General features: G+C 37.7%; 5 protein-coding genes and 1 long non-coding RNA gene across 13 annotated transcripts; 4 read left to right on the top strand and 2 right to left on the bottom strand.

Annotated features, from left to right (window-relative positions):
* Window positions 1–1282: 1282 nt before the first annotated feature.
* Window positions 1283–3520, bottom strand: LOC113050015 (uncharacterized). Of its 2 annotated transcripts, none has more exons than XR_003276694.1 (5): window positions 3459–3520; window positions 2419–2527; window positions 2184–2273; window positions 1471–1655; window positions 1283–1403 (listed from the first exon to the last, which is right to left on the bottom strand). It is a non-coding gene; the product is annotated as an uncharacterized LOC113050015 (long non-coding RNA). The 2 variants fall into 2 exon arrangements; XR_003276695.1 differs by lacking the exon at window positions 2184–2273 and adding an exon at window positions 2006–2069 and having other exon boundaries at window positions 1471–1708.
* Window positions 3521–27209: 23689 nt separating this feature from the next.
* On the bottom strand, window positions 27210–30179 carry LOC113049145 (activated RNA polymerase II transcriptional coactivator p15). 2 transcript variants are annotated; one of them, XM_026211212.1, is made up of 5 exons: window positions 30063–30179; window positions 28781–28853; window positions 28482–28601; window positions 27884–27992; window positions 27210–27705 (listed from the first exon to the last, which is right to left on the bottom strand). In XM_026211212.1, the coding sequence occupies exons 2-5, from the start codon at window positions 28847–28849 to the stop codon at window positions 27626–27628; spliced, it is 378 nt and encodes a 125-aa protein (XP_026066997.1). In that variant the 5' UTR covers window positions 28850–28853; window positions 30063–30179; the 3' UTR covers window positions 27210–27625. The 2 variants fall into 2 exon arrangements, with proteins under 2 accessions (XP_026066997.1, XP_026066998.1); XM_026211213.1 differs by having other exon boundaries at window positions 28781–28850; window positions 30063–30166.
* A 976-nt stretch (window positions 30180–31155) lies between these two features.
* Window positions 31156–45806, top strand: LOC113049143 (zinc finger RNA-binding protein). Of its 2 annotated transcripts, XM_026211208.1 has the most exons (20): window positions 31156–31301; window positions 31511–31595; window positions 33271–33553; window positions 34167–34311; window positions 34624–34845; window positions 35153–35394; window positions 35535–35735; window positions 36016–36295; window positions 36428–36621; window positions 36713–36832; window positions 36944–37089; window positions 37187–37352; window positions 37739–37950; window positions 38033–38183; window positions 38511–38652; window positions 41685–41782; window positions 42654–42749; window positions 43600–43711; window positions 43945–44042; window positions 44215–45806. In XM_026211208.1, exons 1-20 carry the CDS (start codon window positions 31265–31267, stop codon window positions 44395–44397), a joined length of 3213 nt encoding a protein of 1070 aa, XP_026066993.1. In that variant the 5' UTR covers window positions 31156–31264; the 3' UTR covers window positions 44398–45806. The 2 variants fall into 2 exon arrangements, with proteins under 2 accessions (XP_026066993.1, XP_026066994.1); XM_026211209.1 differs by lacking the exons at window positions 41685–41782; window positions 43600–43711; window positions 43945–44042; window positions 44215–45806.
* A 484-nt stretch (window positions 45807–46290) lies between these two features.
* LOC113049144 (myotubularin-related protein 12-like) lies at window positions 46291–58711 on the top strand. Its single transcript, XM_026211210.1, has 16 exons — window positions 46291–46512; window positions 48359–48416; window positions 48943–49082; window positions 51018–51090; window positions 51207–51343; window positions 51435–51528; window positions 52013–52136; window positions 52565–52634; window positions 52739–52836; window positions 53167–53291; window positions 53441–53519; window positions 53636–53706; window positions 54014–54183; window positions 54712–54888; window positions 55169–55327; window positions 56515–58711. Exons 1-16 carry the CDS (start codon window positions 46444–46446, stop codon window positions 57103–57105), a joined length of 2235 nt encoding a protein of 744 aa, XP_026066995.1. The 5' UTR covers window positions 46291–46443; the 3' UTR covers window positions 57106–58711.
* Window positions 58712–59413: 702 nt separating this feature from the next.
* Window positions 59414–68211, top strand: LOC113049141 (Golgi phosphoprotein 3-like). The gene is made up of 4 exons (XM_026211207.1): window positions 59414–59849; window positions 63494–63625; window positions 63979–64093; window positions 66034–68211. Exons 1-4 carry the CDS (start codon window positions 59634–59636, stop codon window positions 66456–66458), a joined length of 888 nt encoding a protein of 295 aa, XP_026066992.1. The 5' UTR covers window positions 59414–59633; the 3' UTR covers window positions 66459–68211.
* A 3662-nt stretch (window positions 68212–71873) lies between these two features.
* On the top strand, window positions 71874–140158 carry LOC113049140 (PDZ domain-containing protein 2-like). 5 transcript variants are annotated; one of them, XM_026211202.1, is made up of 25 exons: window positions 71874–72103; window positions 81020–81916; window positions 100977–101466; window positions 107889–108034; window positions 113601–113733; window positions 114035–114205; window positions 119436–119535; window positions 119825–119973; window positions 121246–121365; window positions 121590–121704; window positions 121866–121939; window positions 122129–122345; window positions 123312–123429; window positions 124906–125038; window positions 127214–127286; window positions 128009–128112; window positions 128808–128982; window positions 129087–129946; window positions 131617–131761; window positions 134171–136949; window positions 137280–137397; window positions 137778–137879; window positions 138045–138318; window positions 138453–138587; window positions 138723–138889. In XM_026211202.1, the coding sequence occupies exons 2-25, from the start codon at window positions 81411–81413 to the stop codon at window positions 138887–138889; spliced, it is 7404 nt and encodes a 2467-aa protein (XP_026066987.1). In that variant the 5' UTR covers window positions 71874–72103; window positions 81020–81410. The 5 variants fall into 5 exon arrangements, with proteins under 5 accessions (XP_026066987.1, XP_026066988.1, XP_026066989.1 ...); XM_026211203.1 differs by lacking the exon at window positions 71874–72103 and adding an exon at window positions 79698–79931; XM_026211204.1 differs by lacking the exon at window positions 71874–72103 and having other exon boundaries at window positions 81411–81916; window positions 138723–140158.
* The last annotated feature ends 4021 nt before the right edge of the window (window positions 140159–144179 follow it).

Raw genomic sequence — 144179 nt, 5'->3', positions numbered from 1 at the left:
ATAATATAAAATACCTAATTCATAAATCTCTGTAAAGAATGTCTCATCTTTGTCCTGCTCAGGAGCTAGACATCAGTAATGTGCATGAACATCTTCATTATAATACAGAACAGGATTCATGTTGATCTTTCCTTGATTCATCACCTTCAGTTGTGCATGAAGTCCATGCAGTCTCTTCTAATGCAGCTCTTCATCTAACTGAATTTCATTAATATTACTAAATGTTCATGTCTTCATCAAAACAACCATGGTGATTATATGTGTTGTTTACAAAATTAAATGGTGTATCTACCAAAAAACCATCTCTAGTACAGAATATTCACCATACTTGATTATCCAACACCATACGCAATATTTTACTAGGATGCAGCATAAAGACAGATAAAGAAGCATATTAAGACAAATTATATTCAAGTGAAATAAAAATGGGTTACATTAAAACCATTTTATTTTAATCAGATGAAGAAACCCAGATGAAGGCATGGTGAAATGTCTTGAGCACCAAAGAATCACATCCAGTTTCCTTCTCATCATCAGAGCTCTCCTGGTTTTCTTCAAATCCATGTCTCTATCATGATCTTCTTCAATGTCATAAACAATTTGCAATTGTTATCCAGCACAACAATACAACTGATGAACAAGTCATGTGACCAATTCAAATCAAATCATTTTATTATCACAATACCATGAATGCAAGTATACAGGTGGTAAAATGCTTTTCTGCAAACTGCAGCATGACAAGTACTGAATATATTTGCAACACATATACAGTATCAAAAATATAAACCGTATACATAAGAGCTCAATACAGGTAGAAAATATAGTGCAATACTATACTATACAGAGAGAACAAAATGAAAACAATTAACAACAATCACTGTATACTGTAGATATACCTCTGCCCACTGCTCCGGGTGTGTGTTCACAGTGTGTGTGTGTTCACTGCTCTGTGTGTGTGCACTTCGGATGGGTTAAATGCAGAGCACGAATTCTGAGTATGGGTCACCATACTTGACTGTATGTCACGTCACTTTCACTTTCAGTACAGTATGAATTAGTGCAAACAGAATATCAGGTTGCAGAATAATAGTGAGTCAGAGTCCAGTCAGTGTAGCTGATAGAGTGCAGTGCACACAGTATGAGGCTGCTGGTGTGTGTATGTGTGTGTGTGTGTGTGTGTGTGTGTGTGTGTGTGTGTGTGTGTGTGTGTGTGTGTGTGTGTGTGGTGTTACTGGTACGAGTTCAGTTCAGTCTGATTGCCTGTTGAAGGAACTTGTTTTGCAGTCTGCTGGTGCTGGTTCTGTGATAATGTCTGTCTGATGGTGATGTTGAGAGCAATCCATGGCTCGTGTGGCTGGAGTCTCTGACGGTCCTCAACAAAAGAAAAACCTTGCGTAGATGTCCTGGAGAGACAAAATCATTGTGTCAATTATATATTATTATTATTTAGAATTGTTGTAATGGACATACCATTGATTCCTGTTGAAGGTTGTTGGAGGTATGGGCTCTCAGTTGTGAAGTTTCTTTTATGGCCGTAACATCTGTGCAGTCACACAGCTGTTTGGGAATTCAGTCTTCACAGTTTCAGGCTGCAGCGCTGCATTTGGTGACCATTGACTCCTCCATCTCTGGCCTCAGACCCGCTTCTCTTTAGTCTGGAGTGAAGACAAATGTTCTCAGTACCAGCTTTCCTTCTACTGCAGTCTTTCTGTACAAGTAGAAAATAATAAAAACAGTCATAACAAATCAGTTATGTATTGAAAACTCATAGTACATATGAAGACTTCAGATGCAAAGGCATCTAAGTTCCACCTGAAGTTTTCTTCTAAAATTCTTCTTAGAAGAACATTTCATACAGAACTTAAAGGCTTTTGCATCTGAAGTCTTCATATACAACACATCTCGTTCTTCATTTCTCCATCAACTGACTTCATCCTCCTTCAAAAACTGTAAGTCCATAAGAAAAATAGTTTTGGTGAATACAGGTGCAGGTGTCAGTACTCACCATATTCAGTCATTTTCTGCCCAAATTCCAGAAATGATGCCCTGATGATTTGTTCATTCTAGGACTTATAAAAAGATGTATATGTGAAAAATGATAATTGCTGACTTGAATAGAGATCAACATCATATGCTGTACTAATGCATTGCTTGAATACAGACACATCAATGGGGATGAGCACCTTTTCACTCTTTTCTGTTTGGGCACAATAGAGCCATGTTCATTCCTCATCCCCAACAGGACTGATGTTCTTTGTGTTTTTGCTCTTCAGCTGTAAAACAAAAATATGTCTATTAACCCCATGTTTAATTACTATTGCTTATTACATATGAATTAAGACAGATATAATTAAGTAAATTTACCAAAAGATTCAGGTTAGAGGATTAAATGAATATTGATTACAATTTTCTACAAACCTTTCTTGGAGAGGGCTGATCATGACAGGAACTTGCTGAGCCACACTAGTAGACATTCAGTTGACAAACCTGAAAGAGGCCATCATGCAACCATCCGCTCTGTTTGTACCTTACAACAGAGCAAGAGAGAATGTGTGAGTGAGTGGAGAGAGTAAAGGACTAAGATGAAGACAAACAAGCAAAGAAAGGCAAAATCTTGCGTTTGAGTTTAACAAAATGAGAGGGAAGAAAGCTGTATCTTCAAGCTATATTATTCTCAATTATTTTCTACACTATAACATGCAGCAGGATTGTTGTAAGCAGTTTAAAGACCTCTTCATACCAAGGATGAGTCCATACTTAATGACACAGAGGAACAACATCAGTGGAATATATTTTCCAGCTGATGAACATTAAACAGTCAATCAAAATGCACATTTCAAAAGCTTGATCATTTAAAGTGGCAGACATCAACGTCGCTGCAGTGTGTATATTAATAAACATAACTTTATCATTGGTTGATGTTGGTGTGGATGCTAAAATAGTTATTGTAGTTACTATTCTTGGTGTGAACAGCCTTAAATGATCTAATTTGGCCAAATTAACTGAAGATCTGATGTGTCACATGACAAGTTACACAGCATTTCCTGACTTGCTTTTAAACAGACGTGTTCAATTAAAATCAACATGGAAATAAAGGCAGACTGTGAGGTGTGGACAGATATCATGTACTGTTAGAACGGGTTAAGACGGTGCTAATAAAGAATACAGTGGACTCAATATAAACTTTAGGATATAACGCTCTGACTACTTAAAATGGACACAGTCTGCATGAGAGCTGAGGCGATGGTCAATGACAGCAGGAGGAAAAGCTGGAGAGTACGCTTGTACAATATCATATGAATTTGCTGAAATTGTTTGAATTATTAATACTTTGACATAGCACAGGGTTTGTACTGATGGGGTCGTGAGGTATTTAAAAAAGTAAAAAACATAAAATTCGGTGCAAAATGTAACTGCAGTAAAGTTCTGTCGAGGTGCTCAGATCAACACAGACGTACCTCTGGAAATATCTGCCTTAGCAGCTTTTGGTCTTCTCCGTAAACACACAAGATGGTCAAATTCATCCCTCTCCACAAACAAGGTTTGACAGGCCCATGGTCTTCCTTTTCAGCTGGAATAAAGAAAAAGTAACAAGTTGTTGTTGTTGTTTTAATACATACATGTTTAGACAGTGTGTTAGAAATGATCTGTGAACAAAATATTTGAAAGGAAGGACTATAAGGAAGGTTATTAACATAAAGTAAGGATAAATTAATTAAAGTAAATCAGTTATAACTACATATCTTCAACATTACCTGTGTCGAACCTTTGAAGGACTTCATCTTCACTGGAAACTTCTTCAAGTTGAGCTTCGAGTACAAGTTCCCTGTTAATACAAGAACTGATCAAAATCTGATTCTGAGCTGTGAAAATATGCCATGATGAACAAGAGAAAGAAAGAAAAATATGTGTGACTTATTTATGAATTACAGTTCAGAAAAATAGGAAAGGAAAATGAGAGAGAGAGAGAGAGAGAGAGAGAGAGAGAGAGAGAGAGAGAGAGAGAGAGAGAGAGAGAGAGCATCATAAAGAGCTGCTGGACACTGAATGTTGTTGTAGGAGCTGGAGATGTATGTGATATGAAGAAACTGCAAAACTGAAAAAAAAAAAACACTGAATCACAATTACATTACAAAAAGGTATTAAAGGCATGGCAAATGTGTTACTTAACTAAAGAGTACACAATAAGCACAGTTACTGTGGTGAAAAGCATGGTAACGTGTTTATACTACAAATACCAAAGTAAAACTACAGTTATGACGGGAGATACATTGAGTTGTGGTTACTGAGGTTTTATAACACGTGACATGGTTCAGCGACATGTTACTATGGTAAAAACATGGTAAATGCGCGACTTTTACATGACCTCTTTCCACCACAGGCGAATTTCAAACGAATATCACAATGAAAACTAACTTTATAAAGCTGCAGATTTCGATTAAATGATTTGAACGTCAAACTGGTTTAATAGGACATACAGTGTCCAGTATCGATTTGAAAATAAAAACTCATATTATTCATAAACGATCGACTACTTTATGAGACGGGAGAAAACCTTACCTGTACATGTCTCGAAGTCATCTAAAATCCATATCATCAAAATCCACGAACATCTGGGAGAGTTTAAATCAAACAAGTCAAAACGCAAATAGCAAACATGTTAAAATAAACCCACAATGCATTTAGGCGAAAGTTCATTTATCATACCTCCTGTTGCCAATAGGGGCGCTAATTTAGAGAACGCTCGTGTGGGTCGTATTTATGGATAGTGACAAACGACCCATACGGTCGTATGAGTTGGAGGACTTGTTGGTTTTAAATCATGGCGGGTGAGGGCGTTTTCACACATGTTTGGTGAATCAATGTCTACTTACCTCATAGATAGTACCAGTTATGCTGGTTAGACCCTGCTCCGGAGTAGGAGCTAATTTGGCATTAAAATCGCACCTAGTTCCAGCGGTGCGAAAACGTACAAAAGTGGGTAGTTCCACAGTTAGTTCTGGTACTATGAAAAGGTTCTGGCAATGCGAAAGGCACTTATCTCTCTCTGTCAGGACGTGCCAGATTTTAATGTGATATTCAAAGCAGTTTAAAAACTTGCCTTTTCCTCTTATACTTTTACAAGAGATACAGATACAGAAAGAGCAGGAAACATAACATAAAGTGATAAAACAACTGAATAAAGTTAACTGAAGAATCTTTGCTGCATTCCCTTTTTACAATCTGTCTGTCTTTGTCTGACCAGCATAAATTTCACAACTGTTACCAAGCAAATAGATTTTTTACATCATAACAACACAAGCTTAAAGGGACAATAAGTAACTTTTTAGGTATTTTATTATCTAAAATCAATATTTTTATTCATAAATATGCCATCAATGGTTTACAAATACCTATGCCAATGTTTAAACTAATCCTCGTAAATGAAGAATTTATTATCTTTATATACATGGGACGGGTAGGTCGACGGAGGCTTCCATGTAGTTCCGCCATCTTGCAAAACTATAATAGCAGAGAGGGACAAAAAGTACTAAGCCAACGCGTTTCCACAACGCGTTTTCGGTCAGAGCCAGAAACGCAGGTGCAGAGCAGTGAGAGGCGCTAGTTTAAAAGTCTGGATTGCATTCTTATTATGGACCATACATATGCCGCGCCACAGGAGAAGAAAACATCGTTGCCAAAACAGTCAAAAATAGAACGTAAAAGGAAACGTGACCGTAGATTACAGAAAACAAGAGTTAACGTCGGGGAAGCTTTTTCTAGGTGGAAAGAGCTAATGCTGGATAAAGATTTCAAGAGAGACGCTGAAGTGGCCTGTTTTCTTCTCGACAGGTAAGCCAGTGTTACAATCTATATTATAATATTTTTTTCTTTGCTTGGTTGTTATTATATAGATAGACGAACATTTATAGTTAAAAGTTAAACAGGCTATTTGATGAATAGCAGCTATTGAGCTTTTTGGTACATATCGCCTACCGTAGATGCAACGCGCATTTGAAAAAGTGAGGCGCTGGAGAGCAAAATTAGTTTGAATGCAAAATACAATTTCACCACTAGATGGGAGTAATTCCTACTTACAGTCCCTATGAAAAAAGTAAATTAATGTTGACTACAATAAGAAATTAATACATAAAGGTAAAGTACATAAAATAGATAAAGATTAATGTGAAGAAAGAGGTCTGTAACTCATCCAGATGTTGTGCCAAAGTGTTTAAATCCTGAAAAATGTGTATTAATTAAACACTGCATCCTGTTGCACAAATGGTAAGACAAACACACTTTGGCGCCTAAACTCTGGAATAACCTACCTAACATTGTTCGGGAGGCAGACACACTCTTGCAGTTTAAATCTAGATTAAAGACCCATCTCTTTAACCTGGCATACACATAACATACTAATATGCTTTTAATATCCAAATCCGTTAAAGGATTTTTAGGCTGCATTAATTAGGTAAACTGGAACCGGAACACTTCACATAACACCGTACTTTCTACATCATTAGAAGAATGGCATCTACGCTAATATTTGTCTGTTTCTCTCTTGTTCCGAGGTCACCGTGGCCACCAGATCCAGTCTGTGTCCAGATCAGAGGGTCACTGCAGTCACCCGGATCCAGTACATATCCAGACCAGATGGTGGATCAGCACCTAGAGAGGACCTCTACTGCCCTGAAAGACAGCGGAGACCAGGACAACTAGAGCCCCAGATACAGATCCCCTGTAAAGACCTTGTCTCAGAGGAGCACCAGGACAAGACCACAGGAAACAGATGATTCTTCTGCACAATCTGACTTTGCTGCAGCCTGGAATTGAACTACTGGTTTCGTTTGGTCAGAGGAGAACTGGCCCCCCAACTGAGCCTGGTTTCTCCCAAGGTTTTTTTCTCCATTCTGTCACCGATGGAGTTTCGGTTCCTTGCCGCTGTCGCCTCTGGCTTGCTTAGTTGGGGTCACTTCATCTACAGCGATATCATTGACTTGATTGCAAATTAAAATAGACACTATTTCAACTGAACAGAGATGACATAACTGAATTCAATGATGAACTGCCTTTAACTATCATTTTGCATTATTGAGACACTGTTTTCCAAATGAATGTTGTTCAGTGCTTTGACGCAATGTATTTTGTTTAAAGCACTATATAAATAAAGGTGACTGTTATTCATACACTGGGTTCCCGTGAAGTCTATTCATCTTTATATCAGCGCTAAGTGGGCTAGACATTAAGTGGGCTAGACAGCGCTAAGTGGGCTAAGCTAGGCTAGACATTGGCCACCCAGCAAAAATAGGTTAATGAGCAGAATTCTTTCTTAATTTTAGCCAAAATATGGGACATTGTGGCTAACATAAGACAGCTGCATTTTTGGTATCACTATCTGTATTCGTAGCATCTGCTGGCTTACACTGGTCACGTTAATGAGTGTCTAAATGACTAATCTTACTTCCAAGTTAAGCATGCAAGGCTAGTTAACTGAAATTAAACAATCAACTGCACAAACCTCTGCCGTGACTTGAACCGTAGTCGCATGCTGTTGATGTAACATTCAGATAGGCATGCCTACAGTGGGTCATGATTGGTCGATCGATAGGCTCAAATCTGATTGACTATAGGAGTGTCCCGCATATTCTTATTTTGTGCACATGAATTGGGATACGCGTTTGTGCATCGTGTCTTTCGCGTTAATTATTATTTAGTCTAATCTGCTTCCATATTTTTGAGCTAAAATATTTACCTTAAGTAATGTCTCCCCTAATTTTAAGTTAATATTTCAATTATTTAAAAACACTTTTACATATTTAACGCTCTTTGATATTGCATAATGGTCACAATGACATGTAGGTAAATAAACAAATACATTTATTTATCTTCATTTATTTTATAAACTATACTTATAGCCAAGTATATGTGGTTGTATGATTGATTGTTAAAAAACTTTTTGGGATTTACAAGAAAATGCATTACATGCTTTAATAAAATAAATTTATTGCTTAAAATTAATCTGTATTCCAATAAAACATACTTTAGGTGTTTTACGAATAACTGTATATGGAATGCAAAAAATAAGACACCGAGCATGTATGCACAGCTGTCATATTTCATATTCAGCCCACATGCAGGTATGAATATACACTTAACAGTCTACATCTCACTCGCTGCCACATTGATTTATATCTTAATCATAAATAGGGAGCTTTTAGCTTGTATTCCAAAGTGATGTTGAAGAAAATCATCTAGAGAGAGACCATGTGCAGGGCTGAAAGATGCCAGATCTGCTTAATATCCATGAGAGGGAGATAAATCATATAGTCTCTTAGCTCTAAGTGGTTTGTTAGCTGCGCGAATAAATATCTGACACACGGAGTAGAAAGGCACATAATTTAATGAGACTGTGTCACCCACTTGAAAAGATGACAGATTGTGTAGCTGAAACCAATGGCAGTGTTTGATGCTCTGGTCTGTTTTCTTCTAAGGAGCAGAATTATGGTCTTAGCGCTCGACAACAAAGAAATGTGACATCTTTTATATAAACAAATTCAGGCAGCTGTAGAATGTTATGTGGTCACACATCATCTGTGTTGAAACAATCTGACCGTGCAATAAACAGGTCCATCTGCCTGAAAGAATCTTTCCTGATAGTAAAACTGTCTTTAGCTATATGAAAAAAATCATTCTAAAAGTTTTTTTTTTTTTTTTACAATATTGTTATTGTTGCAGTGTGGAATCTGCCATTGTTTTAAATTTTGAAAAATTATAGTTATCGCCCTTGGTGCGAATGGGCTTTTATTAATTATTTTCCATATCATTCTTGCACAGGTGTTTTTCCCACATTTTGAATTACGGATTATATTGTGTTGTGTTTTAAGGTAAACTTACCGTAACCTTAATGAAAAATTTACACTTGGATATAGGACATCTTACAAGAGCAGAGAGATAAAAAATAATGTTTTTCATAAACATTTTTGTAATTACTGGTTAAAATCACCTTCAAATCCTGATAGCAATAAATGATTAAGTGTGAAAAGTGAAAGTGACATTCAGCCAAGTATGGTGACCCATACTCAGAATTTGTGCTCTGCATTTAACCCATCCGAAATGCGCACACACACAGAGCAGTGAACACACACACACACACATTGTGAGCACACACCCGGAATAAACTTTTAGATATCACTCCGCATGTGATGGACATTAGTTGTGATCATCTACTTCGAAGGCATCTTGAGTAAAACTGCTTGATATTTAAACTTAAAGTTAAAAGTATTTCTAATGTTACACCTTTATAGACCCATTAGAAATTATATAAATATGTATGTGTGTGTGTTTACCTTAGTTCTGAGGTGTATTCGAGAAAACAAGACTAACCCAATGATTAACCCAAAACTTGATTGAGCCACGGCTACGGGTACATTCATTCACGCAGCGTAAACAGGACTTCTCGAGAGAGCCGAATCTATCAAGAAACGCGCCAAATAAAATCAGCTTCTTCTTTTCTTTAATAGCGAGTTTCATTCTTAGTTAATATCGCCGCCTAATGGGTGGTTGTGCAAAATATATACATGAACTAAGATATGAACTAACAATGTAACTCATAGTTAGTTTAATGTTTAACATTTAATCCGTTTTTATTACTGTGAACAACTTGGATTGTAAAAATAGTCTGTGCTTAAAAGATAATATAGCTTCATAGGTAGATTTTTCTATATATTACTTCTATATATTTCTATATATATATATATATATATATATATATATATATATATATATATATATATATATATATATATATATATATATATATATATATATATATATATATATATATATATATAAACCTTTGAATGCAGATCCACAATGTGTGAGATAAGAATACAATAGGTCTAAATAAATCATAGTAAAATAAACATTGTTTTAGTTTGTAATATTGCTTTATTAAGAATTCAAGAACTATCAATGTAAATAATGATAGTTAGCAATATTTATTTTTCTAATTTTATTCATAGTAGTAATAATAAATAAATAAAACATTAATAACAAAAAGGGCAATTAGATCTGCCATCTGCCCCAATTTGTTCTGCCTAGGTTTTACTGAAATAATGCATATACAGTTATATGGCTGGTAAATTTTCAGTGAAAAATGTTTTAGGACCTTACTATGAACATATCTTCATGTGATATTGAAGAAAATGTCGATAAAAATACCCTACAATGTTAGTTATTTTATCCGATTGAAGGTGGTTATTTCAGTATATAAATAGAGATGAAAGTTTCTGTTATTTTAACCATTTCAATAGTCAGTCAAAGGTGTGTTTTTTTTTTTTTTTACAGACCCTCCACAGATCTGGTCCCAATCTACTTCCAAGGAGACTGTGTAGTATGTTAAAACACTGAGTGCTGAGTTGTTGACCGGTTACTTAGACAACAAGAAATGACAATTAGCTGTGAACTAACATGAAGACCCTGGGTTTGCACTGCTTAGTTCCAGTAATGTTCAACTGCAAGAATGTGCTGCGTTATGTTGCCATCACAAATCAAACAGCTCCATTCCTTGTTTCATTAGTTTGTCTTGTCTGAAACCTGCAATAACCTTGTTTCCAGGCAGCACTTCTTTATAATCCTGACAAATAATATATGTGCTGCCATATAAAACCATGGGCTGAATTGTGTTCCTGAATGGCATGGTCTCGGTAAGAGACATGTCACATTTCCTCTCCGTGAAAAGCCATTAACAATACTTGTCAGGTTGGTAAAACTTTGAAACCTTCAGGAAATCCTTTTAAATGTGTTTTATTGGTCAAGGAGACAAAAGAAGCACTTGTTAGGCACTTCTTATTGTTGAATATCTAGTCAATATTTAACTAATACTGAAGTATTTTCTATACCCCATATCTACCATCAGAATAGCATTTACTCATGTGTAATGCAGCTTTAGAGTCAAAACAAATGCCTCTGTTTCGTAAACTTTCTTTCCATAAAACCACAGGGGGACTCAGTGCTGGGCTACGGAACATCTATTGAGAGTCATAAAGAGCTCCATTGTCGTGAAAAAGGCAAATAGTTTGGAAAGGACTCACTAAAGTCAATGACATAATGCTAGTGGGTATGAGAGCTTGCTCACAAAGAATCAAGATGTAGATGGTTTGTGCACAACCTGTGCCATGCCAGACTACAGGTGGACCAGAGAAGCATCAGACTAGGATTATTTCAGCTCAGGATCAGTTCCAGATGTGCACGGTTTGCATTTATAAATGGCCTCCAGACAAACGCTCTTTATTAAGCCGATTACCTCCACGTGGGATAAATTTGTTTCCGCACTGATTAGCTAGAAACGCTCCGTGTTTACAGCAACATGGGTAGTGGTAGTGCAGGCTAACGTTTTTTTGTTGTTGTTGACAATATGAGGGACGATTGTGCTGGTTTTGTCAAATTCCAGCTCTGAGGTCTGTAGTTACTGCATAGGCCCACATGTGTTTGAATACGATCCAGAGCACCACGTATTCCTACTCTATAAACCAGTTGACACTGCTTGACGCAAAATCACATCATTCTTGCTTGCTTTATTCTGAATATTCCTCGGGGTGTTGTATGGAGCGGCGCAAGTATTGCAAATAACTGCCCACTTTTCCAGATTTATTTCAAACAAATGTCAAAAGCGACTACTTTTCAAGGTCACGTCACAAAAAGATAAATATTAGATCTACATTTTCCATATCAGTCAAAATGGCACAGCTACATGTTATACATAATATACATTTAAAATGTAAATTCCTAGTTAAATATTTACGAAAAGCGCACATTTGAGATTTGTAGACAAATGTAATTGGGGATTTTTCCAAAGACTGTCGCTACATTCCAAACGGGATTAATCAGCTTTGGAAGAACAGTCATTGTCGTTGTATTGAAGGGTTGTTCTAAACTAAAGTACTCAAAACTGGCCCCTTCAAAGGCCCCTTCCAAATGAAGGATTTTGAAGGGGGTGGACACTTTGTTCACACGATTCTTTGCACTTATTTAAATGTGTGATGATGATGCAGAAGTGTGTTCTAAGGAAAGGGATTTTCTTTTTGAGTATGTGTCAATTGAATATTTATATCAATAAATTTATATGTACTTAAAATGTATACTTAACATAACTACATGTAAAGTTGGAGTTTGGTTAATCTTTAAACATCTTTGGTAACAGGTAAAATGCAAGATTTTCACTGTATTATGTAAAGAACAAAATATTAATTCAAGTGACATTTATTTTAAGGAAATATAACTCAAACAGGCTTCACAAAAATACATTGGTTTGGTTGCATTTATACAAAAATGGGACAGAAAGTGTTTTGGCGCTTGGAGTCCTGGTTGCTAAACTTTGTTGAACATCTTCCTAGTTAACGTAATGAACTACACCTGTGGTTACTCTAGGACACTTGTGTGAACTTAAAAGGGAACAAACTTCATACATCCAATGAAATCACCTTGAGACCACTTGGTTAAACAAGTGACATTCATACTTTTGTACACTTTCTTTTAACCCCTCTTTCCTCTTCAAAGCAGTACGGTCACCCATGGATACAGAAGCCACAAATATCAAAATGGTACAGCTGTTACTGTGTCTTATCTTAAAATGATCGGAAAGTGTGTTTAACAACATATAGAAGGCTGAGAAGTCAGTTACACCCCATAATCTTTTGGCACTGCATTGGTTTTCGAATGAGACCGAGTAACAATACAGGTGCCGAACGGTTTGGCCGTTCTGGGCGCATCTATTGAGTGCCAGCAGCTTGTGAGATCATCAGGGGAAATAAAACAAGCACAATGAAAAGGCCCAAATGATGGCAGTACCTGTTTTGAGGGGCACATCTGACTTTTATTAAAAGCACTTTGAGAGGAAATAATAACAATAATCATAATCAGGGCAAGATGTTCGCTGCCCTATGTTGCGTCACTCACACTAAAAGCTAAGTGGGACAATCTGGTCTTTGCAAAATTCTTGCGACTGAGGCTATTCACAGCGTTTCTTCGCAACCGAATTAATACTCAACACTTGACACAAAGAAACGTTACAGTTGTTAATATCTCTGATACGCTGATATGGGTGCTGTGCAAGTCTTCATCAAGCGTATCAATAACAACCTCACTGACTTTTTTCCAGGAGTCTCTCCCACAGTCTTATGTATAGGGGTATTAATAGCAAACGGGTTTTAAATACATAAATGTTAAGGGTCCTCATCAACATTATTCTGTGGCTTTGTTAACAAGGAACGATTTAATATAGACAGTGTAACTACATCCAAATCTTGGCATGAGCTACTAAGCGCAAATGATCACAAGGGAAGCTTTTTTAGATGCAAAATTCTTTTCATATAGAGCTCTATTAAATTGAAATACAAGGACTACAGGACTGAAAGCACATTCATATTGATTAGTTTTGGCTTGATTTTTCCAATCTACTGGCAATGAATATGCAGGCTTTGTGTTATATTGAAGCAAGTTTTTGATGTGTATGTGGGTGCTGTATGTAAATAATTTAAAAATGTTGCAAAACAACTTGTGTTTCTTTCTTTTTTTTACTGATATTGAGGGTTAAAAGCCAAAGCCGTACTGCTCTCTGGCCTGTTTTAATAGAGGTACATGCTTTCAATCACTCAACATGTTCAGACTCTTCTGTGTGGGGGATGCTGGTACTCCACAGGGGCTGAGGGCCTTGAGTTTGTCGATGAGAGGGAAAGAGAGAGGGCTTATCAGACACATTCCCAGCGTCCCACTGCAGCAGACACTGTCCATGGATTCAGTATGTTTGTTTTTCATGAGAAGGTTTGGGAATATAGCAAATCACGGAAGCCTGTAATAGCAGTTCCTGTTTGTTTGTCAGATTCATTTGAAATTTGAGCTCTCCAGAACAGACTCATCTCATTTGTTTAACTATCCTAGATGGATTGATAATGTCTTCTTGGACAGGAATGTCATTAGAAAAGTCTGCATAATAATGATAATAATAATGAAAGAGAGTATTAAACATAATTGCAGTATATTGTATTTTCTCAAGTGAGTGATGAAAAATGTACATTATCCAACTAGTCCGACTGGTCAAGCTGTGCTCTGATAGCCTTCATATTGTACATAAGCACTGGGACTTTTCACTTTTAAAGACACTCCACTTGTCTTTGATTTTTTTCACTTACTCTTTCAGATAAACCACTGTGTCATTCAGGAAAAAAAGCTATATTTAATGTGCAAATCACTGAATCACATAAGCATTGATTTATTAAATAATTCCTACTGCATTTTACCCAAACCTGGTAGCATCCAACGTAAAAACTACGTGGCAATATAAGATAAAATGTTACAATATTTCATTAAAGTTTTGGAGATTTGGACTCACTTAGCTTACACATTATTCATGATTATGGCTGGAAGTCACATTACATTTTCCAGTTCATCAGTGTGTAATTGAGCATTTTACTTCATTTGAGCTACAGTTATGTTGATTTTTGATCCAAAAACTCCCCCAATTTCCACTTTGTGTTTAGAATAAAAGTTAAAAAGCCATTATCATTTCTCACTTTTGTTTTGATTTTATTCTGTTGTTGTTTAACCTAACTTTTTTTTTACAGGACTGTTCTTGTAGTGGAAATTGTAATGTAGTTTCATGCATAGAAACCACTGATTCTTGTTCAAACCTTTTGTATTTACACATATAAAAGGTACACCTTCATTCTTTTCTTTTAAGAGTGCATCAGTCAAGGGATGTAACCCCTGTAAAGGGATGAGAGGCAGTGGAAGTTAAGAGCTGTCAACCCTGAAGGCTTAGTTTTGTCTCGTTTTCAGGATCTTTGTTGGACACACTTTGGTGAGCACATATACAGACATTCAGCACAAAGTAAAGTCTGGGAAATGTCAACAAACAGTAGACTTCTCAATAGTTACTGGAAAGGCCACCACTACAGAGATGTTGTCAAGAATTTCACTGAAAGCGCCAGTGTCAAACTTGCAGGACCATTCGTTTGAAATGCAAGACCTTTGCACAATAGCAGACAAACACTTTTCTAAAAGCAATAAATACCATTTTTAAAGGTGACATCCTGACCTGGCAAAAGCTAGATCTGATGTTTGTTAAGATTTTGTTGAACATTACGGTATTAGTTTTATTCATATTGAAGAGTGTTATGAGATTACAATAAGGGAGATGTGAATGTGCAAATGTGTGTTTGAACAGAACTATGGGAACTCAGAAGGTCATGACAGCAAACAGCTCACATTTAATAGCTTGAATACTTTGGCAACATAAGATCAAATGACATTGCATGTGAAACAAGAATTTGATTTGTATTTGCTTGGTTAACTGCACTGAGGATCAACTTAAAAATGTTTCAGCCAAAGCTGGTAGGATCATTTTCACATATGGGTCAAACAAACAATGGGTTGCCATGATATCTTGACATCTTCACTTGAAGCCAAGTGCTCATGATGACATTTAACATCATTTGGCTGCATCATCTATTTTCACACCCAGTCATTGTGTCACGAATAAGCACAATGAAACATTTACTTAGGAAACTGGAAAACAAAAGAGGTGAGTAATATTATTCATTTTCAAGCTCACATTTTCAGATAATTTTAAGATGTTTCATTTTCTCTCTGTACCTGCCTAAATGAACTTAAAAAAGCACCATGGAAATCGATTGCTTGTGATTTCTTTCACTAAAGTAATGTATTTGTTTTGTACAAGACTGAGCCACATTACTTTATCTAGCTGCTGTTCAGGACATAAAGTAACAGTGATTGTTCTCTTGGTTAAAATATGTGACAGTTTTGCTGCAAAATCTCTTAATAAGTGTGTTTTTATGTGTCTGGACAAGCCCCTCTCCTCACAGCCAGATCGCCCTCATCATTAGACTTTTATTTGAGCTGGACTGAGTTGACTGGAGCTGCTTTCTCCGGTTCATTTACGCTCCTCATGAAGCATCACAAATCCAAGAAGACACATGTGTCGCCTTGTCTTCTACTTCTGACAAATCTATGGAAAAAGCTTTACTTCTTTAGAATTTTTTTTATACGGTATATATATATACACATTAGAGATGCATAATATATGGTTACCAAATAGATTATCAACCAGCACATATTTAGTCAATATAAAGGTCTTGACAGAAAACTTTATGTAACTATGTGATTTTGAAAGTTGAGATTGCTTCAGTCTCACTGCATGACTAGTTAAGATGTTGTGGATGCATATGGAATAGCTTGAATAATTCAGATTACATGAGATACTCCTGGAGACTGTTTAGGACATCACCCCATAAATATTTTTTTGTTCAGAAAACAAAAATATCCTCTTTAATGTTACTGTATGATCTGTGTCATGTAGGACATATTAAATGAGACTTTGTGTAAAAACAACACTTATCCAGGTGCTCATGGACACACCCCTATTCTGTAAAGAAAAATTAATATGACAGAAGTCTCTTAGGAGTTTCCAGCTCAACCTGACATGCGGATGAAGAGAGGGAGAAGCACCTGTTTGAATTGGATCCGCTTCTCTTTTTAGCTTGTGTTATGTGAGTTCATCCAAATGTCTTATGCCACATTAGGTGAGGAATTCGCCTCGACCTTTATCAAGCAAATTACACCAGTAAAGATATGATATCATCAGAACTTGGTAGACTACTTTATATACACTTTGATGATATGCTGATTCTTTCTGGTGTGAGTGATTCTCACACATTTTGTTAGACAATGTATATACAGGCGCATCTCAATAAATTAGAATGTTGTGGAAAGGTTCATTTATTTCAATAATTCAACTCAAATTGTGAAACTTGTGTATTAAATAAATTCAATGCATACAGACTGAAGTAGTTTAAGTCTCTGGTTCTTTTAATTGTGATGATTTTGCTCACATTTAACAAAAGCCCACCAATTCACTAAATAAAAATTAGAATAAGGTGAAAAGTCAATTAGCCTGATCCTTCAAAATCCTTCTCTCAGTTTGGTTCAATAGGCTACACAACAATGGGGAAGACTGCTGATCTGATATTTGTCCAGAAGATAATCATTGACACCCTTCACAAGGAGGGTAACCCACAAACATTCATTGCCAAATAACCTGGCTGTTCACAGAGTGCTGTATCCAGGCATGTTAACAGAAAGATGCACAACCAAAAGAGAGAACCGCAGCCTTATGAGGATTGTCAAGAAAACTAGATTCAAGAATTTGAGTGAACTTCACAAGGAATGGACTTATGCTGGGGTCAAGGCATCAAGAGTCACCACACACATTCGTGTCAAGAAATTTGGGTACAGTTGTCGTATTCCTCTTGTTAAGCCATTCCTGAACCACAGACAACGTCAGAAGCATCTTACCTGGGCTATGGAGAAGAACTGGACTGTTGCCCAGTGGTCCAAAGTACTCTTTTCAGATGAGAGCAAGTTTTGTATTTCATTTGAAAACCAAGGTCCTAGAGTCTGGAGGAAGGGTGGAGAAGCTCATAGCCCAAGTTGATTGAAGTCCAGGTGTTAAGTTTCCAAAGTCTGTGATGATTTGGGGTGCAATGTCATCTACTGGTGTTGGTCCATTGTGTTTTTTGAAAACTGAAGTCACTGCACCTGTTTACCAAGAAATTTTGCGCACTTCATGCTTCCTTTTGCTGACCAGCTTTTTGAAGATGCTGATTTCATTTTCCAGCAGGATTTGGCACCTGCCCACACTGCCAAAAGCACCAAATGTTGGTTAAATGACCATGGTGTTGGTGTGCTTGACTGCCCAGCAAACTTACCAGACATGAACCCCAGAGAGAATCTATGGGGTATTGTCAAGAGGAAAATGAGAAACAAGAGACCAAAAAAATGCAGATGAGCTGAAGGCCACTGTCAAAGAAACCTGGGCTTCCATTCATACCACCTCAGCAGTGCCACAGACTGATCACCTCCATGCCATGCCAAATTGAGGCAGTAATTAAAGAAAAAGGAGCCCCTACCAAGTATTGAGTACATGTACAGTAAATCAACATACTTTCCAGAAGGCCAACGACTCACTAAAAAAAAATATTTTTAATGGTTTTATGAAGTATTCTAATTTGTTGAGATGTTTGTTGTGAATTGGTGGGTTTTGTTAAATATGAGTTCATCACAATTAAAAGAACCAAAAACTTAGACTACTTCAGTCTGTATGCATTGAATTTATTTAATACACAAGTTTCACAATTTGAGTTGAATTACTGAAATAAATGAACTTTTCCATGACATTCTAATTTATTGTAATGCACCTGTAAGTATTAAAAGGGAAAGCTCACCTAAACTGACCCTCGTTCCAAACCTGTAAGACCTTCATCTATCTTCGGAACAAAAATTAAGATATTTTGATGAAATCTGTGACCCTCCATAGACAGCAACACCACTACCATGTTCAAGGCCCAGAAAGGTAGTAAGGACATCATTAAAATAGTCCATGTGACATCAGTAGTTCAAAGGTAATGTTATAAAGCTATAAGAACACTGTTTTGTATGAAAAGATAACAAACTAATTTACTCAATTTCTTCTCTTCCGTTTCAGTCTTCACCACTGGTTCAAGAGTGTCAGGTTCAAAAGCCGGTGTTCTGACGTCAAACCCTTATGCGCTAGACCTTGAGGAAGAGGAAGATGCACACTCTACATAAAACAGTCTGAAGATTTTGACAGTGAAGATGACTTGCAAAACGTAATTATTTGAACCAGAATATATAGATGATGAATCCTGCATCAGCAGCACTACAAGTATGCGTCATATTACTCTCCCGAACCCGTGGTGAAGACAGAAAAGAGAAAAAATAAATTATTGACTTATGTTTTATTTGTGCACAAAAAGTATTTTCATAGCTTCATAACATTACGGTTGAACCACTGATGTCCTTACTACCTTTCTGGGCCTTAAACATGGTACAGTAGTTGCATTGCTGTCTATATGGATGGTCAGAAAGCTCTTGGATTTCATCAGAAATATCTTAATTTGTTTGATGAAAGATGAACGAAGGATTTTTTTGGTGAACTATCCCTTTAAGTACACTTTTTTTTATGTACGACTGTATACAAAGCTTTTTTTTTACAAAATTGTAATATGTGGGTGAAACAGCTAATGACTGACCCTAGTTCCTAAAATATCAATGTTTTTTATTCAAACATTAGCAGATTTATAAAACTATTCTATGTAAAACATTATATGAATTTTGTAAAAGTTTATTTTAAACTTTAAATCTTTGCATAAAACTTTGTACTAAACAATAGATAGACAGACAGACAGACAGACAGATAGAGAGAGAGAGAGAGAGAGAGAGAGAGAGAGAGAGAGAGAGAGAGAGAGAGATCAGCATTAGTGATATGTTGAATTAAACCTAAGGAATAATGAGAACACCGTAGAGGTGCAATTCTGTGTCATCAAAATACATGAAGACGTACACTGCAACAGTTCACTTTCATACTCTTTCCCCGATGTGACTGGAATGCAAATATCCAAAGACAGGTACCAGGAGACCTCGTGAGCTATGTTTTAAAGAGTTTAGTTTCATGTTTTGAAAATATTTAACACATACAGAGTGCATTCTTCAATCCACCCCTGACAGTGCTGAATGTTTGGCCTTGTTGTACAGCAGACACCCCCTGTTGTTTCGTTCCTCTTCCTCTCAGAGCAATCTACAGTATGGGGTAACACATTTGGCAACATTCCTGTTTCCTTTTAAAAGAGGCCATGGCAGCGAACATACGCATGTAAAAACAAACTCTCAGGGACAGGTTAATAGGACCCACAGTCCTCATAGGGATTAGAAGAGGCACCATGCCCTCTCGTCTGGAAGTCAAGTAGTCCACAGTCCAACATTCAATAATAGCCCATACCGGCAGGCATTTGATTTTAGTAACCAAACCCGAGATACGGACCCCTAGTAAATGAAAGAGATGTTTTTAAAACAGTTGAACAAGACTCTATAAAATTCACTCATAATCGACATGTAAAACACATGGTGATTTTTATACATAGAAAAATGTTCCCTTCAGCATTCGTATCTGTCACCTACGTGCAAATCAGTAACCCAATAGGCCCCAACCAGGAGTTCAGAAAAATGTAAGTCCACTTGAGTCCAAATAAAATGAAGAATGTGACATTGTAAAAGTAATGATTTTCGGAACAAAATAATAACACGACCCAAGTCTATTACTTCAAATTGTGCTGCAGACATTCCACTAAACTTCCTTTCACCTCCGAAAAGCCTCCTTTCCCCTGGAGGACACATTAAAAATCCCTCCAAGTCGTTAGGGGTTTGTTGAAATCCAAAATATTCCATTTATTAAAGCTTTTTAATGAGATGGAAATGTGAAGTGTAGAATAATGTTATAAATGGGGTTTGTGACTTAATTAAGTGTAGCGAGGCTTGCCTCTGGGCAGTGAATGGCTTAATGGCTTGGTATGAGAGTGTGACTGAATGCCTGCATTTCTTCTCACTGCTAACTGAATTAGTCAGCAATTAGTATTAGTGGATTAGGCCATCTCACAGTCCAGGCTAACAAGGAACATTCCCAGAACTTTCTTTTAAAGGTATGTTCTTGCAGTAACATTAATGGTACGTTTTAAGGTATCACACTCGGGAAACATTCTCAAAACATAAGCAGGAAACCATTGTTCATGAATCTGTTATACTGAAATTTAAGAATGACTATGGAATGGTTTGGCCATTCTAGTTTTAAATCAGTACATCTGTTAATGAATCAGCTAAAAAAGTCAGAAATCATGGAGCCCTCTCCATGTATATGTGCTAAGAATGTTTTCCAAATGTCCTCATTAAAAAGTTTTTTATAACCTAATTAGAAAGGTTTTTGCACTTCAATGCAAACTTTTGCTTTATTTGAGTTAGAAAAATATTCGCAGGACACATTTATTGTACAGCTATATTTTGGAGCAGTAACGCAATGATACGTATATGTATTAGCCTTGTTCTTTGTTTCTAATGACACTTTTGAGAATAAAACCATCCAAAAAAAGGATTGAGAGTTACGGTTCTCCAATATAATGAGGAGACCGGTCCAAGCAGGGTTTGTCCTAGAATTCCTGTGGTCTGTACAGCAGATAGGCTTAAGCAAAGAGATGAGTAGCTCTCTGTTTAAACATCCTCCAAATGGCATTCTCTGACGTCCCACGGCCGAAGAGAAACACTACATGTTGACACTGCGTGTGCGGTAGATGCGTTTACGTCAGAGATTCTCTGCTTCTTTTTTTTTTCACCTCTTCTGCAAATCTTTGTTTGTTTGAATGGTCTATTATTGCTTCCCATTGTTTGGTCCTGTCTACATTCTGTCCTTAGTAGAGAGACGGTGGGTAGACAGAGCGGTGTGAGGTCTTCTAATACAAAGTATTTCTCATGTCTCAAATAATCAGGTTCCAAATTTCTAATTATCTGTAAAGGGAATGGTAGGCCCATTTGATACAGATCTGTTTATTGGATCATAGTGTGAACAGCCACAAAGTGCATTTACTCTTATTTAAAAATGAACAAAAAATCTAATATAATAAATTCAAAAAATGAAAATAAATTAGAAATGTTTTTTTTTTTCACTCTTTATTTTGGTTACCTCTTTAGTATGAGCATTTGGTTTAGATTTGATGTGTTTTATTATGTATTATGGAAAAGACCAGAAGGTCAGGAAGCCTCTTGGATTTTATCAAAAATATCTTAATTTGTTTTCCCGTTCTTACAGGTTTGGAACGACACAAGGGTGATCCATTAATGACAGAATTCTTGGTGGAATTATGCCTTTAATTAACCTCTTGTATATAAAAGCAATATCACATTTGCCATAATGCTAAATATCAGAATATTTGCAGTTGAATCTCAGCAGCACTGATTCAGTATTCCAGCATGATTTATCTGATACAAGAAAATCAGACTAGACACGGCACAGATATATATATATATTTTTCACGTCGTCTGCTATGTGGTGAAACAATACAGCTGGGAGTACCTCAATGTAATAAGGAATTTTTAGTGTCCTTAGAGTCTTTAAACTGGAAAAAAGGAGGAAAAACAGGATATGAACAGGTCAAGTGGAAAACCCTCATCCCTGAAGTGATTCAAACACGGGAAGAACGACCATGAATATTTAATGACTGTACTATTCCAAAAACTTTCTTTCCCCCATTAATCACAGTAAATTTTTCTCCAGTGCTCCCTATAGTCTTTCAGTTGATTGTATTTTCCACTATTAATGCAAACTAAGTGAGAGATGGGAGTGTGATATCATTATCTAAATTCTGCACAGTTTGTTTATTGATAATACTATCGGAACTGATCTGTGATAAGAAAATCCACTGTGGATACACCCAGGCAAATAACAAGATGATGAAGAAAAAAAAATAACAAGATGATTTGCCACAGAGGCCGAGTTGTTGACACTAGATAAATGAGACATGACTCCTTATATTTTCCCTCTTTGGCAAGACATTTCTCCGCCTGTGAGCAAGATAGCACATTTGGACCACTGCGTCAAAATTACAACCATGACTATCTTAATTGTGTCCGTGGGGAATTAAAGGAATTAAAGTATGGCTTAAGTTATGGCATTGCATAATGCTTCACCACACAGCCATTTGCAGCAGCACACCGAGGGATCATGTCGGCGCCCAGGCGGATTCAATCCTCCTAGGCTGCCGGAAATGTAACTTTCTGTCCTGCTGTGTAGCAGGAAATCTGGCTTATGTAAGTGACAATGTACCACTTATTTATTTAACTACACACCGAATAAATAAATACTTGGGCATGAACTACTTATTTGAGTTTTCCTGTGTTTTATCTTAAAGCTTTCACAATGGAAAAAATTGTCCATTACAATGTAGTAACAAGCACACACTACAACTAAATTACAGTGACTTTAAAATTGTATTCATCGGAAGCAAATTTCACGACACTGGATAATTGAGACACAAGTTGGTTACACGGAAATCTTGTCAACTGTACAATACAAGTACATGGAAATCATGCATTGTACAATACATTTTTACATAGATGTAAAAATAGGGCTTTTTTTCTGTACACTGGCAGAGTGAGTAGATCACAGCTGGCATTTTTCAGTTTATTATGGGACCCAAGCTATATCTCAACATGGGGGATTGTATATCTCTCTATATCTCAACAAAAGCTCCCTCAATGCCACAAAACATTACAACACCTCTGCTTTTGGGGAATATGTCTGTATTGAGTATAGAGATTTTCAGAAACATGTTGTTCCAGACACATAAGTCATTCATTCATCTTTGGAACATATATCAAGATATTTTTGATGAAATTTGAGAGCTTTCTGAACCTGCATAGGCAGTAACACAACTGAAACATTAAGGAGCAAGGTTGCAAGGACATCGATAAAATTGTTCATGTGACATCAGTGGTTCAACCTTAATTTTATGAAGCTATGAGAAAAAAATTTGTGCACAAAGAAAACCAAAAATAAATATTTATTCAACAATTTCTTCTGTGTCAGTGTCAGACTTTGAGACGTTTATGACGATTCGTGAAAGTACCACAAAGCTGTTGTGAACATGCTTCGAAGACTCTTGGATTTTGAAGCTCCCGGATTTCATCAGAAATATCTTAATTTGTGTTCCGAAAATTAATGAAGGTCTTACGTTTTTAGAACGACATGAGGGTGAGTAATTATGATTATGATTATATTCGTTTCAAACTGAAAACAACCAAAGGCATTCTAGCAGAGTTGTCTCACTGCTGTGAACATGCACTGTGGCATTGCCATGGGGGACAGCAAATACTGGGAATATCTGTCCGCTGCATGGCGAGATTGACCAATCAGTATCAAGTATTCCAAAGAGCAGTGTGGTAATGGCTGACACATTCCAATACCCTTAGGCACATTTAAACACAACTGACTACCCAAACAACTCATCTGAGCGTGAAACTAAATCCTGGCAAACAACACTCCTTGTGAACAATAAGTGTTGGTCCAGGCTGGGCAGATTTACGAGGTGGCGTGGACAGTCAGGTCAAGGGCACCTCCAGCTGACCTCAGGGACGTTCTGCTCAATGGGGTCCCGCAGCCAGCAAGAAGGGCAGTATAAGCCCCAGCAGAGAGGGGAGAAGTTATCAGCAAGCTCACAACATACCTCTGTGTTCTCCAGCTAACATGAGCAGCCATGTCTGCATCTAAGCTTTGTCCTAACAATGAAACAGCCGATATGAAATATGAAATGTGATCTAGTCAAAATACTGCCAACAGCACTTTGATCAGGACACAATAAAAGACACGAGTCAGGTTTTTGAGTTTTACAGTTAACAATACTACACTAAAGGCTTATTTTTCTTGAACTACAGACGTTTTATATTTCTCAGATGAATTTGCCATTCAAAGCCATGAGTCATGAGTAATAACAGATACGTAAGTATTTTCATATGAGTAATCTGCAAAAATATTTACTAAGCAATAAATGTGGTGATACATGAGCCAGATATTCATGTATAAGAAAGCATTTGTGAGAAGAGTTCTGTGTATATAATTTTTTTTTCTTGAATCTGCACGCCGAAGAGGAAAGTGTGATCAAACAGAATCTTCCATAAAATGGAATGTCTGATGTCTGTTTTATCATTACAGTCAGCAAAGCAACATTTCGTCTCATCCCCATTCTTGATTCCTTGACCACCTTTGGGGTTATACTCATTAATCATGAATGAGGTCCTGTTTTCATCTATCTTCACTTTTGTGGCAGGTTCACCAAACTGACCTCAAATGTAAGCAGAACATATCCATGCCAAAGACAACTGCAACCATTATTAAACTGACACTCACTGGACATTCCACGGAGCCAGCCAGGATACCAACACATTTTCGGTTTTCTCCTTCAGCTTTGAAGGAATGACAGAATGACAGTACATTTTGGTAGAAATGCACCACAGCGAGAACACTTTCGCCAGGGTGAAGTCAAAGTGGACTTGTTTTTCTTCTGACGTGTTTGAGATGAATGATTTTATCCTTGCCAGAGGGTCAAGAGGAGTGAGTCTGGCCTATAAACTTCTCAATATCATTTGTCCATTGTAAAGATAATTCAACTGTAGACAAATTGGCAAGATTCTGCCTTAGTTCACAGCCAAAGCGGGTTCCAGCCAATACCATCCCTGTCACGGACAGGAAACTCAAGGCGCCCCGTAATCAATATGCATTTCACATCTCAATGGAAGAACAAATTCCTTCCATGAAACTGAATCCGTTATATTAGCCACCATGGAGTAAAACAACAGAGGCAGAGACATCCATCAAAACTGGGCTGAAAGGGTTTCCTCATGCCTTATTCTCTCCTGTAAAACCCACGCCGGTTTGATATTAGCCCAAAGATGAGCTACACGCCCCAGCATATTCCCATGTCCAGATGGAAACATAACCTGAAACTCAGGCGCTGCAATATGCAATGCAATACTCAATGACAGGAGAACCAGTCCAAGAACCACAGACACCAATGTTCAATCGCCAGGCTCAAAGCAGACCCTTCAAATGGAAGCAGATGTTGGACTTCTGATGCATCAGTGACCTAAAGTGCTCCAAAACTAGTAAACTTGTGTTTAAACACGCCTGCCCAGCCTCTCTTTTCCCTGATATTCTGCATATTCCTCCATCCATCATAAAAGCATCAAAGTGATATACAGGAAATCTCAAGAAGATGGAGGCTGCATGGATGATTCAAACCTCCTCCAGTTATCGGGGACATTCAACCAGTTCCTATTTTGTGGACAGATGGTCGCACTGTGTTTGTGCTTTCATCACAATGATTGCAGACCAAAGCACAAGTTGCAGCACATTTTACTGAACAAATGAATTTGATTCCTCTACATCGCTCAGTTCAGTGTGTTCAAAATATCTATCACACTCTGATAGGAAAGGAAATTCTCATGCATCAGCGTTGTTTGATGCACTGCCAAGACTTTTGAAACAAATTCCTTTCCTATCAACAACTAACATGTGATGGAAAGAACTTCACATTAGTAAGCCACAAACATGCTGTCTGGTATCAGAATTGGGAAAGGGTACAAAGCAGAATTTACAACCTTAACTGTATCAAATGGAAATTTGTACTCTGCAATGGTCAGTCAGTTTTAAGAACTTTGTGTCATCGTTAAAAACGTTGAGAAGTTGAGAAGATGGTTTTCTTGTCCAAAAACTAGCAGCAGAAATACAATTTCAATAGACCATCGGTGCCACCTAGTGATAACTTTCTATTGGGCAATTTTGACAAATATGAATGCATGGTCCATTTTAATCTAAGGAACTTTTCTATATTAAACACAAAACAATGGAAGATGAAAATTAACTGATATGAAATCTAGTATGAAATCATACACACCACACCAAGCTCAGGCCTACATACTGTGGCCACTGGCCATCAATAAAATGTTTCATTTTATTGTGATCAGTTTTACACACTTAACATTAGCTTTACACTAACAGGTGTACATAACATAACTCATGGTTTTAGTAGAAGGAATTAGTGACTGCCATTTTTCAAGTTGGGAATGAAAAGCTGTTTCACTCAGAACATGAAATGATTACCTCTCAGGAACTAAAATGAACCTCGGTGGTTGCAGGTAATCTCCATAGTAACCACCACCTGAAATGCAAGCAGTGAAACAGAAAAAGAAATATTCTTTTCTAAGGCAGAGCTTTATGTTCAAACCTTAGGATGCATTTGATTGATGCATATAGATTTATAGTTTATGAACAATTATTGCACAAAATGTCTTAATGCAGAAATGCTGTTTAGTTAACCAATTCTGAAATATGGTTGTTAATATATACACATACAGTATAAAAGTAGATAATTTTTTTAATGTTTATTCACAGTATTAACCTCTGCATCTCAAAAAAATGAGCTTGCACTGTGGTTACCTCGTACTGAAACTACCCCAATAATGCTCGCTTTGCACGCAACACTATAAACCATATTGTCTCAAAGACGTGCTGGCAATACAGTGACTACCATGATTTAAGAGTGATTTAATTTAGACAGCAAATGCAATTGATGCAAGATGGCTCTTCTGGACAGTCGAGTGAAAGGGCTGTTTTTATTCTGGAGTCTGGTCTATGTTTGAGTGGGTGTACGGACCATTATAATTCCTGCTCCCACGCGAACGTGAGCAAATTACACACAAGCACTCAGGACTGGACACAACAAGCATCATAAAGAGCCAAACGCCTTCATTTTAAGTCATCCATTACAGCTTTGTTTATTGACAGAATCACAACAACTTCCAGTTTAAAATATGCATTTTACCATGATATAGGGAACAAAATATAACATGGTTAATATTTTTATACTAAAAAAAAGCAAAAAAACACAAGACTAAAGAATCCAAACCAAAAAAAGCCTTTATTATGTAGGCAGAATATGAGAACAATGCAGCTATTGTACTATTAAAATAACAATCACCCAGTCAAGACTTACTATTCACACACAACATTTAACAGCAGACAACTGGATATTAACAATAACAAAAACTGTCTCTTCAAACTGAACAGCATACATATAGCACAAGTTGAAACAGGAAACATTTTGTTAAAGTCCCTGTGTACCAAAGCAAGGAACTCGAAAAAGAACCAGACAACCATTCACTGCACAAAGAGCTCTTACAATCTTCTAATTGCATCATCGATGTCCGACATTTGTTCCTTCAGCTGATTCCACTGCTCAGGATTCAATGAAATGCCTGAGGGTAATTCAATACAATTGATGCAACAAAACTACTATGGCACAATAATAAAACGTAATACACACAGGATCGTTCTACCTGCACTGAAAGAGATTTATTTGACTAAGAGGTCAACGTAGAATGGCACAAAAATACATCAAATGAATTGGAGAAAAATAAATGGCCCCATAATTACCTTTTTTTCCAGGTTTCATCTCACCAGCTTGGTCCATCCAATACTCTCGAATGTCAATCAAAACCTTGCCTTTGAAATCTCTGACACTGACGTATCTCAGCTTTCCAATCTTTCACATATCAAAACATGAATGAGCCACCAGGGACAGTGAATAATAGCTCTAAAATCAAATACTAAACTTGAATTATTATACTCCATTAATTTTTTTTTATCTAAAACAGAAGGAATTGCTAGTTACTGATATCCTTGTATTGAATTTACATAAACCGGAATAAAAAGAACCTGATAGAAGATGTGTTACTAATCCAAAGGAAATGTAGAGTTGCATTACAGATCAATAATAATAATATATATGATATTATAAACTGATGTTAATCTTGTTGCCAGCAAGATTGTTTTCCATGTTTCAATGCACTATTGCTCCTTATGAGCTCTTAAAACTACTCTGCAAGATCATTTAAATGTCAGATCAATATAACATGTCCATGCATTTATTTATTTGGTAAGCAGTTCTACTATATAAGTGATAATCTATAATCATTTGGTCATTAATAAACCCTGATAGGGCGGTCAAGGCAAAAATGCTGAAACACTCAACCTGGAACAAGTTATCATCATTGTTTCTGTCACTCTTAGCAGAGCCGCTGGGTTTGGAGGTCTCTCCACTTTTCTGTTTTTTAGCAGGCTTCTCAGGAGCACTTGCCTTCTTTCTTTTGGCCTTTGGTAGAAATAAGGAGACAAAAACAAACACATGACCTTTCAAGCCTGCAGCACATATTCAGATTAAATATTCAATGCTGATTTCAAGTTAAATGCAAGTCAGGAAGCATAAACTTAGTTTTCCAGTTGGAGAGGCTATATTAATTTTGTTGCATTTATGTAAATCAGTGTTCATACCTTTGTTTCTGTATCACTGTCCGAACCACTATTCGAAGTGGAAGACAGCACATCTTTAGACTTAGGCATGCTGCTGAAGTTGAACACAAGTACAATTTCATGTAAAATATGATTCAACACTGCCCCCTCAATGCACCTTATGGAACTTCATTTCAGTTGTGAATAGAGATATTTCCAGGTAAGTTCGGCTTTATTTTGTATATAACAGCAGCTCAGTCTATTTAGAAAGGGACCCTTGATGTAAAAAACCCTGTGCTTTATTCTAACTGCTACATCACAGAATTGAATGAAGTTGTCTTGTAGTTTTTGAAACAATATAAATGTGAAATACATGAACACTAAAATGTAGATTCTTTAATTACAGAAAAATCCTATAAATAACATAAATGCCATATTATCTTTATTAGCTACTACGTCTCATCAACGCACAGGAGTCACACAATATTGTTTCTAAAAACACTTAAGTGATCCTCAGAACAAATCTTGTCAATATTAATAGTTTACTTACTAACAATTGTGAACCATACTGTTATAGGTGGGGGAAAAAAACAAAACAAAAAAACATGAGCACAGACACAGTGGGGTTATTTTAATATTTTATTAGTTTTCCAGACTTTCTCTGACCTAGAATCCAATTGTGAGATTTCCTGATATTCCCAGAATTTCCATCATAACCGCTGAAATACTAGTTTATTTTGAAGACAATTTGGATCTCAAAAAGTATTAAATTAACCCTTGTAAAAAAAAAATGCTACACATTTTCTTAAACTGTAGGGCAAGCTAGATACATTTTGCTACATACATTCTGCAATATTTGTGATTTTTTTTTAAACCCAGATGATTTAAAATTTGCATTGATGTTTCCGAACTTCCAGCAGCATCCCCTCCGACGATCGCTGTGCGTGAGAGAGAAGATTGCCATCTTGGCCGAAAAGATCCATCAAGCAAGAGAAAGGCTTGAGGCCGATCAATAATAACTTTACTTCACCGATTTACCTCCATATACGGGAATGGACGACATCAAACTGCAATTTGTTTGTTCAACCAAAAATAACTCGAGTAACGTTACATCAACACCTGCGAGTATTGCGCTGCTGATTATGTGCCTTTGCATCCCTAAACTAAGGTGGAAAGATAGGCCCTGGATAACACAATCATATTAGAAGCGGTTTTGTATGACTGGTCTTTATATGATTCTTCGTGGCTTTTCATTTATTTAACAATTGCGTGTCTAAAATAGACAGTTTACTATTAGCTTTAGTATGAATTAAATAGGACTTACGTTTAACGTTGTGCAGTGTCAGTCACGCTCAGCGGGGGGAAGTCGAGGAAACGATAACCAACCATATGGCTAATAACGTCTCTCAGAGGGCATTGTGGGAAATGTTGTTTTTCTTCAAAGCAACGCACTTGTTTTCTCTTCTTCTTTGATTTTAATGGCGGGTTGCGAACCAACTTCCAAGGTGCAAACCGCCACCTACTGTGATGGAGTGTGAAAAGAATGAATAACCCTCCAATATCCTATTTTATAGACAACTATAATTTAATAAAACTTAATAAATCTCATGAACGCATGTATTTGTTTTCTTGAATTAGGACCATCATTTAATAAGCTAGTTATATTAAATTCTTGGCATCCTACTGCTTGTAATTCTTCCTTTGTATTTCATATGTCTTGCATATATCTGCATAACATGCTCTACACAGTAAATGTGTGAAAATAACTTTTTCTTTTCTTCTTAAATTGTGAATTATATTGCGTTGCTATATTATATATATATATATATATATATATATATATATATATATATATATATATATATATATATATATATATATATATATATATATTATTGTTATTTTAATAATAATTTATTGTGTCATTGAATTCTTAAAGAATTGGTGAGTGTATGGCTAAAATTATTCACATATAGTGAACAAAAATTGTCACTAATGTAAAATTAAAATACAAAACATCTTAGTTAATATTTGGTCTGCATTCAAAGATTACAGACACAACTGAGTTAATTTATAAAAATTTACTCTGCATTTTAATTATTTTACAGTCTGTTTCAAGTTATGTTACATCAGAAGTCAGAAAGAGCTTTATTGCCATGTATGTAAGCACATACAAGGAATTTGTTTTAGTGTCACAAACTTTCAGTGCACATAGACAACAACAACACATAGATAAAAAAAAAATTAAGATGTGAATAAAATACACATACATAAATATAAAAAAAAAAGAAAAAAAAAGGTTTCTTCACATTGTCAGTCCTATACCACTTCCTAATCACAATCGTATTTTTGGATCAAAAGTTGCACTCATCAAATTTAAAATGGTTTGTAATAAGAACTACACTTCCCATCTCTCGCAAAGTTCAAACGAAACGCGCATGTGCGGTAAGCGCTGGATCCTGGAACGACCTTCTCATATAAAAAGGCAGGGTTACGAGTCAGAGTTTGTAAGAGAATAGGAAACCAATGATTCCCATATGTCCAGTAGTCTCCTTCACCTATGGTGAGTATAATTGGGTTTTTAAAAACACATTGAGACATTAAACGCGGGTTTTAACAAGAGAGGACATGATTAAGATCATGTTATGGGTGTGTGGGATTTATTTCGTCGTAGTCTGCTGCGTGTTTTCTTCCTCTGCATGATACGGCTCTTCATCATGGTTGCCCCTGCGCACAGTAACTCACCCTCCAGGAATCTCTCCTTTTTTTCAGTGCCCAGCCGGCTAGGTGAAGATGTCAAAATGGCCACCGGCAACTACTTTGGATTTACCCATGGTGCTGCCGCGGCCCAGTACAGGTAAGGGCCGAGATGTTGGATGGAGACCGCGGAGATAGTGGTCATACTGTAATGGAGGGATTTGGCCCCTCTGTCTTTGTTGCTGGGTCCGGGTGGGGGTAGGGAGGGAGGCGATTGGCTATGCTTTAAACGTTCAAATGAACAGCTGGAGAGCAAACTATGTAGTATTACATGCTATTTTAAATCCTTATGTTTATAACATAACATAACGTTACGTTACCCAGTAATGCGTTGTGTTTACATATTTGTGTATTTTATTTTGCTAGGGAGAGAGATTGACACTTGAGTTTTTATTAGTGTTTTGGTCTGGCATCTTACGAAGAATTTGCCATTTTTGGATAAATTACAAAAAAAAAGAGGTTATTGTACAGTGATAAGTTACAGTTTGATTCTGTTTATATAAACATCCGGTGTGGTAACCAAGTCAGGTGCACGGTTTCAAACGGTGTAAATATAATTAAAGATAAACCGTTGTTTTAATATCTGTACATTTTAGTTGTATATTTAACATTTTGTTTTGTAACTAATAATAAATAGGCCTGCTGTTTATGTTAATATCAGATCGAGTTGCCTCGTAAACCGACACGACGCTTATCTCTGAGGGTTTATCTGCTTTTATCCACAACACGGATATTTATTTATTTTTTTATAAAGATATTTACACTGTTGTGAACTACTTGTTTTGAGGTGTTTGGGTAAACTGCGACTCTAGCCAGTGCGGCCGAGGTAAAGCGAGCAGACTGCAGCTGTCATCTCTCCTCCAGCTCCGCACTAGAGAGCCTCTGCGCATGTCCGCACATCTCAACGCTCTTCTTAAGTGTTTTAAGACGGAAACGAAATAAGGCGAATGTACATGGTCACCCAACGCTATGTAAAAACTCATTTTGACACTTTATCGTTCGTTTAAAATCGCTGATTTGAATTTTAGCTGAACAATTGACCAAATGTGTGCGTGTTGGTGGGGAGGGCGATATCTTCACGGACGCCTTCAAGGACTCCTTGAATGTCACTACTGATCCGCTCTTTCGAGGTTTTATTAGGCCTAGGTTGGGGGGTCGGTAAATGTCCTGGAGCCAGTGTTGTGCCGAATTCTGATCCCTGTCAGATTACCCCCTATTATTGGTACGTTTTTTCAAGTATAGATCTCTGCAGGAAAGTAATGGGAGTTACCAGATCTGGGCATTTATAGATCATTTTATCTGATGGACTTGCTTCATATTAATGATAGGTTTATGGGTGGGGTCAAGTAAAGGGGTTCATTTTCATATAGAAACCCCCAACAGTTTGAAAACACCTACAAAATCAGAAATGCCCACTTTTGCTCTGAAGAGACCCCAGTCTTTTAGGTTCAGCGGTTTCAATGTGAGGTTTCAAAGTGAGCAAGACTGTCCCAGGTCTTAACACCAAAGTGCAGTGCCTTTGAACACACACTGAATCCACACTCCACTCTCGAATACAACTTTTGAGTGCTATTTGAGGCTTAGTGTATCCCATCATGCATCATTTTTGGAAATAAATCGTGAGATCTTGCAAGAAGTCACAGGAACCTTTCCCATGGAAGATAATTATTTAAATAATTAGTTATTACATGTTTTATTGGTGCAAAGATGAGTAGTGAGTGAGTAAGCTTAGCTGTCAGTGTTGTCATCTACCCCTCTCGTCCTCTCCTCTGCAGTCAGCAGCCGGCCCCTGGGGTAGCATACACCCACCCCACTACAGTGGCCAGCTATACTGTGCACCAAGCACCTGTAGCGGCACACACGGTGGCAGCAGCCTACGCCCCTACAGCCGCCACGGTTGCTGTTGCTAGGCCTGCCCCGGTGGCAGTAGCAGCAGCGGCTAATGCTGGCGCTTATGGAGGATACCAGCCAGCCCACGCTGCCGCAGATTATGGGTACGCACAGAGACCGCCGGAGGTACCCCCACCACCGCCTCCTGTTACCTCGCAAAACTACCAGGTAAAAGAGAGAGGAAACTTGCCATTTATGCCACCTTGAGTCTATCCCATATTACTCTACAAAAGCTTGTGGTCAGCAAGATTTGTTTTCAAAGAAATTACTTTTATTCAGCATGAAATAATAATACATCTTATTATTATGCATTCATTATTAAAATGCATTAAATTGATCAAAATTCAATTATTTCCTAAAAAACAAAAAAACTGTTCTTTTACACTGAATCATAGAAAACATGGTTAAAAAAAGTATAGCTGTTTTTAAAATGTTAATAATTTTTGATTGGAGAAAAAAAAAAATCCACATTTGATATCTAAAGTATCATGGGACACTGAAGCCTGGTGTACCAGCTGCTGAAAAATCCACTTTGCCATCACAAGAATTAATGACTAATAAACACAATTTTCTCAAATTGTTTCACAATGTTCCTGTTTCAGGGTATTTTTGATAACATAAATGCTGCTTTGGTAAGCATGCATGTCTTCTGTCAAAATCTAACTGACACGAAGCTTTTGTATCTAGATGCATCTTTTGTTTCTTAAATAAATTTTGATTTTAAGAGGCAAATCAGTGTCTAATGGCTAAGAAAAGACGAGCCTTTTGTTTACTGTTGCAGGACTCCTATTCATATGTGCGGTCCACAGCTCCGGCTGTAGCCTACGACAGTAAACAATACTACCAGCAACCTGCAGCTACACCAGCTGTAGCCGCTGCAGCAGCCCAGCCACAACCCACTGTGGCCGAATCCTACTATCAGACAGGTATGCTTGACATGTCTTGGCATTTAAATGGGAAGAAATGTTTTACCATAAACCGTACATTTTCATGCTTTGGTTTTTCCGTAAAATGATCTTGTATTGCTTTTTATTAACAAATATTAAAGGCCTTAGTGTTCTATTAAAAACTGTAACATTAGATTTTTATTCTGGTTCGTTTATTTGATTTAAATGAAAATGGAATCAAATTGCATTTTTAATTTAGCCCTATTCCAAATCCATTATCCTCTCCAGGTCACCCTTTAAATAATCTGTATTGTAAAATATTCTGTACAACTTTCTTACTCATCCCATTAGCCCCAAAAACTGGATACAGCCAAGGCGCCACTCCGTACACCCAGACCCAGCAAACACGTCAGGTTACAGCCATAAAGCCAGCCACCCCTAGACCTGCCACCTCAACCTTCTCCATTTACCCAGTGTCCTCTGCTGTACAGCCGGTCGCAGCTGCGGCCGCCTCTGTAGTCCCGTCATACTCCCAGAGTCCCACCTACAGCACCAATGCAGTCACATACTCTGGTAAGAACATCGTTCTATTCCAAAATGTTTGCAGATTTTCTCAGTTGAATTCTCAAAACGCTGATAAGATGTCATGAAATGCACACTGAACCCTGGTCGTTGAGTAGTTTATTTGATCAGAATTGAACCGAATGCAAGTGAAATGTGTTTGCTAGTAGTACTAATAAAACTAAACAAATGAGCTTGGCATGACTAGGATCATGCTCATCTGATTGATCTACATGAACTAGGCTTATAGATTTACAGTGAAATCCTGTCAATCTCAGTCTGTACTGTAGGCAATAATTGCTCCCCTCTGTATATTCAGGAACGTCATACTCTGGCTATGAAGCTGCAGTGTATTCAGCTGCCTCTTCCTACTATCAGCAGCAGCAGCAACAGCAGCAGAAACAGGCGGCCGTCGCCGCAGCAGCCACTGCCGCGTGGACAGGCAGCACTTTTACAAAGAAAGCTCCTTTGCAGAACAAAACACTCAAACCTAAACAGCCCCCTAAACCACCACAGATACACTACTGTGATGTCTGCAAGATCAGCTGTGCTGGACCCCAGGTATTTTATTATAATATATTTATTGCTGTTTTTTTGTGTATATGTGTAACTGAGTGCCCAGACATTAGTGTTTTCCTAATACTCATAATGAATGGTTTGTATGAATTATGGCACTTGTATATCTTCTCACCTGCTTTCAGACCTATAAGGAGCATCTGGAGGGTCAGAAGCACAAAAAGAAGGAAGCTGCATTGAAGCTGTCACAGAGCAGCAGTAGCAGCAGCGGAGGCGGGAACTCTGCCCGCGGCACACAGAATCAGCTACGCTGTGAGCTCTGTGACGTCTCCTGTACTGGAGCTGATGCCTACGCCGCGCACATCAGAGGAGCCAAACACCAGAAGGTACATGACTCCCTCTCTGATCTCGGCACATAATAATCTGCTTTCAGCATGTTTTTGGCAGCACTATTTTTGAATCTGTATGATCCTGGCTCTTCGTTGTAGAGAGGCCTAGCCTCTCAGGGACTCTGTCTGTTACGATATGCAGTGGAAAGTTGTTTAAAGATGAATGGATGCCGCATTAGTACAAGTATACTCAATTATGTAATGCACAGTTGTAATAAGTCGGTTGGGATATTGATTTTAAATGTGCCTAGTATCTAATTAAATTCTGTTCCTATAGGTTGTGAAATTGCATACCAAACTAGGAAAGCCAATACCATCCACAGAGCCCAGTGTTGTTTCCCAATCCTCCACCTCCAGTACAGCTGCTCCTAATAAAACTGCCAGCTCCAACATCAGCAGCTCCACAAGCACATCATCCAGTCTCTCTGTTTCTGCCTCTTACTTAAAATCTGGCAATATGGTCAACAACATGGCAGCTTCAGCTGCACAGGGCAAGAGCCCAGTGCCCAACAGCACCTCTGTCAAGAAGGTCAACACACCCAAGATCAACTTTGTTGGTATGTCTTGCTGAATCGGTGTTATTTGTTCTTCCAGACAGATCATATTTATTTTAGATTTTGTTTTTTTATGTTTTAATTTATTTTAACACAACGTAATACAGTATTTGCTTTGATGCATTATCAAAACAGGTGGAAACAAGTTACAGACCACTGCAGTTAAAAATGATGAATCCAAGATTGAGGCAGCTAAAACGGCACAGTCCGGATTGTCGGCACAACCAATGGACCTAAAGAATGAAATGCCTGACCCCCTGTCACCTCAATCAGCACTTGCAGCCCTGCAGAGTGATGTTCAGCCTGTCGGACATGACTATGTCGAAGAGGTATCAGGAAAAAAAAGTTCCATTAGGGAAATGAAAGTCACTTTAAAGCTGTTAAGCCAAGTGCAAACACTGTTTTTTTTTTTCTCTCCAGGTAAGGAATGATGAAGGAAAGGTTATCCGGTTCCACTGCAAACTGTGTGAATGCAGTTTCAATGACCCGAATGCCAAAGAAATGCATTTGAAAGGAAGGAGACATCGACTACAGTATAAGGTTCGTAAGTAATTTGTTGTTTTCAGTGGTTCTTTTATTATAAATGCAGAACAATCGGAATTGATGTGATGTTTTGTCTGGGTAGCTAATTTGTATAAACCATCATTGTAGAAAAAGGTGAACCCAGATCTCCAGGTGGAAGTGAAACCTAGCATCCGAGCCAGGAAAATCCAAGAGGAAAAGATGAGGAAGCAGATGCAAAAGGAAGAGTACTGGAGAAGACGTGAAGAGGAGGAGCGCTGGAGGATGGAGATGAGGTGTGATGCGAATTTATTTTTCTTATCCTATATATATATATATATATATATGTATGTATATGTGTATATGTATATGTATATATGTAATTGTTCTCAGGCGCTATGAAGAGGACATGTATTGGCGACGCATGGAGGAAGAGCAGCACCACTGGGACGAAAGGCGCAGAATGCCTGATGGAAGTTATCCACAGGGTCCACCTGGGCCTCCTGGTCTTCTTGGAGTGAGGCCTGGGATGCCCATTCCTCAACCACAAGGACCAGTGGTAAGTCCTGAGAACTGAGAAAAACACTGAATTGGCCAAAACATATGGTTTCTGTTTGAAGTACAGTGCCATTTCAAACGTTTGGGATCTGTAAGTTCTTTGATTTATTAAAATGTATGTTCGTTCAGCAAAGGTGCATTACATTGATCAAAAGTGACATAGACTTGTACAGGAGGGTTGGTTGCTTTTACATGCTAGTCAAAGAGACCCTTCCTGTCTCAACAATTAAATCTAGTTGAGTAGAATAATAATCATAGCTCTATTAAACATTGCTGTATAATACCAGCATTACACACTAGAAGGGTTTATTGGAATATTAATTCAGATATCATACTGTATCTACCACTTGAACTGTATGGTTCATAACACAATATTATGTGTTGCAGCCTCCACGTCGCCCTGATTCCTCAGATGATCGCTATGTGATGACCAAACATGCAGCTATTTACCCATCTGAAGATGAGCTCCAGGCCATCCAGAAGATCGTATCAATCACTGAACGAGCTCTTAAGCTAGTCTCTGACATCATCACAGACCAGGATGCAAGTGCAAAGGGCAAAGAAGAGGACAAAGAAAAGAAAGAGCCTCCCCAAGATAGGTGGGAGAAGAGTGCCCCGTTCTTTCTCTCTGCTTTGAGAAACATTAGAGCAAAGCAATACATGACCTCTTGTGCATTGCAGAGTGCTGAAGGGAGTGATGCGGGTAGGCGTTCTAGCCAAAGGTCTGCTTCTAAGTGGAGACAAAAATGTCAATCTGGTCCTCCTCTGTTCCGAGAAGCCGACCAAGAATCTTCTAACACGCATTGTGGAACATCTTCCCAAACAGCTCACGGTACCAGTGCAGTGCAAACTGCAATTCCTACAAGTTTTTCCTTTTAAATTTTTGCTTGGTATTTCAAATGCTCTACAGCAGTGGTGTCACATCCTGCTCCTGTAGGACCACTGTCCGGCAGAGTTTAGATCCAACTCTAATAAAATACACCTGAGCCAGCTGGTCAATATATTCATGCTAACTGGAAACTTCCAGACATGTGTATTGCGGCAGGTTGGGGCTAAACTCTGAGACATTGGCCCTCCAGGAACAGGCCTGGGTCAGGGTTTGCCAGATCTCAATTAGGTTGTTGTAACTTTGTTTTCTGCTAACCCATGTGTTTGTCAGATGGTAACTCCGGAGAAATATGAGGTAAAAGGTTCCGTCCAAGAGGCTGCCATTATCCTTACCTCCTCTGCTGACCCCAAGATGCAGGTGACCATCACCCTCACCTCGCCTGTCATCCGAGAGGAAAACACCCGGGATGGAGGTTGGAAAAGACGTTGCTCGCATTAACCGATTACCTATCAGATTAATATTTCATGCTGAATTTGACAACCTAAAGAGCCCATCTGTTGGCACTGTGGAGATTGTGCTAGATGTTAATGCTGGCAGAACAATGTTTGCACCCTTTTGAATTGGAGTAAATACAATTGAAAATGGTTCAAATTAAACCTGGTTTGTGCTTGAGCTTGGCCATACATAAGAAATGACCTACACCCTTTTCCTTTGAAAGTAACACCGCTGAGGTAAAGTGCCTCTTTCGGTCTTCATTTACACTAATTATTTCATTTGAAGTCTGTAATGTGTTCACACTGTTAAAGGTTTGAAGCCAGTTCAAGTGGCTTCAAGTTGCTTTAGGGCCTATTTCAACACTACCAGGTTTTATCCAACCATCTCCAATGCCAATAGTGGTGCTCGGGGTCTTCTCTTTAGCCCCTTTCACACTGCCATTCCGGCAAATACAGGGGTAAAGTGTTCCTGTAATTGTTTCCTGGTCGCTAGATTTGGCACTTTCACACTGCCAGCGATGACCCGGTATATGTGCGTGCTTTCACACACAACCCTTGAAGATCCCGTAACGACACGTGACATCAGCGCGTGACGTGTAATGTACGAGTCGACAAAGCTTGGCACGTTATACTTAAACTGAAGCAAGCAAACAATCTCTGAGTCAGCGCGGAAAGTGAGGAACTAACTGATCTCTGCTTCATTACAGTTTGCACATATGTTTTCGTCGCGAATGTTGATCTTCCTTCAAAACAGCCGGTAAAAAAGTAGCGCGATAACGCGCGTCATCACTTCGATACCGAATTAGATCTGGCTTTTGTTCACACAGCGCTCGTTCCGGATCGATTACCGCAATGTTACTATGTCCCCGACCCGGGTTCGATTCGGTAATCAATTCCGGGACGTGGTTGCTTTCACACAGAAGGCGACCAGGCAATGTTACGGGAATATTGCGGGTCCGACGTGCAGTGTGAAAGGGGCTTTTGTAACACTTCTCCAGTGCTCTTGAAGCTCAAAACAAGCATGATAAGTGTTTGCATTGTGTAAGTCTAGTTAGTCCCGGGTAAGATTAATTTTTTGTTTCCTGTGTTCAAGGGGATTGTGTCCTATGGAGAAACAAATGATTTTATTCTTTCCCAAGGGGTCATAGAGTTTGATCGGGTGTATTATTCCGTTGAAGAGAAAAACTCAATTCCTGATTTAGTTCCTGAAGAGCAATGGTTGAGTTGGGTCTGAAACCTTAAGTTTCAGGAAGGCCTATTATGTCCCCACAGGAAACAAATATTTTTGGTTTGGTGGTGAGAAGGTTCACCATTTTGAGGTCCCCTATTCCAAAATGAAAGTGCTCCCCTGAGAGAAGCAGTCGAGTAGTGATTGACAAATAGTGAAATTGGGCATTCAAACAATTTAACTTTTAATTTCTTCAGATGTTAAAATGCATTGAGCTACAACATTTCCCCAAATAATAGAGAAACCATACCAGTAACCTGTATTTTTATATCTATACAATGGAGCGCTTTAGCTGTAAAGAAGCCGCTGAAATGGTGGAATCTTAAATGCAGGCTCTGCGGCCATGCCACCATTCCTGTTTGGCTCCTTGGGGGAGTATCAGTCAGCTTTTGGTAGGAAGGCTTTGATAGAGGAATCTTTGGTTGGACCTGGGGTTTACAGCCTTCAGTGTACATAGAGATATGGGGGTTCTCCAAACCCGATCATGACAGGTATGCATGCAGTGATGTCCTAATCCTCTTGCTGGGAGCTTCATATTTTCTTGCCAGCACGCATTGCTGCCTTCATGTATCCAAAGCTTTTCAAGTCCAGCCCAAAGCCTCCTTGCATTTTCAGCAAATTTTCTCCCATCAGAGGCTACGTCTACCAGCTCCGGAAGGATTTTTGACCAAGGTCCCTTTCCTGAATACCTTCAAACACTTTGCCACCCCTACCATTGCCATCCACCTGTAATGGGTCACTACAAATACTCATTCAGCTGTAAACATTGCACCATTATCTCCCTTGATCTCATCATGATTTACACATCTGGTAGCATTTGCAGCTCATCATTGTCTTCCTAATGCTTCTGGATCAGTATAGTGACTACTTTGTGTTTCAAAGAAATCCTCAAAGCATTTCATAACTTTTATTACCTCAATCTTCAGTTAGGTCGACACTGGAATCCACAATTTGTTTTTGCCCTAAGCAAAAGAAAAGGACTTTAGCCTCAAATGCTAAGTCAACTGGTTAAGCAAGAAATGCAGGAATTGTACACTTTCAAATTATCTGATGCTTGAAAACTAGAGAAACCTTTTCTATAAGCTTTAAAAAGTAAAATCATTAATGTGTCCAAGGTTTTTTTTCCACTGGAAGACAAGATCATCCGTAATTGAAAAAAATTGGCACAATTTAAGTGTTTTCCAAAGTAATGTGCTTGAATACGTGTTATACGTTGTGGATTTACGAAAGATGGCTGTTGTAATTTTGTGTGAATCTGCCAGTAATAGCAATTACGGATTGTGACCATATGACTTCTAAGGTAGTCTGGAAAATGGTATATTCCCAGCAAATTCAAATGGTGGATTGCAGAGCAGTAAAGCTGTAACTGAAATAGTTTTTATCAAGAGAAATTAGTGTCATGCTTACTATATGCAGATTACAAAAAAATCATGAGTGCATTTCCAACTCCAATTAAGAAATCCTACATCACTATGCCACATTCTCAGTGTGTGTTTTTAAAAAATATATTTTTTTATCTTTGACAAAGGCCTTTATCTTTTAACTCTGTCCCTATCCTATTTCTCTCAGCACCACACCACAGACTAAATAGAAGTGCACCAAATAGCAAGTGTAGCTGATCCTTAATGTTGTTGAAAAGATCTGAAAGATTCTGCATATGGGGGGAAATGTGAAAGTGATCAGGAACTGACTGGTATGTGTGGCAATGTGTTCTTGGCAGTCTCTCTGACCTGGTCAAACACCCGTTCCTCACCACCATTTGACAATTCGATCCATTTTTAGATGTAACCTCGAGTATGGTGAAAGACCCAGCGGACGTCTTGGACAGGCAAAAATGCCTTGACGCTCTGGCTGCCCTACGCCACGCTAAGTGGTTCCAGGTTCGGAACATCATTTTACTTTCTTCTTGTAGCCTTATGAGATGTATTCCTTTTTATTGGTTTATTGAAGTTGTTCAGTCTTTGTTTTAAACTTCAACATTGATTTTTTGCAAGGTAAAAGTGATACAAGGATGCAGTATATAATTTGGAGATTACTGTATTTCTTTCTTTGCTTTTTTCTTTTTTTTTTGTGCATTTAGTTTTTGTATATACGAGCTGATCTGATCCTAAAAAATTAAGCATCCTTCCATATGTCAGTTATTCAAAAGTCTTCGATTAAATACATGGCATGTAAAATGATTCCATAAGGCTGCAGAATACCTTTGCATAAAAGTGTCATCGATAAGAGCTTTCATGTTGAGCGTTTCCTTTCCTTTTTTTTTTTTCTTCTTTTTTTTTGTGATTTTCTTTTGTTAATGATTTAGTTTTCTTGGGAATAGGGATTGAGAGAAAAGGAATATCTGACTAGTTTACTGTGTTGTTGCCATCTCTGCAAATACACAGGCAAAGTAAAGCAGATTTCCTTGACTGCTTCAGTTCCTATGCAGCTACTCTTGCAAACTGATCTTTTGTAAAAAGAAAGTACATGTTTGTGAAGTATCTGACAACTGAGGTCAGGGTTTACAAGATTACCAGGGAGCCATTCCAAGTGAATCTTGCAAACTTTGAACTCGTTCTTGTACTAATGGTGAGGTAAAATACTGCTGGAAATGGCAGCTTAAGAAAGCCAATTGGCCTAGCTGTTTTTAATCCAATTATAAGCTTCCATTGTGAACAGTAGTGTTGCACCTCTCTCTGAGCTCCGCCATGTTGTATGACTGTATGTTTTTGTTCTTGTGCATTAACTAATCTTGACTTGACTGCACTGAAGGCTAGGGCTAATGGACTCCAGTCATGTGTGATTGTCATTCGAATACTGCGTGACCTTTGTCAGCGAGTACCAACCTGGTCTGCCTTTCCTAGCTGGGTGAGTAACAATATCTGATCTTTTAAACGTTAACAATTGTTTTTTTTTTCTATGATGCGTAGATGTACAGTGTTGGGGAACAGACACTTAATAGTCCGGTTACATTGGTAAAATATTGGGTAAAACTCGTAAAAAAAAGGTTGATCTTCAATGTAGCAAACACGGTTACTTTAAAAACCAAGCAGCTTACTGTTGGTCAGCATGGCAAATTCGCATGACCAACCAAACCCATCATGAGATGTTTTTTGTTTTGTTTTAATGAAGTCGCTTTTATTATGAAGTATATTAAAAATGCATAGTTGCTGTTTAGTCCCATTAGCTGGCAATTAACACAATACATATACCTGTTTGTTGACATTATTACCAAGTGAGTTTTCATGGATTGATTTAATGTTCCTTTAAAAGGCACACCATGCTCTTTTCATGTTCTTTTCCATTTAGCAGCCATCTTGATAACATCCCTGGTTAGTTGTTTTGTAGTTATACAAGAGCTTCTTTCTACTTTACTCAGGTTTGCCCGTTGAGTTTGCTTTTTAATAACATCTCAGATAGCCTAATATAAAATCTGGATTTTACACCCTAAATAAAATCTGACTAAAAAGAAGTTTTAATTATTTTAAGAAATTTCTGTTAATTTTTTTTTTTTCTCTCCTATTAAATTTTTCCTTTTGTACTGTCCCATGTGTAGCTCCGTAATTTAACACAGCTTCCTTAATGCTGTTGCTATAAAGGTTTTAAAGCTAAATCACTTTCAGTCCCATTTAAACCATTTCATCATCCTTCAGTTTTGATCTTATGAGGAAACCTCTCAAAATGCCATATGGTATATTAAGTTACTGTTTAATTTAAGGCTATGGAGCTGCTGGTGGAGAAGGCTATCAGCAGTGCCTCTGGACCAATGAGCCCTGGAGATGCTCTTCGAAGAGTCTTTGAATGTATTTCCTCAGGCATTCTGCTGTCTGGTAAGATGCAGCACTCTGATAATGTCTTAAGACACATTTTATGGGAATTGCATTGATTCTTTCTTTGGTCTGTGTAGGCATGTAGTAATGTACATTAGTAATCTAGCTTTTATACTGGTGTGAATTTCTAGGGTTTTCCTTTTAATTTACTCACAACTTGCATAAAAAAAAATCTTGAATCTAGATGCTCAATTTAACACTTCATTGCTTTTGTGCTTTTCTGTGTGATGCAGGTGCGCCAGGATTGATAGACCCCTGTGAGAAGAATCCAACAGATACACTGGCTACCATGGAAGAGCAGCAGAGAGAGGACATTACGTCAAGTGCTCAGGTAATGGACACCGTAACTGCTTTAAGAAATTTGTTAATGTGACTTGCAGTGAGTGCATTTAAAATGATTTCAAACTCTTTCCGATAATTGTGTAATTACACATGCTGTTTTTATGGCCTCATGTTAATCGACAGCATTTTAAATGTGTATTGACCAGTCACTTTCTCCACAGTTTGCCTTGAGGCTGCTGGCGTTCCGTCAGATTCACAAGGTTCTGGGTATGGACCCCTTGCCCCAGATGAACTCGCGTTTCAACGTACGGAATAACCGCAAGAGGCGACGTGACAACAGCGATGGGACCGATGGATTTGAAGCTGAAGGGAAGAAAGACAAGAAGGACTACGAGGGGTTCTGAAGTGCACTACAGTAAAACTGGCCCTGCTCTCCCTGCGCCCATTATAAATTCTGTTCATTCCAGGACTACCAAATGTAGTTTCTGTTGACCTCTGTGCATGCTGATAACTACTCCTTAAGTTCTGTTTTTAAGATCTGCTAAAGGCCTAATGATGGCCACTTGGGGAAATGCTAGGCTTTATTTTCTTGACGCATAGACCCATCTCTGTTGTTTAGTCTGTTGTCTTAGTTTAAAGATTTGAAATGCGCACAATCCTGAGAAATTAAGCCTGAAGTTCATGCTCCATTCAGCACATTGGATCTAATCTTTCGCCATCTTCAGATCTCTTACGAGTTTCAGGTTAGGCGTTTGTAGAATCTGAGCTGCGTACTTGTCAGTGTGGAACAGAATCTTTCTTCAAGTATATCTTGTATTTCCAGTCGCACACGTAAAGTAACTTTGACAATGGCTTCCTTGGCTTTGCAATAAATTGTTTTGGTGTTTTTGTAACTTCTGTTAAGAGACATTCCTCTTAAACCACAAGATCCAAGATAGAATGATTGATTTTATGCGACACATTAGTCCTGTTGTGATGAATGTGACGTTGACTGGATGTGGATTTATACAAGCATGTATTTTCCATTGCTAGTGCATTCTGAAGGCTGGGATGGCTTTTATCCATCTGTAAATTTATGTCAATGAAACGTCTTTAGAACCATGTTCCTTTTATATGCTTAATGCAAGTGATGTAAGGCTGCACTTGTCCCAAAGTTTGGCTGTAAGTGTGCTCTGATATTCACAAGCCTCTGTGGTTTAGCTGCATCACGTTTCTGAAGACACTGACCATTGCCCTGGGCTGTATACCATAAGTATCAGTTGTCTCCATAAGTTTAATAAGGAATCTTGAGTTAGCAGTCCATTTCAGATCCGTTGTTCACACAAGTACGTATTCAAAGCAGTAAACATTTGTATTTTAAGGTCAAAGACATTTTTTTTTTTCCTTTAGAAATTGTAACTGACCCAGGTCTGCCTGTGTTTTGTGTTCATAATATTGTAAACCCTAAATGTATCTTTAAATGTGATCATATAAATGTATGATCTCTAATATATGATCATTTACTAAGCCTGTATCTAATCTTGCAATAGATCTTCAGAAACAAATGCCTGTATGGTTTTAAAGCACAGGAATGTTTACGTTCTTTGTTTTTAATGGATTTTGTTTTACTGGTTTATAGATGCATAGTTGCTTGCCCTAATTTTGGTTTCTTATTTGAGTTTGGTGAATATCTATTGAAGAAGACGGGAGGGACACAAGTGAAATATCGGTGTTGTAACTGCAGATTGGTGTAGATTTACCCTTTGATGCTTGTCATTCAATGTCAAGGTACTACTGCATTACAATGTGTATAATAAAGACATTTCCAGTATGATGTTATTAGTTTTCTTTAAAAAAAGAAATAAAAAAAAAACTCCTTTATAATAGGTATAACTGAAATGAATGTAGTCATGTTTTGTTTAATGCTATCAAAGAGCTTTGATAATTCACTGATTAATAATACAAGTCTAGTTATGTATGTTACTTCTATGTAGATTGTCTCACAAGTGCTTAATTGTCTTTCCTATTTTTTATGCTAATAAAAAGGAATTACTTTAGTATTTACACAAAGAAAGAAGTAAGAAAATCGCAAGACGTGCAAAAATAAAGCATAGAAATTTAAGTTGAAGTGCAGTTGTAGTCCCTTCTCACTTCAGTGCGAAGACAATTTTAATACGACTGCTTATGGGTTCGGCAATGAGGAAGTGCTTGTGATTGACAGCCGCGTTAACCAATGAGCGATAAGCGACTTGCGCTGACCGGATCAGAAAATGGACAGTAAGTCCATCAAGAACCAATGGCGTAAAATGGGCGCGGTTTGCTGTCAGAGCAGGTTTGTCTTCCAACCAAAGGAAATCGCGCTGGAGAAATAGAGGTGGAGAGAGAATCAGAGAGAGAGGTAAATTGGCCAGCTCGAGCTCTCCCGGATTTCCACCTGACTGTTCGGGAAGCGGGACACTGGGACAGGCAAAATGTTGAGTTTGGGGAGCGGAGGAGCGAAGTCTACTAAACCGTCGTTTGTGTCTTATGTTACCCCCGAGGTAAGCGAAAGCTTTAGTGCCGCATTATACTTGCGCTTTTTTCAAAACAACCCAGATAAGCTTCTTTTAACAAGAAACCGCGGATATTCATGCACTGGGCGGGGTTAGTAAATCCCAAACTGATGTTGACATTGTCGACTTGTTCAAGTTTAGACAAACGGGGAAATCTCAGTTTTGTGCGCGTTTCGTTCACATGGGGAAATGCATTCAGAGAGCAACAGTGATATTTAATTAATTCACCTAAGTTACACCTCGAAGTCGAAAGTCTTCGGTTTGACGACTGAAATATGTTAGTTTTCTAGGCTTGCCAGAAGTCCTCAACTTTACACTGTAGTCTTCTTGGAGTGGGGTTATAATCCAGGTTATTTAATGATTTTTCTGTTTATTGACACACGAGTCACGAGTGCCTTCACTTGTCTATGTGATGTGTTTGAAGTCCATTCGTCACATTAATGGAATGCCTTAAAACTAAACTTACATCTAACGTTAGTGTTGATACAAGTGCGCGCATAGAAGTCATGTGCCATGTCATGACCCTGACCCACTGGTGGACAATAGAGTTCATGTTCTTATTTTTCATTAAAGAAAGCATGATGGAAATAATGGTTGTACTCCGTATAGAAGCACCGTGAAGATGTGATCTTATGTTTCACATTTTATATATATATATATATATATATATATATATATATATATATATATATATATATATATATATATATATATATATATAAACCTGCATGATGATAGTTCATTTTGTGTAGCTCTAAACAAGTAGAGCATGGTGCTCGCAACGCCTAGGTCATGGGTTCGATTCCTAGGGAATGTATGAGCCGATGAAATGTAAAGCTTTAATGCAATCAAAGTCACTTTTGTGTGTGTGTGTGTGTGCGTGTGACTACTACAAAAAGGTAGTCTAATTTTTACTTAAGGAACTTTTAAAGTCAATTTGCATAAGTTTGTCTGGCCAATTCTAAAGACTCAGTCTTAAAATAGTGTGTTTGTTTATGCATCTGGCCGCTGGTCTTAAGTGAAGAGTTCAGTTGATTCCCTCTCTGAAGGGGGCATGGTGGATCTCACAGCACTCTCCCCTCATTTTTGTTGGCTTCATATTAGCGAAGACCCACTGTGATCCATATTTATGTCTGGCAAAATTACAGAAACGGAAAGACCATGTGTTTTTAATGTCTTTGGTTTCAAAAGCAAATTTTAAGAGAATGTTTTCACCCCGGGAAGTCATTATGGAAAGGGAGTGTCCCAAATACTTTGGTCTGTTTGTGAAGTTTGCGCTGTTGTGTTTTGCAGCTGGCCTCATGGTAGCCAGGTTGCTCGATGACTTCCTGTCCTTTATCTATCCTGTTTCTTTCTACTGAACTTCTATAGTTTTGACACATTGCCATTAGTTTGATTTTGCTGTTTTCTAAAGTTATTTTATCTGTTTGAACCAGTAACAAGAGAAGTAACCTGACTTGAATTTTAAAGATGCAACGCGTGTCTTCTGGATATCACAGGGATACTGCTAAAATTCATGGTGCCAGAGACAAAATTATTCTGGGTAGTGTCTTAGTCAGCTGATTTTGTTCAATTTTGTTTCATTTCTCATTATATTACTTGTATATTACACTAAAATAAAATGTTATTAAATGTTAAAGGGATTGTGACCTGCACAGTGCAAACTACCAAAACCTGGATATTGTAGGCAATATTAAAATCCTGTTCAAGACGTGTCCCGTATGAATGGTGCATATGGTCACCCTAGCTATAGAGTACTTCTGAAAATTTAATTTAGTAAGATACTTCATATATATAGTTTATACTATAATTTTATTGCTTCTGCCTTCTTAAGGAAATAAAATCGGAGAAAGACCCATCGAAGCAAGAGAAACATCCCGATTTGCTACCAGGTAAATAGGAAATCCCTTACACAGTGTTTTGCTCTCTCAGGATTTTCTTTGTATTATTGTAAGTAAATCTAAAATTTATTTTGTGTCACTGGTCCCCTCGGTGTAATTTTCAATTCAGACTATAACAATTTTTCTCTAATTAAAAAGGGTAGCTTCCAGAGATCGCTTCTAATGTAATCAGAGTGGTTTTGCAGATACAGAAAAGTGGGTAATATATATAAAAAAAGACTGCATTTCTATGAAGAGATGCACAAAACATGTCTACATGTCTAAACCAGATGCGAGTGGCACGGCAGGATGCTACAAAATACAATAAAACTCAATTTAATCAGTAATGCTGTCTACACTAGATGTGCCAAATGACGCAACAAAACAAATCCCTGAAAGTAAACCGATGCCTTGTTCTGGTTATAATTTACTGACACAAAGTTAAAATGATTAGCAGTGGTCATTTTGTCACATCAGTCTGTTTTGTTGCCATTGTGTTAATTCAAACTAACTTGACTGTTATTCTGTTGCTCCTTAGGTGAAGTGGAGTTCTGTAGCGCCAACCCCATTCTCAAATACACTCAAGATGATCTCTCCCAGCGTGGCGTCTTTGGCACATTGTTCTGCACCAATTTTCGTGTTACGTTCATTAGTGACGAGAGACCACTGGAGAAGAAGGTAAAGATTGGTGACCGGACTCAACAAACCCTTCTGTTCTGACACAGGGGAAGTCGTGGCCTAATGGTTAGAGGGTTGGACTCCCAATCAAAGGGTTGTGGGTTCTAGTCTCGGGCCAGACGGAATTGTGGGTGGGGGGAGTGCATGTACAGTTCTCTCTCCACCTTCAATACCACGACTTAGGTGCCCTTGAGCAAGGCATCAAACCCCCAACTGCTCCCCGGGCGCCGCAGCATAAATGGCTGCCCACTGCTCCGGGTGTGTGCTCACAGTGTGTGTGTGTGTTCACTGCTCTGTGTGTGTGCATTTCGGATGGGTTAAATGCAGAGCACAAATTCTGAGTATGGGTCACCATACTTGGCTGAATGTCACTTCACTTTCACTTTCACAGTCTCATGAGAATCAGTACTACTGTATTTTACTAATTCGTATGAATTTGATTCACATGAAAATGTACGATAAAAAATAAAGCATGAAGGTCCACCCCTAAACCTAACCCTCAGTGGAGTGGAAGCAAGTCGTACAAACACATACCCCTGACATTACGAATTTGCCTCCAATTCACGGAAGCATGGACCAAAATAATCAACATATTATGAACACCGTATTCCCTAAAAATGGCCTTATGTTACATCAACAATTCTGTCACCTAAGAAGACATCTATAGTTTGCAATTAAACCAACCATAGAACCACAGCATTTCTTTAAAAACGTTATGTACTTCCTGTATGTAGACTGCAGCATTCGCATGTAGTGTGCTTTGAAGAGAAGATAACGTGTGAGCTAGATGTTCATATCATTGTCTATATTAAAGATAAGAATGCTATGAATCGGGGTTGTTTATCAGTTAAATTGTTTTTATTTATTTTTTTATTAAATGTGTCCTGTTTGAAAAGCTCAACTATGGGCATGAATGAATGTGCTCATTATTATTATTCTTTTTTTTTTTTTTACTTACTGGTTTTATAAGTATTTACATTAAATGAGAACATTAAATTGACAGCCCTGCTATGAATCCATAACAGTTTTGTAGATCTTGACGATATTGAATTTCTGAGTTGAATTACTATGAAGTTGAGTCATTTGCATTAGAAATCAGCATATTTGGGTAAATGACAGTGTACAGGAAGAGTTTGTTCATTCAAATAAATTAAACACCGCTGAACTAACTTTGTTTGCTCCTGAATGATAAATAGTTTTTTCTTGTTTGTTAGTCAGATTTGGACAAACATTTCAGCTAATATAAATAAGTAAATAGAGTAAATAGAAAAAGTGTGAATACAGTCAATTTTAAAACATTGGGTGTTGGACTAAAAAAAGCTTTGGCGGACTGCATGCTCTGTGACTCTGCATGAGGAACTGTGCTGTGAGGGCTCTCACTTTAGCTGCCATTTCAGGAACTTGAGTGCCTGACTCACTGACAGTGAAATTCTGATGGGAAACTTAGAGCAGTCTCAAATGGTCAGGTATTCATGAAGTGCCAGGTACTCTTGGTTTCAGATCTTTTTTTGGGGGGGCTTGTTAAGACCAGTATACTGCCTAAGACCAGTATATAAATGTTACTAATCTAATCAGTGATCTTCAAAACCTGCAGAACCTGTTGTTGATGAAAGCTAAATTTGGTCAGATGTTAGTGTTAGTTGGTATCAAGAAGTTTCACAGGCTACTTTCAGACTTCTATTTGATGGTGGTTGACAGGGACTGAAGAGAGTTTCACGCTTGATTTCTCAAACAAAGTTTTGTGTGAATGTTTGTCACAACACACAGAACAAGGCAACGGCATCTGGCTTTCCTGTTAGTTACGGTGTGCTGTGTAAAAACGCACCTTTCATAGATAATGTTAATCGCTGTCTTTCATTATTATTGCTTGCTTTGGTATTGTCTGCATTGAGAGCGCACACTAAGAGGTTGTTGTGTCACTTACTTTTGTTCCAGGCCAAGACCTTTAAGAACAAACTCTACGGAGAAAATGACATTCCATTAATGTGTGTGGATCACATCTACGGTGGTAATAATCGTTTTTACTTTTTAGCATTATTAATGAATGTAAACATTAACAATGTGATTTTTCTTGGTAAAGCTTTTTGGAACTGGGTTCTGAGAAACATTTCATTTCTTTCAAAGTTTATGAGGAAAAGAGAAAACCGATAACAGGAGCCCTTGTGAAAAACAAAAATCCATCCAAAATGATCATTCACTGTAAAGACCTCCGAGTCTTTCAGTTCTGTCTAACTTACAGCAAGGAGGAAGATGCCAGAAAGGTACTTTGTTTGACATCTGGGTTGAAATGATTATGTGCATTTTAAAGAGGGTTTCACATCCCTTTTTGCATTTGTCTGTTTGCTTTTTCAGATCTTTCAGGGTATTGCTCACCATTGTTTGGAGGAGAAATCCCTGAAGTGTGTCTTTGCCTTTTCCTATATGGGGACACCAAGCCCAAGCCCAGGTACAGATTTATCTTCAGTTTCACTTGTTGATATCTGACTGAGTAACTCAACATATAGCAGTACCCGAAACCAGTAATTCTCCAAACACATGTAACTGCTTATACAACATGAGTTGAAACATCACCTTGAGAAGTTCATGAAGTCGCACTTACGCAGAACATCTGAAATGCAGCTCTGGTCTTGTAGCAGCAGCTGCTAAATTCTGATCATAGTCTGTGCAACTGGAATTCAACAGATGGCTGAAAGAACAACCGTCATTCTTTCTTTATAGACATTGTGATGTAGTTTATTCCTGCAATGCAAATCTGAATGTTCAGCAGCCATCACTCCAGGCTTCAATGTCACACGATCCTTCAGAAATCAATATATTATGCCGATATGCTTTTTTGAGAAATATTTTTTATTATTATTATCAGTCAGGGTTTGTTGAGCCTCATCAGTCAACTTTGGAAGAACAACAAAAGATGTATTTTGTATCTGCAGAAATGCCGCGGAAACAGGAGACCATTATGTTTGACTCACCAGAGGACTGGACCCGGGAAATGAAACGGACAAAGGCGAACTGTAGATTAGTCATTGAAAACGAGAACTTTGAACTCTCTCAAAGGTACTTTTTGCCGCTGTTGTTGGCTGTGAAGTATCTGATAAAATGTTACTATTGTTTGAATCACACAGTACATGTTTAGCAACAGGATGTAATCTAAACCCAGACTGATATAAAAATCTATCCCACACGTTTACATTTGGGTAGTTCACAAAAAACAACAACATTATTGTAGGTGATGGAACTACTCACTATTACACTTTAATCACCTTAACTGTTAAATAGTCCTGATATATATATATATATATGTATGTATGTATATATATATGTGTATGTGCATTTCTAGAAGAACAAATATTTAATGTGGTCTCAATTATTATAAGGTAAAATGCATGCATGCATAATTATAAAATAGTTGCAAAATGTTTTTCTGTAGCATGTCATACATTGTGAAATAAATGTACCTAACAAAAACTGCTCTGACATTTTAGGTTACCGAAGTACTTTGTCATCCCATTAGCGATAGGGGATTTATTCAGCTACCAAGGAAAGGGATTACCAGTGAGTCAAGAATATTAGCTAAAATCTAAGCATTTAAATCATTTTTCTGAATGTTGTCATAATGTTTGTTATTGTAAAGTTATTTTTGGTCATTTTTTCTTTAGATTTGGTGTTGGTCTCATTACAGCGGTTGTGCTCTCTTCAAAGCATCTTTCCTGCCTGTGACACAGGAAGATGGGGATTTCCAAAAGCACTTGGACACGTAAATTATACTGACTCTGTTTATTATGCTGTATTTATCCCATGAGATAAGCCAGTCCGCTGCGATACCCTCATGGTTATTTGTGCCCTGGGTTTCTGTGTTTTTTTGTCACTGTTTCTTTATCAAAGGACAACATGGTAGTATGTTATCTAGTAGTGTGCATTAGCATGAACCAATATACTTTCTTTGTTGTTCTGCTTTCTGATCAGCTGAAGGGCCAAAATGGTTGTATAATATGGTATCCACAACAAAAACAAGCCAAAACTGTCAGTAGTATTGACTGTCAATAGTACCTTCACATTGACAAGTATGTTTGTTTTGTTTTTTCAGAATGATAAATGCAGTTGCACATAATCACCTGTACTCTGTAAAAACAGAAGACCTCTCAGAATCACTTCCTAATATCCAAGACATCCAGCAGTCATATAACAAGTTCAAACAGTTCTTTCTTATCGGTGAGTATATACACGTCTCTTTCACAGGAAAAGGTGAAAAAAATCCTCAAATATTAAATGAAAGGATGGATATATATATATATATATATATATATATATATATATTCCAATGTTCAATTACTGTTAAATGTTTTTTATTTTTCTCTTAGAAAATTCAACCGATTTTTGGTTGTCAGATGTGAAATGGTTCTCTTCCATTGAAAGCTCAGGATGGCTAGACATTATTAGGTCAGCTTGCATTAATAAAACCCTGCCATATGCATTCCTGTTTATAATCAATCAATCAATATCAATAATAAGATTCTATGAAACTATTATCCAGCTGCATTTGATGTCTTCAACAGACAATGTCTCCAAAAAGCAGTAGAGGTGGTTGAATGCCTGGAAAAGGACAACACAAATGTTCTTATAACAGGTAGGTCAAGCATGTTTCAACTAAATTAAAACTTCCAAATAATCTGGTCCTTTCAAAACATTGTTTTGTTTGTTCGAGTGGTCCAACATGTTAGTTTCTGGGTTAACCAATAGTGTGAGTTTGCAATGGGACCGCACCTGTTTGTCCAGGCGTGGTAGGAGTGTCTGAGAGAACTGCAGTTCTACCTGGTGCATAAATTGCACACCTTACCTTTAGAAATGAAGGACTTTTAAACCTTGACAGATCTATCCCATTGACTTTGAGATTGTATCCCCTGATGTTTTGTCTTGATATTGATTGGTTGCAGAGGAAGAGGGAACAGATCTGTGCTGTGTGATCTCCAGTCTGGCTCAGATAATGCTGGACCCTTATTACAGAACACTGATGGGTTTCCAGAGTCTAGTTCAGAAGGAGTGGGTGGCTGGTTGCCATGCCTTCCTGGATCGATGTAATCGCCTCCATCTGAAAGACAAGGAGGTAATTATTGCGTGCTCATTCTTGGGCTCTCAGTTTCTTCAGAGGCTAAGTGGAAATGTTACCGTTTTCTATTTTTCCATTTTTATTATTCTTAATCTCTGAGAATTGCATGCTATTCTGCAGCCAAGTAGAAAGCAACCTGCAAACCTGTCTTTTATCAGGCTTTAAAATCATGTCCTGGAACACGTTTGTCTAGAATGATTGATTCTGATTGGACAGTCATGGCTTTTAGATATTTTGATTGAAGAATATTGAACTCTTGACTATTCAGTTCAGATCATCTTCTGCAGGGCTATCAGGTTTTTCGTTGCATGCTGTCTCTTTCTTTTCATATAATAATACAGTTTCACCGAAAAGCGATGTCTGTTTATTTAACCCTTCGTGTTGGCCGAATGGAGAATTATTGCAAAATAAAGCCCTTCAGCATGATACTGACCGTCTTATTGTTTGATTTAATGGTGTCCGACATATCATGAGACATTCCCATCCTTATTGTCTTTTCAATTTGATTCTTGTTTCTCAATGTAGTGTCATTCTCCAGTCTTCCTCCTGTTCCTGGAGTGCGTGTGGCAGCTTGTTCAGCAGCACAGCCCAGCCTTCCAGTTCTCCGAAACATACCTAACTGTGCTGTCCGACAGTGTTCACGTGCCAATCTTTAGCACCTTTCTGTTTAACTCTGCCCATCACAGAGAAAATATTATGAAGGTAGAACTTCTATATTTCATTGAAAACTCATTACCATTTACTATTGAAAGCGTTAGTTTGCTACACTGTTTTGAAGATTGCTTTTTGAGTACTGCATTCATCATTCTGCATTTTGAACCATGTTAGAGGCCTTTAAAGAAGTACAGTGGTTAACAAGAAAACAGTCAGCCCTCTGTAATGCTGTTATTAGTCTACATGTTCTCCAAAGATGGTGGCCGTTGCCTCCCTGACACAGTCTGCTCGCCTCCTGCTAACTGCCTGTGCTTGATTGTCTTGGCAGGCAGAGTCACCGCTTGCACAAAGCGGCCCATTGAGCTGCCCTACAGTGTGGGACTGGTCTGTGCAGTTTGACAGCAAGGCCCAGAATTTCTTCTTTAACCCCTTGTATTTAGAAAAGGTGAAACATGACAGAGCTGTACGCAAACCTCACAAGCCTAAGGTGAGAGAGTGAAATGTCTCTATATTTAATAATTTGGGGAAAGATGTTGAAGAATGCCTTTCTTTAAGATCTGTGTTCGTTTACGGCTAAAAGTGTGTCATATTTAGAAATGAGTTTAGCATGTATTTATCTGGCAGTATATTATTAATGGAAAAAAATTTGGACATTTAGGTTTTGTAGCATAATATTTCAAATGCAGATATATCTGATAGCATGCTAAACTCATTGATTACTGTTTCAATAAAGTGTCGTCAAATCAATGAATGCATAAATGCATGTTTACAATGACTTGAATAGTGACCAATAAATCAGTGACAGAATCCCAGAAACAAAGCTGAATTACAATATGTAATCTGAAATATTTGCAACTTGCATTTTAAAAGAAAAAAAAATTAATTATACACATTTTTATATTTTTAGATATTGAAAAAAGTAATTATTAGCCAGTTTTTTTTAATCATGTGAACGCATTTTATTTTGTGGTAAATTTATTTTGCAGTGCCATTTTCTATGATCCAATCTTTACTGATGGACAAATCAAATGACACCATAATTATTTATTTTTTTATTATTGTTTGATAACTTGAATATGTCACAATAGGGATACATTTTTTTTTGCAATTTCTATTTCATGCTGAATTTAAATTCAATAAAAATAAAAAAAACCCAGCCAAATTCTTCTGTAACCTATGGAAGCCCATTTCCACCACTGAATAAATAAAATTGTGACATTTTATCTCACAAATTCAGACTTTTTGTCTTGGAATTCATAGTTTATATCCCACTATTTTGACTTTGTAACTTGCAATTGCAAGTCCATATCATGTAAGCCTGAGGGAAAAAAAAAAGTCATAATTACAAACTCGTAATTGTGAGATAAAAACTCACGGAAATGGGCTTCCATATGGTATCACGTCTTGCTACAAAATATTTTAAAAAACCTGTATTTAGTGCCATACAAATCTTAATTATTTACTGTTAAGTATAAACAAATCTCACAAATGTTGGTGTCCCGATAAAACCATCATAAGAGCATAGCTATTTGGTAAACTTGAAGGTGAGGCAGACACCATACCCAATCTTGCCCTACTTACTTCATGTTTGTCTGACTGTGCTGTTTATATTGAATAATTTCTAAGTTGAAATTAATATGTAATATTTACATTGTTTTTATCCAAAATCTCTAGCACCAAAGACATTTATCCTTACCCAGTTCAGCTTTCAAAACCCCACTGAAGAAAGGTTTCTTTAAGGACGAGGCCGATAGCCTTAAAAAGATGCTACGAGTGAAGCGTCTCAGTCGCTGGAGGGGCTCTCCGGATGCCCCCGCTGCTACCACCCGCGAGTTCTACGAGTCCTGGCAGAACCGTCCTCTGGACTATCACGGCCTCCTGCTCCCCTATCTGGACGGACCGGCTGTCCGTGTCTGGATGCAGCGCTACCTGCGCTGGATACCGGAGGTGTACATCCTGGGCGGAGGCTCCATGGCCGTCATGACCAAGCTTATGGAGCTTCAAAATCAGGTGCAGGATCTGAAGCGTGCGCTGGAGCAAAGAGACCCGTCACAAGCTGCTGAACTTGATCACCGTCCATACCTTCAGCAACGGCTGCTCTCATTCGACTCCTCAGGACGACTGTCATCCTCATTTCCCTTCGCTTATACCCGCAGCCGAAATTTCAAGCCCAGCATTCCTATAGCTCTGATGCAAAGCCTTATGTTAACTGACAGCCTAGCCTGTCAGGAAGATGAGGCCAGTTCGGTTGTGAGTTTTGTTTAACAGAGAGTCTTTTTTTTCATCTGTATTTTTTATATTTGTCCATTTATTATTATAATATAATATTATGAGGTAAATACGGGATTATAGTGGCCTTGTCAGATTCTAATTAGGTGCTTAAAGTGCCTTTGGTGCTAAAGCGGGTCCTTTTGGAAAGTAAAACAGGCTTTTGTCAAACCACATGTGCCCTACTGTATCAAAAACATAATATGAGCCTTAGGACAGGATGTAAGCTCTTTTATTTTTGATGTTCTTCACGGAACAATACCTAGAATTGTTCTCTTGCTCATCACAAAACAGGAACAGGATATAGCCCTGAGCTTCCAGCCTTTCCACAGTGCAGTGTTACATAACATTATTACACAGTAACATTCCAAATAGTATTCCATTCCAGTGGTGTATGAATGGATGAAACTATCCTGAATAACAGCAGCCATTATAAGAGTAACAAATACATCTGACTTCCACACTTTTCTGACTCCTCACACATAACTCTACTCAATGGTTGGTAAAGGCTGCATGTTCTCTGTATCTAAAGAAGGTTAGCCAAGGAAAATAGTGTGGAGCCATCTACAGGTTTATTATTGTTACTGCTGCATTTAAAATGTATTGAAGATGAGAGTATACTCTCTGAGGTCTGATGTGACCGCTCATTTCTTTTCCCTAGATGCCTAGTCAGCCTTCGGGTTAAAAGATGTTTAATAAGGGCTTTTTTGTTTTGTTTTTTCTTAAGAAAATGTAAGAAAACAGGAAGTTTGGAACATTACATGAGATCAGCTGTCTCTGAGTTTCAGTGCGTTGTTGCACAATGTACATTGTGTGGCTCTTAGCCATCCAGTGAATGGCTGGCTCTTATTTTAGTAGTACATTAAGACTGAACGATTAAAAAAAAAAAATACACAAAGCTGATTATTAATAGCATCACATTTATACCATATATATATATATATATATATATATATATATGGAAAATCATAGTACACTGCAAACTTCTGAAAATATACTTATTTAAACACAAGCTAATGTAAAATTGGATTTGTGCACATTTTCTTATTTTCCTTTCTGAGGTGCCTGCAGGACTACTGCCACAAATCAACAGGCTCTTCGTTCTTCCAGCATTTGACATGTAATGAAACTGATGTAAGCAATGAACTGTTATTTGCTGGCAAAAGTGTGGAGAATGCTCTTTCTGAGAATTTAGTTTTTGTTTACACCTTTTGATCCGTGTTTTGCACTACTGCTCCTTGCCAGTCGATCACTGTTACCTGAACAGTCAGCTGTAGATCTGATTCTGTTCACTTCAGTTCAGTTCAGCACTTCTCTTGTGTGTTGCAAGTGATTGCATGCTGGATTTGAAACTTGAACTTAATACTGTACAGTTGTTTTGTATTTTTCTATAGCTAACTTTTAACTGTCAACGTTTAATTATGAAAGTTTGGCCTTAAAATATATGAAGTATATCAGATTGCTTTATTTTGGACCACTGACTTAAAAATGATATTTGTTCATGTTAAAGAAGCATTAAACACTCTTTTATATTTACTTGAGAAATATGTCACTCGCTGTTATTGTCCACAGTGTATGATTGAAATAAAAGACTGTTTTGCAATCATGCTTAATTCTTATAATCTAACAAGCAATAATTTTAGATTAAACAATATAACTTTTAAAGGTTATAGTTCTGACATTTAAATGTGTATATATATCTTTCTTTACAATATTTAAGATATTTGATTTGATTTTATATGATGCATATTTCTTTGTGCACTAATTCTCTTGAAAGTGCTGTAATGGTACAACTTGCCCTAAAACTTTAAATGAATGATAATATAATTATAATAATATAATATAATGATAATATATTTATGGTACCACCTGAAGTCTGTCACAAAACCTATAGTGACATTCTTAGAATCTTTTTTTTTGTTGTTGTTTGTTTAAATTTAGTTGCTAGTAATTTCTGTCATTGCAGTGTTTTTGTTATTATATTCTTTTTTTGTGTATCTAGCTTTTATTTAATGTAATTTTAATTTATTTTACTACTTCAAGTTAAAATAAATAAAAATGAGAATTGTCGCTTTGGCACTTAGCTGTTTATGTATATATATATATATATATATATATATATATATATATATATATATTTTTTTTTTTTTTTTTCTTTTTTTTTCTAATGGTTTTGGTTTTATTAAACTATATTACTATATTACCCTGGTGCTACCTAACGCACCGAGATGCTCAAACAATTCTGTCTTGGTATGTAGCCCCTCCGGGTTTCGAGATCAAACCTGAGTGTCGAGATGCCACATCCACTGCTCTTCTTGTCACGGCTGGTCGCCATATTAAACCTGACGGAATCGGCGACGCTCCGCGGTAGAGATCGCGAGGGGCCCCTCTCCAAAACAAACCCCGATTTGCACCTTCATTCCCCTAATTCACCCCAGGAATCATTTATGCATCGGACTGAATAAGTCAGTCTTTTCTCAGACAGGAGCTGTCTGGGAAGGAGGTTTAGATTCAGTGTTTGAGAGATGAGTACTTTGACCCAGCGGAGCTCCGGCCTGGTGCAAAGACGCACCGAGGCTTCGCGCAGCGCTGCGGCCGCAGACAGAGACCGCGGATCCGGCGACGAGGACTACGAGCCCCGCCGGGGAGACGAGCCGGACGAAGATGACACCGGTGATTCCAAGGAAACCAGACTGACCCTGATGGAGGAAGTACTGCTGCTGGGCTTGAAAGACCGCGAGGTTGTTGCTGTTTTGCTTTATTTTGATTAGTAACATTAGTTGACTGTAGTCGATGTTTAGCCCTTTATCTCTTCTTCACTCACCACAATCGCTCCCAGTTGATAATTGAGCTCTTTAAAAAAAGAAGGAGCTGAAAACAATATGGTTGTTCATTATTATTATTATTATTATTTCAGCCCGTTTGTTTTTAAATAAATTGCTGACGTTTTGAGTTAAAGTCAGCCACATGATTGCTGTGATGCAATGTAACGTTAGCTTTTAGCTTGCATTGAACTGCATTATAAGTTGTTTCTCTGGCCCACCAGACTGTCAGAACAAATAATAGTTAACTACATCGGTTAAAAAAACAGACTAATCAATTTAACTCCGTAATATACAACTATAGTCTGTTCGTGTAGCATAAGGTAGCCAAAGGTGTGGAATATGAAAGTTTTAAATACAATATGTATCTGATAAAAGTATGAATTTGAAGCAAATGTGTATATATTAATACAAATCAAAAGATGCATGTTTGTTGCTTAAATGCACTCATCCCCCACTGGGACCCCTGTCCTTGTCACACATCGCCCACACATGTACACATTCTCAAGAAACATCCAGATATGCTTAACATAGTCATAACAAGAAGCATTTTGGAACAAATCCATATATATATATATATATATATATATATATATATATATATATATATATATGTTTTTCTTTTTTTTCTTTTGTGGCGGTTCTCCATGTCTGTCTTATCTGAAACACAGGTCTTGAGACCTCTGATAAGAAGTTTTGGTAACATTTTATTTTAAGGGGTCCTTGTTACATGTTACATATACTTACTATTATTATACCAGCAACAATAAATTATGCATAATTACATGCAAGTAACCTTAAGCCAAACTTCTAATCCCAGCCCTGACCCTGTAGTAAGTACATGTAGTTAATTAATATTACTCCGTATTAAATGTATAATTACACCATAACACCATAAGGACACCTTAAAATAAAATGTAACCAAAGTTTTTATTGTCCTGATAATGACATCACTTGCTTCAATGTGATGAGGGCATGTGATAATGGTGTAGCCATACTACTGTTTTTTCGTGGAATGATGCTTTTCAAGTATACAGTGAGTAATGAACAGTATTCTGTGAGTAGTAAGCTAGTATTCCATTGTGATTATAGCCATTCATTATGAGGGACGTCACCAATATGGAAGGCATGGGTCATTGAAAGGTCCCAAATCAATATAGAACCACAACGTTGAATTGACTGATATGACTGTGTAAAGGGAAAGAAGCCTAAAATTAGCCAGTTGTGAGATGCCTGCTGTTATTGTGTTGACTGAGCCTTAATGAAGGTTTATAGTAAGTAGTTTAATTGCACCTACCTCATTGTCTGGCCTCATTGTCAAATTACTGTCTGCTTTCAGTTATACTCTCAACATCAGCTTTTCAGTATTATTCAGTTTTATTTGGGCTGTATGTCTTTGGATTTCTTTGCCCACAGACCTAAAACAGTGGGTCTTTGGTTGTTGTACATGTCAAAAATTTGAGCCAACTCATTTTTTTTTTCCTACAACAGAGATTTGCAAAGGGTCATGTTTTAAATTTGTATAGTTTCTTTCCCTGTTGTCATGGATAGATGTTTATGAGCTATTGAGTATTTCACATTGATCATGGAAGTGTTATACACTTTAGAGTTTGTTCACTAGGTTAGTTTTGCAAGGGTGGTCGATAACTTACCTTTTATTTTTAACAGCAGTGTACAAGAAGATTATTACAGAAGGTCTTTAATCCCTGCCATGTTCAGTTATTGAATATGCCTCACTTAAGATTTGCTTATCTGCATGGAAAGCAGCAGAAAGGATAAATGGCTTAACTGAACATGTCCCAGTTTCTACAGTATGCTCATGCTTATGGGTGGCACAGAATTTACAGAAACATTGACTCTCGGTTCTGTTGCTTGTTTGGGAGAATCTCACAGAACCTGTCAGAAACATGTGTAGGCCATATTTTACTCCAAAAGAAAAAAATAAAAGATATTGTACTTGATTGTCATGCAATTAAAGGCGTGTTACCCTATTACATCACATTAATGCATTTTGGGGTAATGTGAATCATTCTGAGCAGCAAACACCAAACCATGATCTTAAATTGTTAATAATATTTCACAATACATCTACAAGGACACCGTCTGGGTCATTTTACCTGGCCACCTTGACATTTTTAATCCTGATTGCATGTCTAACCACATTAAACCAACAAGAAAAGATGACTTATCATAAGATGACATCAAGCATTGATCTACTGTGAAGTAAAAAGAGGTCTATTTTGCATGTGGTTCCTCTCCTCCAGCAGTTGTGACTGTGCCATGTTTAAATACAGCTGCATTTGCCTACTGAGCCCTTATCATGATTGTCTGCCCGCATGTCAGCTCTTAGTGAGCTTTTATGCTGTTATCAGATCTCAAGTATCTAGTTTACTCTAGTGACAGAGGACTTGTGTACAGTGTCAACAAGAGAACTATGACAGACTTGTTTGAGGCTGACTGTTGTGTTCTTTAAAGAAGCTATTTTTTAATTGTTGAATGCATTCATTGTAATTACTTATTTTTTGAAAAGATAAGATACTGAAGTCATTCAGACTTTGCCATACTTGTATCTTTGCAGTCTGTCATTCTAGTAATGTCAGTAATCAAAGGGGGGCAGTTGAGATGTGGTTGGGTAAATGATGACATCATTTTCAGTTTTTTTCATTTGTCCCAGGACTTTGTGCTTTGATTTGGCAAAGTTAGATATGATTTTTTGTTTGACACTTCCATTCAAAATCCACATGCTTCCTGTATTTGAATGACCTTGACAGTGCAAGATGAACTGCTATGATACAGGTCATTGAGTACACAGAATGATATAACATCGTGCTTCTATCGCTCTGAGTTTTTTGCATGCACTCCACTTCACGTGCAGAGCATTGCCTGTGTTGCTAGCTCATTGAAAGAGGCCTGTTGTTTCCCATTATTGGCCTCTGGGACAGGAGACTGGACCTCACAAAGCAGGCCTTGTTAATACTGGAGAGATCCATTGCTCACTTCATCCAGTGCTAACCATGACACTGCACAGAGTCGGGAGAAATTCACAATTTTAATTGATGAATTCAGTTCAGGCCACACCTCACAAGAAGCTGAAGAATAACAAAAGGTGAAATCTACTGATTTACATTGTGTTGTAGTCCAACATGAATTGTGACTAATTATTAAAACGAATTATTGTTATTGTTACGCCCGTTTATGCCTATGTAATTTTTAGTTTGTGCCATACTTTTTTTTCTAACCACAACTAGCCATCTTGCACGTATACACACACACACACACACACACATACATATATATATTCAAATTACAGATCACTTTTTTGGAGTGGGGTTTGCTTCTCATTTGTTCCAACTTAAATTAGATCCTTGTATGATCCTTTGGTCTTCACATAAAACAACTGGCGTCCATATTAGTAGTGTTTATGATTTTGAGTCATCTTGTAAACTGTATTTGTACATTTTTCTTTGTTCAAAAAACAATTAGTTGGAAGTTTTAGTTACTTTGGAGCTCTACATTTCGATGGGAGATGTATACTGACTTTCTTCATTTTGTTTTTGTCCAAGGGCTACACCTCCTTTTGGAATGACTGCATTTCATCAGGCCTGCGGGGCTGCATGCTCATTGAGCTGGCCTTGAGAGGGAGATTGCAGCTGGAGGCCTGTGGCATGAGGAGGAAAAGCCTACTTGCCCGGAAGGTAAGATTCAGGACTCTGGTGTCAGTACATTTACAATTGCGTAGGTCACTTTCTACCACTAGAGGGAGCTCTTTGATGTTAATTGTGTGTCAGGACGCTGTTTTCTGCGGTTGGTGTTGGCTGTTGTAAGTGAGAACTTTTATTATTAAACCTAGCTAAGATGTGTCCCTGGAAAATGCATTACATTTAATATATGAGGGAAAACTCTTTGGTCTTCAGTTGAAGTAGTTCATCTCCTTCACATGATTTTATCCTCTTGAGTTCACTGCCTTGATGTTAGTGGTGCTTTGTGCATTGGGGTGTTATAATGTGTTCAGTGACGTGTATCTTCTCTTTTTTTACATTTTTTTTAGGTTATATGTAAGTCTGATGCTCCGACGGGGGATGTGCTGTTGGATGAGGCTCTGAAACACATAAAAGACACTCAACCGCCCGAAACCGTGCAGAGCTGGATAGAGTTACTCAGTGGTGAGGTTTGCACAGATCATTTGAGTTTCTCAGACTTTTCAATTATTTACATTTACATTCATTCATTTAGCTGACACTTTTATCCAGAGCCACTTACAATTGCTATATATGTCAGAGGTTGCACACCTCTGAAGCAACTAGGGGTTAAGTGTCTTGCTCAGGGACACATCGGTGTCTCACAGTGGATTCGAACCCAGGTCTCTCACACCAAAGGCATGTGTCTTATCCACTGCGCCAACACCACCCCACACATTTATTTTTTTTATTTTTTTTTTATTTATTTAAGTCTGTCTGGAAGAAGAAAGTCATATACACCTAGAATACACAGTAATTTTCTTTTTTGGGTGAACTGTTACTTTAATATTTTTGTGGGAACCATGATACTTTTTTTCAGGATTATTTTATAAACTGATTGTTGATATGAACAGTATTTATTCGTATTTAGAATCTTTTTTAAATTATAAAATTCTTTTGATCAATTCAACACATCCTTGCTGAGTAAAAGCATTAATTTCTATTCAAGAATCAAGATCTTACTGGCCCCAAACTTTTGAATAGTAGTGTAATTAGATTACATGACTTTGTATTAAATTGGATCATTTTAACCATTGCTACCCTCCAAATGTACTGTGCCTGGTGCACATAAAAATGCGGGATCCAGACTCTCTTGTGTCCAGAGTGTGGATTTTGAGAGCGATTTCTGTTACCTATGAGCTCATTTGGAAATGTCTCAGCATGGTGAGCCAAAGGGTCAAAGGGTGAGATCAAAGCATCTGAGAGAAGGAGCTGCCGTCTTCGTCTAGAAAGTGTATAAAAATGTGCTCAGAATTAGATCACAGCCATAAATTACTGCACGATGATGACTAGCAAATGCTCTACCACAGTCTGCTTTGATCCTGAGATGTCTGTGCTTCTCTGCTTCAGCACAGGGGCCGACCAAATGTCGGTTGGTGGTACTCGCTCGAGGAACTGTTGCATGACTTCTGCATTCAAAATTAATGTCAGCGACAAGAATGCAAGCTGCTAAAATCTTAAAGAAAAACTATTAAAAAACTATATAACGTAATAATCCTGTAGGAGCAGCTATCAATAAATGGGACTACACTAAAAAAGTGATTACTTGAAAACTAGCATAATGATGCATAATGCAATGATATCTTTTTAAATTGCTTGATATTGGGTATTTATTTGTGCATGACCATTTTTTATTTGTTTTTAAGTTTCTTAATCTCAAAATTAAATAATTAAAAACATTAATAATGTAATGCCAGTGTTAAATGCAATCTTTAACAAATCTTAAAATGAATGCCCACACTGCACATTGTAATGTTGTTATGCCTGAATTCACTTGCATTTTTGCCATTTAATTTTTTTTAATTTAGGCATAGTAGTGTAGAATCAATATATTGGCCAATTATTAGTTATCAGCCATCATTTAAATGTGACAAGCTTATTGATATCAACTGGGAGTTTAATAATGGTGCACTGCAGTCCTTAATCATTCTAATTATTTTATTTATTGTACTGTATGTAATTATATGTCTAGCTGTCTAGCCATCACACAGAAAAAAAAGGTATTTTCAAGAACAGTGTGGCCCAATCAAGGAATGCGTTCGTATCTGATCTTACCTTGTGCTGGCATTGTCTGAATAGTTATGAAAAATTATTTTATTTACATTTCTGATTTTATAAATTCCTCATTCAAACGTTGACAACACCTGTACAAGATGCAGTCAGGCTTCATTTGTTCAATTTAATCTCTTTCCTTTACAATGAAATGTCACAAAAATACAGGCCTCATGGGAGCTGTACATCTTATGCCTGATTTATTTTATATTTTAGTGGTCATTTTGACTATGAGAGATTTAGTTTAATCTCTGTCTGTGTCAGATGAAGTGAATGTAAGTGTGTTTGGTACTAAAAGTGCTTGTCTTTTGCAGGTGAGACATGGAACCCATTGAAGCTTCACTATCAGCTGCGTAACGTTCGAGAGCGCCTGGCTAAGAACCTGGTAGAGAAGGGCGTCCTCACCACCGAGAAACAAAACTTTCTTCTATTCGACATGACTACACACCCCCTTACCAATAATAATATTAAGCAGCGCATTATTAAGAAGGTGCAGGAGGCCGTATTGGACAAGTGGGTGAATGACCCTCACCGAATGGACAAGCGTATTCTGGCCCTTATATTCCTCGCCCATTCCTCTGACGTACTAGAGAACGCGTTCGCCCCACTGCTGGATGACCAGTATGATCTGGCCATGAAGAGAGTACGGCAGCTGCTGGACCTGGAGCCTGAGGGCGAGAGCATGAAGAACAACACCAATGATCTGCTGTGGGCCGTGGTGGCCGCCTTCACCAAATGAAGCAGTTCACATGTAAGATCAGCTTTGAGAATCGGTAGACCTGGTGTGTCCAAATGGAGTCCTTGTAGATATTCCTTCCTCGCTAATCTCTCTACAAGATCTTTGATTGGATTTCTCTGTTTTCTGATAAGGGGACCACTTTATTTTGTCCTTGTTGAATAATTTGGTCAGTTGAATCATGCATTTGGCAACCTTCCCACCGTGGACTGTTGGAGCGTTTACCATTTGCATCGGCACACAAAATGTGTTTATTTTTTTTTATTTTTATTTTTTTGTCTGGACATCTGTGTTGGGTGCCTAGCAGATTTTACAATTGGAGAATTAAGCAAGGATATATTTTTTCCCCTTGATTTGTTATCAGTTTTGTGCATTTAATTAAAACGGATGAATCTGCATATGGTACGACTCAACAGCTGCTCAAGAAATAAAGTACACTGCAGTGTATTGTCATTTTATTTTTATTTTTTTATTAAATTTGTCTTTATTCTAATAATGAAGCCTGAAAAGAAACCAAAAAGGACAGATTAGTTTTTTGTGGCAAGTGTTAGTGTTAAAAGATTGTCACATTCACACTACTGAAACAAAAGAATCAAACAGCATTTTGATTGCTAGTAAATGCAAATTTAGGGAATGGAAAATCTTTTTATTATTCTTTTGATTATTTTTTGATTCCTGCCATTCCCACCGATTCCCTCGATTCTTTCTGTTCTGTTCCGTAACACCCCACAACTTCAAACTCTACCTCTTCACACATTTATTGTGGTGATTCGGATTGATTTCAGTGTGTTTCTATGTGCCTGAGATTGGTTACAGGATGCATAGCTCTCAAGGTGCAGTATGTTCTGTAGCTCTTGGTGACGTGGCATTAATGGAGCTAGATTCAGAAATTGGTTGTATATTCCTCGGTGGCCTCAAACACTAATCATGCTACCAGAAACTCAATTTGACAACCACAAGAGTTGGTTTAATTCTTAGAAGCCCGTGCTCCCAAAAAATAAAGATATATAAGGCATACAGCTTCATTTTCTTTAGACATTTTCCCACTGACATATAAAAGTGCTCAAGGTTTAAGGGAAGTTTTATAGTGGAGTGAGTGTACTCTCACTTCTAAACAAACATGGGATTTAAAAATAATTCATAACTTTCAAAAATGTGACTTTTATAAGTAAGAGCAGATTCCTCCATTTTTTCAAGTCAGTATATTTTTGATATTATTTTATTATAATTAGCTGATTGGAGATACTGTAGGATGGATTGGCATTCGGTCACAATCTAGTTGAATCTGTATAGTTTCATACTGCATACCATATGAGCAAACTGCATCAATCTTTATTTTGCCTGGCATGTAAAAGCTAGCACAAGCATGTCTTAATTTAGTTTTCTTACACAAGCCTTTGTTCAGTCATCATATTTCAATGTTTAGTTACTGTCATTATGTTGATTTGTATTCCTTTTTATAGCAATAATTAAAAAATCAAGATGCTTTTGTTGTGCTGTTTGTTTCGTTCAGAATGATGGTGAATGCTTGCTTCACAATGGTTAATTGTATGTAGCGATGGTCTGGGAAATCCACCAATTGTTTCAAAGAGTCGACTTAAGACATGGGGGATTTTTTGAAAGTGTCTGAAAAGTGTCTCAGAGGGAAAGAAAATTAAAATTGTGTGTGTAGCTTTAGGACTCACTATAAAGGGACCCCAATGTATATACTTTCTTATTCCCATGAAATAAACTACGGTCTTGAAAGTGCCTCAAACATCGTCTGTTATTTATTTTGTGAAGAAAGCAATTCCTTCATTTGATTCATCAGTTGCAATTTGTTCAATTACTTTTCATTTATCACATATGGGAGACAAATTCAGACAAATGTCAAAAAAATGGACACCTGCAAATATAAGTTACTAAAGCAATTGTTTTTTTTGTTTTATTTGAATTTCATGTAAATTAATTTTGTATGACTAACAGATATATACAACTGTTCAATCTTCAGGAATTGGTCACTTTTTTTGAAAATGTTTTTGAAAGAAGTCTCGTATCCTCACCAAGGCGGTAAAACAGTAAACCAAAACAGTAGCATTGTGAAATATTAGTACAATTTACATTGCCTTCCTATTGGAAGTCTCACGTGACCCTTCAGAAATCACTCTAATATGCTGATTTGGTGCAACATGCATTGATTAATAAGCATTAAGCTTTAAAAAATAAAATACAAAGCAACTGCAGCCCATCTTCATCCATGTTGCATTTCCGAAGCACAGAGGTATATACTTCCTAAACTAAGCATTTGAAGTCATTCAAACAACCGCTAATGAGCATTTCAGCTATGTAAATGAATGTATGTGGGCTTCTAAATCGCTAACTATCCATTTGTATGTATACATCATTGCTATAATTCTAGATGGAAAACCCCCAGATCCGAAACACTCATTGAGAATAGGTTTGTGTTTATCCTGTTGAGAGTAAACACAGTTTTATTCCACATAAGTTGGTGAACAGAGTTTCTCTTATGTCAGGGTTCTTGTATTCACACGCTCTTTCCTTTTTGGTCATTTTACATTCAGTCTTCTCCCAAAGCAGTGGATGCTTGTTTACCACCAACATAAAGTGTTGAGTGTCCGGTCTATTCTCGTGTCTGGCCTGGTGTGCTGTCTGGTTTCTGCAGACGTTTGGCCATCTGGGCAGCTGTGGTGGAAGGTTTTATTATGTCTGCTTGCGCAATAGCCTCACTGCACTAATATTTCAGCTTGGCTCATCTCTTAACACTGAAAGAAAATGCTCAGCCAAGGGGTCAGAAGCGAGCATAACACCTTCATCCTTCGATATGGTTGAAACATGTTGCTCTGGCATTGTCAATGATGACTCATAGTTATGTAAAATTCTGTCTTTTCCTTAAAGGGAAAGTGTTTGACATGCATATTCCCGTCGGGAAATGTTGAGGCTTGGAAGCTTGTGATTACGTTGACTTATCCAACGTCTTTGCTGATTTAAAACACAGTCCACCCTGCTAGCTGACAGAATTCTGCTATACTTGGTGTCTCAGAAAATTAACTCGTAAGTTCATGAAAGTGTGGTCGATATGATTTATAGATTAGCAAGAACTGCTTATTATCAAGCGAGCTGCAAATGTGATGCTGGCTCCTGTTTGCATCACAGATAAGAATCTAGGCAGTGTTATGAAATATGTGCTGTGAAGATTCGATACACAGTAAACCCTTATTCGCTGTAGCCTACCAACACTGGAAATATTTATGATTTGTTTATCTGTTTTGGCAAAGCTCTTATGCAGACCTAACAGTTATGTGTTAAACTCCTTGACTGCAAAAATAAATATCAGTCTTAGTTTCATAACTACCAACAGATCAGAATATACTTTTTGTAGTCCCCTTTATATAAATTTGATTTTAAAAAGCATGAACATAAATAAAAAGATTTATGTTAATGATTTAGATTTTTTTTTCAATATCAAGTGACAACATTAGATACTAAATGGCATGCCACTACTAAGACACACATTTTTTATTTTTATTAAGTATTTACAGTCATTAATGCCATAAATAAATTAAATAATTCCTTCATTTTACCACTGAAATTCAATAGTGATGATTTAAAAAAATAAACCTATGTATATAACCTCTGAAATGTAATGGTGATGATTACTTTGTGAAAAAAAAAATACAAATCTAAAAGTGCAATAGTACACACGCACAAACACACATAAAAGTATGATGGAATGGTTTAAATAAGCTTATAATTCAGGAATGGTTCAGTCTGTGCTGAGACATTCATCCAATTGAACATTTTTGGTATGACCTGAACACTGCTGCAAGCCAACACTTTCTAATTTGGCAGAGATTGGAGGGAATTTTTTGAAGAACTGAAATGTGGAAATTTCGTGAGACATAACTGAGAGTACTGTAGTTGCAACTTGAGGAGTAGGTCTACAGCATGAACTCATGGGGGTGATTGCTTTGTGTTAAATTAATTATTTCAATACAATCTGGAAGTAAAACAAAATGTAGACATAAAATCTAGGGGAGAGTACTCTCTCAAGGTGTGATGTCATTTTTCTTTTGCATTAATGTCTATTCCATTTCTGTAATTCCTTTTACTACATCTTTCCAAAAAGTGTCTGCTCGACTTGGCATGACCTGTGGTCAATCTGTGGGTGTCCAGCAGTCTGAAAGTGCAACATTGTCTTCATAGTTAATTTCACTTCCCTTGAAATAATAAATGACCTAAAGGCACATAAGCGCCTCCCAAATCAAAACCACCTGGGCCCAAGAATGCCTGTGTACCCCATTGTTTCTATGGATTCCTGCAGTTGAAGAGTACAGTATTTCATCTGCAGAACAGCCTTCTGAATATTAAATGTAAAAAAAATCCAAGGTTTGTAAAACAATGATTTTATAATTCTCCACCTCCAATCAGTGGTACTACAAAAAAGTGAATAATGAATGAATAATAATGAATATTATATGCTGATATAAGACATAACTGTAATCAAGTAAAATCAAAGCTAACAAATCTACAGCCCCTGTGTTAATCATAACATTTCTAATCAGGATTTCAATCATAAATAGAGATGTTCGCATGCAATTGTGTTTGAGAGCAAACAAAAATATCGCAGCAGTTTTTTGTTCTGAGACATTTTTCACGTTCCTGTTTGATACAAACATTTGTGAAATTTCCTGCCAGCCCTGAAAAAGAATTCCCTTCATACATTTTCTGCGATGAACATACAGTTCCTCACAAAAGAGTTGCTGCTTTTAACAAGGTATTTTGTTTATTTAAGCTTCGAGGCATTGATTCTGTTTGTGAGGACACTGAATGAGACTAAAGACAGGACAAGTCTGGTCCGAAAAGGAGTTGGGAGTCTTAAATCTTGGTTTTTATGATCTGATTTGCCATGCCCGGACAAATCTCATCTGGGGATTTCCAGAGGTTATGATTCAGAGTTTTAGTAATTGTAGATTATATTGACAGAAATATACTTATATTTAAGTTTGTTCACTTATATAAGTAGGACTACTTGAATTGAATGAATTGGAGCAATTCATTTTAACAAATAAATCTCCGTAACTAATTAACTGCTGTTATGATAAAACCAAAATATAACAGATTAATATACATTTTGTAAAATAACTTTTTAAAAGTGATTACCTCTTAACATTTCACAGTGGGCTCTCAGTTTGAATATGAAATTGTAATTCCACTTGAAGTCGTTTTTAAACCTTTAAACTGCCTAATATGGCTCTAAAAGATCAATTTACCTCGAGGCATTTAACAACTGCTCTGTGTTTATAGACAGATCCAGCAGCAGCTAATTGAACAGCAGCAGCAGCAGCGGTGATGCTCCGCCCACTCCCTGCGTCATTCCCCACTGCGAATCGCGTGCATGTGTTAAAACTGAGCCTTTACTGTTACTGCTGCATCCTTTGTGAAAGAGTTGTCAAAGTTGACCAAAAGGGAGGCGGTTTTTTCACAATAACACTCAGACGAAAAAAGTTCAGCTGTTCGGTGTGCATGTGGAAGGCTCCTCTTTCCCAGATCACTCGACTTGTGAATCGGATTTCATTGATTTGGATTAAAATTTCTTCTAGTAATGGGAATGCAGTCTGCCAACACGGTTTAATGCAGTTGTACGGAGGGTAAGTTTTAGTTTATATACTTTATAGCTTCACTGAGTCTCCCTTGACTAAATTCATTTCGCATTTTTGCCTTCTGGCTGTCTGTGCCGAGACATTCATGGACAAATGTTGTCTAACGGACATCTACAGTATGCTGCGTTATACATAATGGGTTATTACTACTAAACAACAGTGTTACTGTATCTGTCATTATAACGGAAAAAAATCACTGCTTTTCCTCTGTTAAGTTAAGTTATTAACCTTACATTTGTGAAACTACCTACTTTTAATAATGAGTAAGTTAGCATTCTTAGGTTTCAGCACTGGTTAGTTAGTAATTTGGGTACTGATTTTTAGCTAATTTGTGCACTCGGTGGTCATTTATTTATTTATGTATTAAATAAATAAGACGAACAGCTTGAGAAATTGGTAAAAAATTATTTTCATTGTGTACATTTACATTATTCATAAGATTAGAGAAAAAAAAAGTTCTCTATGGAATGGTTTACCCCATGGGTACTGCCATGTTGACATCAAATATCATTCGATTGACTACTATTACTAGTGCTATCGTAATTATACATGTTATTTAACAATAAAGCATATGAAAGAGTGCCATTGAAGAGATTAGCCTTATAATTTTCCCTGAATCCAAAACCTGCAGCCTTGGCATACTGTAAGTTGATTTATATATATATAATAAATTAATGCACAATTTTGCTAGCTACTTGTGGACATAGTGATATGCCTGTCTGTGTTGTGTACACATAGTTCTCATCCATTCACCTGAAGTGTGAGTATGCATTACCTGTGTTTTAATGCATCTCTTTACATCCGTGTATGTGCATTAGGCTACTGTTTGGCTGACAGTTATGTGCTCCATCTGATGCGTTCACTTATGGAGGTCTCCTCCCTTTGTTTGTGTCTGTTTCTGCTGAGGTGGGAGAATTTCACTCTGTTGTCAGTCATGGCAGTCAGCGTTTAGACCTCACATTACCATTGTACCATTGTTCGTATACCTCTGGGAAAAGCAAAAATATCCAGTGATTTAATGTGATCTAATGACCTGTTTCTTATTGTGTACTTTAAATGCAACATGTATTTCAGAGGTACCATATAAGGTAAGAAACAAGATGTAAGCTGATCATGATGGTCAAACTTCTGGACAAGATCCATCTTGACTCTTTTTTTGTGTAATATTCTCAAATTCTAAGTTATGTTCATTTAAAAAAAAAAAAAAAAAAAAGGCTATATATATATTCCAAGCCAGAAGCCTTAACTAGTAGTGCCAGTCTGCATTATGACATTGTACATTTGGAGGCATTTATTCATCATCCATCTTAAAGGTTATCGGCCTGTCATGTGATCCTTTTTTATTTGCATAGTTTCAAATTCATATGACAATAATTATTTTGTGCCCTGTAAACTCCACAGTGCATTAGAATGCTACTGACCTGCTTGGTTTCTCCATAGTCACTTCATGGTAGGTAGCTATAGATCATGAAAATACCAATTCTTTTTCTTCTTAATGCTTCATACATTAAATATCTTTTCACGCATGATCCATGAGCAGCATCCTAGTGCACTGAAGCAGAGTGGTCATCCTGGAAAAAGTGAACAGCAGTGTGTATGGTCTAAAAAAAGACCGTAATTGTGCATCTCAGAGAGAATGGGGAGACTGGAAGCAGGGGAGTGTCAGTGGGTTGTGGTACAGTTGTTGTTTTTGGGTTAAGCTGCACAGCATCTGGCACACCGCCCAACAGCAATGCATGGCACATCCAGTGGGGAGACCACAGGACTGAACCAACCCGCCCCCTCTAGATCAAATTCTCTTCTGGAGGATTACATCTGTGCATCTCATACTGCACCATTAAACAAAGAGTAAGGAAAGACAGCCCACCTCATAGAGAAGATTACAGCTTCTGGATGTGATGTAGAGCATCCAAATATTTGTCTTTGTATGGTTGACATTAGGTGGTTTACATAAATTTTGCCTGTGCGGTTATCTGTTAAACGAATGATGGCCAAAGTTCAGAGATGAATGGGGACACATTTGAATGGATCTCTGCTTGTATTAAATACATATATATATTTTTTTACATCTTATAGAAATAGATGCGACTAAAGCAGACTATTAGCATTTCCTACACTCAAAGAAGTGTTGGCATCGCTGAAGTAATTTTTTTGCTCTGCATTTTGCTGTGCTCTGCATTTAACCCATCAGCAGTGAACACACACCTGGAGCAGTGGGCAGCCATTTATGCTGTGGGCACCCGGGGAGCAGTTGGGGGTTCAGTGCTTTGCTCAAGGGCACCTCAGTCGTGGTATTGCCGGCCCGAGACTCGAACTCAAAAGTCAAACTCTCTAACCACTAGGCCACGACTTCCCCCTGTGATGGCAAAATCCCATTACACATAAAATCCCATTACACGACTTCCCCCAAATGCTGTGATGTGTTGTGGTTAACTTATTTACACTGTAAATTCTTGGCATTTCAGCAATCCTGTTGTGTTTTCCATGAGTTTTTTTAGGATCAGAACTTCAGCGATGCCAGATCACTACCGATCCAAACAAGTTTGCAGAAAGGTCTGAAAGTGATTGTGATTCAGTTTGATTCATTTGGACAGTTCACTCATGCACTGAATCATTTGTAGTGGTTTACCTACAATCCATTTAACAACATAATTCGCATCTACTTGTATCGTTTAGTATTACATTAGAGTTTCAAAATATGGGGACACATTGTTTAATTGGGCTGCCTGTACCCCAGTTTGAAAGGCTAGAAACACAGCTGGTTTCCAGTGTTACCTTAGGTTAAAATGGCAAGTAAATGAATTGCCTTTTCTTTTTTTTTGGATGTTTGAATGTTTTATCCGAAGTGAAAAACCTAAACTTAACACAACCAATATCCAGCAATATATGTTTTTTTGTTTTTGTTTTTAGAACTGATCAAAGACTAAAACAACATAACCAGATGCATTACCAATAAAGGGCCCAAAAATAATCAGATTTAGAGCTTCCATTGAAAATCCTTCCATTCATTACTGCCCTATTTCAGTCCGTATTGGCATCATTGTAAATCACATTGAAAACAGCCATTCATTTGTGGTTGGCCATCACTATATTGGTCTTTATGGCAAGTATGGGTACTTGATGAATTGTACCCTGTCTAGGGTTTCATTTACATATTAGAGCCCCCTGTAAGTGCATTTCATTGTCTTCAATGAGAACGGAGAGTGCATGAATGAATCTGAATGAGGGGGTCTCACTCCTACAGTGGCTCACCTCTGACATCTGCGTAAATTGCACTGCCACTGTGCCCACCCCCCATGGCCTTCTCTCACATTCGGCTGGGAAGTGCCCCCTCCCGTTTTAGTTCTTTCACTTCTTTCACACCGTAAGTGTTTCACAACATTTGAATACTTTAAGTGGCAAGTTTGTTTGTATTGATCCTTAAAGTCAATCCTTTAAGTGCCAAAATCTGTTTAACTTTGTTGAATTTCTTTTTAAAGAATCCTTCCTTAGAGGTGACCTCACTAAAACCTGACAACCATATGCTCAGCTAGACTACAAATATGGCCCTGCTTTGCAGTTTTGGCTTTTTTTAAGCAACAAAAAATATTATGTTGGCAAGCAGGTAAAAGTATGTTCTGTATGTTTAGGTAAAAAAGCAGTTTTCAAAGCATTTGAGTAGGATATTATGATCTTGAAGTCAAAATCTTTCCTTGAATGGCTCAGATTTTCTGTAGGTTACTGTAAACGTACCCTTCTGAACAACTGGCAAAGGCACATTTTGAAAACACCTGTCAAGTCTTTCTGGAAAAATCCAAAGATGTTTGTGTTAGTTGAGACTGAATTGCTATTTTGGGCTGTAAACCACAAAGTGCTTGTTGACTCGTGAGACGTGAAGAACGTTTCTTACACTGTTTTGTAGCTGAGAGCCAGACAGGCGTTCTCCATGTGTTCGCTGACAGGTCTGAAAGAGCTGGCAGGTGTGTGGAAGGTTCCAGACTGTATGACTCCAGATACTGCTACCTTATGTTAAAATATGAGTACAACCAATGAACACAGACAGTAGCACAGCATGGTGCCTGATGCATAACATTATTCTGATGCAGCTGTATTCTATTTGTTTTTTATTAGTCATTAAAAAGGCAAATAGTGGGCTACCAGTTAGAATGGGTTAGTGTTTATTTTTATAAACCCTTACCGTTTTAATATATAGTCCTGTTTGGTTTGAAAATGAAAAAGGAATTTAATCCAAAAACAATTGAAAGTCATTCTTGATATTTAAAGCAATCATTATAACATGCTTCATAGAGAATGAATAGGTCTTTTACTGAATTTTTAACTAAACGTTAGTTGTTGTTGTTATTATTTTTATTAATCTATTTTCTATTTTAGTATATTTTTAAAATGTAATTTATTCCTAAGATGTCAATGTTGAAGTTTCAGCAGCTTTTACTTCAGTGTCACATGATACTTCAGCAACCATTCTAATATGCTGATTTGGTGCTATAATAAGAAATATTTTTATCATCATCAATTTAGTAATAATTTGTGCTGCTGAATATTGTAAATGAAACCATAATACTTCTGTTTAAAAAAATTAACACATTTTAGTATGTGAAATTAAATGTGACCCTGGACCACAAAAAGTCGCACAGGTATATTTGCAGCAATAGCCAACAATACATTATATTTGGTCAAAATTATCGATTTTTCTTTTATGCCAAAAATCATTAGGATATTAATTAAAGGTCATGTTCTCTGAAGATATTTTGTAAATTTTCTACCATAAATATATAAAAACGTAATTCTTGATTAGTAATATGCATAGCTAAGGACTGCATTTGGACAACTTTAAAGCTGATTTTCTCATTTAAAAAAAAAAAAAAAAAATGTATGTAGCCTCAGATTCCAGATTTTCAAGTTGTATCTCAGCCAAATATTGTCCGATCCTAACAAACCATACATCAATGGAAAGCTTATTTATTCAGGATTCAGTATTTTGTGGATTTTGGTTTTGTGGACTTTGTGGAGGTCGACTGATACTGATAGCTAGGTTGGACCACAATTGTCAATATACAGATTAATCAGCCAATTGTCTTTAAAATAGATATTAGCATCCATTTCTTTTCTCAGTCAAACAGTATACAAACAGTATGATTGTATCCACAAGGCTTTAGAATGAGTTAATATGGCGGTTCAGTAATCTGTAGCCATATGGCCTGGAGGAAGGAGGGAGGTGTTTGATACTTGGGAAATGGAATATAAAGGTTGGTAAACAAATACTTCCAATGCTCATCAGACAGTTACATTGGCCATTACGTATGCCGGGACAATAGTTGGCGCTGTCACCTTGTAAGTAAACAGTATCAGTAGGGAAGTGACGATTATATGTTGTACTGTATATTATGCATCTCCGCTGTTAATAGTAATATTGGTGAAGTAAATCCACACTTTGCTAAAGAAGCATTAGCAAACTCTTGAGAAGCAACAACATTACCCTGTACTCCAACATTGTTGTGTGTGTTTGTTAGCGCTTGCCTTTAAAATCGACACATATTGCTAATGTATACATACCTAACACGTACTACAAAAAAATTAAAATAAAAAAACATGTACATGCATTATGTCACTGTTTTCAAAGATCCCTATATTGGGTGTTTACACGGAAATGACAACAGTGGCGTTTTATCGACCCCGTTTTTTAAAATATGCATTTTCAGTCCCCAAAAATGCCGTTGTCGTGTAAACGAAGATGCAAAATTCATAAAAAGTTTCCAGTTTTTGGCTGAAAACATTGCCGTATAAATGGCCCTTGAGTAGATTGCCCTAATTGATATCCATCTGCATTCACATTATTAACAAGCAGTAGTAGACAGATTTCTTCTAGAATCAAACTGCTTTCCTTTCAATGTGCTACATTTTCTCAAATAAGGATTTATAAAACGAGTGGTTACTGAATCAGTTTCTTATAGGCACTTTAAAGCTCAAATTTGTTGCTCTATTAACCAGTCTTTGTTGGCAATCTGACAGTAGCCTGTGTGAACTAGGGTACAATAATACAGCCACAATGTATCCTGTACTTCTAGTGCCTCATTAACTAAAAAAAAACATACTTTTTAGCATTCAAAAAGTTCAGTCCCATGAATAGATGTTGTTGAGCAAGATCTATTTATTTTGGCAACTCGAATATTTTTGTCAATAGTGATACCCATTACTTAAGTTATAAAGAATCACATTTGTCAGATCAAAGAAGAGATGAAGTCCACCACATAATCGATGGCTGTAGATTATTAAGCACTGTCGTGGGCCTGAGGGCAGAACCTCATGCTGGAGTGAACCCGTTTACGGCTGCTCTCAGCAAGACCTCTGTGATTAGTGGCAGTACGGCGCTTCTTTAGAAAACTCAAGTTAATTCATGTTTCCACAGTTGGCATCCGACTTTATTATTTGTCAGTCAGTGTTCTCCGACCGCAGCATTCATTTCTTGAGATATTCCTATTTTTTTTTCAGGAATCACTTCATGGCGTGAGCTCATTTGATTTGTATGTCAAGTGTGCGTATGCGAATTAAGTAAAGGAAAGTTCCAGGATGAACACATCCATGTCCATGATAAACACTTCTATTAAATGACGAGAGAGCTCAGTAATGTGATCCTAATGGATAAAACAAAGAGGAGTTGAAAGAACGCCCTCACAGAGTGACAAATTCTGTTGGACTCTGGAGTTGGAACGCTTCTCTTTGAAATATTCTCTCATTTCTTTTTTTTTATTATGAATGTATTTACAGAGCTCTGAACTCATTGTTTGGCTAAGCTGGAGAAGTGTTTTGTTCTAGTATAAACATAACAAAATTACTGTTTTAATTAATCTAAGGGACCCAAGCACATATTTTAATGGTCATTATTAGCCATATAAGACATCTTTAATCTTTTTTTATTGTTCTTTTTAAAACCTATGCCTGACAGGTCTGATTTTGATGATGGTAAATCTGGTTTGTTTTAATATGAAAGGATGTTTTATTCTAGCAATATGGAACTTTTACTGTGATAATAATCCAGTGTTGATCGCATTTTTTCGATTTAACTAGTGCCACATGGGTTTCCCGTCACACTATCAAATGGAGTGCTTTTATTATTGTGTCTCTGCTGTGGATAAAGCCAAGTACGCCTGTAAGTGTGCCTATGTAATAAATATCAAAGAAACATGGTCCTCTATAGCTTTAATCCCTCTCTATGGGTCTTTAATATGGGTCAATTCAATGGAGAACACAACAGCTTCCTTTCTTTATCATGAGGCTGTTCATGGCTCTTCTCAGTCTCAATGGCTTTAGAATGTTTGCAGACACTTTCCTGCCACTGGACTGGAGGAAGTAGCTCCTGATGATTAACATTCATTTTAAAGACCCATTTCCCCCCAAACATGACATTTCTCAAAATTTGGGTTCATCGAGGATGCAAATTGGCACCAAAATTAGCATATTAACAAACAGCATATTTAATGTGTGCAAGTGTTTTATATTATCTGCATTTGCTTTGTTAAAGAAGTTGTTCTTAAGTGAGGAAGGAAAACATCAATAATCATGAATGACACGATGGCAGAAATATAAACACTTGAACTGGCCATTCAGCGACTCAATCAAAGAGAACATGGGAGGTCATTGTGTTTGTAAGTGGCACAAGGGAGGGGTGAGACTAATCCTATTACATGTGGGTCTTTTCAGAGGGTAAGTCTGGGGTCTGCAGACCTTCTGTGTCACTGTGACAGCACACCACGGGGAGGGGGCATAGCCTATATGTGCTTAAATGGAGTAAGGAATAAATCGCAGAAAATGTGAAAAGGTAGGAGAAATATGTTGATATATTGTGATATTTATCATTTTCATTTTGATGTAATCTAGTAAACTGTTGTAGTGTATGTAAGGACATCTCTTAACAGACAAATAAGTGTGCCACATTCCTGTGGAAGGCAAAGCTTCACTGTAAGCATGTTTTCATATGCAATATTGTCATTTTGCTTTCGTTACTCATATTTTCACTGACATGATTGCATATTGCATGTCTGGTTGTTGATAGAAATGTTTTAGAATTGCCACTTATAAATGACATGTGACTTATTGAGGTTAAACCCTTGAAAGGGGTGGGTGGCTTCTGTCTTCTGGTATTGGCTGTCATTTTACTCTTCTGCTCTGATCCATATGACTTCAGCTGACAGATGGTTAAATTGTTTAAATAGTTGCGCTAAGTGATCTTCTCACAGTTTAATAATTTTTCCCCTCATAATGGACATTCATGTAAAGTTGATATATTGTTACACATAAATGCTCCATTATCTCGCTGAAAGATTTTGCTCACATATGGAAGCCCTAGTAGATTGTGCGACGCTCATAGAAGCCAAAATCGTGTTATTTTGAGCAAAACCCCAGAGTAGCAATTTGCTTGTGGTCTTTGTCTACAGCATGTACTTAAATAAGCCAGAAATATGGTCTGCAAGTCCAATAGTTTGAGCTACACCATCACAACATCTTGCTGGCAGCTTCAATGTTTATTGTCAGGTTGCATTCCACGAGGTTAAGGTGAATAAGAACTGAAAGCAAGTTTGCTTTTCCTTCCTATCTACTCGCCGTGCATTGAATAATCTCAACCGCGGTGATTCTGCCCCTACTGAATGTCTGTGTAAACAGCCAAATGACACATCTGTAAAAGGCCCATAAGGCTATTATTGGAACCATTTCCAGTTCATGAATTCTGTCAGTCAAATAAAATGGCTGGTATATATAGGAAGCTTTCTTTGTTGCCATACTTAACGCCAATTTCTGTCCGTACTGTGGCTGAGTAGCAAATGATCCATGACTGCAGTGCTTTAACATGAGTTCATGCCTGCTGACTTGCTTTGTAATGGCATTTCTATTTATTTTCTTTTTGATTAGGTGGACGTCTGTGGCGCCTGTGAGTCAGGATAGATCTCGACTCCCAGCTATCCACTATTTTCCACTTTAATGGTATTGGAAATCAGATTTGGCACACACCAAGACAACCGCTAATGGCACACGTTCTCTTGTTACCCTTCAAAGCATAAACGTGCCCTACTTCCTCAATCTCTGCGCTTTCCTTTTGTTTCTGCGGATGACATCATGGAGCTCTGTGGTCTAAGTGTATTATCGATGGACGGCAGCGCTCTGGATCTGAAGTCTGTGAGGTCACCGTGTCATTTCGAGTGGAATGTGAAGCCATTTTAATGCGTCTGATTACAGCCACCACTGGAGAGCCTTGACTCAACATGCAGGGGCGGCCCAGGCAGGCCCAGCAGCAACAGCTAGGATGCCGATCACCCAAGAAAATGCCCTGAGCCATCTACCTCTGCTGGAGAACTGGCTTTGGGCACGAGAAAAGGACAGAGATGAGGCCAGTGAGCCTCAGATGAGCACAGGCTGTGTTTGCAAGGCTGCCATCCGCAAGCTTGTGGAATACATCCAGCTAAATTTTGCTGAATTGGAAAGTCCCCTGTACGCTAGCAGACAATTCAGAGAGGAAATCGATGTTGAGGTGAGAGCAGTCTACCTGAACAAGTCTGAGGAAGATGGACCAGAGTTTGGGCTCAGCTTTGGAAACATTCCCATTTTTGGAGACCCCGAGGGGAAGAAGAAAGGGGTCAGGAGGAGGCGCAGGAAGAGCGATAAAGGCCCTGTCTTGGACGTCGGGTGCATTTGGGTGACTGAAGTGAAAAAGAACAGCCCAGCGGCCCGTTGTGGAGAAATCAAACTGCGGGATGAGCTTCTGTCACTAAACGGACAGTTGATGGTTGGGGTCGATGTCACCGGAGCCAGGTAAGATGTCTGGATTTGTTTACAGTCCCGTATAAAGACGTGAGCTACATGTCATATTCGGGCTTTTAAAAGATAATTCACCCAAAAATTATAAATCTGTAATTACTTATGCTCCTGTTGTTCCAAACCCATAATACCTATGTTCATCTTCAGAACACAGATTAAGATATTTTTTGATGAAATCCGAGAGCTTTCTGACCTTCCATAAACAGCAACGCAACTGACACATTCAAGACCCAGAAAGGTGGTAAGGACATTGTTAAAATGGTCCATGTGACAGCAGTGGATCACAACAGGAATACTTTTTGTGTGCAAAGAATAAAAAAAAAATAATGACTTTATTCAACAATTCTTCTCTTCTATTTTCTTTGTGCACAAAAAGTTTTCTCGTAGGTTCATAACATTAAGTTTGAACCATTGATGTCAGATGGACTATTTTAACAATGTCCTTACTACCTTTCTGGGTCTTTAATGTGCTAGTTGCATCGCTGTCTATGCAGATTCAGAAAGCTCTCATATTTCATCAAAAATATCTTAATTTTGAAGATGAATGAATGAATGATTTTGGGTGAACTATACCTTTAACAATTGGTTTGGTTCATTAAATAAGTACGCATATGGCTTTTTCTGAATTTCTGATTTACAAGACATACTGATTTATTCAGATTTTCCTGTCATTGAATCTCTCAGTTTTATATGGCAAAAACTGTGCAGTCACTGTGAACTGAAAGCATCCCTTATTCATCATGTGATGTGAGTGTGCTGGGACATATTATATGAGAACTCCAGGTTATTTGCAACTTAACATCTATTGACATTACATGTGGCATATCTACAGTTCTGTATATGTAGAAATTCTCTCAGTTTGTAAAAACGGATGGGAAATGAGCCTGCTAAGCTTCCATTGTAAAAGTATTTCTGAAAATGTTTCTACAAAGTGCATAAATGTTGGTGGTAACTGAACTTAACCACAGACGAGAGCCTGTTTGAGTCTGAACTTGTGTGAAAGACATGGTGACGGTGACAGCATTGTACATTGCCATATCAAGATCACATCTCTCGAGGATGTCAAGGTCTTACAGTAGTTTTCAAAAAGTTGACATCAAGTTTCAGAAAATCTGACTTCAAGCCATACTTCAATAAAATATTGTAGGTCAAAGGGATTCAGCTGACAAAAAAATAAATAAATAAAAATTGTTTAGGCAATGTCAGTGTAATGTGTAATGATGTCACTGTTCTGCAAACAAACGAAGAAATGTCAGACAGACATTTTTTTATTCTGGGAAGTTTAAACAAGTGAGTAAAATTAGTAAACATCTACATTTTACAAGGTTAATCAGTGGGATAAATGTATAGTATATAAAACTTTTTTTGGAACAGCTCCTCATCTGACTTAGGTGGCAGTTTCTTGTTTAAGTATCCGGGAGATTCACAGCTGGTCAGCAAGAACAGAGTCTCCTGTGTGTTAGTGTTCTCCGTGTCCATGTACAGCATGTCAGCATGTGTCCTGCAGTTGACTGTTTTCTGCCTCAGAGCATGCTATTTGGATTTTGGCCAGCGGGTCTTTCCTTGTTTGTTTCCTTATGTTGACATCTCTGACAGACGGCTGCATACGGTTTGTCAGTGGTGTGGACCGTCTCGTGTCTGTCCGTGTTTGGCCTCCATCTGGACCAGCTGACACGCTCAGATTTCCCTGAGTCCTCCAAATGTCTGCGTATAACCAAAACAAAGGATGGACCTGCTTTCTGAAGTTCACCATGCTGCAGTGCCGGGCCTTTTTTTGCCTTTTCCTTTCTTGGCAAACAGAACCTTGGAAAAATGTGTGACATTACCAGTACTTCTCTCTCCCGTGTCGCCAGCAAGTTTAAAAAATATGTTGGACTTTTTTTCTTTGGACCATTTTTCTTCATTTTAAAATACTCACTGGCTCCCTAAAAAGAACATTTTTAGCTGCTGTTGTTATTTCCAGACTTCTAATTCAGTTTGCAAGCCTTTTTGATTCAGAATGAGAGTATAATAACATTACAGATAAATTATATTTTCTGTACAACCCTGATTGAATCTTGTACAGCTTTGATAATCCGGAAAATCAGTCACTGGCACCATTGACCAGACAGATAGAAATGTGCTCCCAAACAACTGGACGGTGGAATCCAGATTTTTTTTAAAAGGGATATTTCACCCAAAAATGAGATTTAGGCATCATTTACTCACCCTGATGTTGTTTCAAACCTTTATGACTTTCTGTCTTCTGTGGAACATAAAAGGAGATATTTTGATGAATGTTGGGAACCAAACTGTTTTGGTGAAACTTAACTTCGAATGAAAACAACAAACACTAAGACTGTTTTTCTTAATATCTTCTTTTGCATTCACAGAAGAAAGAAAGTCATATAGCTTTGGAGCAATGTATGGTTAGTAAATGATGAAAGAATTTTACATTTTGGGTGAACTGTCCCTTTAAAGCTCTGTGACCAAATTTTAGGGATTTAAAGGAAACTGAAACCAAAACAACGGGCATAAATATTTTAACTGGTTAAACTAATATAGCACACTTATTTTTCCATATCCAAAAAATCACCGTGTGATTAGTATATTCTTCCGATTTCTAGAGTAGAAGTCACATATCCTATACAATCCTATATATAACTAAGATGAAGACTGCTTCCTTTGAATGTTCTGTGAATGTTGTGGTCTGTAAGAGTTGAATCCATCGCTGTAACTTGAGCTCTATAATTAGGAGTTGTATTGTGTGACAGATAAATGATAGGAAGTTTTGCAGGGTTCACACAGAATCTGCTTTGGGACAACTGATTCCCGTACGGATGGACGGCAGGATACTGACGGGGAGGAGGTTCCTGGGAGTGGCACGTGGTTTTGACTAAGAACTGAAGTTGTCTTCACAGACATATCATTTTCTCAAGCTAAAGAAAAGCTGTTGATGTCAAGACGTCTCGGGAAATAACGGCTATATTTCTTCTAGTTATTCTGATATGGGAGCTCAGTCTGTTTCCTGTTAGTATAAGCTGCTTACCCTGTGTAAGACCTGCAAAACAAATGAAGGCCTGTGGTTCTTTATTTGTAGTTTTTGGTTATGCTAATATATCTGTCTGGGATGATTTGAGATCAGGATAACTTAACTGCTAATTACTGAGGAAAAACTGTCAGGAAAGAATAATGTAAGCTGGTCTGCCTCGGTGTGGACAGAATAGCTTACATCTGGGCTAATTGTGTCCTTGCAAACACAGGCTTCAAGTTTAACATTTTGAGCAAATCTCTGAGATAAGTGTGTCTTTGTAAGATTTGTGACAATACTGGTTGGTGAGGTAAGATCTTCGATTCTAGTAATATTCCAGAAGAATTCATTTTTAGACATTAAGGTATAGCTTGCCCGAAAAATACAATTCTGTCATCATTTACTTATTCATGTTGTTCCAAAGCCATAAGCTTTCTTTCTTCAAGGACATGTAAAAGAACATATTTTTTTCTAGTGGAAGTCAGTGGACACTAAATCTGTTGGTTACCAACACTCTTCAAAATATCTTCTATGTTCCACAAAAGAAGGAAATTCATACAGGTTTAAATTATGACAAAATCTTTGGGTGAACTGTACCTTTAAAGCTAAACTAACAAAGATTTTGTCAGTTAAAATAGAGTAAATAAAGAGTCTTTACTGAGATGGTACATTAGAAATGATTATTATTCTAACCCCAACCTCAGTATTCATATATGATATTTTTTACATTTGGGGTTGAATTTAGCAGGAAATGTCAGATTTTTTTTTTTTTTTTTTTTTTAATGCATCCTTGTCTAAGAAAGCATGGATTCTTTCAACAACAACAACAAAAACCATACGGAATGAAAACCTTATTGAATGAGAGTGTGATTCTGATTTGTACCCAGGGCACTAGGCTTTATCAGATTTTTACTGGAGACACCACAGACAATTTTTTTTCTAGAGGTCTAGCCATGCATTAGTGTTTTCCTCTTCTCCTCACACAAACCTTTGGTTAAACATCAGTTTAAGGGAGTTTTATGAGCGTACCTCGGGGTTATGTTTGCTCATTACTGCATTACTCTTGTTTCCTGAATCTGTAAGAGTGCAAACACTGAGAACGGTTTCAGTGGAAGGTCTGCTGTGGAGTGGAGTGGAGAGAAAAGGCTTGGACGCGGTTCAAAAAGCAATGGACCAAAGCTTTCAAACACAAAAAAAGAGACACATGATGGAAACTTTATTTTTCATCAAGTGCTTTTTATGTTAATGATTTCAGTGCAGAATTTCTGGGCCCGAATGCAGCTCACCACAAAAAGCCTTGTTCGGTTTAATGTGTCTTCTTGTAATTTTGGTCCCGCTGTATTTTTTTTTTCTCTTCCTTTAACAGCCTGGCCCCAGCATCTGTCTGTGGGGAGCATGGAAAAAAGCTCAGTGGCACTGCTCCAACCGGCCCATGCAAAGTGTTCCCCACGTGGTCGATGAGAGCGTATCGGAGAAAACAGGGTTAAGAACGATACACTTCCCTTGGATTCGGTGCAACAAGGATAGCTGTTCATCTTGAAAGCTAAAATCCGCTGATCTGTTTTAATATTAGCTGTATAAATTAATTGAACAGATTTTTTCCAGAGATTAAGCGATCCAGAAGCCACAAGAATCTGGGAGTCTATAGAACTGAGGTGTGAAGAAATAAAGGATTGCACAGAATGAACATTTTCCCTCCACAAATGTTTTTACAGACATATACTGTGTCAAAGTGATTAACTGTAGTAGACTCTCCATCTGTCCTATCAAAACCACAACGAAACATTACACATTCGAGTTTAAAAGTCTGCCTAGTCGCTGTCAGTATAAAGATCAAAGCTTTTTAGTCTGTGTTTGCTTTGCATTGATTCTCAGAGTCCTGAACCGGCCGGCCAGCTCTTTGTGGTTGGTTAACTTGCTGCTTGGATGAATGAGAAAAAAGACTGCCATCTTTTCCCTGGCATTAGCTATGTCTGAGTTTGCAGTTTTCTCATAGGCAAAAGAAAGCTTTGGCTCTTTCGTTTTTTAGCAAAGAGATTGGTGCCATGTTCCCACAGCAATGGATATGAGCCTCTCAAATCAGGCACTGTGGTCTGGTTAAGACACACAGTGCAAGAATGTTCCTTGATTGAAAATAGCTTGTAATCATCAGATCAAATGTTTTGTTCACAGTTGTTTCTTAATTATGACCAGAGGAAATCCAAGATTGTGAGCGTGTGAATAAAATATGCATTAGAAGCGTTTAAAATGCCAAGGAAAAGAATTTAGCCAGACAGTTGGATGAGTCCAACAGCATAAAAACTGACAGCTGTGGTTGGCGGATAAATGTATAGTTATATAGCTGGGATCAGAAAGATTTTTACTGTTTTACAAAGACGTTTCTTGTGCTCTTTATGCTTATGCTCATATTTTAGCTGAAATGCTGTTGTTTTAAACTTTTTATTTCTCAAAGAATCAAAGATAAAAGTATTAAAGGTTCCAAAAAAATATTAAGCGGCACAATAGTTTCAACACCGATAATAAATCAGCATATTACAATGATTTCTGAAGAATCATGTGAGTAATGGCTGATGAAAATTCAGCACTGCGAAATAGAATTAAATTATATTTGAAAGTATATTAAAATAGGAAATCAATATTAGATATTTCAAGTATATACAGTTGTGCTCATAAATATACATGTCCCTTGCAGAATATGCATATTTGTTGACCTAATCTTATGAACACAACTGTGTGTGTGTGTGTGTGTGCATATATATATATATATATATGTATATATATATATATATACATATATATATATATATGCTGTGTGCCATATAACACAACTTCAATTACCATTATTGGCTTTCTATCAATTTTTATATAATGATAGCCACCAAAATTACACTAAAATAATTCAATAAACATTAACTAACCAACATAAATTGCAACACAAAAAAACATTACAGATAAAAATACGAAGAAACAAAACTATTTATATAAGATTTAATCATGTGTTATTATCCATGATATTTGGTGATTCATAGTTTTAACCTCCAAAAAACATAAACGTGACAGTATAAAATTACATAGAATGTGATGTTTAGATTTCGGAGTATGATAAGGTAAAGTTTTAACAGCAGCGTTTTTATATTATTATTTTTTTCTGTAGTAAAAAAAAAATACAGCGTACAATTGTTAAACAGATGTTAGGATGAAAGATGATATTACTCAGATATCATATTTATTTGTCTCAAATTCCTAAGTGCACTTGCTTCACTGTAAAAATGAACGTCCATGCATAAACCCTGTGCCATGAGAATAACCCCCCAGATTTCTGTGGTCACAGATGGGCCTGAGGATTAGCTCTGTGCAATCCGGATATTCAGGTAATACTGTCTGGTTTGTGGAACATAGCAGTTTGAAGCCCCACAAATTACATTCCAGCATGTCTGGCTCTGAGATTTTCATTGGGGCTTTTTTTGTGGAAAGTGGTGGTTTGTGATTTGTGGACACACAGACCCATGCACATACACATGACAGTGCCTTTTTATGATTTTAATATCTTAGCTCAGTCTGTGGAATAACACAATTGAAAGTAAGTGAATATATATAAGCAGGTCACACATGTCCTATTTAAGATATTACAACACAAGGTATCAGTTTTTCAAATACAATCATGCTTTAATTTTATTTAAAATATTTTTATTTTATTTTCAAGTTTAACACTCCTGAGGTGTGATTTCTCAGGAAACATATAGCAGGGATTTTATGTCTGGTGAGACAAAGGCTGTGCAATTGTTGCTTTGTCCACTAGAGTGCAGTAGAACAAAACGTTCCCGTTATTCCAGATGAGAATCTTTTTCCTTGCACTAAACTAAATTGTGCTTAAAGTCTGCTGTTATTTACATAAGCATGTAGCTGTACTGTCCTTTAATGCAAGTCTCTGTAGTGCAAAATTGTTTAGTAAAACATATTCAATTGAACCATATTCCAGCCATAGCTTTGTATTTACTTTTACTGTTGTCTATTCAGAAATAAAAATCTGTTTTTTATGTGTAAAATACATTTGAGCACTATGCAGGAAATACGTTTTAACATTTGTATGTGTGTGACTGTAAGAGATAAAAGTTGTCTTTTTCTGCATTTTCTAGATAAATATAGTCAGCAAAAAGACGCGGTGGATTGAATGTTCAAGTCTCTGAATATTGTGGAAGGCTATAGAGTGCTGTGAATGATGCTACTGTCTTCTGGATGTTTCCCCACAAACCCCTCAGAGTTATGTAAAGAATGTGTGCCAGACTGCTGCCCGCGACCGGATGTCTTTCATAATGAAAACAGGCTTCAGGAGGAAACGCCCGCCTAGTGCAGACTCAGGTGCACTCTGTTACAATTTATGCTATTTATTTGTTCATTTGATTTATTCATAACCTGTTGGAGACACCTTTCCCCTCAGCAGTGGATGAAGTGATTTTCCATCTGTTTTGTTGGAATATTATGATCCTGCCAGGAAGGAGGACAGAAAAAATTAGGTTTCTTTTCCAAATCTGTCCGAATCTATGATCAAAACGTTTAAAACTAGTGAGTTGATCATGAGGCTCAAGGCAAATGCTCACCTCCTTCAGAATAACTGACGCTGCTCAAGGTCTGTCAAAACTGTCCCCAAACCAGAAAAAGATGTGGACAGTAACTTCTTTCCACGTTTCAATGTGGATTATCATTTGAAAACTACACAAAACCTACATTCTCTGTTTAATAACTTTCCACATTAGTAAACTATACTATCATTACACAAACCAGGTGAGATGAAATAGAGCACTTGAACAAAAATACAAGAAATATTGTACTGAAAGTAGACAAGTGGTCAAGTGCAAAGACCACAAGTGTGGGTATTTGGACAAGGCCTAAGTTTCCTGTATAATCACCACTACTGACTGAATCTACAGTTAGACTTGTGAGCCGGTTCTCTTTGTGATTCACAAACACTTGTGAATCATTCAAAGGAGTGATGAACTTTTGTGAAAACTAAAGGGAAACTAAACTGAATTTAACGTTATTTTCGTCTCTGGCATGATGATTAACCATGTTATGTTGAACCTTATGCTCCTCAGAATACAATCAACATTAAGTCATACTTGCTGTTCATATTTCTAATATAGTTGTTTTGCAATCAGTGGTCATTTATAGGAATTAATGTATAAATCTTATTATTTGGCAACAGTTGATTGTGTGAATTGCACTTAAGATATTTCTTCCTCAGTTTTTTTTCTACTAAAAAAGTATATAATGGGACCCATACAGAAATGTTAACATTAATCAGGACCGCTCATAGCGCTATCCAAATGCAGGCAGCTGACTAGACTTTGAAACACCGCTGCTGTGGTAGTTAGCTATTCCTTCTTGTGGCAATGTATCCGAGATTGACTGTGAGCGTCTCTCTTCAGTTGGGAGTTTGAAGAAGGGGCGGGGCGATCTGAATAATCTCACAACCGCTGAGGTACAAGGCGCTGGATGGCGTATAATGCATCCCAGACGCGCGTGCAAAGTTTGCGAGCCCCGAACCGAGATGTATTTTCATTTGACAACCTCAGAGCAACGGACACTGTCCGTATCTACAACAGGCTGTCCTGTGGGAAAACAGCAGCCATGGACTTTAATCTAGCGCTGAGTAGATCACATGAAAGGGGCGAGTCGCTGGAGCTGTTAGAAACATTTTCATGAACACACAGTGAGTCGCTCAGGGACTTTATACGGATGATTGCAATGATTATTGAACTCACGGGAGCCCAAACAGCGCGTGCCAGCTGTCTGGAACTGACCTTGCTGCAATAATGATGATGATGATGATGATGATGAAGGGGTGCAAGTGAACCTTTCAGGTACAAAACACGAATTTTCAAGTTAGAATTACTGTATTATGCCTGTATTAGTATATGCCTATTAAGCTACTTAAATGTTAGTTACATGTTTAAGTGAAGATTTGTAAACTACAAGTGTTTTAACGTTTGGAGGAGTAAGAAATACAAATCTTACAGATTATATGTATATATAATATATACAATTATATATAATATCTGTAAGAATATATTCAATGGTACACTTTTTGTTGCATTGGCTAATAGGTATCAGATAATAATGGCTAATGATGTCTAAGTGGTAAATGTCAGTTTCTACAAAATTTAACAGCTTTTCATGCTTCTTATTTTGATTGATTTGTTGCAGAAATGCACGTGTAAATTAAAAAATAAGTATGCTTATCTCTACCTTAACCCATTAAATCTGATTGAATCACTGCCAATAGCATTAATTTATGTACTAAATCATGTGTTGCTCTTTATTGGCAAAAATAATAAAGAATAAATAAATAAACAGTTCTGTTTTGAATTTGGTTTGCTCCTAAAATGGCCCTCTACTACAGTTGTTATGTGTTTAATGTGTTTCCTAATTTCATTTTTTTTTCAACATTCAAACTGGCCGGTATTATCTACATGTCGACTTGTGGTATTATCTGAACTCATAGTGGATGAAATCAAAAGGAGACCATCAGCTACTGCAAATGCTGCTGTGTGAATGGAAGTGTTCTATTTCTGAGGAAGCACTGTGTAAATGGAGACTATAAATCTACTTATCTCTGAGTCACATAAGCTCCCCAGCAGCACTACACAAAGAGGGATACTCTATGCCCTCGCATGTCTTAAACTGCTTTCTGAAACCCATTTGACAGGCACAAATTTATGAATGAACAAAAGTGCTTTGGTCAACTTATTGCACTGAATATTTCCTCCACAAAATGTGCTGCTGCATTTCTGCATCTTAAGACTTGAGTAATGTTTACAGAAGGGAATAGGGTTGTTTATGCCATATTCTGTGGAAAAATCTGACACTTTTCTTCTTTGTTGATGTTGTGTATGAATTATTTTTGCACTGCTTTGAAAGTCAGAATCCCCATGCTGTTTCAGAGCACATTGTCAGGATTTGGCGATGAGTGTGTCCCTGAATTCCTTTAAGCCCCCAAAGGGAATAATAGATTTGAGCAACCAATTGGAACAGGTTTTGTGGTAACTAAGATCTATTTAAAGCACCGGGTCATGTTTGGGTTGTTTGACTGTCCCAAACAAACAATTTGGTTTTGCTCTCCATGATCATGGTTTAGAGATAGATCTGTCTCTATGATAATCTGAGTGAGGGGATATGGTTCCCCATTTCATTATATTGTATAATCTACTGTTCAGAAATAAGAGATTTCTTTAAAAAAATCATACCGACCTCAAACTATTAAATGATATACATATGTGTTTTTATGGGCTGTTGAAGACATTCGACTAGAGATTGACCTTACATAATGGTGATTTAAGAGTTTGATAACAGATCACCATTGAAAACAGGAGTTCTAATTTCAAATCAATATTCAGAGCTACCAGTATATTATATTGTTTTGAAAACCAGTGTCCCAACAAACTAAATTCACACACAATATGCAAGAAAAACTGCACACATAGAAGATATAAGAAGCTGACATCTGTCTCTCCATCTGAGAGCATTCAAATACAGAGCCGCTTGTGGTGGGCTCTGTTTCCCCTCTGCAGGCTTGTTCATGGGGAGATTGCTGACTGAGGTTATTACTACAGCTCTCCACCACACAGAGGAATGTATTTAATACAGTATGTGTGTAGGACTGCCATCTTGTCTCCATTTGTAACTTATGAGGCTTCACTTGTTTAAAATGAAATCAGGAATTGGAGTTATTTTAATGTAGAAGCATAAAATATGATGGCAACAGGTGGATCCTCAAATAAGGATTCCTTGATAATCATTAGGGATGCACCGATAACCTTTTTTATTTTTATTTTTAAGGATCCATCCAATCCTGATACCAACCCGACTAACCGAATGCAGAGTTTGCCTTTTGTGGGGCTTAAGAAGAACACAGAATAGTACACACATTGAATCATGAATTGTGCATATTTTAGAGACTTTAGTTTAGATCATATTATTTGTTTTTCTTAAAGGAACACTCCACTATTTTTAGAGAGTTAAACACATGAGTTTTACCTTTTTCGAATCCATTCAGCCGATCTTCGGGTCTGGTGGTAGCACTTTAGCTATAGCTTAGCATGGATCATTGAATCTGATTAGACTGTTCTAATCTCACTCAAAAATGATCAAAGAGTTTTGATATTTTTCCTATTTAAAACTTTACTCTTCTGTAGTTACATTGTGTACTAAGACCGACGGAAAATGAAGTTGCGATTTTCTAGGTTGATGTAGCTAGGAACTATTCTCATTCCGGAGTAATAATCAAGGATCTTTGCTGCCGTAAAAAGGGTGCAGCAGGCACAGTGATATTACGCAGCGCCTAAATATAGGCTACCATTGGAAGTTAACTGGGGACTGTTTTCAGGTGCTGCATAATATCATTGCTAACAGTCTATTCAGATTCATTGATCTATGGTAAACTAAGCTAAAAGTGCTACCGTGAGACCCGGAGATAGTTTGAATGGATTAAAAAATGGTAAAACTCAACTGTTTAACTCCTAGGGGAGTTGGAAAATGAGCCTATTTTCAAAAAAAGTGGAGTGTTCCTTTAACACTTCAGTCTGTTTAAATGCTCTGATGTTTCTGTTTCCATGTTTTTCCCCTCAGAAGTTGGTCACATATTGAACTCTTCTAATCCACATCATTAGCTAATCAGCCCAGCGAGAGCACGATTTTCTTAAATTTCTGGCCAGCATTAGCTCTTAGATTTTCAGTAAAGACCTTTTTTCAGTTGCCCCGGATGAAGCAAGAGGGAAGGAATTTCACACAGTGTTTAAAAGATTATTGTGAATATGGGAAATTTGGGGTCATGTGGAATGAGAGTGGTTGACGATGTCTAAGCCAGAGTTCATTCAGGCTTTGTTTGTGAATGACATGAATATATTTGAGGGATTTTTTGTACTGTTATATAAACACATTTGAAATTCAGATTATGTAAAACGTTTACTGTGCATTACTACTGCATTAAACCATTAAGTTTTAGTAAAATTTAAAAATATATATATATATATATATATATATATATATATATATATATATATATATATATATATATATATATATATATATAACATAACACACACAGTGACTGAGTAATAACTATGCTAACAAAATATCTAGGACTGCTTTTCAGACAAATGTCACAAAAACACGCTTGTTAGGTTTCTGTTTAAAACAGTATGTCTACATAGTTTTTTAACAGTTTGGTTATATTATGCATTCAGACATTTTTAATAATAATTTAAATGTTCAAATAATTTTAGGGCCACTGTATGTGACCTAATGTGATTTATTACAAGAATCACATGATACTGCACAATGTCTTCTTCGTGTCTTCACAAATAAGCCTTTGGAATAAGATTGTTTGTTAATCTAATATCATTATCTTATTGTAATATCCGTTTCTTGTGGTCATTTTAAGGCACTGAGCCTAATCTTAATCCTGTTTTTCTAGTGCTTGTTATTAATGTGACTGCTCATTCACATGTTGTTCCCTTCAAGTTAGTCACATGATGCTCTGACAGTTTCTTGTGTTGGTCACCACTTTGTGTCCAATGTAAAATCTGGATCCCGAAGCAAAACCAACCAAGAACCACTAACGTAGATGCCGTTGGACAGGTACTTTCAAAATAGCATTTGAAGAAATGTCAGTGTTTTGGTTTTGAATATGTGCTGAGTCAGACCTTTCTGAACTTTGATTGTTTTTGATGTGTCTTTTGCACTGAGCAGTGGTCTGGGAAAAGTTTCAAAAGAGTTTTGGAGCATTATATAGATCTCGGCTTGGACATAGTACTACATGAATCCGAGTTTTTGTTAGGAGCCTGAGCAATCTTCATTAGACCCTACAAACACATGAAAATGTGGAGTTGAATCAGCATCTGCATAGAAGCGCTTATATAATAATACTTTCAGTCATTGCATAATAATCATTGATATCAGATGTCCATAAACCAGAAATCAGTTTATAAAAACTCTTCTTCTCTTTTATGTGGTCACCAATCTATTTATTGTGTTGCCATATTTCATCTTTCGGTTTCATTACACAAATCATGACAAACACTAAACTGTGGGTGTGAAGTGGTAGAACAGTTTTCTCCTTTCTTCTCTCCACCAGACTGATGGAATTCAACCCGTTTGCCAGGAATTCCTAAGTGCATCTGTTTAAAGACTAAAAGCATTATCCTGTCATGGAGCCATTGCTCTTTACTCCTGTCCTGATGATGACCATGATCAAGGTTCTTTGCATTCCTCTCTTGCCCCCTGTAATCCAATATGGTAATGTGACAAAATATCTTGCGCCTAATCCTCAATGGTATTTCTGTGCGAGTCGTTATGGTTATGGCAAATAAGATGGAAAAGTATCTAAATCTAACCCAAGAAATGGGATTTCCTTACTTGGCCTGTCACAGTATAGGTTTATTCTTGTGAGTATGCAGGATCCATTGCAACATATGATTTCCAGGTCCACAATTTTATGCACATCTGCAGTTGCTTGGCTTACAGCCATGGGAAAAGATTTTTAAGAGGTTTCAGCAGTGCATATAAATGGGCGTCTTCCCAACCTGACGTCTGCACCTTCGATATGATTCCCACGTAGGCGCCACTTTGAGATGTCTACCAAATCCAAGATTGCAGAAAAGCAAACATAGTGCTTATTTAGCCAACAGTGTATGGGAAAGGTCTTTGGCATCCCCCAATCCATGACAACAAATCACTCCACGTAGCTCAGAGAGACTTTGAGGACTTCAAGATCATTTCAGCCAGTCTGTGTTGGTCGCCGTTCTGCTTAAATTGTGCTTGGCTGGAATAGATGGATTTCCCTACTGCAGCTGTGGTTTAGTCTGAGAGAGGCAATGCATGCCTGTTGCTGGGTTTCTCTGAGACCCATTAGCTTTTACAGCAGCTTAAATTCCTTGTAGATGTGCCAGAGCTGAGATCATGGCTTGTTTTTCTTCTTGTTTGGTCTTTATCAGATGCTGATTTGCTTGACAGGTCTTCAGAATGGCGGGTTTTTATCTCATTTTTCACTTCGGTTGTTTCTCTCGAGTGTAATAACAAACACGTGTCTGCTTCGGTGGGACACTGATGTGGGCGATCTCTTGAAAGCGCTCCATCAGTGCATGGCACACACCTGCTGTGAAAAACCACGGCTGCAGAGCTGGATGAGTTTTTTTTTTTTTTTTTTTTTTTTTACCATTCATCTGCATCCACGTTTCTTCTTTCCTTCAATACCTCCACTGATATACTTTTTTCCATCCCCTGCATTTTGTGCTGTGGTTTTCATCCATCATTCTAGTTCTGAGACGCAGATGGAAGTTGGCTGAATGTTTGGCTTTTGATTGATATGAGGTTGATGAGCACCATTGTCTTGTTATATCACTTTATTGTGTGGTAATGTAATGTTTATGTTGCCTTCTGCTTATGATCCAGCATGTGTGGGTTGGCAAGGCTTAAGTTAAATGGTCTAGCAAAAGTAAGTAATGGCATGGACTGAACTTACATCATGACATCATGTACATAAATCACGTTTAGAGCTGCAGACTCACTCACGCTGACTTAAGACACTCCTTCTCTTTTATTAAAGAGGCAGTTCACTAAAGAATTCAACATGTCATTATTTATCCTCATGTGGTTCCAAACCCTATTGACATTCTTCTTGGAACACAAACTGTGAAATTTTTGTTTTCTATATAATGACATTCAAATTTAAAATTGAAAAAGCACCAATAAAGGCTCAAACGCCAAAAATTACATTTGTTATCCATTGAAAATATCTCGGCTGTGTTCCTACAAATCAAATATTATATGTTAGATTTTATTTCAGTTTGTTCCTCCACACTTATTTTTCAGTCTGGTCTGGGATTTCCATTGTTGGGTGAACAGGCATGAAATAAAAATGTACCTCATTTATTTTCTAAATCATGTTCTCTGAATCTTGTTAACACTTTATCCATGGGTATGTTTGATTTATAGTTTTGAATCAAAATGCCGGGAAACAACAAACTTCTCTCTGGTGATGACTGTCGAACTTTTAGTCCTCTTAAACCCCATGCTCAGTCAAAAACAAACACACATTGAAATGAGCCTGCATTTTTGAGTGCGTCGCCCACATTCAAAAACCGATGGAAATAACGAAGTCCCTGCCCAACATTTTTTCTTTTTCAAATCCATTACTGCCGTTATTTCCGTTTCATTGCAACTTCCGATATTGTAAAGAAAACAAACAGCTTATCCTCAAAAGATTTCACCTTGTTTTTTCTGTTTTGGCACAATGTAATTGCAGTTACACAGGGTGCAGTTGTTGGGACATGCACACCAATTGTCCACATGAGACATATGTTATGCCATCAGTAGCATTGTGAAGGTTTTAAGGGCTAGAAGGAAGACAATAGTGCTGCAGTGTGCAATAAGGTTTTTACGCAGCCGACAAAGTGTCATTTATCGGAATCATTTGGAATGCAGTGTAACTTTTCCAGTCTGCCTTGAGATTGGGACTGTCATCAGAATCCAGGAAAGCAGATCTGGATTTTGCATGTGGCAGATTTGTGCCAAGATAGATTCGGTTGAGTTATGTTGAGACATTTCTCCTTTTTCCATTGATTTTCATGTGGGATGATTTTTGTCTCGAGTCCCACAACATTACAAACTTTGTTCTTATCAAAAAGGGAAGCTCATGGAAAACAGATCATGACAGAAATGGGTCAGACACTTTTTATTATCAGCTAGATGACAGAGGGAAAGAAACACCACAATATAGGAACACTAGAAGCCCGAAGTCCATTGTCTCCAATTGAACAAAAATGAGACCACAGCTGCTTTAATGCTTCAGACAGCGTGTCAAACCAACAAATTCCAGAGATTCGCTTTTTTACCTGAAAATATCTGAAACATCCGAGCTGTCAGACACTGCATAAAACTACCACCTTTTTCAGGGAATTGTGATCTTCATCGACATTTCCTGAACATTCCTTACTTTGTTGTATTTTTAACGTGCCAGTACTTTCTGTCCTTGCATGTTTTAGTTCCAGGAGATCTAATATGACTGCATTTGCATACCGCATTGATCCTGATTTCCAGAGAGGATCAGACCTGAAGCTATCATGCATGGCGTTTATTTTAAAAACAGCTCTTGCTAATTTTGAGGATGAATTCATATGGTACGTTTGCATGCCCATGCTCTGCAATCATGTAAAGAATGGGTTGACCTCACTCTGTCATTAGCATCTGGCCAGAGTGCAGAATAAATCTTTTTTGACAGATGATTTGAGCTGAAACTTAAATTTTCTCATATACATGACTACTGCTTTAAGAGATGGCATGTCTCGAAACAAGTATTAGGTGGTGAATAATAGCATATACTCATAAGATCGGATGCCCTGTAAAGATATCAACAAGCAAAAAACAACAAAGACTGTGTCATTGGACTTATTTTGTAATTGCTCTGTGTCCAAGTATGAGTGTGTTGAGAAAATCTTTTGATGAACAAACTGGAAACATCAGCATGTACTTACGATATTCCATTCATGACACATTTAATCACGGTCTTTCTCTCTAAAACAATTCGTCTCTCTTTCGTTTCTTTCATCTCCTCCATTGTCTGGCTTGCTGTTTAGGGGATGTAAGCAAATGCTTTGTTTTGGACTGACAGTATGGCTAGTCACTGTCATAGAAAGTCCACTCCCCATGCTATTGTACAGCTGAAAGCTTGGAAAGCTAGGGAAACAAATCACTCAGCCACAGTTCATTAGAGCGGTGTGCAGCAATGGATGTAGTGTTTTCATTATATTGAAGGACATTCATTTGACCCAGGGACCCTGACATCAGTTAAACTCAAGGTGTGTGTGCTCTTATGACTTAATAGAACATTTCTTAAGGCTAGATGGTTGTTCAACAGTTTGTCTCAGTCTTTATTTGGTCTGCTTTAAAAGGATTGTTCATCCAAAAATGAAGTTCTGTTGTTATATATTCATTGCCATGTCATTTCAAACCTGTAATTTCTTCTACTCCATTATGCTCTCTAGTCATACTGGTTTGAAATGATTTGTGGGTGACAATATTATGAGAGAATTACCCATAATCTATGGGTAAATTGTTCCTTTAAGGATACGTAGATGTGATCCAGCATTTAAAAACTTTTTTTAAGATGCATAAATCCTTGGTGCTTTGTGCTTTTTGGTCACCTTTCATATGGCACCATTAAAACCAAACTTTGCAAAACAAGCAGCGCAAATGATTAACTTTGATCATTTTAACTTGTTAATGTATAATAATGTTTCAGGTCTCAACCAGCTGTATACAGCTAAATATGTCAGTCTAAGCTCTCTTTATGAGAATCACATGAGAGAAGAGCTAAAATGGTGGTCATATAAGATAAGTCTGTGAAAGTGTTTTCTGCTGCTAGCAGTTAAACTTCTGAGTGTTTTGGGACATGTCCCTGAGGTGCCATATATCAGTATATCAGTATATCAGTTTCTTCTGTCATGACTCTGTTTTTGCACTTGTCTGGACATGGTGTAAAACATGCTCTGCACTTTTTCTGTATCAATGCCCTTCCTTATTTCAAAAGCTCAGATAATTTCAAATCTACTACTACAGATTTAAAAACTCCTTTATTTGCTTTCTGAATTATACAGGCATAGTTAACACAAAATGATCCCTCCATAAAACACAAAAGGTGCAGTATACACTGTGGTTAAAAAGGGCTGGTAAAAATGTTAATGTTTTTGAAAAAAGTCTCACCAAGGCTGTATTTATTTGATCAAAAATACAATAAGAACAGTTATATTGTCAAATATTAACATATGAATGAATATTCATAAAAATGTAATATATTTTATAGCCATTACCCCAAGCTTCGGTGTCACATGATCTTTCAGAAATTGTTCTAGTATGTGACCCTGGACAACAAAACCAGTCTTAAGTGTACATTTTTCGAAATTGAGATTTATACATCATCTGAAAGCTGAATAAATAAGCTTTCCATTGATGTTTGTTAGGATCAGACAATGTTTGGCCGAGATACAACTATTTGAATATCTGTAATCTGAGGGTGCAAAACAAAAAAAATTACAAAGAAAATCACCTTTGAAGTTGTCCAAGTGAATTCTTAACAATGCTTATTACTAATAAAAAAATTATATGTTTTATATATTTATGGTAGGAAATTAAAAAAATATCTCATGGAACATGATATTAACTTAATATGCTAATGATTTTTGGCATTAAAGAAAATTCTTTAATTTCGACCCATACAATGGTTTGCTAAATATTACTATAAATATATGTATTATTATTTTTAACAGTTGTGCTGCCTTTTTTTTTATCAATTAAAATAAAATATCCAGTGTATGCTTGTTAGTATAAAGACTGGGGCTGTCAAACACTAAAATGACAATAAAGCACCATAAATATGTCATTCATCAGGACCAAGTGTGTTATATTCTATGTCTACCAAAGTCATACAATAACCTTATCTGAAAAACAGAACAAAATTTATGTTGTTAATCTTCCAGTGGGTCAGTGTAGCCAGAGTCATTGTTTGAACTCAAGAACCAGATCAGATTTATAAACAAGAATTTGGATTTGTGAACCGCATGAAAAGATTTTAACAGTTTAACAGAACCCCAGTACCTCTCACATGAGCTCTCTTGAATGCACAAAGCAGAGCTACAGTGGATGTCAGAATTTGTAAATAAAGACTTCGTAAGACTTTGAATATAGTGTGTAGGTCATTACGTTTAATTGTATGAAAAAAAATGTATATGTGTATATATAGTGGACAACATATTATTTAAAAAAATAATCTTTTGTGTTCCACAGAGAAAATAGGTCACCTGGGTGTGATCTGTAAATATGTATCTGACTGTAGGGCTGTGTATTCAGTGTGACTGTAAATCTTTGATTTGATGGACAGCTCTGTAATCCTCAGTATTGAAGGAGAAATGTGTTTATTTTGGTATCAATCTGGTTCATTTACGTGCATTGTGACCATTAGCAGTTGGATAATTGTTTTTTCTTATTTTTCAGTTACTTGGCGGACCAGTGCTGGAATGGAGGCTGCATCTACTTGATCATGTTGCGAAGAATTAAACGCAAGGCTCCTCTCCCTCCATGCAATGGCAGTGGGGGCAACTCTGTGGACGGCTCTAATGACCACCGGCGCAATGTCTCTTCCGAGCCTGCAGGCAGCCCCACACAGAATGGACAGAACGGCAAACGAACTCGCAAATTTGGTGTCATTTCCCGCTCCTCCTTCACTCGCGACAGCAAAGACAGTAAAGATAGCCAGGACTTTGAGCACGAGAACGGCTACAGCTCCATGGAGGCAGAGGTCACGTCCCCAGAGAGCAGCACCCCTCAGGACACACCTACCGATGATAGTCCAGTCATTGGCTCCTCAGTGCTGATGTCCAGTCACATGAAGGTGGGAAGCACAGCCACCCTACCCAGCCGCTCCCACTCTCGCCTGTCTGAAAGCTACAAAACTGAGTCAATAAGCAGTGAACCTTCCAGTCAGGTAAGAAATATAACAGCGCGAAAATATTAGATTAAGGTATATTATATAATGTAAAATAGCCTTAATTCTAATACAGTCCATATTATCATATATTATAAAGCCAAACTGTTTGAAAACAGATGTGTCTGGGGAATAGTTGCATAGATTGTGGCCTAAAGGTGTAAAAACGGTGAGCGATGGTCGAGCTACTTTGTGTGTTCCACTCACTGGCTCCTGTCGGGCTCATGTCAGTGGCAGTTTGCGCGTCAGGGACGTCAGTACGAGTGAGGGCTTTGATCGGATGTTCGGTTTATCGAAAGAGTCATTAGCCCAGAATTAAAGTGAAAGTGATGAAAACAAATACGTAAATGAAAGCGGTACAGACAGAAGGCTGTTTAAATGTTACGTGATCTTTCCAAATCATTCTAGAATGTGAATGTTTTCATAACAACATCAGCCGCGTAAAATTATTAAAGTTATCAACGTTATCAACCGATATTCAAAATGGTAAGCAAGTGCTGCTTTGTTTATGTTTCGTATATCTGCGTTTATTTCGTATATCTTTGTTTCGTTTCCCCTTTTGATTGACGAATATATAGTATTAATAGCCACTGATATGGACAGCTCAGTCATCTCACGCAAGCGCAGAACATGTTAGTTTGCCATCAGCTGCAATGTGTTCGAGCGCAGCTTTTTGGTCCAATGCTGCCGATGCGAGGCGACAACATCGTCGGCTTTCGTCGCCACTAGTTCTTTGAAGTCGGCTTGGTGTTTCCAGGCCTTAAAATGTCTCTGCAAAAAAACTAAGCAAACAAACTTTGGAAGTCTTTGGAAACGCCCTTTAAGTGCACATATTTGAACATTTGCTCACTATGCTGTTAACTTTGCTTTGAGGTTGAATGAGTGGTTGGTTGATGCTCATCATCTAATTAGAAGTTTGGACCCCACAGTGTGGCTAACTGCATATGTTTCCCATTTGATTCTCCATTGGGACCGCTAGTGTTCCTTGGAGCATGTAAGCCTTGTGACATTAAACTGAGTGGCTCACTCAAAATAACCATAAAGGTTCTTCTAGATGTATCCATGTGTCAGTGGTTAGAAGAACTGCTTGGAGGGGTCATCCCAAAAAGATGCATGGGTTTGATTTTGAACAATCACATGGGATTTCGAAGGCAGACAAGGTGCGGCTTCCATGAGTTCTGCAACAAGCTATTTTTGTAAAGCCACATGAGAGGATGACAGACTCAATCCATATGCTTAATTGTATAACTGTGTCCTTAACTAACATTTTAAATAAAATGTAAAGAAGTTTTCCCACACAGATATATTTTGATGTTATATTTTAATAGGGATGTATAATATATTGGTACTATATTGGAGTTTATTTACTTGATATATTATTATTATTATTATATATTTAATTTTGCAATTTAATTTCTGCTATTAAAATTAGACTTTTAAACATAATTTAATAAAATAAATTACAATTAAATGTAGCCTTATCTTAAAATTAAATGTAATCTTTATCAAATTTCTTTTGTACTGTACTTTATTATATTATCATGTTTAAATTCATGCCAATTGATTTTAGTTCTTTGATTTGTTTTTTATTTATTTTAAACCAGAATTTTATTCCTTGTCCATTTATTTTATTGGCTAAATTTAAATATCTGTGCATGTTACTTATTAAAGACAAAAATATTCTTTTATATGACTAAATTAACTTGACTAAATTAGGTTACACAAATTAAAGTTGTTTTTAAATGTCAAGGAATTAAAAAAAAAAAAATAGCATATTTTCACTCATTTCATCGGATTATCTAAATGATTGAAAGAATGTAAGATATTGGCACTTTTACAAGCAAATTAAAAATCATTTTAAAATCAACATTATCTCATTGAGCCACTGAAATGAGTCATATTAACTTGTCACCAGTGTTGTAGCTCACCAACCACAATATCAAAGAACAATTCATTGTGTATTTATCTTAAAAAAATTATTACTGATGCAAACACACTGATGACTAATCAGTTATGACTTCACAATCCAGATGACAGAAAATATAATCTATGTCTAACATTAATGATGTGCTCTATCTTTTAAGTACACTTATCCAATGTGATAAAATACATTTTCTGTACAGTCCTACAGAGTAATGTTAATTTCGTAAATTAAGACTATGAAGAAAAATGTTTTCCACGTTGGACCCGGAAAATAGCCGGAACATTGCCAGGTCCCCTTCTGTGTGGATGCAAACATGTCCTAGCATTGATTCCAGTATTTATTCTGGGTTGGGGACCTACTAACATTGCCGGGTTCAGTCCTGGAACGAGTGCTGTGTGAACAAAAGCCAGAACTAATGCCATAAAAGGTGTGTCATAGTGATTACGCACGTATCACGCAACTCTTTTACCAGGTGTTTTGAAGGCAGATCTACATTCACAACAAAAAATATGTGCAAACTGTAATAAATCAGAGATCAGTTAGTTCTTCACTTTCCACGCTGAAGATGAGATCGTTTGCCAGCTTAAGTGAAATTAAACGTACCTAGTGTTTTCGACATTATTTCGTACATTATATGTCACATCCAAGGGAACAATTGCCAGGACACATTACTCATGTATATTACTCGGATACATTTTCTTCCCAGTGTTTTGCTTATTTTAAGCAATCTGGCAACCATGCGCACGTGTTCTTACCTCATTACGGAAGCGCCGCCACAGATGATCTGAAAACAGCGACAAACAAGCTGGAGTTTAGCGATCTAAATGAAAGCATCAATCAGCCGGTCTGTGTTCTGTTGTGAGACCTTGACTGTATTGTTTGCGATTGTGGTCGCTGAATAAATGCACTTACTCAATCGCTAAAAATAACATTTTTCATTTGTTTTAGCTGTTTTCATAATGTAGAGAGAGAGTCTTTAATAAAAAGTCTTTAATAAATCAGTACACTATTCGTGTGTGTCCACATTTTATTGATTTGTGCTTACTGGAGAATGCAATACCTGAAATGCTAAGTTAATTTTTCAAATTACGACAATCATTACGATTATAATTTTGAGAAATTGTTTTTTCTTTTATCACCTTAACCATTATACAGAATGACAATTTAATTGACTAAAACCTGACTAAAATGCTCATACATTTCATTGAATAAACAAAAACAGGTTTAATATTATAACTAAAATATACATTTGAGTAAGAATAAGACTAAATTAAAAATGGCTGCCAAAATTAATACTGCTGTACGGTTAATTAATGATAAACTTATTGCTAAAATTTCAAGTTTTCATTGACTAAAACTAGACTAAAATGTTGAGACTTTTAGATCACTAAAACTTGACTGAAACTAAATAGGATAATTTTGACTAAATATGATCAAATCTAACAAGGACATTTTATCAGACAAAGACTAAGACTAAAATGAAAATAGCTGACAAAATTAACACTACTACAGAGATTACCAGGCAAGTAATTAGTAGGATTAATGTGTCTGTGCAAGCGTTGGGTAGGAACATGTCAGTGGGAGGATGTGCAAGCTTAATCTGACAGTGAGCAGGAAAAGCGTGAGAACCTGAGAAGAGAGGCAGCAGACCATCTCAGTCAGATATTTAGTTTCAGTGATTCACTCAGCCGACAGGCTTTCCTTGAGAACATGCCCCTCTTCTAGACAGATTTCAAATAAATAATGAACAAGTGGCAGCATGTTTGTAGTTTTGAGGTGTGTGCTAACTCAACTGTCATGTTGGGAAGGAGTGATAAAGGTAAAGTGTGTTTCTGCGCCACAAGAGGCACCAAGCAGAATTGCAAAAATAATGAGCTCTTCTAAGCAGGTTATTCAGAAACCTCAAGCACCCTCTGTCTAGGCTGAATAGTCAGATATATGCAACCACTCAATAGTTTGTGGTCAAAAAAAGAATTATCTTATGCATACAAAGGCTGCATTTATTAGATGTGAAAATTCAGTAGTATAGTGAAATATTATTGCAATAAAAAAAAAAAACAGTTTTCCTTTTTAATATATTTTAACATTTATTTTTTGTCTGTGATGGCTGGGCAGAGCAGCCCAGTATTTTTCACACAATTAACTTATCTGTATACCGCTGTTTTCACTGTCATAAAAACGGGCTGATGACTTCCTTGTTCTATAAAGTCCCTCCTTCAGAAATACTTGACGAGTTGGGATTGGGCCAGCGGTTCCTGTGTTGTGATTCGACAGCAGCTTGAAACGCGATTGGGCTAATTTTGGAGTAGTTTTGAGAAGCAAGTGGGCAAGATTTGTTTTAAAAACCTGGCAATCCTGATCTGAACGCACGTGCTGGAGATGTACTTATAATCACAGGAGCGTTTTTACTGACGAGATGCTCGTGAAAATCGCATTTTAAATTTTTGCACAGCGCTACCATCTAGTAAACAAAGCTAAACAGCGTTGCCCTTTGTGTAATAAGTTACAGAAACTGCTAAACGCGGCGCACCAACTGAAATAATAAAATACACTTACCTTTTGTGGTCCATAAACAGCGCCTTCTCCAGACAAAGAGGGAACTGCTCCATCTTTCAAGAATAATCTTTGTGTGAATCCGGCATTAAACTGATTGAGATTGAGGAAGCTGTCTTCAGCAAAATGTGCTGCACATTATAATTTTCGGGAACCGAGTTAAACATAAATTGTAACCATTGATCTCTAAGTACAGCGTCCTTGGGAAGCCCAAACAAAGGTGATTGGACTCAGGGATAAAAATAACAGCGTTTTGATGACATGGCGACAAACACAAATGCAACTCTTCCTCTTCTCAGTCGGAGCGCAACAAGGCCATGCCCCCTTTTTGTGTATTCATGTGGGTGGAGGTTAGTCAACAAACTGTTTTAGTGACGTCATAACTGCAGGAAGTAGAGGGATGTAGTCCAAACGGGTCGTTCGATGTAGGCGAATTCTGTTAAATAAAATATCTCGCTTGGCATTGAACTTTGAGCATTAGAATTTTACAGAGATTATTTATACTCTAACAACAACATTACACACTAACACACTAACTAACGTTTGAAACATGGGATCACGAAGAACGGGACCTTTAATGTCTGTGGAAACCTTTATACCTTTTTTCCATGATCCTTTGATGACTCGAAAGTTGAAAGGATCCATAGTAAATACTAGCAAAGACTTAAATTGTTACAAAAACATCACATTTAATCAAATTAATGCATCCTTACTGAATAGAGGTAATCATTAAAAAAAATTTATATAGTAGAATATTTAGCTAATATGTAAAAAGTAATTTTGGCAAGTTTTTTTTATCTTCCACCATGTTAACATCTTGCCAGTGTTTAACCATTTTAACATTGAAAATCCCAATATTTTCTTTAACTGTGTATGTACAGACATAAAACAGAGCTTTGAATGACAAAATGGTAACTGATGACAGAATTAACAATATGAACATTAGTGTAAAATCAAATTAGTATGCTAAGGGAATAATTGTCAGAATATTGACAAAAAATATATTTTAAGGAAAAGTCATGGCACGTCTTTGAAATTGGTTTTGGAAATTCATGGGCTTATGTAATAGTGTTACTTTTAGAAAAGCTTTGATGTCAGTCACAATAGCTATAAATGGTTCGGTGGCTGAAATGAATTCATGCATTTGAAGAACGCTGCCTTTCGAGTAAGACTGCTACAGTAGTCCTGAAATTTTACAGATGATGAAAACATGTTTGCATAATTAATTGCAATTTGTGTTTCTCAAATCTAGTAGCATATTTAACTGCAATTTTGTGTCTAGTCTTCTTATTTAATAATATACATATTATTTTGAAATCACTTTTTACATTGCCAAGCAAGTTGATTATGTAAAGCCTGACTTTAAAAGAAAAATGAACACTGAATGTCATGATGTTATGATATGTTATGGGCTTATTTTATATATTTAGTTCAGTCAAGAAGATGGCTGTTTTTCCTGCAACTGGAGTAACAAGAGAAACAAGATTACATCCATTTTACCTCATTATGGAGCTGTCAGTTATTTTGCTGTCAGTTATTCATTCAACATTCATTCACATTTATTGTTAAAAGCTATTTATCCATCATAACAGACAAAAAAAATCACAAAAAGTTCACCTCATTGTTTCTTTTTTTCAGTTAATGCCAGAGCAGACAGAAAGAAAAAACATAAATGTCACTTGATGAACCTGAATTCATATTTTAGACCGAAAGAATAGTCTGAAATTGTATAAACAATAATGTTTTCTAATTTGCTGAAACTACAGAGATGATTAGTTATTCTTGAAAGAAATGCTGCATGAAATGGAAACCATTTTGAAGACTGTAATGTAAGTTAAAACCACAAAACAGCTGCTGCAGGACTTGCAGTTTATTTAGTGTTATATAGTGAAGAATGTTCCTGATTGTTCCACCATACGGATAAATACCCCCCTCTTCTTTGCAGCCCCGTGAGGGCAGCCGGATCTGGAAGATGCACATGGTGAAGGGTCAGGATGGACTGGGTATCCAGATCACGGGCGGGCGAGGGTCCAAGCGCTCTCCTCATGGTATCATTGTGGCCCACGTGGAGGAGGGAGGAGCCACACAGAGGTAAATGGCTTTCATTTGCCTTTTTTATTTACAGCTTTCAAAAGGTTTTGATTTGCTGCCGTGGCAACAGTAGGTGCTGTGGTGACACTGCTCAATCAGCATCTCATGCATATGAGAGCGCCAGGGAGTCTTGAGTGCCCTCCACGATACTCATTAATCTTCAAAGCCATTGTGACACCCTTACATGGGTGCACAGAATATATCAAGTCACGCTGCCATATATACAGTAATGAGCATGAGGTATCAGAAGTTTATTAATTATTATATTAATATGGTATTGGTAATCATAGGTAATGTAGATAGGTAACGCATCTACCAATCTGCAGTTCCGTGGTATGTGAGCAAATAACAGTAATTTTACTAAGCTGGACAGACCTAGCATATGACTCTAACATTAAATATTCCTTAACTTGTACAAACACTGATTAATAATAAAATTAAAATAGTTATAAATTATAAAATAGTTAGTAATATTTTAATAATTTAAAAAATGTTTTTTTATTTTATATATTTTTTTCCGCTCACATGCGAATGGTAGCTGAGAGAGCTCAACACGCTGCAACTTAAGAAAACAAATGCAAATTAAGAAAACATCTTAATCACTTTGACAACAAATGTGCTGCAAATACTCAAAATACAGAAAAGCGCTGCAAAACAGAAACACACTGCGAATACTCACAGCACAACCAAATACAGAAACATGTTGCAAAACAGAAACGCACTGCAAACACAGCACAACACAACCAAGTACAAAAATGCACTGCAAAACAGAAACACACTGCAAATACAACAAAACCAAACACAGAAATGCACTTCAAATACTCACAACACAACAAAACACACAAAAGCATTGCAAATACTCACAACACAACAAAACACACAAATGCATTGCAAATACTCACAACACAACCAAACACAGGAACGCACTGCAAATACTCACAACACAACCAAACACAGGAACGCACTGCAAATACTCACAACACAACAAAACACAGGAACGCACTGCAAATACTCACAACACAACCAAACACAGGAACGCACTTCAAATACTCACAACACAACCAAACACAGGAACGCACTTCAAATACTCACAACACAACCAAACACAGGAACGCACTTCAAATACTCACAACACAACCAAACACAGGAACACACTTCAAATACTCACAACACAACCAAACACAGGAACGCACTTCAAATACTCACAACACAACCAAACACAGGAACGCACTTCAAATACTCACAACACAACCAAACACAGGAACGCACTTCAAATACTCACAACACAACCAAACACAGGAACGCACTTCAAATACTCACAACACAACCAAACACAGGAACGCACTGCAAATACTCACAACACAACCAAACACAGGAACACACTTCAAATACTCACAACACAACCAAACACAGGAACGCACTTCAAATACTCACAACACAACCAAACACAGGAACGCACTTCAAATACTCACAACACAACCAAACACAGGAACACACTTCAAATACTCACAACACAACCAAACACAGGAACGCACTTTAAATACTCACAACACAACCAAACACAGAAACTCACTTCAAATACTCACAACACAACCAAACACAGAAATGCACTGCAAATACTCACAACACATTCAAACACAGAAACGCACTGCAAATACTCACAACACAACCAAACACAGAAATGCACTTCAAATACTCACAACACATTCAAACACAGAAACTCACTTCAAATACTCACAACACAACCAAACACAGAAACGCACTGCAAATATTCACAACACAACCAAACACAGAAATGCACTGAAAATACTCACAACACAACCAAACACAGAAATGCACTTCAAATACTCACAACACATTCAAACACAGAAACTCACTTCAAATACTCACAACACAACCAAACACAGAAACGCACTGCAAATATCCACAACACAACCAAACACAGAAATGCACTGAAAATACTCACAACACAACCAAACACAGAAATGCACTGAAAATACTCACAACACAACCAAACACAGAAATGCACTTCAAATACTCACAACCAAACACAGAAATGCACTGCAAATACTCACAACACATTCAAACACAGGAATGCACTGCAAATACTCACAACACAACCAAACACAGAAATGCACTGCAAATACTCACAATACCCTCAAGACTGCGCTCTACTCCCCCCCCCTCCCTCCAGGGGGGACCGCTCACGGGGACCTGCGGGAACCTGGGGGTAGGACAGACGAGGGGAAGGAGGAGCGACAAAGACGAGAGAGGGGAGAAAGGAAAAAAAAAAATTCCGGTTCCCAGACGCACTGCTGCTCGGCCCCCCACCAGCTGGGTGATCTCCTCCGCGGTGCCTGGCGGTGGCACTGGACGGCCCTCGGCAGATGGCACAACTCTCCTCCGCCGCCCAGTGGACGGCGACGGCTCCTCCGGTTTTGGGCAGCCGGCAGGAGTCCCCTGTTCCCTGCCCCTCCGGATTCCTTCACGGAGGCAGCAGGCTCCGGCCCCCTGGTGCACGGCGCCGACTCATCCGCTCCCTCACGGACGGCAGCCGCCCCTCCATATCGTGGGCGGCCGGCAGCGAGCTCGCCTGTCCCCGGCAACTCGCTCCAGCCCACCACCTCGAGCGTCCATGGCGGCACACTCCTCGCCTGATTGATGGCACTGCGGATTCACTACAGTGGCGAGGGATCTTAAGCAGCGCGTCCCTCCTTCTCCCGGGCTTCGGCACCACTGTAATGATAAAACCTTCGTATTCATTGGGAAGGAGGAGGCGGGAACCGGCGGACAATCAAAACATTTTAATAATTCAAAAATAAACACAAAACAGCGCACCAGCCCCTCACGGATGACTGGTGTGCACAAAATAAAAAGCAAACATAAAATATTGTCTAGGCCTGGTCCTCTCTCGTCCTTCACGGTCGTCGCTCCAGTTTTATATCCTTCCATCTCCTACGTGGGACTCAAGACCGGCGGTGGGGTGCAGGTGCAGCTCATCTCCAATCACTACACCTGGCCTCACTCCTCGTTCCCACCCCTCTCGGCCCCGCCCCACTCGCCACAACAACCAAACACAGAAACGCACTTAGAATACTCACAACACATTCAAACACAGAAACTCACTTCAAATACTCACAACACAACCAAACACAGAAATGCACTGCGAATACTCACAACACAACCAAACACAGAAATGCACTTCAAATACTCACAACACATTCAAACACAGAAACTCACTTCAAATACTCACAACACAACCAAACACAGAAATACTGCAAATAATCACAACCTTTCTGTATTTGCAGTATATTTCTGTGTTTGGTTGTGTTGTATTTGCAGTGTGTTTCTGTTTTGCAGTGCTTTTTTTGTACTTGGTTGTGTTGTGTTGTATTTGCAGTGCGTTTCTGTTTTGCAGCATGATTCTGTATTTGGTTGTGCTGTGAGTATTTGCAGCGCATTCTGTTTTGCATGCTTTCTGACACCGGCTTGAAATGTATATGACGTCATCTAATACAGTAGCGCTGCAAGACCGAACGTTGAATGATGTCATCAAAGCACCGGTACGTGATGCTTCAAGTCGAACACACCTATACACTTCGCCCTCTGTTGGAATAAAAGCTGTAACTTCTCCACACCAGGAAAGTTACAGGAAAAGTAAAATTATTACATATAAATAGATTCTGAGATAAACCAGTCGATTTTTTAAAAGAGCCACGATAGTAAGGTAAATCGTAATATTTGTATTGGGTTGTATTGGGAGTCTTTGCAGCATGTTTCTGTGTTTGATTTGCAACACTTGTTGTTATGCTGATGTTTTTCATCTGCAGCGTGTTGAGATCTCTCAGCCACAGTACATGTGTATTGCCCCTCAAACTCCATATAAGCTGCAATATGTTGAGGAATTTGCTGACTTGCTTCCCTTTGTGATTCATTAAAACACACTTTGACAAAGTTTGGAGGAAACACAACAACCTGAGGGTAATGAGCCAAAAGCTGAAATGAAAACTTTGTTGCCTCAACAAATTTGAATTAATCCCTCCAGTTTATGTGCTAAATTAAATAGACGTGTTCAGGGAAAATAGGCCCTTGTGGCTTTGCCTTGGGACCCAAAAAAATGAACTGATTTCAGATATACAAATTCATGAGACGTTGCACATCTGTTGGAAAACACATACTCAGCTCCCCCACATGGCCTACAGTCAGAGCAGGCTATTTTTGCTACTGTATGACCGGCACTAGGGTTATTGTTAGAATTTAGCAGCACAACATTTTCTCCCACACAGTTTTAATGGGGGGCCATTTCTGAGAAACTTGTAGACATGAATCATGTGTAGTGGTCAAACTGGATGCTTTCCAAATCTTTCTTTCTAGTGAGGTGCAAGTGGCGGCATGGTGGTCAGATCAGGGCCATCAATACAGCATGATGTGGGTAGTTGTGAAGTTTGCTGCTCTTATATAACAACTAACACTGAGATAACCTCAGATTCCTTCATCTGTGACTGAAGCCCTGAGGATTTTGACCAGTGAGAGGCTTTAAGATTTTGAATCTTTCTCTCTTCACTGCACACTGTTCATCGTAATGAAGCTTCAGTTCAGTGGTCAGGATCCAGACTGTCTTAGGAAATTTGGAGATAGAAGAATGCAACTGAGACAGACTTTGTCTTTGTGGAATATTATGACTGTAATTAAAATTGTTTTCTTGATAAAATCATGATTAAACTGTTGCCCTTTTGCTCTAAGCTCAATGGCTGTTGCATCATTTGCACCTTCTAGATGGATAAATAGTTCAAATGAATGTGGATCACCCAGAGATTTATTTGAACACATCACATATAAAAATAGTTTGAAATGTGTTCTTTGTTCTCTCAGTACAAATAAGTTTTATTAATTTCATTTACTTTCTTAATAAACATTCCTGGTATAATTGTGAATTATTTATTGGTCCACATTATCAGGGACATCGCTAAAAACCACTGCTTCATGAAAAAGGCTTGTGAGTAGGCAGAACCATTGCAAAATTTTTGTGATAGTAGTAATATTTATGGTTTTATAAATTGTATTAATCATTATTACATATATTTCAGTATTTTAAAATATATTTTTTAAATGTTATACTTCAACTTACACCTGTTTCAACATTTCAGATTTTCTTTAAGTATATATAAATGTGTCAGTCTATAATATTATATATATATGTGTGTGTGTGTGTGTGTGTGTGTGTGTGTGTGTGTGTGTGTGTGCGAGTGTGTGCGCGTGTGTGTGTGTGTGTGTGCGCGTGTGTGTGTGTGTGTGTGTGTGTGTGCATATCTGCATATATTGATTAAATAATGTTTTAATCCGTTCATGTCATAAAGGATTCATCACAGGTCGTTGCTGTCTCTGGCTGACATTACTTACACCAAACTGTCATATAGAAACCACTTGACATATTCCAATCAATTCTTGATTGACATTCATTAACATCCCATTACCATTTCACTTTAATAGCTGCAATGTGACTTCAGGAGTGTCTGCTGCTTGTTTTTACACAAGGACCTGATTATGCTTTCTCTTTTTATTTCAGAGACGGCCGTCTGAAAGCAGGGGATGAGTTACTGATGATAAACGGTCACTCCCTGGTAGGACTCTCACACCAGGAGGCTGTAGCTGTCCTCCGGTCCACTGCTGGACTCGTGCAGCTGGTCGTGGCCAGCAGGGTGAGTTTGAGTTTGCTAGCAAATCAGCTTCATACTAAATCAATAATTGTCTGTCATTGTATTGGGAAGCATCTTCATGCTCAAATAATGAGCAGTTCTTGCTGTGGTCCTTGTATAAAGTGTGTCAGCCGTTCAAGCACATAAAGATGTCATAAGCAGATGCTTGTAGCAGCTAAAAAATTGAACAGTGAAGCACTGATGGGTTCGCCGCTAGGCTTTCTGAGATCAAGTTAAAAATACTTGCAGGCTGCTCAACGGCACACAACATGCTTTCTCCAGCTGCTCTTCCTTCCTTCCCCAGGATGAATCTGAAGTGGACTTCCACAAGTACCCGTCCACCAGCTTGCCCGACCTAGTGAGCACGTGCTCTGGTCCGGACGCCTCTCCCTCCCCTGGGGAGGAGAAGGAGAACATGGAGCCGGATGTGGAGGACGTGAGGGCCAGCAGCCTTTCACTGCCCACCCAGGACTTGGTACGTACGTTTGCTATCACCTATCTGCCTGATTATCTGCCGCTTTCATCTGGTGCTGCCTCAGCTGCCCTCAGATCGAGCTAGAACACGCTGTTTTGGTAGCGTTTATGATTAAAAGTTTGCTTCGGGGAGAAATGTCCAATGCTTTTATAATCATAATCTGTTTTTTTGTGCGAGTATGTGTTGTCTTCCCTTAAACATTGAAAGGAGCCTCGATGAGGTGTTTGATAAAAAGCAAACGCACTTCCATGGTTTGTCTGATAAGAATAAACAAGACTTTCCTGCTATTTTTTAGCAAAATCTAAATACCTGCAGCGTGTTGTGATTTTAAGATACAGCGTTTCCTTTTAAGGAAAGCACAGTTGCTTTATCTGTTTGCCTCGTTTGATCTGTGTGCCAGGGCCCCATTTATGTTCTTCAGGTTTTTATCTGTTGTTTTGCCAGAAAAATATTAGTGCCACTGTTTACCAAGCAGCCATTGGCTCAGCGTTTGTTCGTTTCATCACAGATAACAAATTATTCATTTGCTCTGCGCAAGCAGGCGTACATCAAATCACTAATGCCACACAGCGTTAATTCTTAATCACACAAAGTGAGACATTGCACTGGTTTGGTGATCAGTAATGACAACATAGCTAATGTCAGTAGGACACTGACAGGACCACACAACTCAACATATTAGGATTAAACTCTTGCTTGGCTGTTTCAGAGAACAGCGCCCATGATGCTTTGCTTGAGATGTTCTGCGGTGTGGAGTAAAGTGGGTCATTCCACCCCCCAACTGTGTCTATAGTGCGCACACATTATTGCTTTCAGGACTAAAAAAATGGAAAAGAGCTACCGTCCCGCCTTCTATCTAATTACATTAGCATTCCATGGCTCCTGCTGGTCGTAGATGTGAATTTGGGGCAGTTAAGACTGGGTTTGTCTCACTGAAATTTTGAAAGATGTTATTTTGTCATCCTCTAGTCCTTATCAATTATTTACTCATAGTGATACCGTTCCAGCTTAAAAATAGCAAACAAGGTACTCCATGGTATACGGTTCCGTGTGTGTGTGTGTGTGTGTGTGTGTGTGCGCGTGTATATCACTGAATGATTGGATGGGTTGGAAAGACAAAAAAGGTACAAAAGCTGTCAACTGAGCAGAACATTTGTACCTCATTTACCCATTATGGGTGCATATCAGTACAGGTACATATTAATATCTAAAAGGTACATATTAGTTGGTACATATTGTACAAGCCCCAATGACAGCTTTTATACCTTTTTTCCTGAGAGTGTAGATAGATGAATACTGTAGGTGTGTAGATGCATGGATAGAACTCTAGATATATACATAGATCTCTTTATTCTTTATATATAATTTAAAAAGTTGTTTCTGAGAATCTTTGCATTGTTAGACAAAGACGATCTTAACCTAGTTAAACATCAGTTGGATTCACTTCGCCACTGCATAGATGAAGACGTGTAAGTAAAGGCTTCTGAGACATGATGAGGTTTGAGGAGCCCGTGGAGCTTCCTCTCATCCTGTGTTCTTTCGTCTCCCTCCAGGCTTTAGTCTCTAATGAATGACAGAGAGCGTGATGGGGGCTGGAAGAGGATTGAACAATATAGTTTGCTCTCATTCTTGTTTCCTGTGATTTACTGTCCTGGTCACATGCTGTTTTTGTTTTTAGTATTACTTTCTCCGCAGATGTTTTTTTTTTTTTATCATAGGTCATGCGGTATTGAAATGACAAACTGTGGCTTTCTATTGGGTTTTCGCTTTATAGCCATCAAATTGAAAAAAACGTAGAATTTTTTTTTGATTTTTTTTTTTTTTTTTTGCTGTCTTGGGTAGTGATGGGAAAATCTGATTCTGAAAATTGCATCATCTACACGGAAACCAATTTTTTTCTTGCCTATAATTACGGCATATTGCTTTTTTTTAGGTGTTTAGGCAAATTAACTTTCCCCTCTTTTTTCATTAACAGTCAGTAAACAACTGACAAATTGCTTTGAATGCTCACCTTTTGCAGGTTTGTGCTGGAGCTCAGCAACATTGACACTAGTGATGCGTGGGTCATCTCATAACCCGGGTTGGGGCGGGTAAAGAAATTGTCACTTTATTTGTGGGGTGGGTCATTAAAAACAAAACAAAAAAAATCCATATATGTTGTAGTGTTGGGCGATATGGTCATTTTTCAAAACAGATCAGATCGACGATTCACAATATTACTCTTTTTTTTCTTGTCATAGCATAACTATTTGGTGTTTTAAACAGCATAGGTGCGCGAGAGAGAGCCTATGGAATCACCAGTAATCAAAAAAATATACTTCCAAACATACTGATAAACTAACTTTAAATATAAAAATACTGTATTTAAAAGAGCTAGTTCATATATACTGTCAAACTGTCAAATCGCGCGTCCTGTGACAAATTTGCAGCATCTGCGCACGGATGTTATCAGTCTAAATGTTCCTCAAAGTCAGTCAAAGGTGAAAACAATAGTACGTAGATTTAATTTAAAGTCCAACGGTTTAACACTAATATTCGACATAAACGAACATGTTAAATATAAAGTATTCAAAACAGGTAATAATTGGAGTAAAGTTGAATGGAACTGATGCATCAGTCATACAGCGCTCCGGACCGCGCGTCTCATCACGATTGCATGAAATATTGCACAAATATAGGCCATTCAGATTACTTGTTAAAGTGCAATTAAATACCTTATATCTGCAGACGATGTACGTCTGTTTGTGGATGGAGAATCTTTCACCTACAGGCTCAAATCCTCATTTGCGTGCGCGCTTGTGTGTGTGAAATGCAGTGCTGAAGTGAAATAGCTGGGCAGTTGCCGAATTATAATAGGTCGCCTCATAGTCCTGCGGGTCGGGTTGGGGCGGGTAAAGAAATTTTACTTTATTTGCGGGGCGGGCTGGGGCATGCCAAATCATTTCATAAAAGCGGGACCCGCAGGTTGGGAGAAAACCAATTCACACCTATATAGCTTTCATTCATAGCTCTTGAATGTGCTATGCAAGAATCACGGTCCATCAGCAAATAATTTTCCCCCTGTACTATGGTCTGCTTTAAAATATTTCACCAGTTAGAAATGTTTTTGGGAGCGCAGTCTCTATAAAAAGATTTTTCAAATTCTTTCTCCAGAAATTATGAATGACTCTAAAAATCATGAAAGTTCTTTGGTCTGAAAGTGTGAGAACCCTATCATTAAGTTGTTAAGCAGAAAATGAAATGGAGAGTGTAATTGGGCCAATTAATTTTTTTAGTGTGCCATATGTTTTTTTTTCCCCTTTCACTCTTCCAAACACCTGTCCAGACTGTTCTTACACTCCCTTTCAGTGCCCTGCCACAGCAGAAGTGGGTGATTATGCTATTATGTGGGTGTCCAGTGTTGGGTGTATCTTCAGATCTGTTCTGAAGAGTTAGGCTCAGTGGTTTTGATGAGACAAAATGGAGGGATGGAAAAGCACGAGAGGACATTAAAAAAAAAAAAGAAAAGAGAGAAGGGAAGGATCTGGAAGAAGGATGCAGCTGTCACTGTCACGTTGAGTCCTGTGAGGCACTGAGGTATGAGGTTTGAGGAAGCCCATGGGCTCACCTGCAACAGTGTAGCGTACCATAGCTTGTTCATGCAGGAGACAGATCTCATTTCTGACAACGGAGGGAAGGGCTTCCTGTCTGCATGCCTGAAAAGAGAGCAGTGGATCTTCCCTTACATGTTGCTGTTTTAACTTGTTTCAGGATGCATGAGCTGTGCGATAAACCGAAGCTCATTCCTTAAGCTGAGACGGTTAGAAGGGGCAAAACACTGAAGTATTTATTTATTTTTTTCAAAGCAGACAAGGAAGAGCAGTATTAATGTGGTGCCACGAAGCAGGAGGTTTTCTGACTTCAAAATGCCATTGGCAATAATTACAATCACAATCCACTACTATAGACACATACAATGAATAACACAATACAACTTAATATCAATCAGTATTATGCAGGATTTTCCTCTGTGATAGCTTACGTACAAAGACTTCTGCATATTTAAAGTGGACTACATAATTGCAGTTAATTAACATAATGACTTAATTGCATTTTATGTTTATAGTTTTTAGTGATCATTTAAGCATGTGTTACCTTTTAAATTTGACCCAGAATTTTCTGCTTGAAAGAGCTGTGACGAGTCACGCTAACTTAACACCTTATTTAGCACGTTTTGTGGTTACCACATCAAAGCAGTGATCACAAGAGAGTAATCTTAAAAAAACAAAAAAAACAAAAACAAGATTACACTGCACATTTTCGGTCACCAAAAACATCAGTGTACACTACCATTTGAAAGTTTATGGTTGCTTAGATTTTTATTTTTTAATGTTTTTGCAAGTCTCATGCACACCAAGGCCGAATTTATTGAATTAAATATACAGTAAAACAGTAATTGTAAAATATTATTATTCCATAAATCAACTTGTTTAATATATTTTAAAATGTAAATTATTCATGTAATGGCAAAGCTGAATTTAGCATCAATTACATCAGTCTTGAGTCTCACGTGATCCTTCAGAAACCTTTTTAATATACTAATTGTGTGAAGCATTTCTTAAGATTATCCATGTTGAAAACATTTGGGCTGATGTTTTTTTTTAAAGCACCCTTGATGAATAAAAATATTAATTTCTTTTTTTTATTGTACTTACTCCAAAAATTTGTAATGGTAGAGTAGGATAAGTTTTTACATTTTTGCTCTATTAAACTGAAGAAACTAAGCAAAAATCTATTATAATATTCTAATATTAATAATAAAATAATAATTAATAATCTAGTACTCATTTATTTTATTTATTTATTTTTTTGTTAGGCTATATAATTTACAGTACAAAAAAGAATATTGGTTCAGTCATAGGCCATAAAGTAAGGGCACAAGACACATTTCCATTCCAAACCTCCAAGAGTCTCAAAGAAAACACTGGCTTTTGTTTACATGTGAGATTTGATCTCCCTGTGTGACAATATGAAAGCGTTCACCAGCATAAGTGTGCAACATTCCCTTCAGTCCTGCACAGTGAAGGGCAAACAAATGTTTATGGTTTACATTTTTAAGAGGAAGTGTCACAGGAAGCAGAGGAATGTTTACTCCATTTGCTTTCTTTCTCATGTGGAGCCAGTCTGATGTCTTCTGCCTCTCTCTGTTCAAGGCTTGTTCCCTAAATCCTTCTATCTCTTGTCTTTCTAGTTTACCGATTTTGACAGACTGGAGGAACGTGGCAGGTTTGAGGGTCCCAAGGGATGTTGCCGAAGCCCCACACCAATGAAGTTCCGTAGCAGATCTCAAGGTTAAACATGTCCAGTTGTATCAAGTCACAACACTGCTGAGCATGAAAACTTTGTAACGTTATTAAATTGTGTTGGAATATGGCCAAGGGTGGATCCACCAATTCTAATTTCTTTATGATAGATTCCCTGCACCAGATCTGGGTGTACTGAAATTGTTTACATTTTTTATGATTCTGCTTGTTAATCAGCAGAGACATTTAGACATCAGTTTCTCCCGAATATAAATGACTTAATGAATTAAGTGTGTGTTTACATTTCAAGTTAATGTCTTGATGTCATTATGATCAGGTGGAGGAAGCCGCCTGGAGTCTGTTGGTGAAGACGATGAGCTTATCGTGGAAAACGGTGATGCAGGAAGTGATGTGGCAGAAAAGCCTGCGCGAGGAGGACGCAAACATTCCCTCCCGCAGCAGCTGGATACAGCTGGCATTCGACAGGTTGCTGCATTATTCAGCTCACTATTGCTATCATTTTTGATATCGTGGTATAACATATTGCCTGGTACCCCTTCCATGTGTTGTGATGGCTCAAAACAAGAATTATTATTTTTCTTGACCACTTTAAAATCTCTCACCCATTCATTCCATACATGCAGGTAGAAGGTTTCTCTTAGCTGTGTGGATCATGTGTGTTCATCAAAAGTTAAAAGGGTCATGAACTGCCTTTATTTTATGTACTGTTTTCTGAGGTCCTTTTACAATGTTATCAAGATTTTTAGATCAAAAAACATCATCATTTAGAAGTAATAAGCTGTTTTCGGTTTTGACCTCCCTCTTTGGAAAACTCTGTTTAAATAGCCGTGGCAGATTGTAGACCCATTGCTATGATTGGTTTACAGCATTGTCTTTTAGTTTTAATCTTTCTGAAAATCCTTGTGAAATTGTGCCTTGTTTTGAATAAATCCACAGTAAAATGAAGTGAACAAATAACCAGATTCTTACTGACATGGTCTGGAACTTCCAACAAAGCTGTTTATAGACTAATGAGAAAATTTGGACTTCCGAAACTTACAAGATGTTTTTATGGCACAATGATCTTTTATATATGAAAAGATGTTTATTTGAAAGATGTTTGAATAATTTAATCCTTACCTCAGACCTTCATTTATTTATTTATATATATATTTATATTTGTAGTCTCAGCCTTTACACAAGTTAAGGATAAAGTGGTGAGCCAAATGCAATTTTCCACAAGTGGACAATAAAGTTTTACAATTACAGGCAATTTTTTAAATTTTTTGTTTTGCAAAAAATATAATTTTGCATAAACCCTGACATATTGTGTGAAATTAAATTTTATAAATGTAATTATGTGAGAACTATATACAGCACCTATTTCCAGGGACAGTTATTTAAATGGTTTAGCATCAATTTTAGAAAATTAGATTTTACCACAGAATGCATTAATTCACCAAAAACAATCAAGTGTTATAGATAGCCCTGTGATAAGCTTAAATGTTGTATACTATTTTTAATACAATAGCCTCAATTTGTTAGCTTTTTCTTCACAATAACATGAATACAATAGCATTTACATGTGCATGATCTCAGCTGTTGCTTTTAAAGTGACTTACAAATGAGGAAAAGCATTTCATACCTATCAATTACTCAAGGTAGCTGCTTATTTTCCTCACAGTTCAACGCAATAAAAATAATGCTTATTTTATCATCTGTTTGTTTATTCATGACCTCTTTTATCATCCTCTTCAGGAATATCAAATTGTGAAGAAATCGGCTCGTTCCCTGAGCACTGTTCAAGTGGAATCTCCATGGCGACTGGCACAGCCATCCATAATCTCCAACATTGTCCTGATGAAAGGACAGGGCAAGGTGAGGGAGGCCCTGCATCCAGGACAGTACACACAGTCACCATGCAGATTCACATATATAGCGTTTTGGATATAAAATTTTGGATTTTTTATTTATTTGTGGGTGATTCACTCTGATTCAAATGAATATGACGAATGGGAAACAGAGGTGCACAATGAAACCTCTGTGCAGAAACCATTTCAAATATCAAACAGGCTCACAGAGATGTGTCTTTGATTGTGTAGGGTCTCGGCTTCAGCATTGTCGGTGGGCAGGATTCAGCCCGGGGGAGGATGGGTATATTCGTCAAGACAATTTTCCCCAATGGAGCAGCCGCCGCAGACGGGAGACTGAAGGAAGGTAGATGGACTCTCCTGATCATGATGCAGTAGATCTAATGCACTTGGAGCAATTGTCATCAAAGCAGTTGGACCTCAACCACACGGCATGAGGATTTTCATTGTGTTTGGCTTTTAGCTTGAGCTTTTTCGCTGGTGAACCTTTCTTTTTCCACCGTTCAGGTGATGAGATATTGGAAGTGAATGGAGAGTCTCTCCAAGGCCTCACGCACCAGCAAGCCATTCAGACCTTCAAGGTAAACTGCTCAGTCACCCCAGAAACACCTGCGGCGGTCCATAAAACCTCAGAAAAGAATTAACTCCGGACTGTTACTCTAAAGCACTTTTCTTTGAATTATGTGTCAATGGGAAAATGGAAATTCCTAGGAATTCTTAGGTGTTCGTCCCATTCAGCTTCTAATGGATAACGTTTTTCTGCTTTTCAGCAACTGAAGAAGGGAGTAGTTACCCTAACTGTGCGGACCCGTCTGAGAAGCCCAAGTCTTACACCCTGTCCCACGCCCACCCTACTCAGCAGATCCAGCTCTCCAAACTCAAATACCAGCGGTGGGACTCCAGTCCCTCCTAGCTTTGAAGATGGGGACTCTCGTAAGGGGCCTGGTCCCAAAGATCGCATTATCATGGAGGTTACACTGAACAAAGGTACAATCATGGCTTTCTGATAAAACAAACAGCTTTAGCATGCAAAAGTTTGGTAAAAGTAATTTTATTTATTTTTAAATCATTTTTGCAAGGACTTTGCAAGGATGCATTCATTTGATCAAAGGTGACAGTAAAGACACATAATGTTACAAAATATTAGTTCCAATAAAAGTTATTCTTTTGATCTTAGTATTCATCAAATAATTGGAGGAATAAAACACTGTTGACTAAATAACATTAATTAAAATAAAGAATATTTGTAATATATAATCATCATAATGACATTTGTCAAATATTTGTAATTTTTATTAAACAAATGCAGCCTTGGTGAGCATTAGAGACGTCTTCAAAAACAGGGACATTTGAACATTAATGTATACAAAATTAACAAAAGCCAGCTGTACCTCCGCAGTAATAGTTTTGCTTGTTCACGTGTACTTTGTTTGCTTTTTGTAAATTGCTCTTCCAGATTTTATTGTTCTGGGAAGAAAAAAGTCTTGAGAAGTAAACATTAGCCCTGTATTAATTTAATAATCAGCTAATTGCAGAGTTATGGCAACACTCCTTACCATTTGAAATTAACACATGATCTTTTTTTATTTCAAGGAAATGTGCATTAAAGTAATTTTTATTAACATCGACAAACACCTGTGTGTCAGGACGAATGTGTGTTTAAGTCTTAAGGCTCATTATGTGCCCAAATAAACCATCCTGCCAAAATGAAAACTGTTATTCTTGGGTCGTCATGCTAATAAATAGACCTTCCAAATGCCTTTCTCATTATTTGAGTTCTGTTAACTTCTTCACTTCAGGGACACTGCATACTACTTTGACATGAAGGTTGTTATTGCAGTATGTGTGTATATTTAACTTACAAATATATACTAGTCTTTTAAATCTAAGATTCTAAAATCCCTTGAATCCCAGAAATAAGTCATAAATCATTTTTTTTTGTGTGTGTTTCAGAGCCAGGTGTGGGGCTGGGTATCGGTGCCTGTTGTCTAACACTGGAAAACAGCGCTCCTGGGATCTACATCCACAGCTTGGCTCCAGGATCTGTTGCCAAAATGGATAGCAGACTCAGGTAGACTTTTGGTTCTAAAGTGGTCATGAGGCTCAGATTCACATGTCTCATGTACAGTAGCTGAGTGGTAAATTAATTATCATTATTTCTTATTCAGGTCTCAGTTTTTTTTTGTTTTTTTAATGTTTAACAGCGATTAATCATTAGAAAGCCTGGCTTGAAGCAAATCTGACTTTTTAGTTTAGGTGCGCTTCTAAGAAAAAAAAAACATTGCTATTTCTAAGAAAAACTAAACAAAATAATATGTTTCTATAAATAAATGTAATTATAAAATGGTTAAAGAAGTGAAATGTCCTAAACTTTATATGTACTTATATAATAAATAGTGCTAGTTTGTCTGATTTAGCAGACACTGTACCCCTTAGAGCAATCATTCTTCACTTACAGTTAATTAAGGAAGGGAGCGGCAGGAATAAGACCCCACTAGGGAGAACAATCACATAGATCTTCATTTTCCCTACAGAGTCTACAATCTGTCCGTACACGTGTTTGAAGCAGATTCTTTTTTTGAATGTGTAAAACATCAATAAACCTCATTTGTTCTTCGTTGTCTGCGTTTTCGTTTGTGATTTGCTAGAGTCTGTGTGTGCTTGCTGCTTTTTAGATGAAACACCTCACAGACTGAAAAAGAATGCACAATAAGAGCCAGAAAGCCATGAATGGGGTCTTTATGGCAGGAGATTGAGGTCCTGAATGTTAGATCTAGTTGTGAAAGTGGTTGCAGCTGTCTGAAGGGAAAGATAAGGCTGTAATACACTTTCAGGCATGTCTATTTTTACAACAAATGCAATTGGGTTGACACTTAAAATACCTTTGGATTGCATACATCAAATGGTAATCCCCATTATCATGTGATATGTATTATACTCTATCATTCAACAGTCTAGAACTAAATATATTTCGAATGTGCTTATTGGTTATAAACCTAATAAATCTATTAAATCATTAGGATTGAGTCGGATAAAAATATGTAAGGTTCACTCCAAACATGCTGAGACAGCTTTAAGTTATTATGCCACCCACAGCTGGAACCAGCTTCCAGAAAATATCAGAGGTCCTGCAGCGTATCCACATTTAAGTCCAGGCTGAACGCATGAATGTAAAATTTGCCAGTTTACACTATCATTCAAAACTTGTGGTTGGTAAGATTTATTATTTTATTTTTTTTATGTTTTTGAAAGATTCTCACATCTTATTCTCACCGAGGCTGAATTAATTTTATCAAAAATGAGTAATATTGTGAAATGTCATTACAATTTTAAAATATTATGAATGTTGAAAACATTTATTATGAAAGTTGAAAATACCTCTGGAATAGAAATACTTCTTCCTTTTAAAAATTAATATTTTATGCAAAATGAAGCTTTTATTTCTTTTTCACTATCATACAGTATAATTACATTGTGCTACATTAATAAATTTGCCTTGTCAATATGTTTGTGATATCGATGACTTATGTGTGTATGTATGTATCAGTCGAGGAGACCAGCTCCTGGAGGTGGACTCTGTGAGCCTGAGACACGCAGCGTTGAGTGAAGCCTATGCTATCCTGAGTGAATGCGGACCCGGCCCAGTCAGCCTCATTATCAGCCGACATCCAAACCCCAAAGTAAGCCTCAGTATAGAAATTACTGTATTTACAAACTGTCATCTCATTAACAGCTGAGAATCTGTGGTATAAGGGAAAGTTCACCCAAAAAACCATTCCTCACCCTCACGTTCCAAACCCATAATCTTAGGAATTTAGATTCCTAATCTTAGGATCTTAGGAACACAAATTAAGATATTTTTGATGAAATCCGAGAGCTTTCTAACTCTCCATAGACAGCAACGCAACTTCCACATTCAAGACCCAGAAAGGTAGTAAGGACATGGTTAAAATAGTCCATGTGACATCAGTGGTTCAACCTTAACTTTATGAAGCTACAAGAATACTTTCTGTGCACAAAGAAAACAAAAATAATGACTTTATTCAACAATTTTAAGTTGTCCGTCTTCGACAAGTGTTCATGAGAGAACCACAACGCATGCGTGTGATGGAGCTGATGCAGGAGCAGGCGTTCTGTAGTAGAACCCAAAAGGAAAAGAATGTTGAATAAAGTCATTATTTTGTTTTCTAAAAATGAATTAAGGTTGATCCACTGCTGTCACATTAACTATTTTATCTAGGTCCTTGCTACTTTTCTGGGTCTTGAATGTGTCTGTTGCATCGCTGTCTATGCAGGGTCAGAAAGCTCTTGAATTTAATCAAAATGATCTAAATTTGTGTCCTGAAGATTAACAAGGGTCTTGCTGATTTGGAACGCCATGAGAGTGGGTAATTAATGACAGCATTTTTATTTTTGGGTAAACTATCTCTTTAATAGTTTAGTTCAGAGGGTGCAACTTTTTTGGGGTTAATGTTCCATGAAAATTAAATGTTGTGATGTCTGTAGAAATATTAATAATGTAAACGCCCCCTAGTTTTAGAACCTGGTTTAATTTATGGATAAATAAACCCCACGCATGTGACCTTCAGTCACAAAGGCCTCTTCCTCTGCCAGACTGCTGCAAGTGGAAATCAAAAGCACCATCCACCTGTTAAGTTGTAATTTGCTCCTAGCATGAATCAGTGGAGCCTGACAAAAAGTAAACAACATTCCTCTCTCCCTTGTGCTGGCACAACTTGGTTTTCATCCACCTAATGAATCAAGATGTTGGATATGTGGCTGGGTTGGGGTACAGCGGGAGATTTTTGGTGGTTAGAATATGCTGACTGTTCACTCGGCCTGATAAATGAGAGCCAGTGCTATTGTGTCATGTGCAGAGCAGTGTTAGGACTAGCTTAACACTTACCATGTGACACAAGGTCAGAAGCCTTTCACAAAGGGTCTTTAATTACTTAAATCAGCACCTGACTTGTAATTTTATAGATTTTTATTAATTCTTTTTTTTTTATTATTATTATATGTTCCTATAGACTTTCCTATAGAGTTCCTATAGTCCACGTTTTGTCTTGGCGTAAACACATATTTGGCACAAGGCTCTTGGCTCAGATACAGAGTAGCTGGAAAAGTTTTCCTTGGGTGGATTTGTTGTTAAAGACAGCAGTTTTCTTAAGCATGTTTTTGCCATACAGGTGCGTGTGGCGTGAAGTGTCTGTTTTTGCACTCAGATGATGAGTGTTTCTTTTATTATGCTACATTTGATCGATTCTTTTGAGTTGAGAAAGACCTGTATTGAAGTCAACAATAAAAGTCAACTGAAATAGATCTAGCAAAACCTGATCTCATCTCGAGTCAGTCGGGCCTTTTGTAGCAGAGTTGTATAAAGGCAAAGTGGGATCTGCCTGCAGCAGAGTGCTTCAAAGTGTGGTGTCAAAACAACTATGTTAAATGGTTCACATTGTTTAAGTGTAATTAGTATTCCAGAACCAGAATCACACATTTCTTATTGTATGTCTCAGTGAATGCTTTAATTTGGTGTCTGAAATTATCATTGTATTTTTAATTGTTATTCTTTTAATATTATTTGAATAAAAATGCATCTCATTGATTGTAAGGTAAGACATGAAAATGGTTATTTAAGGTTACATTTAAAGTAAAATAAAACCGAATTATGAAGAGGGGTCTAGGCAGCTTACTCTGCTTAAATCACAGTGCCGCCTGGTGGTCAAAAAATAGATTTTGTCATTTGCCATACTTTATATTTGATATTTAATTAAGACTGAAGCTTAGGATATAGCAACATTTTTCCATGATTCAATGGTTGATGGGTGCTTTGTTTCGTCATCTCTCACCCTCAGGTGTCTGAACAGGAGATGGATGAAGTGATCACTCGCTCCACGCACAGAGATAGTCATTCTTCCCACACGCTTGGTAAACTGCCTGCTCTGTTTTGGTTTGACTGTGGCCACTTTTCTCAGGGCTCTAAAAGCCACAGCGTTTAGTTTATAGGTTTTAGTAAAAAAAAAAAAAAAAAAAAAAAAATTGTTTTTAGTTTTGGTTTTGATTTATTAACGGAACACTCCACTTTTTTTGAAAATACGCTTATTTTCCAACTCCGCTAGAGTTAAACAGTTGAATTTTATCATTTTCAAATCCATTCAGCTGATCTCCGGGACTGGCGGTAACTCTTTTAGCTGAAAATAGTCCCCAGGAACTCTGCTATTGCTGCAACTACACAAACTAACTGGGGGCTATTTTCAGGTGCTGCGTAATATCACTCCGCCTGCTGCACCCATGGTATGGCAACAAAGTTAATTGATTATTACACCGGAATGAGAGTATAGTTTCTAGATATATTGGCCTAGAAAATCGCAACTTTTCATTTTCCGTCGGTCTTATTACACAATGTAACTACAGAAAAGTCAAGCTGTAAATAGGAAAAATATAGAAATTCTTTGTTGGAAAATTAGCCTATATTTTTTTAAGTGTAGTGTAGTGTTCCTTTAAGTTCATTTTAAGTTTCCAAATATTTGTTTTGATATTCTGATGCAACTGTATCCACTGATGGGATAACTGGAGATCAGTGGTTTGTACCTCAGCAAGACATACAGCAATTTTTTGACTGTAATTTTTCTTTGTGCTCTCTTTCACAGGGCTGCCGTCGAAGAGTCCATCTCCTACTGTTAAAGTCAAGCAGGGTGAGGGTAATCCTGCTCTCAGCTGGACCATGAAGAGATTCCTTGAGCCAGCCAGCAGGGTAAACTAGAAGCTTTTGTCTACAGAGGTCTCAACTTGTTAGAGAAAATAGACCAGGAATTGATCAAATCCATAAAACTTTGCTTCATTTAATTTGCATTTTAGGTGCAATGGAACAAGTGCTCGGACACTTAAGTCACACTGAATATGAGATGGAAATTAATGTCTTTGCATGAAATAACGAAATACCAAACCAAGTGGTATTTACTGAAAGAGAGATAGCAAGAACATACTTTTCAAGCAAACAGTTCACAAAAGCACATTTTTGCTAAATTTCAAATGATAAAGCAAGATATATATATATATAAAAAAAAGCATCCATATACTGTTTTTGCCATTTAGGTTCACCCAAAAATGAAAAGTATGTAATTAATATTCAGCCTCATGTTGTACCAAAAACCTTTTGTGAATATATCTTTGATGAAATCCGAGAGCTTTCTGACCCTACATAGATATCAAACTTTACTCATGTTTTATGGACAAGAAATGTAGTAAGGACATCTATAAAATAGTCCATATGCCATCAATGGTTCATCTATAATCAAATGTTTCAGTTCTGTTGCTGTCTATTCAGAAAGCTCTTGGATTTAATAAAAAATATCTAAATTTTTGTTCCGAAGATTTTTGGCTGAACTATCCATTTAATTTTATTGATCTACAGAAATTTAAATTTTATATCTCGATCTGACCCTGCAGCAAGGCTCGTTGAGTTCAGAGGCAGAGCTCTCTCAGTATTTCTCGGTTCATGATGCACCCAGCCATTCTTCCCTTTCTGAGACCATGGCGATGGGATCCAGTGATGATGACATGCTGCATAGTAGCAGGAGCTGTAATACATCTATGGAGGAATCAGCAGCACCTCGGCCGCATGGTAACATTACACAATCTAAAGTGTCATGTTGATAAAAAGATCAGTGACAGTTAATCACCAGAGCATGTGTTTTTTCTTCTTTTTTTGTCCTTTTATCATAACAGTCTATCAGGATTGCTCCTATAGGGGTTCAGACAGTAGTCCCACAACCCCAGAATGTTGTAAAGCCTCTGGAGGGGCTGGTCGCACTGTAGATACACCCCAACATGCCAGTGTGGGAAGCAGTCCGAGTTCTGTCCGCAGCCCACTTCTTCGTCAGCGTCGGGTCATATGCTATGAGGATGAACCTAGTGACGATGAAACCGGCCTTGAAGAGGACAGTGGCCCTTTCCGTCGCCGCCTCCGCGGGGTCTCTGATGGAGTCCACCACCACCAAGAGGAAGACTCTGGTATTGTAATAGCCACGTCATCTCTTGAGGTCGACGATGAAAGCCAGGATAGCAGTGAGAGCCACAGACAGATCGGCAGTGAACCAGCCACTCCGCTCTATGGCAGCTCTCTTGAATCTGAGGAAGGACCTAGTGGCTTGCCTTGTGCCGAATCTCCCTTCATGTCCATTCGCTGTATGGATGCAGCCGGAGGAACAAACCTGGGTGTCAAAAAAGATGCCCATCGAGAAGGGCAGGAGGTTAAACGCTCACCCAAGCTGGAGCACAAAGCTGTGACTCGTGTCAAAAGCATGATGAGCATTGAGTGCCCCAACCCTCCACAAAGAGCCAAGGGTGAAGAACCTCCATTACTCCCAGCAAACGCTGCCCAGGTTGCACAGAACAGCACACGGCCGCCTTGCAGGATGCTGCACTGCAAGAAGGGGGAATCCAGTGAGTTAGCAGGGGTTTGCACTATTGAGACAATAGTGCTCCAGCGTAACGAGACTGAGTCTTTCGGTCTGGATCTGGAGATTAAATCCGCTCCCCTCAAGGTGCTGATCACAGGGCTGAGACCGGGAGGTGTTGCGGAAAGGGTAGGTTGGAAATTGTCAATGTTTTGATTGATTGCAATGTTTTTTAACATTCAGCTATGGGTGAAAGAGAAAGACATTTAGTTCTGTTGATGGTTTTCACCATTCTTCCACCAAAGCGTACAGAATATTATACTTCAATACTTTGAGTTTCCTACATTACTGATTCAGTGGTGCCACAACATGACTATTGCTAGGGCTGCCTGATTATGACAAAAATTATAATGGTCGATTATTCGCTTTAAATTGTTATTACTATTATTAATTTTGATTATCACATTTCTGAATGATGTTTATACCATTGTTTGATGCAACTGCATGCCTTTTAGTGCAACTTTTAGTGCTTTTGTTAAGCCTCAAATGTCAACTATACATTGGATTGGTTTCTTATAAAAAAGTACAAATATGAATGGTATTATAATGTTATACTACAACTAAAATTAAAATAATGGGGAAAACCCTTAAGATAATATGTAGAAAGAAAAAAATGCATCTTAAGCATGCAGAATAACCTAAATGGACTTTGAGCGGTTAATTGCTGCTTTGCACGTTTACGTAATTGTGGCATCCATAATTGTAAGTCCGATTGTAGTCCAATTCCCAAAGAAACAAGTCTAATGAGTCTGTGTTGTTAAATTATTATTATTTTTTAAATCACGGTTCACAACTGTGAGATCTCATTTTAATTATAGGCTGGTTGTACACATGACAATGTACATTTGTCTGTAAAATTTCATAAAAATGAATGAAATTTGTTACCACATTTGGTAAAACTTTAGTATAGGGGCCAGTTTTCACTATAAAAGGGTCACTCCACCCCACAATAAACATTTTGTAAGTAATCACTTACCGCCATGTCGTTCCAAACCCATAAATGCTTTGTTTGTTTTCGGAACACAATTCAAGATATTTGGAATGAAAACCGTGAGGCTTGTGACTGTCCCATAGACTGCCAAGTAAATTACACTGTCTTAGGTCCAGAAAAGTATGAAAGACATCATTAGATTAGTCCATCTGCCATCAGTGGTTCAACCGTAACATTATGAAGCAACAAGAATATTTTTTGCATGAGAAGAAAACAAAAATAATGACTTTATTCAACAATTCATCTCCTCTGTGTCTCTCCACATCACCGTGGTGCCATTTTGGAGAACATGAGTCGATCACAGGCAGCATATGTATTTCTACATGTATTTACACTTTGATTTGAAAGAAAATAGCGCAACCGGCATTCAGCTCATGTTCTCCAAAATGGTGCTATGATTATGCGGAGAGACGAAATATCTTACTAACTATTAATAAGCAGCAAATTAGGATCTTATTGAAGGCAAAAGTCACAGTTGATGGTTTGCTTAATAACAAGAATTGGACCTTAAAGTAAAGTGTGACCCCATATTTTGTTTGTTTAGTACTGATATTTGATATATTTTTAAGACAAATTACTGAACTATGTTTATGGCACCCCTATGTATTTATTTTCTATTTAATTTATATCTTTCTTTCCCTAAAAGACTGAAAGAATTGTTAAATTCTTCACGATTCCCTTCCTCACTGTTGATATAACACTTTGTGTCGGACAGCTGGTTGTGCTTGGAGGCATGGATGAGATATCTCCAGAATAAATCTGAGGAATGCATTTCACCCATTTCTTTCATGTCTTTCTATTCCTTCAGGAAGCCTCAGGGAAGATGAGCGTTGGTGATGAGATTGTAACAATTGGTGATACCCCGGTGTGTACATCCACCTATCAGGAGATCTGTGACCTCATGCACAACCTGCCAATCACATTGACCTTAGAGATAAAGAAGCCAGTCTCAGGTGAGTTGCAGCCCGAATACAATATCTGTTACTTTCTTGGGTTTAACCAATGAGAAGTCAATATTAGCTTTGCTGATGGGTTTTTCCCAAGTGGCCACCTTCTGGTCTCTCTCGTGACCAATTTGAATGACTTAAAATTATATTAAGCCTTAAAGTTCTTCAAGATTAAGGGAGTGACAGGTGAATTGCCGCTGCTGTCGAGCTAGGTGGGTGTGGTTTCAGCAGTCAGCTCCCGCCTCTTTTCCCATTTTCGATTATCCGGGAGTGACGCTGCCAGGATGGTGACAGCCATCTCTGCCAAATTTGAGCTTCAAAAATGCTCTTCAGAAACCTATGTCACGGACACCACATCCATGTTTTTATACAGTCTATGGTTTTTCCCATGCATCTCTTATCATTTAAATGTTCCAAAAGAAGGATGTTGACCCTAAAATGAAAACTCATCATTTACCCACACTTATATTGTCCCAAACCCATACAATGTTCTTTCTTTGGTGGAACACACAAGGAGAAATTTTGCAGATTCATTCTTTTCCATGCAGTTCCAAGGAACAGCACCTGACCTTTTAAGCTTTAAAAAGAAGATAATTTCACCATAACAGTATAATAAAACTGGCTGAGTTTTATTTCTCTCACAAAAGATATAATTTCTAATAGTACTTTTTTTGTATGGACTGCTTTTGTAGTGCTTTTGCATCCTTGTTGTTTCTGTTCTTTGTTCAGTGGAAGAAATAAAATCTGAATGGGTTTTGAACAACATCAAGGATTTCATTTTTGGATTAAGATAATTTTATAACCTCACAAGATATTTCCCCTAATCTAATTAAACATCTTCTCTACACCACACTAGTAACTATACTGATACTGGTCCCAGTTTACATGGTCAATCTAATAATCAACATATGAATTGGCTGTGATCAAGAATAGTTGTCAATGCTGTGTTATGTATAGTTTCATATTGCTCTAGAAGGCTTGTATTATCCACATTCCCTCCTCCCTTCCCGCAGACTGTGGTGCTCCAGTAGATTTAAAGCCTTTTCCTAATTGTATAAACAATAAATCAAAATATAGCAAGGTAAACGGGTCTTGTATAATATATCCTTCACAAGAGATTGTAAGCACAGGTAGAATTGCTACTGCAATAAAGAGATCAGTCTGTCTTTTCCCATGCTGCCGTAAAGAAATAGGAGTACTACAGGCTTCCCCTTTCTGGCAGTACCCTTCACCAGTTCAAAGGGAACTGCAGGCTCCTGGCTATTTGTCAATGGTGACTATTGATTATTTACTACCGTAGCCACCGTAGATGTGTAGAGTAACAGCGCTAATGCTTCCTAGAGGCCGTTAGTCAACTAGTAGAATCTAGATTTGGTGTTATTGCTCTGACTTCCACATTAAAACTTTTGTAAAATTTTGGTCAAAACATTTCTTACTAGGAGATCTTTGGAATCTCATTATGCAGAGCAATAGCCTCAAGAAACAACTGTTATCTAGTGTATTAAAATATGTCTGTCTTTGTCTGTCTATACCTGCCGTCATCTGATGTTTGTACTGTATGCAATCGATCTTGTTCATCATATACATTAGAGCATATGCTCATATGCATTTATGTAAATATGAGCATTTATCAGCTGTGTGTATGATGTTTAGAATAGCAAGCACTCCATCATGTTTAATATACCACCAGGTTTACCCTTTTCAGTTATGCCCTGTAAAATACCCTTTGAATGCATTCAATATTTCAGGAAATCTTGCATATTTTTAATTTGTCTGTTTAATCGTGAATGGAATATTCAGAGGTGTGGGCTTCAGATAAAACCGAGCAAAGTCTTAGAAAATATGCTTACAGGATGCCAGTAGTACATAATCACAAACAATACAAAAATCCTTTCTCTGCGGATTGCCTTTGTCTTTGTGTCCCACGAATCCCTAGGTATGCTTGGAGTGAGACTCACCTTTTTTTCTCAGAAAAGTCATTTCATAATAGTACAAAGTTTCCTATAGAGTTTTGGCTCTGTGGTGTTGACTTTGAACAACATTAATGAATAACAGAATCAGTGAAATATCAGACTATGAAATGAACTGCAATGGTACTGATCTGGGCTTCTTTTAGTATAGTTTGCTATACATATTTGTAGGTCAATGGAAAGGATTAGTTGAAATAGTTTTCCAATGGAATGTTGATTTAAGATACAGGCAATTTGTAGCTTATCTCACAGGCTTCAGTGGTGCACTTGTATGGTAGGATTTATCTTGATGTAACTTCGTCATATCCAGTGATTCTGTTTCAACTGTTTGACATGTTTTAACTGCCTCTTATTGATTTGAAGTCCAAACTGAAGTGATGAATCATGCTGATTGACTGAATATGATATAATGTGTAACCATAGTGTATTTTATCAATATTTGCAGCTGTAGATCGACTTTCTAGCCTGATTATGTCTTCTGGCTGTGAGGGCTCGTCTAAAATGGAGACACCTAAACCTCCAGAAGAAAGGAATCATATGGACAAAACTATTGTTGCAGCTCAAGAAAGCCTTTCATCAGAAACAAATGCGAAACAGACATTAGATATCCACAGCAACAGCATTCCCATCACTAATATTGACGATGTCATAACTGAACTGAATTTAGCAGAAAGCAAAGAAAAAGACAAAAGTGTCTTGGATTCCACAGATGGAAGTGCCAAAACAGAAGAGTGCAGTCAAGTAGACGACAGAACGACTGCAGCGGAATCGCAGCCTAACCTTCTGGATTTCTCTGCCCTAGATGTGGGGAACAGCGCTTGTCATTTTCCTGTAGGAAACACATTTTTAAATAGTTACTCAAGGAACTTTAGTAGTCTGGGAGAGGACATTGTCCCTCCAGAGAAAGGACATGGAGAGAAACCAAGTATGTACAGTCTGGTGGAAGATGGTGACTCTGAGAGTGACTCTGCAGAAAGTGCTGTCAAAGTAGAGCCATCTCAAGGTCACTGTGAGGGTCCTCAGGACACTGACTCAGATGAGGAAGAGGTTGAGCTCTGTTACAGCACTGTCAGTCAGCCCTCATCCAGCCAAACAGAGGGCAGCTCTCTGGCAGATAGAAAAAGCATGGCCAATTGCCAGACTGTTGACAGTCTTGCTAGTGGAGCCATACCTGCTAGTATGGATCTCCACAACCCTCTTTCACTCACAATGCAAGACAAGGATTCACAAGAGAATCATTCTGTCTCTAAGTTACCAGATACACTTTGCCCTAAAGTTTCAGGTGATGATCTCCTAAATGGGGAGAGTGGACACACTCCCACACAATATGAGGCAATGTGTACATCTCAGAGAACACCACCAAACTGCAACACTGATGAAAAATGTGAAACCATTTCTAAATCTGTTCAAATCTGCCAGACACCAACAGGTGTCCCTTTTCCCACTGTTACTCAGGGTATTAGTCACGTCACCCCGAGAAGTCAAGAGAGGACAACTAAGTTGCTCTCAGATGCATCTCTGTCAGTAGAGAAACTCAATACTGGGCAAGTGCCACTGGGGTCAACTGTGTCACAGCCCAAGGCATTAAATGGCAAAACTAGTAGGCAGGCCTCCTCTACAATTGCTCCAAAAGATAAGGAGAGAGAGAAAGTTCATCCTACTCTAGACTTGAAATCATCACTCTCCCAAACCCAGAGTAAATCCACCTCTTCTTGCATTAAATCTTTGGGAACTAAATCCTCTAATGACACTCCTATCTCGCCCCTGCTGAAAAGTAGACTCAAAGTTGATGATAAAAAGTCAAATACCTCTTCTAAACTTAAGGGTCTAAGTATTAAGAGTAAATCCATTGACCAAGAACAGCCCGTATCTAGAACGACAAGGGTGGAAAGTCCAGGCCAGAAAAAAGCTCTTAGCTCCCCAAGTCAGTCTCCGAAACTTATCTCCAAAAGAACCACACCAACTGGTAGCCCTAAATCCACCAGGACATCTGAGAAGATCAGGGTTACTTCTTGTAAAACTGACCAACCCACTGTGACCAGTGTCTTAAAGACCAATTCCATCAACACCACCAAAGAAGAATTCAAGCCTTCCAAGAAGGAACAAGTCTCAGACCTAAAGGAGCAAGTTTCAAAATCAGAGGTCACTGTTATCAACACTCAAAGAACTTTCATTGAGGTACGACTTTCATCTTCTACATCATCTACACCTGTGCTGACACGCAAGGAAGTTGGGAATGCAAGTCATTTAAGCGTGGCTTCGATGTCGGTTGATCCAGTCCAGTGGGAGGAATCAAATTCAGACTCCTCTTTTGGAAGACACGCCGTCCCATTAGAATCAACCAATTCTTCATCTATTTCTTCTAACCATAACGGTACTAATAAATCAAATGGAACTTCTTGCAATGGCCAAGAAGAAAACCTGCTCAGGAACTCAAATAATAAAGATGATGCTTCTAGTCTCAAAACAAGCGTATCGAAACTGTACCTAAAGGGACTAGACCGCAGGAGCTGCTCTACAGACACTAGTGGGTCTCTTGACCCAAACCCCTTCTCAGTTCGTCAAAGAATCAAGTCCTTTGAGAATCTAGCCAGCTTTGATCGATCTGTCATAAAGTTTATAGACATACCGTTTTATTCTAATAACTCAAAGCCACCTCTGAACCGGAGGTTGTCTGGGTATGCTGGATCTGTTAGCAGTCAGTCCAGTGACAGCCGTTCTTTGAGGAGGAGTTTCAGCTCTTGTGTAGACAATTTAAGCTCAACCCCATCTCCACCGTATCCACAGAATTCATCTTCCACTTCAGTTGTCACCCTCTCTGAATCAGCTCCTCAAAACCAAAACGCAGAAGCTGTTATGAAGGAGAAGGTGAGAAATGAGGCCTCTGTGAACCAGCCTGCTTTGCACACACCACCAGTACTGCGCTCCCGCAATGCTCGCGCACACGGAGGCCTTTCGCGCTCCAAACTGAGAGAGATAAAGGCACTGAGCATGCCTGAACTAGACAAGTTGTGTACTGAGGATTTCACCAGTGACCCTGGAAATGTGATCTTCAAGACAGAGCTGGAAATCTACCCTTGCAGATCCATAGACACAGCATCGCACAACCTGCAATGCACCGTGGTGACCAGAGTGAGCAGAGTTGATGCTGGGGTTCCTGGTTCAACCAGCAATGGGGATCAACATGAAGGCCAAATCACAGGGCTCTCATGCTGGTCTATAAGGTGAGGGAAAACCTGTTTATAATGTGCAATGAAAAAAGAGATTACAAGTGTTTACTAGTCTTACAAAAGCATAATAGTTGATTATTGAGTTTGCCTTTTTTACTTTAGTATTTTTATGTTTAAAATGTAAGTTTTATTGTGCTTTTTTTGTGGTGCTTTATTGTTGCATATCAGCACATATTCTATTTTTATTTCAGTATTGTAATGTGTGACACTGTACAAATGTTCCTGATGAAACCTACATCCGGTATATTCAGCAACCTTTAGTTGATAGCATTTTACCATTGCTGAGCAGGAAAAACTGATATTGGTGTTATTTTTCTCCAACAGTTTGAAAGATCTTGAATCTTCTCCTTTGGACCAAAATAAAGTGCAAGATGTTCTGTGTTCCCTCACAACCAAATTGGATGTGACAGGTCTCATACAGGAAACAAGCACTCTTTCAGAGGTAATTTATCATGTCTCAGGCTTCACAGTATTTTTCATGTTCCAAAAGTGGTATTCAAAATCATTTGTTTACATATCATAATGTTTTAAAGTTTATTTAGAAAGCTAATATTTTAAGAATAAAGACGATCTGGCATTTTTTGATGTTTGTTTTTAAAGATGGGGAAGATACGCCTTTAGATAGCAGTTAAAGAAATGCTTTTGTTTTGGCTTAGTAATATTTATAAAGCACAATTTTTGGACTGTCACTTTTTTGTTATTTTTATCTTTTTTTTTCTAACTGAACAGTCATTGCTTTTATGGACCCTATTTATAGCTTTATATATTTTTCTTTTGATTTCATATACCGTTAACCAGTCTTGCACAAATCTTTTTATTTAGGTTAAAGATGACATTTACTTTGTGATCTTAACCAAAGAGCAAGGATCTGGACTGGGTTTCAGCATCGCCGGAGGAGTAGATCTGGAGCAAAAATCTATTACTGTAAGTGTTTTTGTTCAAGCAAAATTAATAATAAATGATAAATCAGTAGCATTTATAATTACACATTATCTCCTCCGTTTGTTTTTCAAAGGAACCAGTGGGAAAATATAGCGTCAAATAAGATTACCTTCTAAACTAAGTTTAAGCTATATTTCTTTGTCGCAGGTCCATCGGGTGTTCACTCGAGGGGTGGCAGGCGTGGAAGGTACAATTCACAGAGGAGACCGAGTTTTGTCAATAAACGGGACCAGCTTGAGTGGTATCACACATGCAGAGGCACTGTCCTGCCTTCATCAGACCAGACTGACGAAGCAGGCATTAGTGATCATCCAGAAGGGCAAGAACACTGAGCCAACATCCCCTAGACAAGAACTTGCCCTTCAGACTGGAATCGGTCCAACTCCAGGCCATAGAGACAGCATCAGAGAACATAAAACAAGTGAGTATCTGGAGTCATTGTCACTCTCATGGCAAAAGATTAACCCGCTATCAGTCTTTCACTTATTACGTTGGGTTTTTATTATGGAGTACATACCATTTTCTGTTCCTAATTGGCTTCTTGATGTGTTGTAGGTGTGGAAGTGGGGCCAGACGGGGCTTTGAGTGTGGAGTTACAGAAGACTACAGCTGGTTTAGGATTCAGTCTAGACGGAGGCAAATCATCTGCCCATGGTGATCGACCTCTATACATCAAACGCATTTTCCGTGGTGAGTGCTCTACTCGAACATTTAAAGATTTCCGCTAGAGGGAGACTAGTGTGTAACCTGTGTATCAAGAGAAAGCTTGGCTCTTCTCCGAGCACGTTGAGAATGTGATGTTTTGTGATTGCGTGATTGTGACAGGAGGAGCCGCTGAACAGTCCCGGGTCATTGATGTCGGAGATGAACTTCTAGCCATCAACGGCAGGTCTTTGCAGGGCCTTATGCACTACGATGCCTGGAACATCATTAAAACAGTCTCTGAGGGTCCCGTCCAGTTAGTCATCAGAAAACCCAGGACTTCAGTATGACGTCTGAACTATCTGCACGTGTCCAAACGGTGGTGGACTCTCATTGTACATAGACTTTGCATTCTTTTTATATGTCTGTTACAGGATCTCTATGAGCTGATGAATTTTTTGCACATTGATTTTTATACAAACAGATGCTTCTGCAGATTTGTGGTAGACTCACATATGCGGGCTCAAGCTATTTTTAGTATGTCTTTGAACTTTGTATCTTATGGACTTTGTGCTTTATGACTTTTTGAAGACATTTGAGCCTAATTGTAAGAATTCTAAATGTTACAGTAATAACTGTTTCCCTTGTATAATATAATTTAATGACAATATTGTGAAAATTGGTTGAAACTATAGCTATGATTATATAGTGATGATGCAGACCACTAAAGAGTGTGTACACTCTGCTCAATCTAATGAATTACAGGAGATCAACATATATCAAACTCTATGTGAATCATAAAACAAGCTTTTGTTTTGAACTGGTTTATGACTTTAAAATGGACTTGTGAAATAGATTTTTTTTTCTTCTTATTTTTCTATTGTTCCTTTTGATGATTGGAATTTTTGGGGGTTTTTGGTAATGACTTATTTATCTTAAAGGTAAATTGTGTAATTTCAGTGCCACTAGCAAACAGATTTGAAAAAATTTCCCAAACACTCCTATCTCCCCTATCTGTCAGGCCTTTGTACAGAAAAACAGGAAGCTGTACCCCAGTACCCCCCCCCCACACACACACACAAACTGTGACAGAGCCACAGTGCTTGCTTCACTTTTAAATACTTTAATTCAATCTTGTTATTAACATTTAAAATACAATCATAGATTGAAAAAGTCACCTTAGCACACTTTAATTAGAATCATGACATTTCAGGTCTTTTGGTTATGTTTGGTCATATTCTTTCAGCTGTGAATATTGTCATGTTTACCATCTGAGACTTTCAGTAGTTGTCTCCCTCATAGAAAACAATACATATCAGTGATGTTGTTATATTTTACTTGAATTGTCTTTTTGTAAATATTGAGGCTCCCACTGTTTTTATTGTAATTTAATTTCGCTGAGTATTAAGCACAAATGTATTAACTATAGCGTATATGAAAAAAGCAATCATGAATATTTCTTCTGTCTATCTGACTTTTTGTTCTGCCCTTGTGAATAAAGACATCAGATATTTTTTACATTTGCTATTCATTTTACTCATGCACCAATGTTGCCTGTCAGAGCTCATTTTTCGGGGGGGAATCATCCATTTAATATCCAAGGCCTTGCAAATCTTTGTTTGCTTTTAGTTCTTATGCAGCTACCTTGGTAACTGTGTTGTTATTGTTTGTTGTTCATTTCTTATATCCATGTTAATGAATACTACATGCTCTTAATGAGAGGCACAATGGACTGAAGTGGTGTTTGGTGCTAAACACACTTTCATAGACATCAACCGCTCAAGCATGCAAATGCTTATTTAGAGTAAATACATAAAAGTCTGAGGATGATTTTGTTATGTTCTGATACACTGCAAATATCAAAAATAATTGTTTTGCCTCATTGGCTGTTATTTTTTTCATACAGTACCTGGCTCTGACTTGTGTCATGCAATTCCTTATTGCATATTCAACATATATTTAATCATTGTAAAATGATTACATTTACGCTACTGTTCAAATGTCTTTGGAAATGTAAGCATTTTCAACTTTCTTATAATAAGTCTCTAATGCTCAGCAAGGTTCCATTTTTTTAAATAATAAAAAAATACAGTTAAAACGGTAATACTGCAAAATGTTATATCAACTTAAAATGCCTGTTTTTTAATTTAATATATTTTAAAATAGAATGTATTTCTGTGATTGCAAATCTGAATTTTCAGAAGCCATTACTCCAGTCTTCAGTGTCACATGATCCTTCAAAAATCTTGTAATATGCAAATGTGGTGCTCAAGAAACATGTATTATTATCAATTGAAAATGGTAATATTTATGTGGAAACTGATGCTTCTTTCAGAATTCTATGATAAAGTTCAGAAGAGTTCAGAAGAACAGCTTTTATTTGAGTAGATAGATTTTCTCCAGATTGTTGCTGTAATTTTGGACATACAGTTAACATCCTCTTATAATGTGGTTTTATTAACAAAGTTCGGGAGAAGCACGATCAGATAATCATCCAATTTGGTACAGGTGCATCTCGTTTAGCTAATCATCTTATAGCACGCACGCGTATATATATCCAGTCTTCCTACCTCCTGTCCCACGACAGTTTTTCGGCATAGACCGTCTGTCAGCATTCGGTTCGCTCTGTCAGCATTCGGTTCGCTCTGTCAGCATTCGGTTCGCGCTGTCAGCATTCGGTTCGCGCTGTCAGCATTCGGTTCGCGCTGTCAGCATTCGGTTCGCGCTGTCCTTCATCTTATCACAGGCCCAATCTTCCTTCCGACGAAGATATCTATCCGCCGAACACCAACAAGCGTCATCGGTCAGCTGCTCTTCTCGCCAAGCCACACGTTGTGGCCAAAAGCTCGTGCAAATCCTTGAGCTCGCCTCACTCGGCAACACGATTTTCTCGCCAGGACCGGGCTCTATTATAATGCTGGATCGCAGCCGTGCTCCAGTTCTCAGCGCAGTAAACCTCTCTCGCTTTTTCAGCCGTGGCGCAGTTCGATGCTGCCTCCACTAGCGGCGAAGACCGTGCGTTGTTGTAGTGGCATGTCGTTCGTGAAAGAATCGTTTTTTCGAATGAATCTTCTAGGCGAACGAATCGTTCTCGGTTTACACTCATTCATGAAGAATTTTTCAGAGTTGTCATCCACAATGAGCGAGTTTCATATGAGTCTCAGAGATCGAGAGCTCTCATTCGTGAACGAAAGGACTAAACCGGTATACATGTCGAGTTGATTAAACAGATACATGTCGTTCGTAAACGCAAGGAACTCTTATCAATTTTGTTAAGATGAGAGTAAACCGGGTCAGTTAGCCATTTAGCATGTCAATCTTGCAAAATGTAAAGCGCAGTTATAGGTACTGTGCACATATTGTTTACATATTTAGCATACAAAAGATAAATTCCACGTTTAATCCCCGATTTATGAACGTGAATATATAGATCAATATATGAACCGTCTGACCAAACAATTAAAATGCTAATCATGCAAGAAAACCTTGTGATTTGCTCATCTGAACAATTTAAATAGACGTTATATATAGAATGCGCTTATGAAGACGCCAAAATTTGTTAAACGGCGTTATGACTTAACTCTGTCCGATGACGATGCCACTTTTTAACCACGAAGCAAAGGCTTTTTGCAGAGTTGTCATCCACACCGAAATGTCTAAAGACATTACATTTGCTTTACTGTGCATGTTTAAACCTCACTGAGATGATACAGACATAAGTTTCATGCAATTATTCCGGCAGGATCAATTATTTAGGGACATATTTCACCATTTACTGGCATGATTATTCAGAATTTTTCACGCTACTGCCTCGTGTTTGGCTGCAGAACAACAAGTGTGAGTAAATTTTCTATCGTCTTTTTAGGACTGTTATATGAAAAGCATGCAAAGTAAATGTCTTTAGAAACGGCTTGAATTTGAATTACTGCAATTAACGTTACTGCTATAGACATGTCTATTGGTACAATGGTTTATAAAACTAAACCTGCTACATTGTTTCAAAGCCTCTATTTTCACAGTCCATACTACAACAGGAAAACAGCATCCCAAATTTATCTGCTCCGGAGGCTGTTTAAAAGGGCCCGAAGGCCAAAACAAGAGGAAAAGATGCTTTTCCAACAGGACTGTATTAATTCAGACAAGGTTTGAGCAATTGTCAAATCAGCCAACAACTACAGCAGCCAAAGCAAGCATGAAGCTACTTTTACTTGCAACACGGGCCTGCACATCTCAGTATTTCCATCCTGTTACTTCTGCTAGCAGTGCAGGCTACACAGGTTCTTCAAGACATCACACACCCCAGCCCCTTCCCACGACCCACAGCTACAGCAGCTGAAGCAAACGTGAGGCCGCCTCCATTCGTAAACGCGCCCTCAACTCTTCCGCTCCCTCATGCTACTAACCATTTTTCTGTTCAGTGGCCTCCAGCTCCAGATTTGCCAGAAGGCAGAGGGTACCAAGACCTATTATTGGTCAGGCCGATTATTTTATTTATTTATATATCTATCTCGAACCCTCTTCAGCCAACCCCTCTAACGCCAGCTCATCCCCTTTCACTAAAACTCCTAATCTACCATAGCTAACTCTCCTAACATGCCCTATCTATCTGTAATGGTCAATCCTCTATTCAGCCATCCTTCCGCAGGAGCTTTCTCTGTATCTCCCCACCGCCGCAGCATTGTCCGCTCCTGCAGGAGCCTTTTCTGTTTTTTCCTCACTGCCGCAGCAGTCTCCGCTTCCGCAGGAGCCTCTACCTATATTTCACCACTGCCACAGCAGTGTCTGCTCCCGCAGGAGCCTCTACCTATATTTCACCACTGCCGCAGCAGTGTCTGCTCCCGCAGGAGCCTCTACCTATATTTCACCACTGCCGCAGCAGTGTCTGCTCCCGCAGGAGCCTCTACCTATATTTCACCACTGCCGCAGCAGTGTCTGCTCCCGCAGGAGCCCTTTCCATCCTTCCCTACTGCCGCAATTCTCGCTGCCGCAAGAGCCTCAAAAATAAATAAATAAATAAATAAAAATATATATTTTATGTCCATTCTCCAATTCAACCTCATCAGGCTCGCTTTTGTCTAACTCCGGAACGCCCAATCTAAATTCACGATGGACCCTCATTTCATCAACGACTCTGGTTTAAAAAAAAAAAAAAATAATAAAAAAAATTAATCGAGTAACAAAATGTGTTGTTGCTTAATTATACTGATGTGCGCATGCACAGTAAATCTGATGGGTAGGATAAAATGTCAGGACCCCGGACCTTTATTTAGTCGGGTTGACGTACCTTTTCAGTTCTGTGTATGTGATGTGACGCTAGTTTTACTTAAAGTCAAATGCTCATGAACTGACTGTCAGAGCAGTTCTGGAGATGTTGTTCATGTGTTCAAGTCCTCATTTAGTGAGACAGCAGATGCAGAAATTACCGTGAGAGTAATGCGCGCTTCAGTGTGTGTGTGAAAAAGGAAGTCGCGCTCCTGCTCCATTCATTAACAGAGACACACAGAACATGCAGGATTTACATTTAAACACTGTTCCGTCTTAATATTTAGAGATATTAATTCGTGAATCGGATGTAAGTGCAATTACCTATTTTGATTAATTCATTCAAAAAAAAAAAAAAAAAAAAATTCATTGCGAAAG

The sequence above is a fragment of the Carassius auratus genome, chromosome 30 (genome assembly GCF_003368295.1).
Source record: "Carassius auratus strain Wakin chromosome 30, ASM336829v1, whole genome shotgun sequence".
Taxonomy (NCBI): domain Eukaryota; kingdom Metazoa; phylum Chordata; class Actinopteri; order Cypriniformes; family Cyprinidae; genus Carassius; species Carassius auratus.
Note: the sequence above shows the minus strand (reverse complement) of the source record. Positions and strands in the feature narration are given on the sequence as shown.

Bases quoted from the DNA above. Each gene is read 5' to 3' on its own strand.
- LOC113049145 (XM_026211212.1), bottom strand. From the start codon at position 28,849: ATGCCTAAGTCTAAAGATGTGCTGTCTTCCACTTCGAATAGTGGTTCG. The intron at 27,993-28,481 runs GTTGAGTGTTTC...GATATGTGAAAG, and splicing joins ATGATGATAACTTGTTCCAG to ATTGGAAAGCTGAGATACGT. The intron at 27,706-27,883 runs GTAATTATGGGG...AATTACCCTCAG, and splicing joins GATGAAACCTGGAAAAAAAG to GCATTTCATTGAATCCTGAG.
- LOC113049143 (XM_026211208.1), top strand. From the start codon at position 31,265: ATGATTCCCATATGTCCAGTAGTCTCCTTCACCTATG. The intron at 31,596-33,270 runs GTAAGGGCCGAG...TCTCCTCTGCAG, and splicing joins GCTGCCGCGGCCCAGTACAG to TCAGCAGCCGGCCCCTGGGG. The intron at 37,090-37,186 runs GTGTGATGCGAA...AATTGTTCTCAG, and splicing joins CGCTGGAGGATGGAGATGAG to GCGCTATGAAGAGGACATGT.
- LOC113049144 (XM_026211210.1), top strand. From the start codon at position 46,444: ATGTTGAGTTTGGGGAGCGGAGGAGCGAAGTCTACTAAACCGTCGTTT. The intron at 48,417-48,942 runs GTAAATAGGAAA...GTTGCTCCTTAG, and splicing joins ACATCCCGATTTGCTACCAG to GTGAAGTGGAGTTCTGTAGC. The intron at 53,707-54,013 runs GTAGGTCAAGCA...GATTGGTTGCAG, and splicing joins CACAAATGTTCTTATAACAG to AGGAAGAGGGAACAGATCTG.
- LOC113049141 (XM_026211207.1), top strand. From the start codon at position 59,634: ATGAGTACTTTGACCCAGCGGAGCTCCGGCCTGGTGCAAAGACGCACC. The intron at 63,626-63,978 runs GTAAGATTCAGG...CATTTTTTTTAG, and splicing joins AAAGCCTACTTGCCCGGAAG to GTTATATGTAAGTCTGATGC. The intron at 64,094-66,033 runs GTGAGGTTTGCA...TGTCTTTTGCAG, and splicing joins CTGGATAGAGTTACTCAGTG to GTGAGACATGGAACCCATTG.
- LOC113049140 (XM_026211204.1), top strand. From the start codon at position 81,411: ATGCCGATCACCCAAGAAAATGCCCTGAGCCATCTACCTCTGCTGGAG. The intron at 113,734-114,034 runs GTGAGTTTGAGT...TTCCTTCCCCAG, and splicing joins AGCTGGTCGTGGCCAGCAGG to GATGAATCTGAAGTGGACTT. The intron at 121,366-121,589 runs GTGAGGGAGGCC...TTGATTGTGTAG, and splicing joins TGATGAAAGGACAGGGCAAG to GGTCTCGGCTTCAGCATTGT.